Source organism: Akebia trifoliata, chromosome 7, assembly GCF_017979445.1.
Source record: "Akebia trifoliata isolate Shusen 1 chromosome 7, ASM1797944v1, whole genome shotgun sequence".
NCBI classification, from domain to species: domain Eukaryota; kingdom Viridiplantae; phylum Streptophyta; class Magnoliopsida; order Ranunculales; family Lardizabalaceae; genus Akebia; species Akebia trifoliata.
The window spans coordinates 11,600,726-11,744,904 of record NC_141381.1 but is presented as its reverse complement, the minus strand read 5'-3'; the positions used below and the strand labels follow the sequence as shown (position 1 = coordinate 11,744,904).

Here is a 144,179-nt window from a genome sequence, read left to right as displayed (position 1 = left end):
TGTTAGCAACAACATAACACAAACGGTATTTTTTTTTAATTCAAAGAATAAGAAATAGAATTTTAGGAGCAGTGAGAAAACCATTTTTATTTTCTTTATTTGATACCACTCCTTACGCATACACAGATTGAGAAAGGAAAAAAAAAATACTAATTGAACAACACTAAAATATTTTTTTATGCTTCATTTTTTTTAAATGCATCCCACAGTTCCTTATCTCAATCACCATCACTCCATCCTCAATTCATATGTCAATATGAATATTTCATTATTTAGGGTCACCAAAAAATGACCCTCAATTGGATTAAAGAAAATAAAAATATAATATCCAAAATCCAAATAAATGATCCACAATCAAGCCATAAAAAAAACAAATAAAACAAATAAAATAGATCAAACTAAATTAAAAAAAGAAAAATAGTTCATCTTGGCAATACTCCCATACTTGGGATTTTTCAAGTCTGATCCTCAATAATCCTCAATGGAGTCGCCACTAAAAGCGCCATCGATCCACGGGGTGCGCGGATCCGCTTTTGATTTTTGAGGTTTGGGAGTCACCACCTAGTTATTACGGTCTAGGAACCGAACATTGACTCAAAACAAATAAAAATAACTAATCTATTCAAAAAATACTGAGTCCGGGGATCATTTTACGGGGTTGGAAGGTGTTAGGCACCAACCCCGCCCGGCAAACGTCGGTCTCTATTAATTCCCAAATAAAAATATATTTCTAAAAAGACCTAAATAATAAAAAATAAAATAAAAATATTTACCTTTACAAACGCAATGATTTTGATTCCCTCAGATCTAGTAGAGAGATCCCTTGATTGTAATTAATTTCTTTGTTTTCGTCACTGGATCTGCTTCTGATCTTCTAAGTTGAAGTATCTTCTTCTTAGATCTGTGAGTTTTCTAATTGATTTTTTTTTATAAATTTTTGGATATTTTAGAAGGGTTTCTAGGTGTTTTTTGAGCAAGAGTTAGGGTATGGATGATAAGTAAGGAGTTAGGACTTCAAAATTAGGGTTTGTGAGAGGCTAGAAAAGTTTTTTGACCTACTTTTCTTAAGGTTTATTCTTTTATACGAAAATAGGTTGTAGAGACCCTTATTTACAGATTTTTTTAGGTACTTTTTAGATAAAGTTAGTATTTAATTAAAATTATTTTAAATAGAGTTAGTGTTTAATTAGAATTACATTAAATAGTTTTATAGTTTAATTAGAATTATATTAGATAGTTTTAGAGTTTGATTCGAATTCTATTAGATAGTTTTAGAATTTAATTAGAATTCTATTAGAGTTAGGGTTTGACTTTAGTCTTATTAGATTGACTTGATTTTAGAATTTTGACTTAAGTCTTATTAGATTTACTTGATTTTAGGGTTTTGACTTAAGTCTCACTTAATTGACTTTAATTTTAATTAGGATTTCACTTTACATTAATTAATATTTAAATTATTAATTTCAGAATTTTTAATTATTAAAATTGTAATTATCGTTTTACCCTCGAAGAGGACTTTTTGCATTTTAAGTCGTTTTTCAATGTTCCATGATGTTTTGGAATCGATATTTCGTAAGGAATTCAATGGAAATATTGGTTTGTGTTATTCATGAAATTTTTTGTGCGAAATGGTTGTGAACTTTGTGAGGGGCATTTTCATAATTTTGTCAAATTTTGTGAAAATTGACAAAATGATTTATTTGGTTTCGATTTGTTATTTTTCGTGTTTGAAAGGGTTTTCCTAAGCGTAATGTAGGCTCAAGGGATGTTTTGAGGTTAGGGGTATTTTGATAATTTGGTTATATTTTAGTGATTTTTATCGTAAAGCTTATTTTTGTCTACAAGATGATGATTTCTATGTTTTTTGGGTTATATTTTCCTAGCGTAGTGTGGTTTCTATAGTTTTGTTAGAACATATTTGATAACTAAATAAAGTATTGGAATAATCATTCATCATTAAGAACTGTTGCAATCAGGTTAATGAGTTGATAAATCAGGCGAATGCAAAAATAAGATGTCTATAGGGCATTTTCGTAATTTTGTCGAATTTGGTGAAAATTGGTGAAATAGTTTATTTAATGCCATTTTGTTGTTTTATATATTGAAATGGGTTGTTCTAAGCGTAAGGGGATTCTAAAGATATTTTGATGTTAAGGGTATTTTGGTAATTTAGTCATTTTTTAGTGATTTTTTTATCGTAAAGTTTCTTTTTATCTATAAGATGATGATTTCTATGTTTTTGGGGTTATATTTTTCTAACTTAACGTGATTTCTACAGTTTTGTTAGTTTGAGATACCTCATCCAAATTTCTGAAACATATCTAATAACAAAATAGAGCATTGGAATAATCATCCATCATTGGGAATTGTCGCGATCGGGTTAACAAATTGATTAATCAGGCAAGTGCAAAAATTGGGTGTCTACACATAGCCACATAGATTAGGTACCATTTGGCATGGAAAATGACCCTTCTCTTCCCTTTATAGTTTATGCCAATTCCCCATTTGGGAATTAATTGATTTTTAGTGCACGATTTGGTAAATTTGCCTAATAAAAAAGTATGAGAGGTTTCAACTTGTTAGAGTCAGTTAGATCATTCAAGTAAAAGCAAAATTGGTGGATGATGATCAAATCTAGAAAACTGGATCTTAAAACTAAAAGGAAAACTAAGAAACCAAGAAAAGCACTAAAATAATGTAAAGTTTTAGGATGATTTAGACACACCCCTCCATGTTTTGATGAATATTTGAGATACCCTATGTTTTCAATCTAATGACAAGCCTCTTGATCTTGGTCTTCTCTATAGACTAATGTAAAATGACTTAAACATTGTCGTCTTCAACCTCAATCCAAAATCTCTTGATTTTTCTCCCAAAAATTCACGTATATTCAAGGTCTTCGGTGTCTATGAAGATTTAATTTTAATATATTTATCCTCTCGTACTCAATCCATCATTTCCAACATAGCCTTAAATTTTTGTGGACAATTCTTGATTTTTTAGCCAAAATCCCCTGGTCTTCTACTTTCCCAAAAGTCTATCGCATTCTTAAGATTTGTATGATGAAGCAGGTAAACTTTTAAAGCTAGAGACGAGGGTAAAATATTTTACCCAATTAGTTGAAGATAAATGGTTTTGGGAAGAACGTAAAATCATATTTTTTTTTCCCCTTCATACAAGAGCATTTTAGGCCATTTTTATTAGTCAATCAGAAAAGACCGAGGTCAAGGGGTTCTTGTCATCAGCTTGAAAACAGAAGGGGTATCTCAAATATTCCACGAAATATTTCTATATATGTCCCGAATTTTTATCTAGCGGGCATGTGAAGTAACCTTAGAAGACATACTAAAGCCATTCCTTTCTTCATTTTGGCTTTTCTTAGCTACCAAGGTTAGAACCCCTCTCCCTATATAATCTTGGTGCAGAACATCCTTCTTTTATACTTTTGATTTTGACGAGAGAAAGAATCATGCCGATCTTTTACTCATCTGATTCAGACGAACGGCCAAGGTCTCAAATAAAACCCTTTGCTCTTCAACGACCTCTACATGAGGTTCTTGGGGGAGGAAAAGGTAATTTATTCTGACTTTCTTACATGGATAGATTAACCATTCAGACCTACTACCTACTATATATATATATATAGCCTGACTAGTGTTTGCTCATTCTAATGATTTGGATCAGTTTTTTTTTTTTTTTTTTTTAATTGGACCAAACCGAACGTCCCATTCAGTCATTTTTATTTTTATATGAAAGTAAATTAAGGTGATTTAAGGAAAAATGATATATGTTTTTATTTTTTAAATAAATATAAATTATGTCAAAGTAGGGTCCAATTCCAATTTGATAAACTTTGGTTCAATCATCGGTTCAGTTTTTTAAAAAATTGGTTTGTATGAGCTTCTTTTATTATTATTTGTGGGTATTTTATTACTAATTAAAGTAGCCTTTCGTGCGCTTCTAAGGGCCAGTAGTAAATTATAATTTGGTGTGAGTTGTTGGCTTCTGGTTCCTATACAGAACATGAACCAAAGTTGTCCCAAACCAACTTATGGTTTCTAGTTTCTGTTGGCACCCACGAAGGAAAATAAGTCTTTTTTTTTTTTTTTTTTATGAAAACATCCTCATTAATTGTGCTTAACGACTAATACACCCTTATGGTGCTTCTTGGGTTTTAAATTAATGATTAAATTATAAATAAATAATACGAACTCTTCCGAGTACTAATCACAGTCCCGATTCCTATAGAAGTGATTCCATACGGTAACTTCTATTGAAAGCAAACTTGCATTAAATAAAACAAAAATAAAGAATAAAAAAAAAAAAAAAGTCATGTTTTATACGATGCCAAAAATCAATGGATTCACCATGATTTCAACACAATTGGGTATTTTTTGAAAAAAATAAACCATTGTAGTCAACTTGATCTAGATAAGTCCAGGTTCTTAGTGCAACTCTAATGAAATGAAATTGTTTTTCAGTTGCAGAAGTGTTGTTATGGAAGAACAAAAGCATATCAGCTGCGATTTTGGCTGGAGCTACATTGATATGGTTTCTTTTCGAGGTTATCGAATACCATTTTCTCACACTTCTATGTCACGTCGCTATCACATCCATGCTGGTCGTCTACATTTGGTCACATGGTGCTCGAATGGGAGTATTTGGGTAATGTTTCTAATCAACGGGCTAATATATTCTCTTGAAAAAAACTCTACTTTGTAAGGAAATAAAAAAAAAAACTTTAATTTAGAGAACTTTGATTGGATACCACAGCGATGTACATCACAAAATTTAGAGAACTTTGAATTTTTTCTTAAAAAAGATGCTTTCTTTTTACAATTGGATTGATTTGATTTGAAATTTTAGAGTCCAGTGGCATCCATTTTAAGTATTTATCATTCCAAAATATAAAATTCAACTATTTTTTTCTAAATCTGATCTAGGCCATGAAATCTACAGGTCTGTGCTGAAAATGATCTCAACCGTGACAGTACAAAATCCAATAATTGAAATTTATCTTTGAGATAAGTATCAATGGGATATATAAAATGGGGATGCCCATAAATCCCAAGCATTGGATTTGTATGTGTTCACAATCATCACTCGAACCCAACCAATCATGATTTTAAAGCTTACATGAGCTATAGATGGCTTGTTTACAAGTGATCGATCACCGCATTCTGTCTGAATTTCTGAATGCTGAACTTCTTAAAAACTCAACCAAATTGAATGAGGTGATGCTAATGGTAGCAATAAAGTATAGATTTTATATCCCTCATTTAGAAGAACAATATTTGAAGGAGGAGATCTTGTAATTCTAATTTCTTTTACCATCAATTTGTATCTGATTGTACAGTGATGAAAACTTCATTCTTTATAGTTGTTAATGCTTTGGTTGTGAATATGAGTAAGTTTTAACTGATTCGATCTTAGTTGCATTCATTATATGATATTGTCTTCAGGAATCATCCCTCTAAATTCAAATTATCGGAAGACCTATTTATGGACGCTGCTTTAGCCTTTCACAAGAAATTTCAACAATTCTTTCCCATTATTTATGGCATCGCAATCGGGGAAGACTTAACACTCTTCATTTTGGTAAATGAATTCTACTTTCTCTTTCATTTTACTCTAATTGCACTCATAAGTTCAATAACATATATAATTATTTAAAGTTCCATACCATTACGTAATGTTTCAGTCAAGACATTCTGATTGTGATTTAGATCAAAATATAGAATATTTTTTTGCGTTGGAAAGTTTCAAATCTCTCGATTCAGACAAGCTCAATTTCCTCATGACCAAGAAATTACCTTGAGGCCTGATTTTAACCTTGATAACATTTTTACTTATATATATTTATATTTTTTTTTTCAGATAATCGTCTTCCTGTGGATATTATCGGTAATCGGAACCTATTTCAGCTTTCTAAATCTTCTCTATCTCGGTATAATCTCATCTCATTGGCTTCTTCCCATACTCTTCCTTTTAAGTTATAATGCCTGCTGTTGTAGATATATTGATTCTAGTTGATGATTGATTTATACCCGCTTTTGGTATGATGCATGTTAATAAGGACAATTTAATTACTACAGGAGTTAGTTTTTTTCACAGTTTTCAAAAATTAAAGCGAGGAAAAATTTACTATTTCGTAAGAATAATTTTTTTTACAGCTAATTACCCAAACGGAGCACGAACGTTGGAAATTAAATGAATAGTTAGCCGGAATCGGAATTTTATCACATTCAGCTCATGAAATGGTAATTTACCCTATTTTAAAACAAAAAGACTGTAATAGTAAATTCACTACAAAAGTTTTTAAATAGACCGATCAATTGATTTGGGTACGAAATATTTCAAAATCGCCTCACATTACATGATTGGACAAAAAGTTCTTCCCGTTTCCATTTTTCCACTTTGTTTTTTAATCATAACTTGTGAATCACTCTTACCTCGTCCAAGGATGTAAGCACTTCTGAACTATGTAAAAGTTGCTATTTTTGTGTGATTTTATGTTTTATCGCCTTCATGGTTTTATCCTAGGATAGGATAGATTGATTTTGTTGTTTAATGTGTCCCCATGAAGGTTTTCTCTGCGTGCACACTCTTCCAGCTTTGTATCAACGGTATGAGGATCAGGTGGATAATGTGGCTACCATTGCGAATCGAGATCTAAAGAAATTTTATAGGAAATTTGATTCAAAGGTTCTAAACAAAATTCCAAGAGGACCAGTGAAGGATAAGAAGTATAAATGAATTAGGAGATGCAATTTGTTAGTTCATCTATATGGATGATTGGATCACTCTCGTTATTCTTTCATTCATAATTCAATTTAGAAAAAAAAATGGATAAGAAAAGAAAAAGAGATTTATAATTTTCATGTAAAGATTGATATCATAATAAACACATCTTCAATCATGTAAACATGGTGGAAAAGAATTATTGCAGCTTTAATTTGTTTAAGAGCATGAGCGAACAGCTGAGATGGGTAAAGATATTCGCTAAGGGATTCCTCATGGAAATTGATGATCCCTAGGAAACTGCAAGACTGATGAATATGGAACCTATATTCCTTGGTGATTTGTCATTGTATAGTACTCCACAATGTAGAAAAGCCTCATGATGTTCTCTGTGGTACATTTGTTTCAAATAAATTATTTTTTAGTTGTATTCATCTATTTCTTTCTTGTGAAGTTATTCTCAAAAATGGTTCGTTATTCTCTAGTTGTAAGAGATGGTTTATTAATAATCAAGAACACTTGAGTCTGTTCTTTACAGAAGTCAGCTCCAGCTCTAGAATTTGACTTCTAAAAGTAGCAAAAAACTCAAAACCTGAAAAGTCACATCCAACAAAGCTTGTTCATTATAGAGCACATAAGTCAGAAATTGATGTTCATTTGATAGTTTTTTATTACTGAATTTTGGTAAAATGACCAAAATACCCTTAATATTGGTAATGCACTTAGAATGCATAAAAATGAGTAGAATACCTTAATAAATATAAAATTATACTAAATATATTTATAAATATAATAAATTTATATTAAAAAATTATAAAAATAATTATTTTCAATTTAAATAAAGTTATAAATTTTATAATTCTATCGAAATTTCGACAGCATCTCTTCTTAAAAATGAACATATGATAAAGAAAATACCTGCATAATACACAATGCAACATCCACATAAAGATGAAGGGTGTTTTGATAATAAAATAGTGATGATGAATTACTTTTGATCTTGATAGTAAAAATGAAAGGTATTTTAGTAATTTCATTTTATTTTTTAAGGATAAGTTTGATTAGAAATTTGATTAAAGATGAAGGGTATTTTGATAATTTCCTTTTATTTTTACGGTTAAGTTTAATTAAAAATTTGATTAAAGATGGAAGGTATTTGATAATTCTCTTTTATTTTTAAGGTTAAGTTTGGTTGGAAATTTGATTAAAGATGAAAGATATTTTGGTAATTCCTTTTTATTTTTTAAGGTTAAGTTAGTTGAAAATTTGATTAAAAATAAATGGTATTTTGATCAAAATGAAGGGTATTTTGGATGATGAAGTATTTTGGTAAAGATGAAGGGTATTTTGATAATTCCTTTTTGTTTTTTAAGGTTAAGTTTGGTTGAAAATTTAATTAAAGATGAAGGGTACTTTGATAATTGGTAAAGATGAAGGGTATTTTGATAATTCTCTTTTATTTTTTAAGGTTAAGTTTTGTTGAAAATTTGATTAAAGATGAGGGGTATTTTGATAATTCTCTTTTGTTTTTAAAGATTAAGTTTGGTTGAAATTTTGATTAAAGATTAAGGGTATTTTGGAAGATGAAGGATATTTTAGTTATTTTATTTTATTTTTTAAGGTTAAGTTTGGTTGGAAAATTGATTAAAGATAAAGGATATTTTGGTAACTACATTTGAACCGTTTTACGTTTTTGGCTTCCCACAAAAGTCATTTAAAGAAATCTCTCTTGGGCAACTTATTTTCGGAGTTACTTTTGGGCTTCAATTGAAATTCGCAAGAGCTAAGAAAGTCTAAACGAACATCATTTATCTGACTTTTTTGGCTCAAAAACAAAAAAAACTGGCTCCTAAAGCTCAAAAGAACAAGACCTTGGATACTTATACATATATTTCTTAAACATTTAATTATAATTCTAAAATAGCATAGAACAAATATAAAGTTAAGATTATAATTGTGTGGTTAAAAACTAGTACATGACACGTGGCGTAAATAAGGCGAATACTGGTTACATGAAAGATTAACTGGGTATCTCGAGGCATTGATTGGTATATTTTGAATTAGATTTTATTTGTAATTTTATCTAGAAATAGAAATCTCCTAATTGACTAGGAAATATATATTTCTAGATAAGAATAGATTTAGTAGAGAATCATGAATGGCTTGTCTTTCCTTTTTTAGGGTTTAGTTTTTATAGCTATATAAAGAAAGCTTCTAGGTAAAAAGCGGAAGAGGAAAAAAGTAGAGGAGGCTAGGTTTTGTAGATCTTGTAATGGTTTCTAAAATAGTGGATTGGGTCTTCGGAGTTCGGGGTCGTAGTCCGATTTTGGGACAAACACCATAAACAATTCTTTTGTTTTATCTTTTCTCTTTTTTTATATTATTTTCTGTATGATTTTTTATCATTCGTGTGCATTAAGAACACTAAAAATTGATTGTTAGAAGTTAGTCCTGAAAAATCAACAGCATCTAATATTTTACCTATATTAATTTGTGTCGTGAGTGAGAAATGATCAGAGAACCGTATTTAACGATCATGATGTTAACTAAGAATTGGGAACTATCCCCAAGATCAACCCATCACAAGTTTTGGGTTTTCGATTGACTTTATTGGAATGTGAATCATTAATTATTGATCAAATTTTGTGATTGGAAGAGGAAGATCAGCAAATTATATCAATGAATCAAGATCTCACATTCGAATCAATCAAGAAGAATCCAAAATTTCAATGAGGTAATCTTCACATTGGACGTGGAGACGTCAATCTTCTAGAACCCAGTAGATACTTTAACACATGAAAGTAAAAATAAGGTAAATTACTTTTATGTGGGGTCGGCAACCGAGGCGCTTTTTCGTATTAACAGTGACGACAATAGAAGGGGTCAAACAAATACAGTATATTTCTAACCTTCAGGTAAGGGTAATGATACTAGCAAAGCTATTCTAATATGATTATGTGAAAGCTACGACAATTAGAAAGGTATTTAAGTAAAATTCCAACGCAACTAAGGGCATGATATTTCCAAGGCTTTCTTTTTTTATATACCAAGTTTTGGTAACGTAACTAAGTTCATGTACAGTAACTTACTACTAATATATCTATTAGCCATGATATTGCCATGGATTAAGGTTTATGCACCCCAACCACCAAACCAGCAATCTGCTTCAAATTTATTGAAGGCATTAAAATTGCCAATCCACAATAAACACTACAAGAAATTTGATATTTAGTTGCAATATTTTTTGTAACTAAATATTTAAAAATGGCCACTATGCGGTCAGAATTCGATAAACGGCTCTAATGAACTCTTTCGTACCGATCCGAAGTCGTTCCAAGCACCTCCCTTCTTGTGGCGGCATGGTACCTGCCAAAGTCACTTCGACGCTCAAGTTAAAAACATAGAGGAATAGTCTATAAGATAACTGGCTAGACTCTGATCTCTGCCCCTGCAAAAGATCCCTTTCAATAGTGCTTACTGTGTTACCTAACAAGGATTTTTTGGATTGATCGTACTGTGTTGCAGTGATCTCCTCCGAGATCTCTGGGATTGACGTGTGCATATTAGGCTTACAATTATTCTATGATCAATCCTGCCCTACTTGGCTGACTTGGTGTCACTTAGTGTTGTGTTGTCATTCTTGCCAAGCTAGGAAGGTCTCTACTCTGACCTGTCCTGCTTGAAGAGCAATGCCCGTATACTGATCTACGCTTGGTAACCCTTAACAGGCTTGGACACATGTACGGCCTATATTAATGGGCAATTATTTATCTCTATAAATACCCCCTCTCGAGGAGGCATAGAGTCTCTCCACCTCCTCAAGACATGTTTTTGTTATTTTATTGGTTGCTTCGATTCTCATAATTGCGTCTGCGATTTTCGATTCGACGCATTCAATGCAATGTCGCTTCAAATCTCTTTTGACAGCTAAGATGGATCACTCTTACTCTATGTCTGTTCTCGTGTCCCACTATCTTCTGTACTACCCCCACTTTATGATGCTTAAACTGGACTCAAGTTGTCCTCTCAATCGTACATGTTCTTATTCCTATGCTTATAAATAGGGAACTTTGTGTTTGTTTCTTTTCTAACTATGCTAAAACTCTGTCTCTTGTCTCTTTTTCTTCCACAAAAAACCTCTATCTCTTTCTCTCTACTTTGCTGCTACGGTTATCTCTATCAAACTGAGGTAATCTTAGTTCCTTGCCTTCTCATTTTTTTGCATATTTACTTTCTCAATGGTTACTACATTCCAACTTCGGCGGAGTCTCTATATTCCCGCTTCTGTGCATATTCAAGTCAGTGAAGACTCCGACGCCCCTAGCAAATGCTGCCAGGGAGAATTCTTGATCTATGCTGGCAAAATTAAGGCTGGCCTCAATTTCCCTTTCTCTCTCTCTTTCTTAAAGAGGTATTGAGAAAATTAAACCAAGCCTCAAGCCAAATGTCTGGAAACTTCTACCGTCTGGTAGAAGTTGTGGAGAAGATGGGTATATCCCCTAACAACTTCTTCTCCAGTTACAATCTGAAGGCCATTCTCCAACGCCCGGGATACTAGCCTTCCTCCACGAGTGCAGCAGTGGCACTAGTTCCTTCTCTCCCCAGCTCTGATAAGAGGTGGCATAGAGACCCTTTCTTCATCTCTAGGGACTAGGAGTTTGCCCCTAGTGCTTCTCATAAGGGATTCAGGGTCCCTAAGATTTTTCAGGGTAATACTAACTTGAAATTGTTGGCTGTGTCTCGCTATTTTACTATGCTTACAGTTTGTTCTATTTTTTACAGTTACCTCATTCTTTTCACAAATTCTTCTACCTTTGTTGTTACAGATGCTAGGAAAGAACAACGTAAAGTATCTAAAGATTGGAGGCTCATGGCAGTGGACCTCCAAACCAAGGCTGCAAAAGGGGTGGTGGTAGAAGACCTCCTTACTGACATGCCACGGCCACCTGCACGATGAGCTTCCTATGGTCAGGCTGAGTAGACCATGGGGGATCTTGATCCATTTCTCCTTGTCATTGTTCCCCTTCGACTTCCTCCACAATGAGAGGAATTATATAATCTGGCTTCCTTTTCCTAGGACGGGAAGGGTCTAAAATGTTTGATCTATTCTACTTTTCACCCTCCCTCTTCTGAGATTTTGCCAAGGTCTTCTGACATTATGAACATCAACCTCTCAAAATTTATGCTCTCATGTTCCCCTGCCATCAAGGCTGCTCCTCCTATTGTCCCAACCAAAAGGCAAAAGAAAAATAGGAGTCAGACTTCTCGAAGCTCCTCTCTTTCTAGAGAGGTTGGTCAACTGGCTGCAATGCCAAGGGAACTGGCTATTCCTACTTCTACCTTTACCTCTATTCCTGCTACGATTACTACCGATGCTACTACTGTGGCCGTTGTTGTTTCTACCAAGCTTCCCGAGGAGATTTAGACTGAAGTAGGGGTAGAATTTTGCCAGCAATAGGGAGAGCAGCCCTACACCTAACCTACAGTCGTGGAAAAGGCACTGGCTGGTCAATAAAAGTTTGAGGAGTTCTACTCTTTCAGAGGATTCTAGGTCCTAGAATTGGCAAGACTCCTCTAGAAACAACTGCTCATGTCTGGATGGGTCACGGGGCCTTCCACTAAGATGGGAACAAGAGTAACGTCTTTTTGTCCCCCTGCAACATTTACAATAAGAGCTACGGGGTAAAGGATCATGTTGCCTCTACTACTCTACTCTCCCAATCTATTTCTCCTAAGGACTGGGATGTTGTTGACCGGGATAATGTTGACCTGGACTTTGGTCGATTTTCCCATGGCTTTCATTAGGTAATTATTCACCCTTCCTGTCATGTTATCTATTCTGTTTGTTCTCCTTACTCGAATGCTCTTTCTCTACCCTACAGGCTTATGTCTACGGAACTCTAGCCTTCCTAAAATGGCATGAGGCTGAAAACCAGGCGGCTGCCCTAGCCAGGGAGCATGAAGAGAAAATAACTACGCTCTAAGCTAAGCTGGCCTCTTCTAGCCAATTTTCCTTAGAGAGTAAATAGGATAGCTAATCTGACCTAGTTCTCCAAGGCAAACCTAGCCTTGGAGGCCTCCAATAAAAAGTTGACAGATTTCCAGGGTATTCTGCAACTGGAGCTGACCAGCTACAAAGAGAAAGTACAAAAGAAAGATGTAGAGCTAGTGGAGCTCTGAAAAAAAGTACAGCAACAAGAGCTTGAACTTGGTTCTCTGAGAGTAGATGTTGAGTGTACTAGTGCAGCTCAAGCTAAAGAAGATGAAGCTGAGACTAGGAAACTGTTGGGGAAAATGTAGGCCCAATACTTTCAACTGGCAGAGGAGGCTTCTACTAAGTCCTACCACGAAAATTTTAAAGCTGCTCAGCTTTAGTATGAGGAGGAGGATGAAGAGGACATGGATGATATTCATTTGGTTTCTCCTATCAGAAACTTAACTTGGACTGGACGCCTTGGGAGTATCCCTCATTTTCAACTGGATGAAGGGGGAACCCTATTACTATCATGTAGTGAGTCCCTAATGAGCTCATGGAAATTGGTGTTACCTTAGAATTGAATACTGCCCAGGTAACAGATTCTTCGGCCCAGACCAGCACTCTACCCCCTGTTCTAGCTTCCGACCTGTCGTCTAGGATGAAGCGGCTAACCCTCCGAGTTCTACTACTGGGGCTGATCCTCCTCCTTTCGCTTCTGAAGCTAACCTTTCTATCTCTGCTACTCAGACTTCATCTTCTGTCAGCTAGCCTACTACTCTTGAATGAAGATCTACTCTTTGCTTTTGTTACTATTTTTGTACCATCCCAACTTTGGGATCTTTCACTTGTATTTTCCCTATGCTATAAATGAGAGAAAAAAATTTGAGAAAACAATTTTGTTTGCGCAAATCTGTTGTTCCCCCTGCAATAGTTTTACTTTCTTCTTCTGTTGCTCATACTACGTACATAAACTGCTAGTATGTTTTCTAGCTTAGCATAAATTATACCTTGGTCAAATAACTTAAGTCATTTGCTCACCCATTTCTAATGTAAATCTTATTGCATGTTTGTATCTGCACAATCTATCACCAGACTTTTTCATGTCTGATTCTGCTCATAATAACTGCCTCAGTTAAATTATTGCGCTGCTCGTAGCCCTACTGCTCTACTTACACTACTTTGTTTTGGCTACTTATGCACATTATACTCTACTTACTATACTATTATTCTGCTTAAACGACTTATTGCACTGCTACTCTGCTTACTACACTTTCCCCCCAAATTGCACCTTAAGTAAATTTTACTTAGGTGGAACCTTTTGACAAAATGACTGTAATGAACTTAGAAAACGGTTCTTTGAGTTACTATCCTTGAAGAAGGCTCTAACTCCACTATAACTTTCGACTTTTCCAATCAGCTAAATTTACTGCTCTTAAACTCATGACAGAGTAGGTTCTTAGCTAACTTCTTATTCGGCTATTTCAATCAGCTAAAATTAGTGCTCTTGAAATTATGATTGAATAAGACCGCGACCAGCTTCTTACCCTGCAATGAAGGTAGGGAAGACCCACGTAGGTTTGGATCCAGGAGGGATCCACATTAGTATTTTTGTTACTTGTATTAGAGTTGGGCCCTGACCATCTTCTTACCTTGCCAATTAAGGCAGAGAAACCCACGTAGGCCCGGATCCCTACTGGATCCAATTAAATTCTCTCATAATTCATGACAAAGTAGAACCCTGACTAACTTCTTACTCTACCTATAAAGGTAAAGAAGACCCACGTAAATCCGGATCCAAGCAGGACACACATTAGAGCTAATTCCTACATATAAGTTAGTAACAACTATAAGGAAACAGATTTACTGATAATACCTCTTTAAGTTACATACATTCCATGGTCTTGGTAATTCTTGATCGGACATCGCTACCAAGTAATAAGCTCCCTTCTGGCCTACCGTTGCTACTTTATAGGGACCTTCCCAGTTAGCACCCAACTTACCACTATTCTACTCTTCTATATTTTGAAATACTCTTCGCAGCACTAAGTCTTCTTCACTGAACTGCCTATGACGAACCTTCTTGTTGAAGTAACTTTGTAGCTTCTTGTGGTAACGTTCTAGTCTAATTAGTGTTACATCTTGTTTTTCCTCCAACAGATCTAGTTCTACAACTATTTGTTGGTTATTCTAGTCAGTCTACACTATTCTGATCCTTACTGTAGGGAAACAATTTTTCGTAAGGATCACTGCTTCCATACCATAAGCCATCGCAAATGGCAACACCCATGTGGAAGTTCTAGCAGTTGTCCAGTAGGCCCACAAGACTTCATGCAAGATTACTGTCCATCTGCCCTTCGTTTCCCCCAACCTCTTCTTTAAAGTGTCTATCAATACTTTAATAGTAGCATCGGCCTACCTGTTGCCCCGTGGATACTGCGGCGTGGAAAATAACTACGTTATTCCATGCTTGCTGCAAAAAATTTTAATTTGTTCTCTTGCAAACTGCCTTCCGTTGTCGAAAACTATGATGTGCGGTAGACCAAATCTGTAAATAATGTTTTTCCACAGGAATTTCTAGACTTCTTGCTGATGTATTCTAGTTAGGGGGAGTGTTTTTGCCCACTTGGTGAAATAATCTGTGGCTACTAGTAAAAAGGTAAAATTACCTGGTGTCCTAGGTAGCGGGCCTACCAAATCGATCCCCCATTGTGCAAATGGCCACAGACTAACAAGAGAATTGAGCTAAACTACTGGCTACCAAATTTTTTTTGTGTGTCTCTAGCAACTGTCGCAGTGCTTAACATGCAATGTCGTATCCTTCTGCAAATAAGGCCAAAAATACCCTTAAGACAATACTTTATGGGCCAAATATCGTGTCTTTGAATGGTTTTCACAATCCCATTCATGGATCTTACTCAATACCTTTTTTTCCTCTTCTGGAGCTAGGCAACGCAGAAGTGGCCCTCCAACAAACTTCTTGTACAAAACCCCATCTAAGATAATGTACCTCTCTGCCTTATTCTTAAATTGTCTAGCCCCTTTGGGATTGCTGGCCAGCTCTCCTTGTTGCAGGAAGGCTAGGATTGGCCTTATGACTGCTATCACACTGACCAACTCTGGTTCGTCTATCACGAGATGTTCCTGGTAGCCCAACAGTAATTCTATCTTGTCTTACCCAGCTAGCATCGAGGCAATGTAGGCTAGATCAATTGCATGCTTGTTGTCTGTTCGAGGTATTTGCTCTACTTTGATCTCTCCTGCTTGAATAATAGTAGACCTGATTTCCTTCAAGTAAAGCTACATCTTGGGATCTCGTGCCTTGAATGTTCTACTGACGTAATTAATGACTAACCGCGAGTCACTATAGATTGTTGCCTTCGTTAACCCCAGCCCTACTAAAAATTGAGGCCGAGTAGCATCGCTTCATATTTTGCTTCATTATTCGACGCTCTAAATCCCAGCTTAATTATTATCTATATCTTGGACCCTTTTAGAGTTATTAACACCACTCCAATTCTTGGCCCTTCGAAATTTGACAATCTATCCACATAGACTTTCTGTCTCGGGCTACTGTGTAATTCTTGCTAATTGTCCACATGCTCCAACTCATCTACTAGTAAATTCATTTTTTCTTCCACTAGGAAGTCAGTTACTACTTGGCCTTTCAATGAGACTCTAGGCTTGTATTCGAGCGCAAACTATGCTAGCTGCATAGCCCACTTCACCATTCTACCCGACCCTCATGTCTTCCCTAATACAGACTTTAGGGGAAATTCTATAATGACCTGCACTCGATGCACTTGGAAGTACGACCTTAAGCATAGCGCAGTATAGACTAGGGCTAACCCCACTTTCTCGAGCCCTGAGTAACATGTTTCTGCATCAGTAAAGGTATTGCTCAGGAAATAAATAGGCTGCTTTACTGCTACTCCAGTCCTGACCAAGACTGAGCTGAGTACATGTTCTGAAATGACTAAGTACAATCCTAACTCCTCTCCTACTTCTGGCTTGAAAAGTATAGGTGGTCTACCAAGGTATTTCTTCAATTATGAGAATTGCTCACACTCTTCTATCCACTTAAACTTGGAATTTTTACGCAGTAGCTGATACAAGGGTCTGCACTTATCAGAAGACTTGGAGATGAAACGATTTAGGGTAGCTACTCTTCCTACTAGCTTCTAGATTTGTTTATGGGTTCTCAGGGAGGGCATTTCTAATAATGTTTTTATTTAGTCTAGTTTAGCTTTTATCCCTCTCTTAGTGACCAGGTAGCCTAAGAACTTCTCCGAAGTCAATGCGAAAGTGCACTTCTCCAGGTTAAGCTTCATCCCCACTTTTCTTACGCGAGAAAATACGTCTTCTAGATAAGCCACGTGATCTTCTTTTCTTTTGCTCTTTACCAATAAATCATCTATATACACTTCTGCTATTCTGCCTAATAGGTCCCTGGAAAGCTTTGTTACTAGCCTCTAATAAGTAGCCTCCGCATTCTTTAATCTGAAAAGCATAACTCTATAGCAATAGAGTCCATGTTCGGTGATGAAGGATGTCTTTTTTTGATCTGTCGGGTTAAGTTGTATCTACTTGTAAGTAGAATAGCCATCCATAAAGGATAACCTCTCATGGCCTAAAGTCACATCCACTAGCTAATGTATCCTTGGCATAGGAAAATTATCCTTAGGGCATGCCTTATTCAGGTTCATGAAGTCTATGCAAATTTTAACATTTTCATTTTTCTTAGGCACTACCACAATGTTTGTTACCCAGTCAAGAAATTACACTTCCCTAATGAATCCAGCCTTAATTAGCATGCTTACCTCTTCGTTCATCGCTTCTTTGAATCATGGTGCTAGCCTCCTTGATTTCTAATTGACCAGTTTAAAGGTTGACTCAACATTTAAGTGGTGACAGATCACCTTTAGACTGATTCCTGGCATCTTTTCTATGGACCAGGCAAAGACGACTCGATTTCTCCTCAAGCAATCAATCAATTTTTTCAATTCATCTAATGCCAGCTCTGATCCCACTTTGATCTGCCTATTTTCTCCCACATCTACCATCTAGATGCCTTCTAGGCATGGGGGTTCACCAAGCTTGTCCCCCCCCATTGTAATTGCTATTGTTGGACAAGGTACACTCTTGGACTACCACTTGATCGCCTCGCATATCCCACATCCCTTGTGGCATTGGGAATTATAAGACCTGATAGCACATAGAAAGAACTGCACTCATCTTGTGCGTCCACCATCTTCCCAAAATGGCATTGTATGGTAAACTCGCCTCAACCACTATAAACTTAGTCATCAAGGTTATCAGCCTTGCCTATACAGGCAATATATCTTCCCCCAGGGCAAATTGGTCCTCCCATCAAACCCAATTAATGGTACACTTACAGGAGTGAGCACGTTCCTGCTGAGGCCCATCTTTAGAAAGGTTAAAGCGTACAAAATGTCAACAAAGTTGTCGATATTGATCAGCACCCTCAGGAGAGTAAAGGTGCCTACCCACAAAGTTACCACAAGTACGTCATAATGGGGTCTCACTACCCCCTCCAAATCCTTCTCCGTGAACACCACAATCTGTTCACCATAAAGCTTTGTCTACTCTATGGGTTTACTGTTTGTTGTATAGACATGAGTTACATGCTCTACCTGCATCTTTTAATTATTTCATCAGTCCTACTCTTCTACTTTTTTGTCTGAGGACAACATGTATTACCGCTGCCCTCCCATCCTGCCCTTTAGTAGCTTGATGATCAAGCTTGTGGTTCCCGTCCCGAGGTGGATCCTCTCTCTACTTCCTAGGAAAAACTCTCAACCTGCCCTACTCTGCCAACTGTTACAAGAATCTTCTCAAGGCTTGACATATATTAATGATGTACGCCTGCACATTGTGATACTCACAATACCTCTTATCTCGATTTGATCTCGAGGAAGGGGCAATGGCCACTCAAAATAAGATTCATTTGTAATGCATAGCAAAATCTCATTAGGAGGCATAGAAAAATACGTCCCTCCTGTTCTCTACTCTCCATCTTACTCAAGTGGCATTTTCCTACTCTAGTATTGTGGTTGGTGCTACTTACTAGGCTTCTTCACATTATGTATCACCTTGATCTTTCTAGAGAAATTCTAGGGATCGTCCTCCAAGTAAATGTATTTCTTACTATCTCGAACAATTCGCTTAGTGTTTTTTATCTCTTTTTCACGTTCTTTCATTGTAACTTTCTAAGGACATCGCCTCTTCCTTGAATCACCTTGTAAACTTTCTAAGGCTCTCCCCAGACTGCATCCTTATGTTAAACAGTGCATTGATATCTCTATCATTTTTTTATTGCCAATGTAACGGGTTACAAAGATTGTGCAAAACTCTTCAAAAGAAGTTATGGACCCACATGACAACTTGTGGACCCACGTTAGCATGTTCCCCTGCAAACTCAAAGGGAACAATCTGCATATCAGCCCTTCCTTCTCTTCCCACAACATAAACATTTGTTGGAAATGGAATAAATGCTCCATCGGGTCCTTTATTCTCAAGTAAGGAGTAAAACGTGGTAACATGAACTTCTTCGGGATTTCCTCCTCCAGGATTTCTACCGTAAAGGAAAACTTCTAAATCCTTTTTACAGCTTCCACTGCTGTTGTGCCTAAATCAACATTCTTCATTATCTTTTTCTTTTTTTTTATCATCTCTCTGACTTCTTCTCTAGTCAAGCCTATTACAGGCTCAGTTCGAGTGATTGTAGTAGCAATCTCCGTCTCACATTCTCCCATAAGGGTCGACAATGGTGTTCTTCCTTCCTTGCTCATCACACAGTCATTCTCACCAGAGGACTGAGGATCCCTTGGTGGGATATCTTGTCTCGCTAGCTGCTACTTATTGAGATGCTAACTCAAGTTACGATTTTGCTCAACCAAGTCGACCATCTTCTTCTGCATTTCCTCATGTTGCTTCCTCATGGCATTTAGCATCATCATGAATTGGACATCTGTAGTTGGTGCCACTGGTGGGGGTACATTGACTTTGTTAGTTCTTGTAGATCTCACCATTGTTTCAACTGAAATCAATTTATTATTGGTGATTCCATATACAATACTAGTTCTGTGCGATCAGAAACCGATCAACAGTTTTGATGGACTTTGTCACATTCATCCAAATTCGTTCCGAGCATCCCTCTTCACGGCGGTGTGGTACTTGCCAAAGTCACTCCAACGCTCAAGTTAAAAAAGCAGCGGAATGATGAGATGATCGTTGTTCTTCTTACCGGAGTTAATAATAATCTTACTTTTACCATACTTGTGGGGCAAGTAGGGGATCGAACCCAAGAGAAAGGAGGAATAGAGCTAAGCTAAGAAGATAAAATCTAAATTAACTAAAAGGAATTAAAACTATTTTTCTTTGTATTTTTAAACTTATAAGAAGATGTAAAATTGCTAGAAAATAAACTAAAGTAAATGAAATTAAAAGCAAGTAAACTTATGAATTAAAACACCATTGGAGGTGGATCTACCTCAAACATGTTAATGAGCAATTCCTAGTCTCTAGCATTTTTATAACTCAATCATAAGGACTTGGTGTTAGCTCCTTAGATCAGAAAATTTTACAAATAAAATGAACTAAGGGAACAAAAACAAAGTAGAATTCTTTGAAAATTTCTTACTACAAATTATCTAATTTAAGCATACTTTATCTTGATCTAATCTAAGCATAAAGTATCTATATTAAGAATAAAAGGTGCAAGAAACTTAAAGAGAATTCATAAGCATTTTAAATAAAAGAAAGGCATAAAATTAGAAATAACACAAGAACTTGCTCTAGGCTTTTCTACTCTCCAATGGAGGGGAACTTAGCCTAATGTCATTGCAAGAGAGGGAAGATAAGAGATGAAAGAACTTTTCTTCATTTCATGGAGAAAATTATAACTTCTTCTTCTTCTACTTCTTACAAGACTATTTAACCAAAAGAAAATAACTAGAAAATAAAAATACAAAAAATAAGAGAATAGGCTAAGAGCCTTAGATTAAAGGAGTCTTGGATAAGAGAACCAAGATGGGACCCTTTCTCTAGAAATGAAGGCTTTATTTATAGAGAAAATGTGTATAGAAGAATCTAAAAGTAGCCTCTACTTTTTTTTGCACAAAAAGACAAAAGAGGAGAATATGAGTTAAGGATTAAGGCATTCCAAAGGATTATGGCATTCCAAAGTGAGCCCAAATGCTTTTATCTTGAGATTTTGATTCCAATTTGTTGATTTTCTGCACAAGAAACACACGTAATTAGATTTATCTAGTAAATGAATTTATTTATATATAATTAAGCCTAATTAACATGCAACGTGGTGATTTGAGGCTTATCTTGATTATTATCTTAATATAGATAAATAGGTACAAAAGTCAAGATAAATATCCGAAAAATATGTGCATAATTGAGTGTTTGGAAACACTCATCACACCCCCAAACTTACCTTTTTCTAGTCCCTAGAAAATAAAACTGCCACTTTCGCAGGCACCTCGGCTGCATTTAGCTAATGCAGCAAGCCCTTAAACCTCTAGGTTACCCCTAGTGGACGAGTTTGACTTGTGAGGGTTTGAAGAAAATATACCCACAAAATTTGAAAATAACTTTGAAGTAAAAATAGTCAAAATCAAAACTTATATTGAAAAGCACAAGTCTTTTTTTTTTGTCAATTAATTGGAAGTACTGCTTGGTATAGAGTCCCAACCCTTATTTCTCTATGACAAAACTTAGACTTAAATTGACATTTGAGCGATAGTGATTCTAACTCAGAAATTTAAAAGATTCGATTTCCTCAAATGAGTTTCAACCTTCTAACTACTCAAGAATAGCTGGAGCAACTTAGGGTTTAATTCTAAACTTAGCATCCTGTCTGGGTAGTGAGAAGTGTGGATATTCACTTTAATACCTCTAAGGGACTTTATCTGTGATATTCCAGTATACTCACATTTTTATACTTGATGGCTTTCACCCTACTAAAACTTTACATAAACTTTTAGATCTTTGATTTTTTTTTTGAAAGGTCTTTTTTTTCTATTACTTCTTCATTATTTTTCCAAGAAAAGTAGGCAGTCCTGTTCAAGGTACCCAGTCTAATTCAATGGTTGTTGTACAAGGTGTATACAACCCAGTTTTGTTTTTCTTCTAATCAGCCAACCAATTGAACAAGGAAGTCAAAGTTTATCAAACCTCGTTTTTCCTTAAACTCTAGATAGAAAGAAGGTAATAAGCTCATTTAATACAATCTAGACTCTTGGTAACTTTATTAGAAGTGACTATAAACCAAAAGATAACTTTGCTGTAATTTTTGCCTAAAAGAAACACAAATGGGGACTCCAGATCATAGCTTCCAATGAAAGACTGATTAAATATTTTTAACTAAGTACTTAAAGATACAAGCTAAGATTTTGAGTAAAATACAACAAAGTCGTCAACTAAATATTTTTCAAAATTTTTATTTTTATTTTTTTTATTTTTTATTATTTTTTTTTTTTTAAAGAAGAAAATAATAAGTGGAGATCCGACCCATACACCCCCAAACTTAAACATTATATTGTCTTCAATATTTCAACATATACATGCAAAAGTAAAATTGAAATTGACAAAATGAAATGAAGTAGGTTAGATAGCTGATGAGACTATCGTTGTTCTTCTCACCGGAGTTAATAATAATATTAGTTTTACCTTACTTGTGGGGCAAGTAGGGGATCGAACCCAAGAGAAAGGAGGAATAGAGCTAAGCTAAGAAGATAAAATTCAAATTAACTAAAAGGAATTAAAACTATTTTTCTTTGTATTTTTGAACTTATAAGAAGATGTAAAATTGCTAGAAAATAAACTAAAGTAAATGAAATTAAAAGCAAGTAAACTTATGAATTAAAACACCATTGGAGGTGGATCTACCTAAAACATGTTAATAGGCAATTTCTAGTCTCTAGCTTTTTTATAACTCAATCATAAGGGCTTGGTGTTAGCTCCTTAGATCAGAAAGTTTTGCAATTAAAATGAAATAAAGGAACAAAAATAAAGTAGAATTTCTTGAGAACTTCTTACTACAAATTATCTAATTTAAGCATACTTTATCTTGATCTAATCTAAGCATAAAGTATCTATATTAAGAATAAAATGTGCAAGAAACTTAAAGAGAATTCATAAGCATTTTAAATAAAAGAAAGGCATAAAATTAGAAATAACACAAGAACTTGCTCTAGGCTTTTCCACTCTCCAATGGAGGGGAACTTAGCCTAATGTCATTGCAAGAGAGGGAAGACAAGAGATGAAAGAACTTTTCTTCATTTCATAGAGAAAATTATAACTTCTTCTTCTTCTACTTCTTACAAGACTAGTTAACCAAAAGAAAATAACTAGAAAATGAAAATACAAAAAATAAGAGAATAGGCAAAGAGCCTTAGATTAAAGGAGTCTTGGATAAGAGAACCAAGATGGGACCCTTTCTCTAGAAATGAAGGCTCTATTTATAGAGAAAAATGTGTGTAGAAGAGTCTAAAAGTAGCCTCCACTTTTCTTTGCACAAAAAGACAAAAGAGGAGAATATGAGTTAAGGATTAGGGCATTCCAAAGTGGGCCCAAATGCTTTTGCCTTGAGATTTTGATTCTAAATTGTTGATTTTCTGCACAAGAAACACACGTAATTAGATTTATCTAGTAAATGAATTTATTTATATATAATTAAGCCTAATTAACATGCAACGTGGTGATTTGAGGCTTATCATGATTATTATCTTAATATAGAGAAATAGGTACAAAAATCAAGATAAATATCCAGAAAATGTGCGTATAATTGAGTGTTTGGAGACACTCATCAATAGCACCTGAGACAGACCCTATAGTCCTGTTGATATTTAACACAATGTCCCTTGAAGTGCATGGATTGTCTCCTAGAAGCGCTAAGTTTTTACGTCTTTAGCTAGACGAAAACAGAGTTAATTTTGATAGACGGGATCATCGAGAAAAAGAACTTCCTCCTGCGGAACATACTCGAGAAATGATTTGAGACGTTGGCTATTCACTTTGAAAGTGGATCCGTCCTTAGGATTAAGGACTTCAACAACACCATGGGGGTAAACTGTTTGGATAATATATGGGCCAGTCCATCGAGACTTAAGTTTTTCTGAAAAAAGGTGGAGTCTATTATCATACAACAAAATTTTTTGATTAGGAATGAAATTCCTCCTAAGAATGTGCCTATCGTGAAAGAATTTGATACGCTCTTTGTACCTTTTGGTACAATCATACGAGTCATTTCTAATCTCTTCTAACTCGTCTAGTTGTAACTTTCGTTTTTCACCAGCTTTATCAAAATCAAAGTTGAGGCATTTGATCGCCCAATATGCACGATGTTCTAGTTCTACAGGGAGATGGCAGGCCTTGCCAAAAACTAACCGGTAGGGAGACATCCCTATGGGTGTCTTGAATGCAGTCCTATAGGTCCAGAGTGAATCACTCAATCTCAAAGACCAATCTTTCCTTTAAGGATTGACTGTTTTTTCTAAGATAGTCTTTATTTCCCTGTTAGAAATCTCCACTTGTCCACTTATTTGTGGGTGGTAAGGTGTGGCAACCTTATGCGTTATGAGGTATTTCTTCATCAACGCAGCAAAGATCTTGTTGTAAAAATGTGAGCCACCATCACTTATGATAGCTCGCGAAGTACCAAATCTTGAAAAAATCGTCTCCTTGATGAATTTTATCACAACCTTGTGATTGTTAGTTCTACATGCCACAGCTTCGACCCATTTTGACACATAGTCAACGGTAACTAAGATGTATTGGTAACCCTAGGAGATAGGAAAGGATCCCATGAAGTCTATACCCCACACGTCAAAAATTTCGATAATCAATATAGGATTTTGAGACATTTCATTTCTCTTAGAGATTTTTCCTAATCTTTGACATCTATCACAAGATTTGCTAAACTCGTGGGTATCACGAAAAATACTAGGCCAAAAAAAATCGTATTATAGGATTTTTATTGCGGTCTTCTTACCACTGAAGTGCCCTCCGCAGGCATGATTATGGCAAAACTCTAGGATACTGACTTGTTCACAGGTTGGAATACAACGTCTAATGATTTGATCAGGACAATACTTAAATAAGTATGGCTCATCCCAGAAATACCATTTTATTTTTGACAGAAAACGGAGTTTCTCTTGACTAGTCATTTCGACTGGGAATTGACCTGTAACTAGGTAGTTGACAATGTCCGCATACCATGGAGCATTAGCTTGAGAGATTTGCATAAGTTGCTCATCAGGAAAGGATTCAGAGATGGGTAAGGATTCCTCAGATGGCTTGTTAACTATCCTAGACAAGTGATCAACTACGACATTTTCTGCCCTTTATTTGTCTCGGATCTCGAGATCAAACTCTTGTAGAAGTAGAATCCAACGGATTAACCTTGCTTTAGTATCTTTCTTTGATAAAAGGTACTTTAATGTTGCGTGGTCTGTGTAGATCACGACTTTAGATCCTATGGGGTAGGGGCGGAATTTTTCAATGGCATAAACCACTGCTAGCATTTCCTTCTCTGTTGTAGAGTAATTAAGCTGAGCATCGTTTAGGGTTTTACTAGCATATTAGATAACATGAGGTTGCTTTTCAATTCGCTGACCCAAAATAGTACCTATTGCATAATCTGAAGCGTCGCACATAACTTCGAATGGAATGCTCCAGTTTGGAGGTTAAATAATGGGTACCGAGGTTAACTTAGACTTGAGCTTGTTGAACACAAAGAGACATGACTCTGAAAAGTCGAAAGGAATATCCTTTCCCAATAGCTCACATAAAGGTTTCGAGATTTTCTCAAAATCTTTAATGAATCTACGATAGAAACCTGCATGGCCTAAGAATGACCTAATTTCTTTGACCGTCTTAGAAGGTGGTAATTTTTCAATTAGACCTACCTTAGCCTTATCTACCTCAATCCCCTTAGAAGAAAGAATGTGTCCTAACACAATCCCCGATGTTACCATGAAATGGCATTTTTTCCAATTGAGGACTAGATTGACATCTTTGCAACGTACAAGGACCAAAGTCAAGTGATGAAGACATTCCACAAAACTTGATCCAAAAATTGAAAAATCATCTATGAATACTTCGAGATATTTTTCTAGCATGTCAGAAAATATACTCATCATGCACCGTTGAAAAGTAGCGGGTGCATTGCATAATCCAAAAGGCATGCGACGATACACGAAAGTTCTGAAAGGACAGGTGAAAGTTGTTTTCTCTTGATCGATTGGAGCAACGGGTATTTGATTGTACCCGGAATAACCATCTAAGAAGTAATAATAAGAATGTCCTGCCAGACGCTCTAATATTTGATCAATGAAAGGTAAGGGGAAATGATCCTTAGGAGTCATCGAGTTGAGTTTCCTATAGTCAATACACATTCTCCATCCATTTTGGACTCGAGTGGGGATTAATTCATTGTCTTGGTTCACTACCATAGTGATACCAGACTTCTTAGGAACTACTTGTATAGGACTCACCCAACGACTGTTAGAGATAGGATAGATAATACCCGCATCTAGTAATTTCATCACTTCCATCCGAACTACGTCCTTCATGATAGGATTTAGCCGTCTCTGAGGTTCTAAAGAAGGCTTAGCGAAATCCTCTAAACGAATATGGTGCATTACCACAGATGGACTAATTCCCTTGATATCAGCTATGCTCCAACCAATAGCTTCTTGATGTTCTTTTAATACTCCTAACAACTTTCCCTCTTGAACTTCATTAAGGTGAGAGGAAATAATCACGGGCAAGGTTTGATTCTTACCAAGAAATGCATATCTCAAGGTCTCTAGAAGCGACTTGAGTTCTAATTCTGGAGGATCGATATAAGAAGGAACAAGATTGGATGTGCACACAGGAAGACTTTCAGTTTTTGCGTGCCACCGCACAGAATCTAAGAGTGGAATAGATTCAAGCAAAGCATTGACTTCGCTTATAGACTTTTCGACGTCCAAGTCAAGGTCAAAGTGAGTCAAACATTTTGTTAGGGGATCAGAGTACCCTAATTCTTGATACGTTTGATTGACTAGCGTATCTATCACGTTCACTTCCTCCATACCATCATCTACATCAATTCCTTAGAAATTATGGAAGACGTTCAGTTTCACTTTCATATCCCCAAATGCTAAAGTCATAATTATGTTTCTACAACGAATGACTACGTCAGACGTGGCTAAGAATGGACGTCCTAAGATGATAGGAATATGACTGTTCGAATTGATGACTGGCTCCGTGTCTAAGACAACAAAGTCAACAGGAAAATAGAAATCTTTGACTTTAACTATCACGTCTTCAACTATACCTTTTGGAATTTTTATGGACCTATCGACTAGACTCAACGTGATATCGGTGGGTTTCAAAACCTCCAAACCTAATTGTTTATCAATCGAATATGGTAAAAGGTTCACACTAGCTCCTAAGTCTAAGAGACATTTTTCGACCACTTGATTTCCAATATGAATGGAAATTGTCGGACATCCAGGATCCTTAAATTTTGGTGCAATTGTTTGTTGGATGAGCGACGAATCTTGGGCTGCCATGATAGCTTCCCGAGAAAATGGTGTTTTCCTTTTAGCTGTGGTCAAATCCTTTAAGAATTTCGCATAAGAAGGTATCTGCTTAATGGCATCTAGGAATGGGATATTGATATGCACATTTTGGAAGACTTCTAAGACACCCTCAAATTGCTTACTTTTTTTAGAATCTCTAAGGCGATAGGAAAATTGAGCTTTTGGAATTGGCAAAATGATAGGAGGATTTTCTAAATCTTTCTCTTTCTCTATTGGAGACTCTATGACTTCTTTTTGAACTTTGTCCTTCTCTAGGACTTTTTCTCCCATGTCAAAAGATTGGACCTTGTTGTCCACTTTTTTTCCCGAACGCAAGGTGTGGATAGCCTGGACTGAGTCTTGTGGAGCTCCAGAATGGCTTCCTACTTCGTATTGACCTTTCGATCTGTTTGGAATCAAAGGTTGACCTCTAGGGTTAGGGATAGTCTGACTAGGAAATTGACCTTTCTATCTCTCACTCAAGGAAAGAGCTAACTGCCCCAACTGAACTTCCATCTTAACTATGGATTGCGCAGTGACCTGGTTAATCTGAGTTTGATTTTGATGGGTTTGTTGTTGAGTTTGGATGAACTGTTATTGCTGTCTCATCAACTCGGCAATCATAGATTCTAAGGACGATTGTTGTTGGGCAGAGTGCTTGTAATTGGTCATGGGATCTGGTATGATGGCTCTGCAATCTGTAGATTATTGGGGTTGATAAGGGACTTGAGGAACAATAGCTTGGTTTGTAGAATAACCAAATTGCCTAGAAAAACTCCTATTGTAACCTGACGGACCATTAGATTGAAGGTTCGTTCTGTCTGTATGAGAAATTAGGATGGAACCTATTATCTGAGTAAAAGAGTTTGGAGTTGGCTTCCTAAAAGCACTATACCCATTAATCGCATTTGCTTGTTCAGCTTTGATTTGAGGCAAGTTGGGACAACACTCGACCAAATGGTTGTTGCCGTCGCATATTATGTACAAAGAACTCGGTTCGACAGTTACTTGTGAAATTGCATAAGGGTCTAGGTGAGGTTTGGATGCTGAGATGGTAAAGCTATCTAACTTCTTCGTGAGATTATTCATCCCACTCACTAGACTAGACATAACATTTTTGAGATCAGGATTTGCCTTCATCTCATACATGCCTGTCTTTCTAATCGGATCATCTCTATAAAATTCTTCTTGGTTAGTACTCCAATTTTGAGCACTCTCGACTAACTCGACGAGGAAATCGTACGCTTGATTGGGAGTCTGGTTCATGAACTGACCCTTATGCATTGACTCGACTAAGGTACGTTGATTCATTGTTAATCCTCTATAAAAACTTTGCATCAACTGTGCTTTGTCAATGCCATGGTGTGGGCACTTGACCAATTAATCATTGAATCTTTTCCAAGTTTGGGAAAATTCATCATCAGGACGAGCTCTAAAATTTCTAATAGAATCCTCCATTTTCTCAGTTTTGGTCACGGGATAGAATTTGGCCATAAATTTCTTGGATAGAACATCCCAGGTAGATATGGAATTGGGTGTTAGGGAGTTCAACCACGCAGCTACGTGATTTTCCAAGGATAACGGGAACAGAATAAGCTTGATACTCTCCTCATCTAGATTCTGATTTCTAAAAGTTTGACATATAGTCAAGAATCAATTAAGATGGGTGTAAGGTTGTTCACGCTCTAAACCGTGGAACTTAGGGAGCATATTAATGGTGACAGCCCTAATTTCAAACTAAGGTGCATTGTTCAATGGTAAAACAATGCATGTCGGAGGAGATGCGAAAGCTGGAACGAAGAGCTCATTGAGAGTTCGCTCTCAATCACCCATCATAACTACTAATGGTGTTGATGAGTATTTCCAAACACTCAATTATACACACATTTTTCGGATATTTATCTTGATTTTGTACCTATTTATCCATATTAAGATAATAATCATGATAAGCCTCAAATCACCACGTTGCATGTTAATTAGGCTTAATTATATATAAATAAATTCATTTACTAGATAAATCTAATTACGTGTGTTTCTTGTGCAGAAAATCAACAAATTGGAATTAAAATCTCAAGACAAAAGCATTTGGGCCCACTTTGAAATGTCCTAATCCTTTGGAATGCCCTAATCCTTAACTCATATTCTCCTCTTTTATCTTTTTGTGCAAAGAAAAGTGGAGGCTACTTTTAGACTCTTCTACACACATTTTCTCTATAAATAGAGCCTTCATTTCTAGAGAAAGGGTCCCTTCTTGGTTCTCTTATCCAAGACTCCTTTAATCTAAGGCTCTTTGCCTATTCTCTTATTTTTTGTATTTTCATTTTCTAGTTGTTTTCTTTTGGTTAACTAGTCTTGTAAGAAGTAGAAGAAGAAGAAGTTATAATTTTCTCCATGAAATGAAGAAAAGTTCTTTCATCTCTTGTCTTCCCTCTCTTGCAATGACATTAGGCTAAGTTCCCCTCCATTGGAGAGTGAAAAAGCCTAGAGCAAGTTCTTGTGTTATTTCTAATTTTATGCCTTTCTTTTATTTAAAATGCTTATGAATTCTCTTTAAGTTTCTTGCACATTTTATTCTTAATATAGATACTTTATGCTTAGATTAGATCAAGATAAAGTATGCTTAAATTAGATAATTTGTAGTAAGAAGTTTTCAAAGAATTCTACTTTGTTTTTGTTCTCTTATTTCATTTTATTTGCAAAACTTTCCGATCTAAGGAGCTAACACCAAGTCCTTATGATTGAGTTATAAAAAGGCTAGAGATTAGGAATTGCTCATTAACATGTTTTAGGTAGATCCACCTCTAATGGTGTTTTAATTCATAAGTTTACTTGCTTTTAATTTCATTTACTTTAGTTTATTTTCTAGTAATTTTACATCTTCTTATAAGTTTAAAAATACAAAGAAAAACAGTTTTAATTCCTTTTAGTTAATTTGGATTTTATCTTCTTAGCTTAGCTCTATTCCTCCTTTCTCTTGGGTTTGATCCCCTACTTGCCCCACAAGTAAGGTAAAAGTAAGATTATTATTAACTCCGGTGAGAAGAATAACGATAGTCTCATCAGGTGTCTTGCGTATTCTACTGATGGTACGTTCGATCTCAGGATCAAATGGTTCTAACACGTTATTTTGTGAACGTTTACCAAGCATGCAAATCACACAGTCGATCAAACAATCACAAAAAGAAAAGACTGGACCTAGATAGGTTGCCTAAAGCTAGACAGCTCCTAACTGGGTAGAAATAGCGCAACTAGCCTTCCAACTCGGTTCTATGAAGTCAAGTTTGAATCATTCGGATCTCCAGATCGGAGGAGGCGCACAATGCATAAGCAAGGGCACTCTTAAATACCTCCTTTCTTAAATAGACTGAGTCTATCCCCTCAAAGGGCAAGATCTTACTAAATAGAAAAATGACCAAGAAACGCAATTGGCACAACTTGAAGCAGAATTTCTCCTACTGAGCTCGTGGGCCCTATAGTCAAGTCTAATTGATTTTAATTAATTTGATTGGATGACTAGTGAGTTGATTATCCTAATTAGAGCAAGGAATTGGTAATGACTTCCAATCCTTATCTTATCATGCTATCCTTAGGAGAGGAGTGCTCTTTACTACTTAATTAACTATTCTAAGTGTGTGCAAATTGAAAAAATAACATACAAAGGCAATGAGTAACCCACTAGCAAAGAAAGGCGTGGGTGTTTCGAGATTACTTCCCGTGCTAGACGGGGTGAAGACAGTTTGAGTCGACTTAGGCCACCAACTCCAATTTTGGTGTGCGAACCTAAGGAGCTGTGACGGTGTTGTCCACCCGTCGTCCTTCCTTAGTCTATTACAATCCAAGCCTTCTTGGATAATTAAAAAAAATTATAAAGAATCTTATACAAGTGTTTCTAAAACAGAAAAATAAACCTAACTAAAGATTCAAGGAAATTAAAATAAAAGAAGAAAAAAAATGTTCACCTACAAGAAGCAAAACAGAAATGTTAGCAGAAATGATAGTAAACGGACTCAAAAATAGAATCTGACTTACCACAATCTTGCTGACTTTGTCACATTTTATAGAAAATTTTGTTCTACCCCAAATCGATATATTATAATAGATAATCAGAGATCGGAGCAGAAAGTTAAAGTTAGTTTAAGTTCTGCTGTCAAGGGTGAAAAAATAAACGGGAATGACTTTTTTTTTTCAGTGTTTTTTTTCTTCTTTCTTCTCTCTTAAAACCTCAAGAACACTTGAACTAATAGAAAGAAACCAAAAGAAAAGAAAAATAAAATAAAATAAAATAAAAAAAAATAAAAATGAAAGAAATTAATTTTAAATCAAAACTTACCACTAAGATAACTGGCTAAACTTTAATCTCTTCCCCTCCAAAAGATCCCTTTCAATAATGCTTACTGTGTTATTTATAATGCCTCATCAAGAATCAGGTTTTCCCACTTTTCAGGCAGCAATCCAGGGATCTCTACTGACTCTACGAAGTTGTTTACCTAACAAGGATCTTTTGGATTGATCATACCGTGCTATAGTGATCTCCTCCGAGATCTCTGAGATTGACGTGCACATATCAAGCTTACAATTATTTTATGATCCTATCTTGCTTGGCTGACCTAGTTTCACTTGGTACCACTTAACCGAGTTGGACACGTGTACGACCTAGATTAATGCATAATTATTTCCCTCTACAGCCACTAAAAATTTTAGTGACAATATTTGTGATTTTCTGATAATAAAACACTATAATTCACATTATTCTTTGAAAGCAAAGTACATGAATAAATAACTAGGAAGAAATCAATCACTTTCAAAAAAATAGGGACAAAAATAGAAACTATTTAAAAATAAGGAAACAATGGGAATTAGTAAAGTATTACCTATATCCCTTTATTCTATGAAACAAATAAACTAATTCTTAGCAACTAATCCCTTGAAAATAGATTACAAATCACATATTTTCACACTCATCCTCAAGCTAGGTTGTAGATATTGAGCAATCCTAGCTTGAAATTAAGATTCTCGAAGGTCTTCCTAGGCACAGCCTTAGTTAGAATGTCTGCAACCTGTTGACCCATTAGGACGTACAGAAGCAATATCACATTTAATTATACCTTCTCCTTGGTGAAGTATTTGTCAATCTCCACGTGTTTTGTCCTATCATGATGCACTGGATTCTTTGCTATGCTGATAGCAGATTGATTATCGCAGAACATTTTCATAGGTTCCATGACTTGAATTCTTAGCTCACAAAGTACCTTTTCAACCACATTCCCTCACAAATGTCGTGTGCAAGGTCTCTAAACTCTACTTCTGCGCTGCTTTGAGATACCATTGATTGCTTCTTACTTTTTCATGTAACCAAATTTCCCCAGACATAAGTGCAATAACCTGGGGTTGATTGTTTGCCAGTTACAGATCCAGCCCAATTTGAATAAGTGAAGATCTCGACTTCTTTACTTGTTGTCTTTTTTAAGAACAATCCTTGATCCGATGTCCTCTTCAAGTATCTCAAAATCCTGTAAATAGCCTCTATGTGTTCTTCCATTAGGTTGTTCATGAGTTGACTTATCACACTTACAACAAAGTTGATATCAAGTCTGGTATGAAAAAGATAAATGAGTTTTCCAACCAGTCTTTGATATTTCCCTTTGTCAACTGGTGCACTATCCTCTTTAGCTCCTAGTTTCAAGTTGGAGTCCACAGGAGTGTCAAATGGTTTACATCCAAGCATTCATGTTTCCTTCAAGAGGTCTAATACATACTTTCGCTGAGAAACTGAAATACCTTTTTTGATCGTGCTACTTCCATGCCAAAAAAATACTTAAGGTTGCCCAAGTCTTTTATCTTAAATTCCTTAGCCAAGAAACTTTTGAGATTTAGTATCTCTTCATCATGATCTCCCATTAGAATGATATCATCAACATACACAATGAGTATTGCCTTTTTCTGAGGATGGGTGTTTGATAAACATAGTATGGTCTGATTGGCACTGATCATACCCCACCTTCTTGACAGCTTTACTGAACCTTTCAAACCAAGTTCTTAGTGATTTCTTAAGCCCCTACAAAGACGTCTTGAGTTTGCAAACCTTGTTGATGGTGGCTAGTATATCGATTCTATGAGATATTTCTATGTAAACTTCTTCTTCCAAATTCCGCTGATTAGAGACCAGTATAGGTTAGAAGCAAGTGAGAGCAATACTCAAACTTTATTGAGTTTGTCCCCTGGGGCAAAGGTCTCTTGATAAACAATCTCATACGATTGAGTGAACCCCTTAGCTACTAGTCATGCTTTAAATTTGTTGACACTGCCTTCTGCATTATGTTTGACTATGAAGATCCACTTGCAACCGACAGGATGTTTCCCTGATGGCAACTCAGATATCACCCAAGTACCATTCTTCTCAAGTGCATGGATTTTTTCCCAAATCGCTGACTTCCACTCTAGTACACTAAGAGCTTCATGTATTGACCTTGAGACATGTATCTTGTCAAGATTACTAACAAATGCACAGTGACTAATTGACAATCCTCCATATGAGACAATATTGTAAATAGGATGATCAATACAAGACTTTATACCTTTTCTCAAAGCAATGGGTCTATTATCAATAGAAGAATTACTAGGACCAAAATCGGGACTAGTGTTACTTGGTGAATTTTGAGATTCCATATTCGGATTGGATTTATGACTTTGATGAGATGGTTGCAGTTATTTTCCTTTTTGAGTTTTGTTTCTCCTAGAATGGACATGTAACTCACTAGTTGCAGTAGGTTGTGTGTGTAGAACTGGTTGAGATGACTCTAATTGAGATGGATTGGATGACTCTGTCGGATTTGAATTAGGAACACCAAATGAATCAAATGTCCCATTGATATTCTTAAGTAAAGTTCTCCCCCTGAATATCAAGATTGTAGTAGGGTTGTTGCTCGAAGAAGGTGACATCCATGGAGTTGTAAAACCTTTATGTGATCGGGGAGTAGCATTTATACCATTTTCTATTTGAGGAGTATCCGACAAATATGCATTTGAGTGCCTTTGGATCAAGTTTACTCTGATATTTGGCATGTATATGTACAAACACAGAACAACCAAAAATTGTCATGGGAAGCGTTGGCAGAATATGAGTGTTGGCAAATGAGTGAAAGAGAACTTGACAAGGTGTTTGGAAATTCAAAACTCGAGAAGGCATCCTATTTATTAGATAAGCAGCTGTCAAAATTGCTTCTCCCCAGAAAAATTAAGGAACATGTGTGGTAAACATAAGAGACCGAACAACTTCTAGAAGATGTATATTCTTTCTTTCAGCAATCCTATTTTGTTGGGGTGTATCAATTCATGAACTCTGATGAATGATACCTGACTCTCAAGGATGGTCTCAAAGTATTCTTTTGTATTGTTGGTTTTCAACACTTGTATTTTTGTTTGGAATTGTGTTTGAATCATGGTATTGAATTTTCTGAAAATTTGGCCAACTTCTAATTTTTATTTCATAAGAACAAGCCATATGAAGTGTGATCATCTACAAAAGAAACTACCACCTAAAGTCAATGACATTCTTAATTCTAGATGGCCCCCACACATCATTGTGGATAATTAAAAAGGGATACGATGCCTTATATGGTTGGATATAATAAGAATTACGAACATGCTTTGAGAATTGACACACTTCACAATGAAAAACTTTCGGATTTTTATTTTTGAACAAGGATGGAAACAATTTTTGAAGGTACAAAAAATTAGGATGACCTAAACGATAGTGCCATAACATGATTGCACTATCCTTATTTGAATTTTCAAGTGAAACAAGATTTTTATTAGATAAACTACTTGATCCAACACATAATACATTATGAGTTTGTCTTCTAGGGAAAACATCAACTTTGAGAAGATAAAGTCCTGAGTACACCTTAGCATTGCCAATTTTCATCCCTAAATCCAAATCCTATAATTCAAACAAATCTAAAACAAATTTAGCAACACAGTTATGTTCTTGAAAAAGTTTGCTAATAGACAAGAGATTACAATCCAAACTTGGAACATAAAGTATTGAGTTTAGAGTTAGGTCCTTTGAAATAATGATAGAGCCTGTTCCAGTCACTTTAAAGAGGGACCCGTCTGCAATTTTCACTGTAATATTTTCTCGATATGAATTGTAATTGTAGAATAGTGTGACATCTCTTGTGATATGATTGGATGCTCCTGAGTCTCCGATCCATGGATCAAATTTCTCTAAATTTACAATGAATGCACCCAAGTAAATCAATTTGTGTGCTAGTGATCATGTTCCGATGGTGCTCTGGGTAGTATTCTATTATGAAAACATCCTAGGCAAGGTTTCAAGTTGTTCCTAGTTAAATAGACTGGATTCACTGGGTCCAGGTTCTTCATCAACAAAGGCATGATTTCCTCGACTTTCTTTGTAAAGGGCACGTCTCGAGGGCTTCCAATCTGCAAGTTTGCTGTTGATTTTCCAACAATTCTCTCGGGTATGACCTAGTTTTTGGCAGTGATCACACCACAGTCTCCTCTTCATAGCACTATTGTTGTTGTTGTTGTTGTGTTGAACTCCTCAAGCAGCTACGGTAGAATTTTCTGTAACAGAAATGGTAAGAGACTCACCTAACATAACTTTCTTCCTACTTTCTTCTCGGCACACCTCAGAAAACACAGCTCAAATACCTGGTAAAGGCTTCATTCCCAGTATTCAACCTCACACATCATCTATACTTTTGTTAAATCCCATCAAGAATTTAAAAATTCTTTTCTTTTTGATAATCTCTCTTAATTTCTTTGTATCATCTGGACAGACCCATTAGTGTTCTTCAAACACATCCAGTTGTTGCCAATAACGAGTGAGTGTGTTGTAGAATTGAGTGATAGATTGTTCTCCCTGCCATAGGTCATCAAGAGTGCTTTCAATTTCAAAATTCTCTTAAGTATTTTCTTTGCTTGAGTAAAATTCCTTCACTTCCCACATTTCATAGGCTGTGTTGTAGAGTAAAAATTCTCACCAATCTTATTCCTCATGGAATTCATCAACCACGACATTACCATGTTGCTTTTAGCCTTCCAGTTCTTGAATTTCGAATCTTCAACCTTCAGAGGAATGATTTCACGATAAAGATACTCATCATTTCTTCCACAGATGTACATCATAACTGACTATGACCATTGGAGATAATTGTTCCCATTCAATTTATGTCCTGTAGTGGGAAGAGGAATGTCTTATGTCCCCACATGATTGCTAGTGATGAGAACTTCATAGGAAAACGAGGATTGTTTCTCTGTGGCCATGTTGTATTTGGTCATTTCTCTCTCTCTCTCTCTCTCTCTCTCTCTCTCTCTCTCTCTCTCTCTGTCTCTCTCTTTTACAGTTCAGAAGAGGCTCTGATACCATGTGATTTTCTAAGAATAAAACTCTGTAATTCTCATTATTCTTTGACAACAAAGTACATGAATAAATAACTAGGAAGAAATCAATTACTTCCTAAAAAATAGGGACAAAAATAGAAATTAGCTAAAAATAAAAAAAACAATGGGAATCAATAAAGTATTACTTTTATCCCTTTATTTTAGGAAACAAATAAACTAATTCTTACCAACTAATCCCTAGAAAATAGATTACAAATCACAGATTTCCACAATATTTTTATTACAGCTATGTCGCAATTATAAGTGTTGTAGCTAAATGTTTTAGTTGCAACTTTTCGAAAATGTCACTAAAGATTATACTTTTAGCTACGACAAATAAATCATCACTAAAAGTATAATATTTAGGCATAAAAACTATTACGACTAATTTAAAAATTTACTGTCATTAATATATTTTGTTGTCACTAAAACTTATCACATTAGTCGATAAAAATAAATTTTTAGTGACAACTTTCTATCATTACTAAAAGTGGAGAGTTGGCTATAAACATAAATCATCACTATAGGTGCTAGATTTAATAATAATTTATTTTCTATAATTAAATGTGAACTGTTAACCATAATCTATTCGTAAGCATATCAATAAGTTGTTATGAAGAGGATACAAAGACTCTCTGAAGAGCACCAGATCAAACTTTTTCCTGAGAAAGTGAAAATCAACCTTTATATGCTTGGTTCTTTCATAAAGAACTAAGTCAAAAGCAAACTTCATGTCGCAAAACAAATTTGAATAACCAAAGACTGGAAAACCTAGCTTCATCAACGAGGATCTAAGTCAAATAAGCTCACAAGTACCAAGGGTCATAGCACGATACTCAGCTTCAACAGAGGAACGAGAAACTACTCAAATTCTTACTTTTCCATGAGATCAACTTACGACCCTAAAAAATATAGAAGCTAGAGGTAGATCTTTTATTTGTAAGAAAATCAGCATAATTAGCATCAATGAAGTAGGACAAATGTGATTAAGCAGACGAAGAGTAAAAAAGCCCAAAACCAAGACGAGACTTCAAATATCGAAAAAAAAAATGATAAACAGCATCAAAATGAGATATGTGCAAGGCATGCATAAACTAACTGACTAGATTAACTGCAAAGGTCAAATCTGGTCTCGTGTAGTCAAAGAAATAAGGCGACCTTCGAGTCTTTGATAAGAAGAAGGATCAAATGATAAATCACTAACTTTGGCATGGATATGATGATTATGATGCATAACATATGAGGTAGGACGACAACCAAGATGCCAGTGTCTTGAAGAAAATCCAATGTGTATTTTCACTAAGACAATGAAATACCACGGCGAGAGTAAACCATTTTTATCCCTAAAAAGTACATGAGGAGACCCAAGTCTTTAACTTCAAAAATGACCCAATAATAACTTAACTCTATCAATCCATTGTGCATCATCTTCTATCAATATAATATCATCCACATAAACCAAAAAAATGGTACAATGGTCATCCACTTTTTGACAAACAAAGAAAGTATGATCTGAGTGGCATCTAAAAAACTCTATAGATAAAATGACCTCAGAAAAATGTTGAAACTAGGTTCACAAAAATTAATTCAGACCATACAAAGATTTGAGCAGACAACATACTTTCCTACAATACTTCTCTTGAAGATAAAACCCAAGAAGAGGCTCCATATAAATAATCTCAGTCAGATCACCATTTAGAAAAATATTTTTCACATTAAGTTGGTGAAGAGGTCAGGAATGACAAACAACTATAGAAATAAAGAGGCGGACAGTAGAAAGTTTAGCTATTAGGGTAAATGTAGTACCAAAATCCTTGTCTAAAGTCTGTGTAAATCCCTTAGCAACTAAACAAGTCTTGTATCAATCAACAGTGCCATCCACAAGATACTTGATAGTGAAAACTCATTTACAACCAGTAGTCCGTTCTCCTAATATAAGGGAAACAAGTTCTCAGGTGTGATTCTTCTACAAAGCATCAATCTTAGTAGTCATGGCTCCAGTTTACTTAGGATCTCGTAAAATCTTTGATACAGACCGAGAAATTTGAATAGAATCAATGGCAGCAAGGTAAGCTTGATAAGAATGAGAAATTCCTTGTTAGAAAATAAATTTGATAGGATAATCAGTAACACACCCCCACTTACCTTTGTGGAGGGTAATAAGCAAGTAAGAGCCAAAAATAAAAGGAACGGGAGTAATAATAGAAAAGGGGATACTAGAATCTAAGGTGAAAGTTGGAAAGGTTGGATAGGGACGACGAGAGTAAACCTTAAGAAGCAACAACGATGAAGATGTATCCTGCATAAGAAAATATCCTTGTAAGAAAGACGAAGGTATATCCTGTAAGGGAAAAAAGACATGCAAAAGAGATGAAAATAGAGAGAAAAATAGAGAAGGCAACACTATAGGAGATGAATCCTCTAAAGAAGGTGTAGCACAAAAATAGGAAATATTTTCAAAAAAAATAACATCCAAAGAGTGAATTACACAATGAAAAAGGAGGTCATAACAGCGATACCCCTTTGACATAGACGAATAACCCAAGAAGACACAATGAATGACTTTGTTATCAAATTTTGTGCGATGTGATCTCTTGTCCTAAACGAAATAAATGCATCTAAAGACTTTAGGTGTAATAGGAAAAAAGAGTGCTATCAGGTTGAAGAATATGAATAGGCACCTGCCCCCCTAAGGTGAACGTGATTAAAGAAAAAAAATAAGAGTAAAAATTGTCATATTTCAATATAACTTAGGAACATACATCCCTCAAAGAAGACAACAGACAATATTTATAAGATGACAATACTAGTATTCCGCCACCCTGTTCTATTCGGAAGCGTAAGGACAAGTCAATCGATGAAGTATACCATGCTAATGAAAATGGGATTGAATCCCATCAAAAATATATTCCCCTCCGTTATTGGGCCGAAAAGATTTAACAGTAGTGTTATATTGGGTCTGAATCATTTTGAGAAAATTAACAAAAGTAGGGAGTACTAGAATTGAGAAAGTTTTAAAAAGGGTTGTGGACAAGTTTGGGGTGAAATCGAAGAAGAAAATAAGATATTGTTACGCTTAGTCGACCTAATAATGTTCAATCAACCTAGTTCGGTCAAACCATCCATCATCTTTCTAGTTCGGTCTACCCAAGAAAAGTTTGATCATCTGACCTATCGCCCCAACAACTCTCGGGTTTAGTCACCCGACCTACCTTGGTCGACCGACCATATGTTGAAATGCCCAGTTCAGCTTCCTTTCAACATAATTTTTTCCCACCATCATGTGCACTTTTCAACACATTATTTAAGTAAATGTCATATTTAATTTTAATTTTTCATTTAATCTAAGTTCTTTAATGGAATTAAGAGATTACCTCTCATGTGGAAGCAATGGAAATGGTTTAAAAATCCAAATCTCTACTTGTCAAAATCTAATCTTCTATTCCAAGAACAAAATGTAATTTACAACATTTTTATTAGATTTTCAAATCCCATTATCTTTTACATTATTTTGAAAGGGAAATCATCAAAAAAAAAAAACCTAATAAAAAAAAATATTTCGCAAAAAAGTAATAAATTTTTAAAAATTACCGAAACGAACTTAAATCGACCCTTTAAAGGTTGATTTTTTTTAATTAAAAAATTATAAATTTTGACCATTAAAAGACCGAATTTTTTTTTATTATAAAATTGAAATTTTTGATCATTTAAGGGTAGAAATTTTTTATATATATAAAAAAAAGAAGTCAACAATTGCAGCCGCTACTTTTTTTTTACTTTTATTTTTTTCTAGCAGGTTTAGGAATTGTTTTTGACTGTTCCTAATTCTCCAGAATATTTTTATTTTAACGTTTGCAAAATAATTTTTTATTAGATTTTTTAATAATTTTTCCTTTATTTAACCACGCGTTTGACCCCACATGTAAACGATAAAATGACGAGATAAAATTTACATTTCGACCGTTGATCTCAACTACAAAACAGGGAATGATTCTCAATAAATATGGATCGCTAGATTAGATTATGTGATCGAATTTTGACCATGCAAACGTCGATGATCGAGTGTTTGCATAATCAAAATTTGGCCATGCAATCTAATCCAACAGTCCATCTTTATTGAGACTCATTCCCTATTTTGTAATCGAGATCAACGGTTGAAATGTAAATTTTATCCCACCATTTTTGTTGTCTACATGTGGGGTCAAACGCATGGTTAAACAAAGAAGAAATTATTACAAAAATATAATAAAAAAATATTTTGCAAAAATTAAAATAAAAATATTTTGGAGCATTAGGAACAATCAAAAAATGTTCCTAAACGTGCCAGAAAAAAATAAAAATAAAAAAAAATATGGCCCTTAAAGGACCAATTTCAGATCCTTTCGATAATTTCTAAAAAGTTGTTACTTTTTAACGAAATATTTTTTTATTAAGTTTTTTTTTTTAATTTCCTCTATTTTTTATTAAGCTATAAAAATTGCAGTATGTCAGTACATTTATTTAAGGCTTTCATTTCTAAAAATCTATTTTTACGTTTAGAAAACTTTGAAAATTCTCTTTTTCCAATACTTAGCCAAATTTTCATAACTTTTTACAATTTTAACTATTTATGATTTTATCCTGTTTTTCAAGTCTTTTCTACTCAACTAAAACTATAATATGGAATTGGTTGATGCCTTAGAATCATAAATACTTTCTAGAAAATATATACTTTGATAAATACATAGAAAGATAGAGATTTTATTGATGGATTGATTGATGGATAGAGAGAACTTATGTTCACGACTGATTGATAGAACAGTGCCTCCATACTTATGCAGTGGCTATGCCACACGATGCATGAAAGATAGATGGATGGATGGATATGTCATGTTCTCACGACCATATGAGATATGATTGATGGATTGATTGATTGACAGATGGATATCGTTGAAGGGCACTACTAAATTTTTTTTTTTTTTTCGATATAAAGAAATTACATATATGTATATATAAAAACAAAACTATTTTTGTTTACTTAAAATGGGTCATAGAAAATTTAGAAAGAGTAACGCGTTGTTATATTTTTAAAAATGGTGGGTCAATCTAGGATAATACTTGATGTTCTATTCTTTTGGATAGTATGAGATACCTTAGAGAGTAATATAACTCGTGAGATCTGACAATTTCTCATCTTCTTTTTTATGGTACATTTGTGTGTAAAAACAGTTTTTGTATAGTATAGAGATAGTCTAAGGTTTACATGTATTGCCTCTTGATAGGCTTAGACGTGAGGAGTTTTTCTTGGACTAATTAGTGATCACTAAGAGTCTGTTGTCGTCAAATAGTCGACATTATCGTTAGTTGAACTCTGTATTGAATTCTTGATCAATTGTCAATCTGAGCTGGATAAATGGTCACCCAAACGTGGTATGCTAGATCTACCACAAAATCATATAAGAATGATGGGATTCCACATCGGAGGTTAAGTATTAAAATATCGATTTGTTATAGCCGAAGCGGTTATATCGACATATTCCTCAACACTCTTATCGATTATATCGTCGTGTATGTATTACTTATCTCTTTATTGTATGTCGATGGACAATAATTTTACTTTGAAAGTATGATGAAATGATTACTTTGTTAAATGATTTTAATCGATAGACTGTTACTTATTAAATTTATTTTATATTTTTTTTATTTCAATTAGTCTTTATTCAATTGTTAGATTATATCACAATCTGCATGATTTAAACTTTAGAATGATTATACGTGGCATGTTATATCTAGTGTTAGAGTGGTAGATTTCCTACTGGGTAACTCCCCTTTCTCACCCTACCATTCATCTTTCAGATTTTATAGTTGTCAATGAGATATTTATTGAAGATGAGATTTATGAGGAAGCACCTGGGGTTGAGTATGTAAATGAGTAGCCACCTCCATCAGTTTTAGTGGTCTTACAATCTTAGTAGTCGTTTATTTTATATTTCAAATTAAAATTCTTATGTTAAGGCATTGTGTGTCAATTTATATTCAATACCTTTGTTTAATTATATCTTGTTTCAGTCAGTATGATTCTGATTTTGAGACTTAAGGATTTTGAATCATAAGTTGATTGTTATTAACTTCCACACTCTGTTAACCTTTGATATTATTTATATTTTTTCGCTGCTTTATAATTATTTATCACAATCTATTTTTCTTATTATTATATGTTATAATAGGATGGGATGGTTAAGCATTCCTTGAGATTTAACATAAGAATCCTTGGGATCGTATTAGTTTTTCGGGCATGACAACATATTTTTTAGCAAGTTGGTATTCTAATTTAAAGTGACAATCTCGCTAATAAATTACCAACGATCTCACCTTAAAATAAAATAAATAAATTAATTAAAGGATATTTGTCTTTAAATTTATTAGCGAGATCATCATTTTTTATCATCAAGTTCATCACTCTTTTTATTAGCAAGATCATCACTTTAAATTAGAATACCCACCAGTAACTAGTTTGAAAATATATTTTGTGAATTAAAATGCATAATGCATCAAATACGGAATTTTTGCAAAAGTTGCACTCGGTTTGAGAAAAATCACTTTTTAATTTTATTATTGGGTTGTGATACATAAAAGTTGGGGTGCCAATAGCAGTCCTGTTTCTCATCATATAATATAATAGTATAAACCATAAAGATTTTTAAAAAGTTGTCATTGACGAAGCGCCACCCGTTTACTTAACTCACTGTGCGATTTACTCAAGTTTCTCCTCCACATCTGACAAAAATACTCTTACAAGAGGCCGAAAAAATCAAAAAACAAGTACGGCGACACTTCCAACTTCCAATGACAACCACTCTCTCTGTTTTATCTTCTTCCCAAGATGATTTTTCTTGAACCTAACGCATTGAAACACAACGTAAGAATCTGCACTCTCAAGAACCACCAACAATTCTCAGGTAAGCTTTTCTCCACACTTTATTCTAATCCTATAAACACACATTAATACTCTCTCTCACACACACACACACAAAACACACACTAGATTTTGATTTATTCTTTACCTGTTTATCTTGAAAGAAAAGAAAATTTGTAGCTTTTTGTTGGTAAAATAAATTTGAATAAAAATAAAAATAAAAACATATTTCTTCCTTTAAAATGTAAAAGAAAACTGAACTTAGTTGCTCTTGTTTTATTAAGAAACAGGCCTGTAATGGACAGAACTAAGTCCAACCACCGAAACCAAATCGGGTCTGTTAAAGAAGCTGTTAACCTGTTTGGAGAACGAATTACTGAAGGAAAAACAGATCTAAGGAAAACCCAGACGGCATTTTCGGAAGTACGAATCCAAGAATTTGAAATTCCCTTTTATTTTGATTTTTAATAGATATATTTGTATTTTTCTTTAAATTTGTTTTATTTATTAAGTTAATAATTCTTGTGAATTTATTTCATTGAAGAAGCCGCCTTCGAGAGCAAGAGAACTCCATCTTGCGAAAAGAGATCTTGGTCGATTCAATGAAAGCAAATTAATTGCCGAAAATGCGAAAGCCCAAGCAGAATCGGAACTCGATTATGCAAGAAAGACTGTTAAGGATCTCAGTCTTCGAATCGAGGAATCCAAATCACAAAAGGGGAAGCTTGGGACATTGAAGAATTCAGAAAGACAAGAAGATGAGGAGAGTTACCAATATGTCCAAGTGTTAAGGGAGTTAGAACTTGTGAAACAGGAATTGAGTAAGCTTAAGCTCGACATGGCTTATGTCTTAGAAACGAAAACCCGTGCGGATAAGGAAACTGAAGCTTCGACTTCGAGAATTAGGTCTTATTCCAATTCGGTCGAATCACTAAGGAGAGAGATCGAGGAGGTTGATGAAGAACAAGTTCTTGTCGAGTTGGCTAGGATCGAAGCAGTTAGAGAATTCGGATCAATCAAAGCTCAGAAAGAAGCCGAAGTCACTCAATTCTCATCCATAATGGAGAAAACTCAAAAGAGAATCAAGGATGTTATTCGACAGATTGACCGCTCAAAGGAGATCGAAACAAAATTGGCCATCACCTCCTCTGATGTTCAAGTGTTACAGAATGAATTGAAGCTAGTTAAAGCAATGGAGAAAAGTTCAGAGATGAATGAAACTTCGGGGGAATCAGGGACTTTATCATTGCTAAAATCGGCAAGAGAAGAACTTGAAGAAGCGAAGAAGGAATTAAAGAGTATAAGAGAAGAAGGATTTCAATTCATGGCCTCGATGGATATTATAAGAGATGAACTCAAACATGTTTCCGAAGAAACATCTCGTTTAAACAAGTTAGAAGAGAAAGAAGACTTAGATGTTCAAAATCTCAATTCCAAGCTTCTTAAAGCCAAGTCGAAGTTGGAAGCTGTAACCTCGGCCGAAGAAAAAGCTAAAGCAATTGTATCGAATCTATCGACCACTCTTGAACAGTTAAAAACCGAAGCGGAGACAGCGAAGAAAGAGAGGGAATTAATAATTGAGGAAGCAATTAGTATAAGAGAAGAAACTCAGAAAACCGAAGATGAGATTGAGATAGCCGAGGAGAAATTACGAGATGCAATGCAAGAGCTTGAAGTAATTAAAGCCTCAGAAATAATAGCTCTTGAAAACTTGAAGACTCTTACTAAGAAAACAATGAAGTCTAGAGCTTCAGCATCTCAGCATAATTCCTTTATAACTATAACGAATTTCGAGTACATGTACTTGAGTGGGCGTGCGGAAGGAGTCGAAGAAATTGCAGATATGAAGGTCGCTGCTGCCCAAGCATGGATTGAAGCACTAAAGGCTAGTGAGAAGGAGATATTAATGAAGACTGAATTAGCCCATAGAGAGACAAGAGAGCGAAAAGTGGTGGAAGAGAAGCAATTGCCAGCAAAAGTGGCAGTTGAGGGTGAAGTACGAAAGTTAAGACAACATACTGAAGGTTCGAATTTGCAAATTGATGTGGGATTGGCCGAAAAATCCATTAAAGATAATGGAAACTCTACACCAATGAGAAGGGGAAAGCCAAGGAGGCCTAGCTCACCAGGAGCTCGGTATGTGGCTCGCTCAGGTTCAATCTCTCTTAAGAAAAAGACCAAGGCAATGCCTAATTTAGCCAAGTTCTTTAACAATAAAAGAATTGAAAAGGATTTGTAAGATGTATGAGAATCGTTTTGTTTTTGTTCTTGGGGAGTTTATGTGTGTCATTCCACAAGTTGTATTTAAGAGAAATATTGAGTCTGTTAATCATCTCTTTCTCCTGTTCAATAACTTATAGCATCTGTTGTTTGTTCTTCTCTCAAGCTTTTGTAGTTTTGACTCTGCCCCAATTCTGTTGTTGATGTTCCTTATGGTGTAAGTGTAATTTCTGTTGGAAATATGTAAGTTCGTATATTTCTTGGGTGAATATATTAAACACCATTTTTTTTTCCTCTAGTTGCAATGTTTTCTTTTCTTTTGTTTCTCTTAGTAATTTGTTTTAGTCCCACGTTGAAAAGGAAGAGTTGGGAACCAACTTATAGATTGAAGTTGTTACTAGTAACCATAAAAGTGTATTCACACGCAGATAGGACCCATGGGAAAAACCCAAAAGGTTTCTCATGGAATTTGAATCCAAGCTCCGAAAATCATTATCTTGTGGATCATAACACATGAAAATCAAGACAACCCCCTAAACTCTCCAATCTCGATATGGGAATCCAAAAAAATCTCCCAAAACAAGAGACGACATCTATGGGAGAAGAACAAATCATGTTGACTCATACTTATCTCCAACCCTAATGTCCATCCTGATGGAAAACAAACACCATATCCTGAAAATAAACCAGTGAAAGATCATGAACACAGTTCACCAGAAAGACGTCATCCAAATATCTGGTATATTCAAATCACTAACATTAGAAACGTATTGAAATCATTGTTGACAGTGAGGTTCCGTTTATCATGATACAAATCCAATATCTTGATTCAGAAAGAATAGTAATTGAAAAGGGGCCTTCTAATAACATGTTGGAAAAAATTCTACAGAAACAGGAAAGGAAATCTATAAATAATGGATCATTTAAGACAAAAATATACAATTCTAAATTCTAATTCTAACTTGTAATCTCCTTACTAAAAATATAATTGACTTTATCATCGGAGAATTTTCAAGTACGCCCTCTATTGAAAGTAGTAGATCTCATTTTGTATGAGCATAGAGCTCTATGCTAAGACCAGAGTTAACTCAAATTTGGAGGAATAATGCAGGTAAATATCAAATTCTGAGAATTCAATGTCCATTTCAAGAAGTCTTGGAGATGAAGAATGAAAATAAAGAGGAAGATCTTTAAAAGGCAAAATGAACTGAGAATGGTTGTATCTTGTAGAGGAAGAGATGAATGACATGATCCTTCAAAAGTACGACTCTGAATTTGATTCGAGGAAGGCGGTGGCTTAACAAACAAACTCGAGTTAAGAATTAGGAGAAAAAAAATGCAGAGGAAACAAGGGAAGATGGAAGGACAGGGACTGCTCAAAGCGAAAGGCCAAGTAGTAAGAGTATGGCGATGGCGATGGTAATGGCGATGGCGATGGTAATTAGCAAGCATATACATCATCAAGCCTTGTCATCATCCTTGCTGAGTCAAGTGTACTATCTCGTACACTATCTGACAAAATTTTCGAACATTTGACCCCAGAGCTTGGTCAGGAGTAAGTACTACTAAGAAACATCCCTTAAAAAATGTACTGATATCCAAGACTTATCAGAGTTGAAAACCCTCCGGAATCTTGTGTTTTGATCAGTAAACATCTTCTCTGTGAAAATCGGTGGTTGGAAGTTCAGAGGTCAAGGAAAGAAAAGAGGTCCATATAACCCTTTTTTTTTTTTTAAGGGAATTTGAACCCTTAAAATCACTTCAGATAGGCTTTAGCAATTGTAGAGAATGGCATGAGAATGAAAAGTAGAAGTGCTTCATTATCTTGACTTGATAGAGGCATTGCAACATTTTTTAGGGTGAAACATTATCAACGTTTGGTGGTCATCTTTCGTTGTGATCATGCCTTGAGAGAGAGATGGGATGTGATCTTGCCACGAGAGGATAACTGGAAGATGTTAGTGTACACGCAAATATCTCAAAGGTATTCTAAAATAGTCATGCTGGAGTGACCTCAAGCCGGAACCTCATATCGCACTTTTTGACATGAAAGAGGATAGGAACCATAGATACTTTTTCACTCGTATCTCGGTGAAAAACATCTATGGTTCCCATACATTTTCATGTCAAGATGTGCTATATCAGGTTCCAGACGGAGGTCACTTCAGCATTATTCATTTTAAAAAGTTTTCTCATAATAACAAGTATCATGGAAGATTCAATTTAGAATAGTAAGAATTCTATCCTAAAAGAGAATTTACTAGAACAAAGGCATAATTCAACTAAAATAGTAAGAGACCTAAAATATAATAAAAAATTTATTCCGTAAGACTCGAAAAAAAAAAAACTTTGTAAATGAATGGTAAATTTTTTGCATTCAATTCATTGAATATCGATTAAAGAAAAATTGTTAGATTGCTTCTGACTACCTCTTTATCATGGAGTTCGAGACATACCCATGACATTGATCCCTAGGGGTATGAATTTCCCAAAATATCCCTGCACTTTGTAATCCTATTAAATTTTCATTTTGCAATAAACCTTAATGGACATTCAAATTGATTTGGATAAATGTTCACTTTATTTTCCACAAAAAACCAGAAATATAAATACAACACTGGCATACATACATTCAAAAGCTACACTTTGGGAGCTTTTCTTTTGTGCATAGAATAAAAGGAAAGAATTTGTCAAATTATCATTTCACATCGTGGCAACTGAGGAACTCAACTATACAAGGATAGACTTGATCAACCGCCTGCATAAGAAAAAAAATATCAAAAACCATGAAAAAAAATTCAAAGAATTTTTTTCTGTAATAGTGTGTACTATTTTGTTGTGGTTAAGCTCTTAACCGTCAAAGAAAAAAAAACCAGGGCAAAAAAAGAAGACAACTTGTATTGCCATACCAAATTTTTTACAACACTAACAATTTTTTTTTTGATAACCAAGAAATTTTATTGAAAAGAGGACAAAGGAGTCCTCAAAGAAAGAAATAACCACCAAAGGCCAAAGGGAAACAAAACAGAAAGAAAAACAAACAAAGGAAACACCCAAGGGAGCACTCAACCTCTCCACACTAAGTTCCACCTAAACAAGAAATCTTCAAACAAGAGATCATGGCCAAGAGAGAAGGAATAAGGAGTGATGACAAGAAAAAAAAAAGTTGGTCCCCATCCCATCACACCCATTTAATTCTATGATTGGTGTTATCATAAAAGAAAGTTGTTGCAATATAAGCTCTCTAAAAAAATGAGTAACAACATACCAAACGTCCTCCCACCAAATCATAGTGAGCATAATGCGGACCACCTGGTTCTCCAAAGACTTTATAAGTAACAAAATGCTCAGGAATGATCTTGACTGTTTCTGCTCCATTCACACCATTACAGTTTTTTAAAATAAAAAAATAAAAAAAAAGGCACAAAATGAGATAGAAAATTTTGAATGATTAAGAGAGATTCTATTGACACACCAACTTTTGCTAACGCCACCCCAATTCATAAGTTAATCATCAAAGAATAGCACACATCTTGGGAAGGTGTTAGCAAAAGTTGGTGTGGCAGTAGTTCTCATGATTAATTCCTGCTCTATTTAGAAATATCAACTTTCTCCAAATATATAACCTACCATATACAGCTTCAGGTGGGCATATCAAATCCTGGTCTCCAGCAAGCGCTAGCACAGGGATGTTGCTTTTGTAGAGATGATCCTTGTAAAAGAAAGTACCACTCCTGTCTCGTAATCCACCTTCTCGGAAAGATGTTGTTAGCTGCAAGAGAAGCTTAGCTGGTATTGTACCTATAAATTTCACGAAACCAGCATTAATAAGTAAACTAGTTACCAAATGAAGGGCAGGCAAGATGAAAGGTGATCTTAAACTCCTAAAGAAAAAATTAACTTGTGTAGAAGAGAGATTAATGAAGATTTTGCTTCGAAAACACAGATGGTCCACGATTTAAGTTGGGGGGAGGGAAATTTTAATTCACTATTTTGTTAGCCTCTTTAGTAGGGTTCCTGACATAGCGGAAGTGTGTGAATCAATACATTTGAAAGAAATTGAGAGTTTGTGTTCAATGGAACACACAATCAGTAGTGAATCAATAGATTCAATTGATAAACAAGCAACAACTTGAAGAAAATAAAACAAGAACTAGAAATTAAGTCTCTAAAAGATAATTGAATTGATATGTTTTTAATTGATTGAATTTCATTTTTTAAGTATATAAATAACTTTATCATAACAACTTAGAAACCTTCTAAAATAATAAAAAGTAACTTTCTAATCTATCTATACTGTAACACTAACCTTCTAATCCTTTCAGAACTCAATTTGGACACCTAAAAGCCCTTCTAATTATAGGCTATAAAGAATAAAAACGAATTTAGAAAGAAATAGAAATCTAAAAACAAATTAGAGACTAAACAAATTAGAAATTAAACAAAATAAAAAACTTCTTATAGTTGAAATAGAAACTAACCAAACAACTTCTAAATAATATAAAACTGGACTAAACTAAAGACATGTAACTAAAATCAAAATTAGGTTGAGTATAATCCAACCTGGTCAACTCAAACCAATTTGGTAAATCTGACAAATTAGAGACTAAACAAATTAGAAACTAGACAAAATAGGAACTTCCTAAAGTTGAAATAGAAACCAACCAAACAACTTCTAAATAACTTAAAACTGTACTAAACAAAAGACATGTGACTAAAATCAAAATTGGGTTGCGTATGGACCCAACCTGGTCAACCCGAATCAGACTGGTCAATTTGAGTTGACTCAATCAACTCATCTAGATTTGGATACGTTGATTTGGCCATGAAATTTCTCCTCTTTGCCCTCTTTATGATCCATTTTCTCTAGAAAATCAAAAGCAATGGTTTCTACATCCAACCTCCTTTCTTTGAGAAAACTCATCCCTGAGTTTGGTGTAGGAGAAGAAAATTTATCTTCTGGAAAGTAAGAATAGATGTCCTTTACGTTGAATGTCAGAAAGATTTGCATATCATCAGGCAAATCCACCACATATTATTGTCTATCTTCTTCAAGATACGAAGGGATCCAATTTTCTTTAAGGTCTTGTTGTAAGTTTCAACAGATAAACGATCTTTACTAAGATAAACCATGGTCAATTCTCCTTCTTCATAACTCTTGAATATTCTATGTTTATCAACATCGGCTTTGTACTTTCATTAGAAGCTTCAAGATTCTTCTTCACTTGTTTGTGGAGCTAGTGAAGGTTCTCAATCATGTCATTGACTTCCACGTTGGAGTTGGGGAGAGAAGGAAGTTGCATTAAGTCCAAAGTATGATTAGACACTTTAGAATAGACTATCTAGAATGGTGTGTAACCCGCAGAGCGATTGGGGACTAACTTATAAGTGAATTCAGCCTGTGCAAGTGCCAAGTCACATTACCTCGAATTGTCACAGGAAAGGCACCGAATCAAGTTGCCAAGAGTATGGTCCACAAATTATGTTTGTTCGTCCGTTTGAGGATGTGTTGTGCTTGAAAACTTAAGTTCAATTCTCAGTCTAGTTCATAAAGTCTTCCAAAACCCACTTTAAAACTTAAGAGTCACGATCCGAAATGATAGTCTTGGGGATGCCATGTAGACATACAACAAAAAAAGAAGAGGTTGGCTATATTCACTGCATCATGAGTCTTGTAGCAAGGGATAAAGTGTGTCTTTTTAGAAAAGTGACCGACCACAACGAAGCTTGAATCATTGCCTCACTGCGTTCTAGGTAATCCAAGTACAAAATCCATGGAGAAATCTTCCCAAGGGCCATTAGAGACCGGTAAAGACGTGTACAAACTAGCGTTTTGTACTTGTCCTTTCCATTTTTGCCATACGAAGCAACGATGGACAAAATTTTCAACATCTTTTTTGAGACTTCCAAAAGTATTGTCCTTCGACAAGTGCAATGGTCGTCTTGTCCAAAGTGTCTCGAGAGACCTCTACGTAATTCTTTGATGAGATGCTCACGAATGGAACCATTGGGAGTGCACAATGTAATGTTTAAAAAAAAAAAAATTGTTGACCAAGTCAACTAAAGTTGACTCAAGTCAAGTCAATTATTGTTGACTAGTCAAACAACTTTGACTAAGTCAAATTGACTAAGATATTTTTAAGAAATTCTAAAAGAATTAGAATTTTTGTAATATCTAGATTTTTTTTTTTGAAAATATCAAATAAAGATATTAGCTGATTTTTTAGTTTGTTGTTTCATTTTTACACAGAAAGAAGAGAAAAGTAAGAAGAAAGAAAGAAGAGAAAGAAAAGAAGGAAGAGAAAGAAAAGAAGGAAAGGAAAAGAGAGAGAAATAAAGAAAAAGGTAGGCCCTTGCAACTATTTATAATAGTTTTAGTAAAAATATATATATATAATGCTGATTTTATAGTTGTAAAAAAAATTGGATTTGTTTTGTTTTTTTTTTAAATAATTTTGATTTAGAAATTTTAAAGTTAAAATTGTTTTGTAAATTTTTAACATCATGCATATTATTTATACATATTTATATTAGTGTTTTTATGATTTTAAAGCATGCTAGCATTTGGTATTTTGTTTAAAAGGAATTCTTTCATGTTTGTAATTGATTTATACATGTTTTATACGTAAATATACATGCTAAAAACAAAATACAGCAACTATGTAAGTTGCTGTTTTTTTTTGTATTAAATTGACAATATGTATGCTAGATAGGATATTAAAAAAAAAATGGTTGTCTTATACATACGTTATACGTGTTTTATACGTACGTTATACGTATTTATACGCGTTAAATATAAAAACAGCAACTATGAAAGTTGCTGTTTTTATATAATATTTTACTATATATACTTTAAATGAATGCTCAAAATATTGGTTACTTTATACGTATTTTATAAGTACTTTATACGTATTTTGTACTTGTCAAAAAGAAAATACAGCAACTATATAAGTTGCTGTTTTTACATACAATACATATATTTTGTTCACATTTTTATAAACACACATGATTTTTTTTATAAGTAAACTGGTGGACAGTTTACTTTAATCATTTTAGTGATGGATTTCCAAGAAATGTTTCTAATTAAAAAGTTGGGTAGAAAAGTAATTTATTAAAATAAATATGAGAATGAGTTCTCAATTGATTGTTGTGTTTTAAAATACCCAGTTAGTGAGATGCTTCGGCGTATGTCGTATAAGACACGAAAATGAGAGAATAGATGAAGTGATGCTTCAGTCATAGACTGTGTAAGACACGAATGAGTGAAATGCTTCGACTAAGGGTCGTGTAAGACACGAAAAAAAGAAAAAAAAAAAAGAGATGAGACAGTATATTTAAGAGTGGACTGGGTATTTAAAACACGTGTATGTTTTACTTTTATTACGTTTTGAAAAGAAAATAAATACTTATACGTAGTATTTTAGTGATTTATTAAAGAGATTGTGAAAACCTATAAAGAATAACATGTGGTGACATTTCCGGAATAATGTGTTATTCTAGGATAACAGTTGCGTTGTTTGAGTTCTTATGTATTATGGGATGCATAAGAACACAACATCACAACAAGAATCCGGGAGTTTCTTTTCTATCTTTAATAAAGAACAAAATGTAGATAGTTGTATGATTGATAGAGAATATCGAGGATCACATGCACGCCAGATTGGCATAGATGAAGATGGCTAGTTAATGATCATTAATAGTCTAGAGTAGTCAAGAAAGAATGACCTACTTGATTTGGCCCGTTTCTTAAGGCCTTGGTCAACGGCCAACCTGAGCCGGAAAACAGTTACCCAAATTATGGCAGAGGCTGGCCATAGAATCAGGAACTAACGGTGAGGTTCCACACTAGTGAAGTATTGGAATAATCGTATTTTGACTGAGATGTTCACATCAGTCGTGACCCTCAACTCTCTATTATAGTACTCTATTATTTGATGTTATGTTATGAACAATTGTTTTCTTCAGATTTTTAAGTGTTTTAATTTCCTACTAAGTTTTATGACATCGGTGTTCAATTATTTTTAATTGTGTTGAATATCAAATATGCATGATTTATGAATTCTTAGAATGTTTAAACTGCATATAGGATGCTGTTATTTAGAATTGTAAGATTCCCCTATTGGGTAACTCCCCTGTTACTCACCCCTACGACATCACAAATTTCAGGCGCACCTGGTTTAGGTGATCCTTCCGAGGAGGCTCAGTGCCAGGGCCTTATAGATGATCAGTCCAAGCTTCCAGGAGTGGAGCATGGGTATTACTAGTAATAAGTCTTAAACTAGAGTTAGGTTTAAGTCTTTAGCTATCGTTTTTTTGTTATGTAATTATGAACACCATAGTATGACATTACTGTTTTATGTATATATGTCAAATGTTTCTTATGTTTGAGGATACGTGTCTGTTCTGTTGAGCAATGATCAGGTATGACATATAGTTATATTATTTGTCATTTAAGTTTATGTATTGATTATCATGACATGGGTTTTATATCATGCCTCGAAATTCAACTTGGGAATCATGGGGATTCGGGTTGTGTTTCTGGGGCGTGACACACAATCTCGTGCCCTTGAAGAGAAAGCCATCTTGATTGAGAAAATCAGAGATACCTTGTTGTCCCGAAGTGTACTTTTCCAACATAACATGGAATTATGGATCATCAATATAGAGTTCTTTGAGAAAGTCGAAGCCTATCTCATTGCTCCTTATGGTAATGAGCAAAGAATCTCTAGTTTGTGAGACATGAAAAGGGCGGGCTAGGACTTAGTACATCAGCAACTTTATTGTTGAGGCCAGATCTGTGATGAATGGTGAAGTTGAGCTCCTGAAGCAAGGTGATCCATGAAGAATGCATGCAGCTGGCCGGACTTTGATTTTAGATGAATTTCAAGGATTGGTGGTCCGAATGGACACAAAATCATTTTAGATCAAGTAATGCCTCCACTTTCTAAGAGCACAAACAACAACATAGAATTCGAGTTCATACATACTACACTTTTGCCTTGCCTCCGTTAACTTCTCACTAAGGAATTCAATAGGTTTCCATCTTGGGATAAAACAGCTCCTACTCCATGTATGGAAGCCTTGCAATGGACTTCAAATAGCTTGTCAAAGCAAGTGTCAAAATAGGGTAGGAAGTAAGTTTAGCCCTAAGGGATGAAAACTAGCTTCGACGTCATTAGTCTAAGTAAATTTTCTATCCTTCCATGTGTCGGTTAAAGGGGCTACGATGGAGCTAAAGTCCTTGATGAAATGCTTATAGAAGGATGCTAACTCATGAAAACTTCAAGCTTCGGAGGTTGATTTTGAAGTAGGCCACGTGTATGCCCTTTTTGGAGACTATGCAACCCAAGAAAAGTACCGAAGACATGAAAAAGTGGCACTTCTTCAAGTTGATGTAAAGAGAGTTAGCTATGAGAGCCTAAAAATAATTCGTAGATGCATATGGTGCTCCGAATCAGATTTGAAGTAGTTAAAGAAATCATCAAAATAGACCACAACGAACTTACCAATAATGGGCTATATCACTTAGTTCATGAGGCACATTTGATAAACCAAACGTCATAACTAGCCATTCGTACAAGTCATCCTTGGTTTTGAAAATCATTTTTCATTGATCTCTGGGTCGGATTCGTATTTGATGGTAGCTACTTTTCAAGTCGATTTTGGAGAAGATGGTTGAGCCTGCTAGCATATCGAATACGTCATCAAGTCTTAGAATCAGAAAACGATACCTTATAGTAATTTGTTCACTGCACAACTATCAATACACATTCTCCATGTACCATCCTTCTTAGATACTAACAAAGCTACAGCCGTACATGGACTTTGGCTTAATGGAATGAGACCCTTGGAAAGTAAGTCTTCAACTTGTTCCTTCAATATGTCATGATTTTTTGGACTCATCCTATAATGGGGTAGATTTGGGGGACTTGTACCGAGCACCAATGAATTTGTAGATGAGGCGTTGTATATTCCTCATAAGAGGCAATGAATTTGGCAAGTTCGAAGGAAGAACACAAGAAAATTCCTTAAGGAAGAGTTACACTTGATGAGGAACTTGAATAAGTGGGTCTCGGTTGGAAGGCTGTACTACTACCGCGAACATTTGCCTTACTTCCTTTAAGTCCTCATTGATATTAGTAGAGATAAAGCATATTCTCATCTCTTGACTAGTTGGGCAGCATTAGGCTTGGCATAGTAAAGGTGTAGAATCATTTTGACTCCCTTATGCATAAAAGAATAGGTGTTGGCTTTACCCCGGTAAGTGACAATATTATCATGAAGCCAAAGCCTTCCTAAGAGGATGTGACATGCTTTCATTGGGACGATATCACAAATAATCTCAATTGCTTCATGCTAAAAGAAAGGAAGCATTAGCTAGCCATACTCTTCTTGCATTCCTCATCCACCCAACCTAAAGAATAAGATCTAGGGTATTGCGTAGTAGGTAGCTTGAATGCATTAACCATATGGCTTGAAATTATATTTTCCAAACTTCCATTATCTATAATCAATTGGCACAACTTGCCTTGCACCTGGCATGTAGTCCGGAGAAGACTATGTCAAGTTGGAGGATCACCATGTTGTATCGATAATAAGTTGTGAATAATAGAACTTACATGTTCACCTTTTTCCTCCTCACAAGCCTCAAAGATGTTTGCCTAGTCATTATCAACATAGGGGTCACCTTTCCCATCTTCGTAATCAACCTCGACTACTAATGCTTGCTTATTTTGGCACACTTCGAAGCTATGGTCCATTTTCTCGCCCTTAAAACACTTAGTTTGCTTTGGGTGTGGATAGGGATTAGGTTTGTGGGGGTGTTGCAATTGGAGTAGGGGGTATTGGAGTTACGTGGCTGAAATGGTTGGAAGGTGGAAGCAGAGCTTGAGAGGTAAAAGCATGGTGGTTATTGGCATAAGAGGGCTGGTTGCGGGATGGATAAGGTTGATTAGATGGAGGGGTAGTTTGTGGATAGTGACTAGTGAGACCTCCAATTGTTGGTATAAGAAGTGCGAGAATCAAATAAAAGATTCCACCCTTAGAGCATTGTTTATTGTTGCATGCAGACTTATGTATTGGTGCATGATCAATTTCTCTTGAATTATTCTATTCAATCCATTTATGAAACGCCCAATAGCTTGGTTTTCATTCTCTTGAAGTTCATCCCTTGAAAGAAGTCATCAACATAGTCTTGTACGCTTTGGGACCCTTGCCTATAATATTGTAAGCTAATGAATAAGGTTTGGATGTAATCCAGTAGTAAGTACCTTTGTTTAAGCAATTACTTCATGCCTAACCATGAATGCACTTGCCTAAAGCCTTGACGTAGTCGATCCCGTCGGAGATGGTCCCACTAAGATGAGATTGTTCCAGTTAACTTAAAAGCCACAAGTTTGATCTTCTTATCCTCTGAAATTTTCATGTAATCAAAGAACCTTTCAACATTATAGATCCAATCAAGAAAATCTTCAATGTGCATGGGCCCATTGAAAGTAGGAATATCTACCTTAAGCTAATATTCAAAAGACTGCTCTTGTTGCCCATTGTTGTGATGATGTGGGGTGGATTATGCATTAATATGTGGTCACCCTCCTCAAAATCATGGAAAGGCTGATTTGTGAGTGGGGGATAATGGCCTTATCTTACATTGCGTTCACGATATAAGGTTGGGCGAGTATGGGGAGGGTTAGGGGAAAATCTATCATGGTCAAGATAGTGATGCTCAATGGGAAGAGGGGTAGTATAAAGATCTAATTCATCTATGTAATCCACATATGGGGCTGTTATGGTCTTTGAAGGGTAGTTGTTTGGTGGGTTGTGAAGGGTATTTGGAGGGTTAGGATTATGAGAAACATGTTGGGGTTGATATGTGGTCGTTCGAGGATGAGGGATTTGATTTTAAAGGTATAGGAGTGGTGTGGTATGGCTAGAAGGTTGAGGGAGGATGGAATGAGGTGTGGGGAATGGTATGGTTTGGGTAAAACCAAAATTCTAGGCAAGGTTCTAGTTTTTAACGAATTTGGCCTTTTTAGAAGAGTTTATAGGGGTTGAATTATGAAGAAAATTGAAGGAAGGATGGTGGGAATCCTTCGGGCCTTCATCTCCAAGGGTTTTCTTACCTTTCTCCTTCTCAATGGTGTAGAGAACCATGCCTAGAACACGGACTCCAACATAGCCATAATTTTGTTTATGATTCTTTCTTCAAACTTCTCGAATTGAACTTCCAATTCAGTTTTACTATTGAATTCTCCGTCACTACCCATGAAGGTGGATCATAGCAAAAGTTCTAATACCACTTGACGTAGCGGAAGTGTGCGAATCAATAGATTCGAAACAAATTGAGAGTTTGTGTTCAATGGAACACACAAAATCAGTTTTGAATCAATACAATCAATTGATAAACAAGCAATAGCTTGAAGCAAGAACTAGAAATTAAGTCTCTAAAAGAGAATAAAATTGCAAAAGAGAATTGAATTAATATGTTTTAAATGATTGAATTTCGTTTTTGAAGCTACTTTTATATATATATATATATATTATATATATATATATTATATATAGGGTCAGGTTCAAGGGCCATGTGAGAAAACATGTAAGAAAACTTTCGTTTTTCAAAATAAGGGTTAGAGGTTTTGGATTGAGCTGATTTTTTGCAAGGATGGTCACTATGATGAGAAGATCATCCTCACAAAAAATCAGCTCAATCAGAAACCTCTAAATCCATCAAAAGTGATTTACAAATTAGTGATAAAAATTGAAAAAAAATCGACGGTCCACATTCTAAATCACTTTTAATGGGGTTAGAAGTTTCAGATTGGCTGATTTTTTTTTTGGATGATCTTCCCATCATAGAAATCATCCTCACAAAAAATCAGCTCAATCTAAAATTTCTAACCCATATTTTAAAATTTTATTTACCGCCGAAAGTTTTCTTACATGTTTTCTCACATGGCCCTTGAACCTGACCCATATATATATATATATATATATATATATATAACTTCATCATAACAATTTAGAAACCTTCTCAAATACTAAAAAGTAACTTTTTAATCTATTATAATATAATATTATTTTATAAGTATTATAATATAATATAGGGAGAATGACTTTGAAGGACTCTTTACTGAGAATATATACCAAGTAGTCCCCTAGTAAAGAATATAAACCATTTAAGTCCTACTTAATAAAATATTAGTATAGTAAGGATATTTTGAAGATTTTGTTAAGAAAAATACCTGAAATACCCTTTTAACAACTTTACAAAGTGTTTGATCTAAAAATAAATGGAGTCAAATAAAAAACTTGACCATTTCATTTAGTTATTAATATTTATGTGAAAACTAAAAAATAAATATTTTATTTATTAAAAACTAAATTCAATATAATTTTATTTGGCTCATTTGTCGACTTGCTAATTTTTGAGTTGAATCAATTTGATGAACATTCAAGTGGAGTTTTAAAATTATGTTGTAATTATTTATATATTTTAATAAATCTAATATACATAGACCAAATCAATTTGATGATGATCATACTCATCTCCATCATCATCATCATTGATGTAGTCATCATCATCTATGTAATTTAAAGATTACTAGTTTTGGTAAGAAAAATAAGTTTTTTTTTAATTGATATATAAGAGATGACCATAGTTGAGGGCATGTCATTTACTATAAAACATAGGAATAGCTCAAATATTCTCAAATAAACATGTTTATTTAAACTTCAAAAATCATTAAAGGGGTAATTATGGTATTTTTGCTTCAAAAATCCTTTTTAGACTAATATTTGATAAATTGGGTACTAAAGAGTCGATATTTTTTTAGAAAGGATTTTTTGGTACATATTTTCAAAAAACAGGTCTTTGTTGTCATTGTCCCTGTAATATAATACCAACCTTCTAATCCTATTAAAACTCAATTTAGACACCTAAAAGCACTTCTAATTATAGTCTAAAAAATAAAAACGAATTTAGAAAAGACATAGAAACCTAAAAACAAATTAGAAACTAGACAAAATAGAAACTTCCTAAAATTGAAAGAGAAACTAAACAAACAACTTTTAAATAACTTAAAACTGAACTAAACTAAAGACATGTGACTCAAATCAAAATTGGATCGAGTATAGGCTCAACCTGGCCAACCCGAACGAGGCTGGTCAAACTGAGTTGACTCGTTAAAATTGAGTCAACTCAGCCAAATTCTGATAAGTTGATTGGCCATGAAAATTCTCTTCACTTTGCCCTTTTTATGATCCATTGTCTCTAGAAAATCAAGTTCCATGATTGGAATATTAGAGAACCCCATAATTGTTTTTAGTTTGTCACTATATATTTGTACTCTTCCCTTTTGCAATCAATGAATCTTTCTTTTAGTTTTCTGTTTTCTAATCATCAATCAGCCATAACCAAACCACTTTTTGCCGCACATTGGGTTATTGTTTTGGTTGAATGTGCACAACATATCCCTAATTACAATGGTAAAAAATCATTGGTAAAAAAATCATATAGTTGCGTCATCCAGCATCATTGGTAAAAAAATCATTTTCCCAAGGGTTGGGTTGCAGAATATTTTCCTCCCTAAATGGAAAATGATTTTCCAATAAAAATGCAAAATCCTACATCAGCAAATCAGGGGTGGAGAAACTAAGTGGAAAAATTGTGGGAGCAATAGCAGCGGCCGCTGTTATCTGTCGCAATAGTTCATAAATCCTCAATAGACTGAAATTCTTGTGGGGGCCATTGCCCCCACTGTAAATCCTCCCCTGCAACTAATCACATTTTCTCAGGAACATGTTTTTTGTTGATTTTCCCATGCAAGATTACTGACCTCCATATCCTCATTTTCTATGACAAGTTTTTGAAAAAAAAAAAAAAAAGCTTCAAAATTTCTCAATGCTATCCAAATTCCAAACTACAAGCATGAACAGAAAACTCAGGACCTAGATGTTTCATCTTGAAGTCTTGCTTCTACATACAATTAAAGTGGAATCTACAATCAGAGTTTTAAAAGCCCAAAAACGCATACATGGCACAAAAGCCCATCAATAAAATAATTATAAAGTCAAATATGTAAGGGGTTTTTATAGGGAAAATGCCAAAAACACAAAATAAATAAATAAATACTCTCTTTTCTTCGGTTGATAGGCCTCTTAGTCTGATATGAAGATAATTTTTCTATTTCATATTCACAAACATTACTTTCGTGTTTTTATCCAATGGGCCGTGCTAAACGGACTCAAAAAAAAAAGACCCACAAATACACTCAACTGACATGGATTGTGGAATGTGCATAGACCCATGGATTTTTTTCCTTGAGATGCACAAGGAAAAAAAATATATGGTTCTATGCACATTCCACATCAGTTGAGTGTATTTGAGTGTCTTTTTTTTAGTTACACTAGGAAAAAATATAAGGTTCTGTGCACATTCCACATCAATTGAATGCCTTTTTTAGTCAGTTTAGTATTATTCTTATCTAATTATAGTAATTTCTTGATTAGATTGACTATGATAGAAATATGATTTCAATACATCAATTCATGCCCTTTTCTTCTATTCATTTTCTTGGGCGCCTTGATATTTTCTTACCCACTTTCCCTACTGTTTGGATGGTAACATGTTTGACTCGTGATTTGAGGCAGGGTGACTTGACCAAGTTTCTGAGTCAATCATCAAATAGAAAAAGATCGAGTTAGGTGTGCTCAAACTACAATAGACTCAAATCAACCCGGTCGAATTGCAAGACAAACTTAACAAGTTTTGAAACCATGACTCAAATCAAATTATGCAGGCAGACCAGCTAAAAGTCCATGCTTACACGTACAGGCATATCTATATTAGCATGATAAGAAATCTATCATCATCCACAAAGCCCCACGCTGTCCCAAAAATTTGCAGCTAAGCCAAGAAATTCATACAAGTCAAAAACAAAATTCTAAGCAATCCATGTAGGTATTATGATTTTCCAAAATAAAACTAAAAACTTATACAAGGTTTCAAAAACCAAGAAATTGAAGAGTTGAGGCACTACTATGAAGGATTTTGACCCTGTACAATTACATTAATTGTATGAACTATATCTCAAAAAATCATTACTGAAGGAAAACATTGATATGAAAAGGATAAAAAGAGAAGCCAAGAAAACTTAAAAATATAAAATTGACACCTTTTGCCAATAAGTTTTGCTATTCTCACTGGCAGGCTGGCATTTCAATGCATGTGTGTAGTGTGAACGTATACAGAATATTAAGTCCTATTTATTTTTTCAACAATTCATTTATTAATATAGAAGTATAGAGTTGCAATCCAGAACAGTGTCCCACTACTAAAAGTAAATATGGTGTCTACATGGCACATGTTTGTTTGGAAACAACACCATTGAGCTGCATGCCATACAGAAAAACGGCTTAGTTAGAAGCCCAATGTGTCTTAAAACTCCTACCAAAACACACCACATAGACACCATTCCTATGCTATAGGAACAGGACACTATTCTGGATCCTAACTCAAAAGTTTATGGATGTGCCAGCTTGTCAGTGCTGCACGGTTTCGTGAGATTGCCTTGTCCAACTTTCATGGGCATCAACAAAAGATCCTCAGCAATTTTAGAAAGATTCATATTATGTATCTATATATGTGCATGTGTGTTCAACTACATATAGTAGTCCAGGATCCTAAATCAGTCGAAATACTGCTGTTAGATATGCTCTATAAATGCATGTATCTTTTAGTGTCTCCTAGTCCATCCAGATGCAAAGTAGGGCTTAAAATGGGTTGGAAGCCGGATCTGAGTATATCGATATCCATATCCGAATCTGACTTGGATCTTACTAGTCAAAACCACATCCGAACCATTTTTCTTTTACTAAATCCAGATCCGGATCTGACCTAACCGAATTACTTGATTCAGGTCAGATAATTTCAGACTGTTCAACTTTTTTGCTATGTTTCTTATCTAATTGCTATACTATTCTATTTACTATTATAATTCTTTTATTTCACAAGAATTCAAGTTATATTTAAGTAGTAGAAAAAAAATATTCTGAAAAACATAAAAATATATTTTCAACGCAATATATCATTTGGATCAAGACAGATATAGGGATGATCCGTATCTGACCCAGATCCAACTTGGATCAAGGGATATCAACCCATATTTTTTCGGGTCTACTAAAAGGGTTCAAACCCGCTAAATTCAGATTCAGATCACTTGGATTTTGGATAAAATCCAACCCATTTATGCCCTAAGCAAAGTAAACACCTTACTATGAGAAATTGGAAAACAACATATGATCCAAAGTCATTAGGTCAAGAAGTCAATCAATACTTACAAAAATTGTTCAAAACAAGTTTTTCGAGCAATTCAGGATGCATCATGTCCTCAGCTGAAATTTGACTATTAAGCCAAGCCAAAGCATAAGGAGGACGAGAGGTAAGAGGATAAGCAGCTGACAGTAATGCCCCTAACGGAACAACAGGAACATTAAGAGCCTGAGCTGGATCTGCCTGCGTGATATGGTGAACTGGAGTTTAAAATTTAAACAAAATGTTACTCTACTTAAAATTAACAAAATTGTGGACTGAGGCAACAAAAGCTGGCATGAGTAGTTCCACTTACAAGTGGCAATAGCAGTTTAAGTGAAGATCGTGAAGATGAGTAATCAAGAGATGATGCCAAAGTAACAATGGCTGCCAATCCAGAATTTCTTCCTTCAAAACCTTCCAAAATGAAATACATTAGAACATAAGACAAAGAAAATGTAAATGAAACCGAAATAACATATCAAATTATCTATTGTAAAATTATTCTCAAAGTAACATGAGAAACGGATAAAACCCACACAAAAAAAAAGCTGGCCATTGCATTTATACACAAGCATGGGCGAGACAAGTAGGGCTTGAAACAGGTCAGGTTCAAGTCGAATATGAGAATTTCCAGATCCATATCCAATTTTTTTTATCCGGACCCGACCCGACTGGATTACTTGATTTGGGCCGGATAATTTCGAACCGATCAACTTTTTTTTTTTTTGCTATATTTCTTTTATAATTGCTATACTATTCTGTTTTACCATTATAATTCTTTTATTTTATAAGAATTCATGTTATATTAAAGTAGTAAGAAAAAGATATCTTGAAAAGTATAAAAATATAATTTTCAAAGCAATAGATCATTCAGATCTAGGCGTATACAGGGATGGATCTATATCCAACCCGGATCTGAGTCGGGTCAAGGGACATCAACCCATTTTTTATTCGAATATACTCCAAGGAACCAAACCCACTAAATTTGGATCAGATCACCCGAATTTCGGATAAAATCTGACCCATTTTATGCCCTAGAGAAAAAATAAAGGACTTTCCCAACAATCAGCCTAGTGCTTCTAGTATTCCAAGTTGAATGTTACAATGTGCTTCTATAAATATACAATTTAACATCAAAATCAAAACAGCATTTTGAGCAAGAGATCATTATCTAGCTTGCTGACTCACTTAGTAAGAACTTCCCCTTGGACTTAAGATGAAGATGACGATGATGACAAATTCAAGACTCCTAAACAACACATTCTTGGTGCAAGATTAGAAGCATAATGAATTGCTTGGTGAACTGTTCGAGCAAGATATGGATGTTTTGGAATGACTCACTTTTGGTGTAGGTAGCTTTTTTATCAGACCAGATGAGAAATCAATTATCTTTATCTATGTAGAAGATCATATTAGGGTTTAGAGAAGAAGAAAAGAAGGGAGAAAGTGGGAGGAGTCGAACTTGACTCTCTCACTATGACCCGAGGTATATATAAAACTAAAAAACAAATGAAATTAAAAAGATGCCTTTATGGCACATATAAAATACTGATATATCTAACACTCCCCCTCAAGCTAGAGAATATACATATAATCCCAGCTTGTTACATTGAAAAGTAACCCTATCACTTCCCAACAATTTAGTAACCAGATCAACAAGTTGATCTTCGGATTTGGCATACGTTGTGGCAATTTCACCACTCATTTGCTTCTGACAAACAAAATGACAGTCCACCTTGATATGCTTCATCCGCTTGTGAAACACCAGATTGGAAGCTATATGCATGGTTGTCTAGTTATCACATAAGACTCATAAGTGTTTCTAGTGAAATCAATTTCCTGGAAAAAAATGTCTCAACCAAATAAGTTCGAAAGAAGTATGAGACATAGCTCTATATTCAACTTTTGCACTTGAACTGGCCACAATTGTTTGCTTCTTGCTTTCCATGATACAAGATTACCTCTTATGAAGGTACAATAACTAGTGGTAGACCTCCTGTCTGAGGGAGAATCAGCCCAATCTACATTTGTATATCCCTCAATCCAAGTATAACCATTAGGCTTGTACAACAACTCACATCCTAGAGATCCCTTCAGGTACCTCATAATACGTTGAATAGCTACCTAGTGTGGCATCCTAGGTGCTTCCATAAACTAACTCACAATGGTAAGAACTTGTGAGATGTCTAATCTTGTGAAGGTGACGTAATTCAACTTCTAACTAATTTACTGTATCAGCTAGGATCATCAAACATATCTCAATGTTCAGTTGTAAGTTTCAACTTCTGATCGATGGGGGTACTCACTGATTTGGACCCAAGTAACCCTGTCTCTTCTAAAGAATCTAGCACACACTTCCTCTGAGAGAGACTAATACCACAACTTGAACGACTCACCTCAATACCAAGGAAAAGGAAATACCTCAATTTTTCCAATTCCTTGGTATGAAATTGTTGTTGAAGATAAAACTTCAACATATGTATCCCATCAGCATCACTACCAGTCAATACAATGTCATCAACATAAGCTACCAGCAACACATACCCCTTTTTAGTTTTCTGATGGAAAACTAAATGATTTGTCAAACACCACATCATCTCAAATGCAAGAACCGTATCATTGAACTTATCAAACCATGCCCATGGAGATTACTTCAAACCATAGATTGCTTTCCGAAGCTTACACACTTTCCCAATCTCCCCCAAAGCAACGAACCCCAATGCTTGTTCCGCATATACTTCCTCATGTAAATCACCATGTAGGAAGGCATTTTTAATATCTAACTAATACAAGGGCCAATCAAACATAACAACTAATGCAATCAACACCCGAAATGAAGTAATTGTCACAACTAGAAATAAAGTATCAGCATACTCAACTCCATAAGTCTATGTGTATCCCTTAGCAACTAACCGAACTTTCAATCTATCAACGGTACCATCAAGATGAAATTTAATAACGTAGACGCACCTACAACCAACAACATGCTTTCCAGGAAGAAGAGAAATCAGAGACCAAGTATCATTATGATGTAGAGCATCTATCCCATCAACCATAGCTATCCTCTAGATGGGATAAGGCATCTTGTAGATTCTTAGGAATAGAAACAAAAGAGACAGTGGAAATAAAAGAAAACATTAAAAAAGGCAACGAAATATAAAAAAAAACAAAATTAAAGATAAGATGTCTAGTAACACAAGAATGAGTACCTTTGTGAATAACGATGGACAATTCACTAAAAGATGAAGGAATATCTTTTGCCTCTACAGAAGGAGATATCGGTACAGGAGGTGGATGGATCTTCAGACAACAAAAAAGTTAGGGTTAGCAGTGCAATAGTGATCCTCCCAGTGGTCCTCCTATGATAAACTCGAAGCTGTAAAGCAAGGCTGGGTTTAGAAATAGGAATAGGTAAAAGAACACTCCCAAATGTAGTATCAATAGATGACCTAGTAGAGAAGTATGGTGTAGACTCAGAAAATATAACATTAGCACAGACAAAGTGTTTGAGTAATGCGGGACTAAAACACCGATAACCCTTTTGGGTAAGAGAGAACCCAAGAAACACACATTTCAAACTCTTGGGATCTAATTTGTCACGAACCAAAACCCAAGTGATGAACAAAACAGACACTCAATAACACAAAGAAGATGAAAAATAGGACGATTAGGAAATAAGATTTGATGTGGAGAACTACCATCAAGAACAACAATAGGCATACGGTTGATGACATGACAAGCAGTAAACACAGCCTCACTCCAATCATATTTAGGAACCTTCATCTGAAACATTAAGGCACAAGCAACCTCAAGAAGAGGCGATTTTTACGTTTAAGTACCCCATTTTGTTGAGGGGTATGAACACAAGATGATTGATGGATGATTCCGTGAGACTACAAATAAATAGTATAATGACCAAAAAAATTATGTAACATTATCAAAACATAAAATGCATAAAGAAATACCAAATTCAATTCGATTTTCCATATGAAACTGCTAAAATATAGTAAACAACTCAGAACAATCTTTCATTAAAAATAACTAAGTCATCCTTGAATAGTCATCCACAAAATAACAAATATTTAATACCTAAACAATTAGTAGTGGTGGAAGGACCCATACATCAAAATGTACCAAACGAAAAGAACTGGACTCACATCAAGTGCAAAAGACATTCGATGCTGTTTGCTAAACTGACACGCTTCACAATTAAGTGTGAAGACTTTATTTAAAGTAAAAAACTTGACTCCGTAAAACATGATGAGAAGGATAACAAGTCGACAATGCCACTAAAAGATGCTAGAGATGAATGAAGAGCTGTTGGGACTAGAGTATTGTCGAGAAGATACAAACCATCTACTTCACGCCTACCACCAATCATCTTCTTCATCTTAAGATCCTAAAACACAGTGAAAAGGGAAAAATGTCGTTGAACAATCCAATTTATTTGTAAGTTGACCCACAGAAAGAAAACTAAATGGAAATTTAAGAACATAAAATATTGAGGACAAAGGAAGACTAGAAATGGATTGTGAAGTTCCTAACTCAACAACTTTATCAGCTAATTTAACGTTTTGACAAGAAGATGGAGAATTAGATGATAGCAGGTGAGAATTACTTATCATATAATCTAATGCACCAGAATCAATGATCCAGTGGCTCATAATAAACAAGTGGATACCGTACTTGTCTGGGCTAAAATAACATTAGTTGAAAAGTTGGAAACTAGTTTGTCATACTCCTTTTGAAAAGGATAATGGATTCCTTCTCTATACTTTGGTCTAATGAAATAGTAAATTGAACAACATCATGAACTAAAGATAATGAGGCCTGAGGGATAATTGGTCTAACATGAAGATCCCAACAAAAGTCAATAGTGTGCCCATCCTTACCACAATGGGTACACTTTTAAGTTTCAAAACCATCACGGTCTCCCCCTGAATCTCTACTACCACTTCTACCTCCACGACCACCACCATGTCCCCTACGACTACCTTTGTGACCACGACCACCACGATCTCGAATAGTAGCTAAAGTAGAGCGATCACTCATAGATTGGCTAGCTCTGTCTGGTAGTGTTACCCTCTTTAGCCTGGAGAAAACATCTATCAAGAAAGGAAGATCAGGACTTCCTAAAATCTGAGACTTGACTGCATCATACTCTGATCAGAGGGATGAAAGAAGAAGAATAACATTCATAACCTCTATTTGCTTCTGCATTTGAAGGATATCACTACAAATGGATTGATATTGATTCAGCGCTTCACGCATACACATCAATGAAGTGAAGGTCTAATCTAGAGTTTTATCATCATGTTGTAAAAAGAAATCCTAAGGAGTGATCTCATAAATTCGGGTTATATCCATGTTATCAAATAGCAGATGTGACCAGCATATGGGGTTGCATATTGCACAAAATATTTTTTATGTCAAAAAAACATATAAAAACAGTAAAAAATAAGAAAAAAGGGGGAAAATGTTTAAAAAACCAGAAAAATATAAGAAAATAAAAACAAACCTATAACAATATATTTGGATTTTGGATAGCACTCATTTTTCTAATTGAATAAAATGGATTACATTTAGTCATTTAGTAACAAAAATAAAAGAACACAAGAAGCTAAATAGTCAATAATATATAAATTATTCATGATACGAAGGTGGCCTACTTTAATTATCAAGTTCTAGTTCTAGTTCTAGTTCTAGATAATTAATGTGGATTCTGCTTTAATAGTTTAATCATTGGATATTATGATCTTATGTTAGAATGCATAAAATCAATATTTTGAAAAAATAAAGTAAAAATAAGATTTAAAGAGAATATATGCGAGTAAAAGAATAAAAGAAACAGCTTACAATAATGCATGAATAGGGAGTGGAAATAAGGTAATTGTTGGAGAAGATAGATTAAAAAAAACTTGAATTACATGCTCCAATAGTCAAATCATTGCCCATTGAGTAACATGTCATCGCATATTACATTATCCGATTGCATATGCCATTGCATACTTTTGTAACTCATAGAAAATAGCATATGCGATCGCATTTGACAACACTGGGCAATATAAATGGACCCCGAATACATATGCCTCACTCATTCCCAAATCTCCTTCGCAATATCCAAAAACATAAAGCTAGCATTAATCTGCGGCTCCATACTGTTCCACAACCAAGTAACAATTTGAGCACCTTATTGTTCCCAAACCTCAATGGCTTTTTCATCAAGAGAATCGAACTTCTTTGGGGGTTTTTCTCTAGGTAAAGGTTTAGTAGATAGGAAGGTGTTGGGTTCGACTTGGACCCATAGCTCAGTTGGTTTGACACATTGTAAAGCAACTTTGAGGTCATGGGTTCCAGTCCAACGTACCCATAAAAAAAAGTGAGAAATTGGGTTCAAGGGGGGTTTGAACCTAGGACGTGGGAACAACACAGTACATACATCTTACCAATTTAGCTAAGTAGGCACTTCAATTACAATGGATTTGGTTAGAAAACTATAATCCAAAGCAAACCTAGTTATTGAATTTCAAAATTAAATCTTTCCCAATGAATACTAGACTTGGGGTTTGCGAGACCCAATTATTTATCTCAAAAGTTGCGACTGATGGGAAAGGTGGAATCAATCCCTTTATCGCATAGCCCAGGGTTCCAGTCAATTCAAGCAGGATGCACCTCAATGTGGGAATGCTCCACACCTAGGATGCTCTTGCATCAGTCCCAAACTCAACACCTCATGCTCTGATATCATTTGACGTAAAAAGACTAAACCATTTATCCAAAAAGCCACGACTGATGGAAAAGGTTGAATCAATCTTTTTATCCCAGAGCCAGGGTTCTAGTCAATCGAGGTGGGACCCACCTTAGTGCGGGGATGCTCCACATATAGGATGCTCTTGTATCATTGGGTAAGAGCTTCCCAAACTCTGAAACTATCGTAAAAAATATAGATGTTGCACATTGACGCTTTATGGAATTTAGGATCCATCACAACATTATACAATTATTTGTCTCCATTTGTCAACCTCAATAGATACAAGAAAAGGCTTACAGTATTTCCACTAAGATATCCTATTTTAATTCAATCCTTTTATCCCATAGCCCAAGGTTCCAGCACTAGAGGCAGGACCCACCCAGCTTAGTGTGGAGATGCTCCACACCTAGGATGTTTTTGCATCACTAGGTAAGAGAATCCCAAACTCTTGAACAATCTCGTAAAAAATGTATGTGTTGCAAATTGATGCTCTATGGAATTTAGGATCCATCCCAACATATTACAATTATTTGTCTCCCATTTGTCAACCTCAATAGATCCAAGAAGAGGATTTGGGTATTTTAACTAAGATATCACATCTTCAATCGACCTCAATGTATAACTTGACCACTCGAGACCAAGCAAATAAAGTATCACCATTAAACTTAAAGTTGGTGATAGAATCAGAAAGAGAAGACGGGATAAGGCTCTTGGATTCTGTAGATTAAAAACAAGGGCTAGAGATAGGTAAAAAGGATTTGGGTAAAAAAAATTCCAAAAAATGATAACCCAAAACCTAAAATTCTCCACAAAGCTCCAAAACAAAAGTAATTGGACCTACTAAAGATCAGCAACAAGTTTGATTAGGTACAAATCAAACAAAATAGATTCGTAAAATAGAATCTACTCAAATATTGAGTTTTAATTTTAAATCTTGTTTTTTTTAACAAATATTAGTAATAATAAAAGAAAATCAGAGTGAAAGCAATTAATTGTAAGATGAAAACTAAGTACACAAAAGGTGAAAAATCGGAGGACAAACAAAAAACACATTAAAAGAATGTATATGAGAAAGGGTAGCATCTTACCATATCGTGACAGCATCGCGTATAGCAAGATCCCTCCCATGGAATGACCAATTGCTAGCAATTTACCATCCTTTGGGTTGCATTGATCCCTTATGTATTTCATCTACATTAATCAACAATGGAGATTGTTATCTACATTTCTAGAGGGATAGTCAGTCATGTAAGCATATACTATATAGATAATGAAATATATAACATAGAAACTTTCACAGCCAAACAGGGGTGAATTTACAGGGGGGACAATGGGGACACCTGATCCCACAAGAACTTTTAAAACTTATAAGAGTTGCATGCTATTGCAGAGGAAAACAAAATCTGCTGCTAATTTTTGGGATAAGGTTTGATGATGATGATGAAGTTTTCACATCTTCCAAAGAAATTTTGTCATTCCCACTTCATCCCAAAACACTACATGGCAAAAACAATGTTGAAGAAGTTTTAAAAAAAAAAAACTTATCTAGAAATATCAATTTCCATATGCAAGTTCTGGTAAAACAAAAAAGTTCTAACCAATAAGTCAAATCAAGAAAGAATCGATTTTTGAAATAAGCTAATCATATTTATAGCACTCTAACATGAAGAAATGTCACCTCACCGCAGCAGGAATATCTTCCTCCAGATAGTTATCAAAGTCCCAATCATACTTGACAATCAGGTCAAGCTGTTTCTGAAAATTATCTATCGTTGTAGAAAAACGCTCTTGCAAATCAAAAAGCTGTGGCGAAACAGATCTTTGACCTTCCTCAATAGTATTAACAAGCCTTTGACTCAAATCCCTGATTTGGGTAGCAATAGCAGAATTTTGCCTTGCTTCTAACAAACTTGAAAGTTTTCCCCTGATCTCATTAAAACGTTCAGATAGTTGAACATCTTCTAATAGTTTCGATATTTGATCAAATAACTTAGCAGACATGACCCTTAATTGACCTTCATTAAGAAAGCCCGAGAGTCTTTCTGACAAACGCATTAAAGTTTCTGTCAACTCTGTCACCAACTGTGAGTCATCCCACACTGTCCCCACCTCCCTCCTGATATCTTTGATAATGGAGGTCTCGGCCTCAGCTACAGAACTGGGTTTAACAGTCAACTGTGCTTCTGCGGAGAGAATTCCATTAAGGGAATCCTTATCAACAGATTCTAGAAACTCAGATTTAATGCCATTATTCATAGGTTGCTCGATTGTGTTGGCAACCGCTCCCTCTCCCTGTGTACTCAACCCAGCACCTCGAACTTCAAGAATCCATGTATCAAATCCTTGGCTGGACATATGACGTGCAAATGAAGACTGCAAACAAATTAACATGCGATAGTAACCAGATGAAGAAGGGTTTTGAAAAGAAAAAAAAAAAAAAAAGTTAAGATTAAGGATAACAAGTTAAATGCATTACAATGACTCAGTCCATTAATCTTTTCTAATGCCTATGTCGATTTGAACTCGCATTTCAAAGTTGAGAATTTTAATTAGAAACATACACAACAAAAAGCCACACAAAAAAAACAAAAAACAAAATTCTAGAGGTTATGAAACCAACCAAGGAAAATATTTTAGTTGGATAAATGATCCTCAATAAAACTTAATGCTGCTACAAATCAATTTTAGATAAAAGCTTTGAGAGACCACCAGAGGATTTTATTTTCTCAGGACCCACTGGTAAATTATTTAACCAACTATTAATTGAATTAAATTCATGTCAATGAAATAAGATATAATACTTGCACTTGTGGCAAGATCAAGATACCAAGAATACACCAAGCAAAACTTCAAATGTGAAGGACAAACGTACAAAGCATCATACAATGTTATCAATAGCATATGTGGTGATAGGGGATTAGCATATGTTGTGCATATATGCATACACATAGCACCTATATTTCTTTTGCTTTCTTCATAAATAAAAACTATTAAGGAATAAAAAAAAAACTTGTGAAATTGATATCTACAAGTTTTGATGTACAAATCAGACGAACTCAGATTCAAGAACTTTTCCGGAAGAAAAAAGGGGGGCCAACTCTTGCTTAATTTCTTTGAAAAGTAATCTTAAAACTACTGTCTTGAATGTGTATGCTTCAGTTGCACCAATATTAATTTACATAGTCCTAAGGTTAATTAAGAAATTTCATTTCTTCAAATTTTCGATTGAATGAGAGATACCAATACTTATGCATTACTCGTAGGGACTATTGTATTGAAGTTTTTGCATTTTAATTATATATGCATGAATAAAATTTGTGATTATTTTACATACTACAATACGACGATTTGATTTTGAAAAATATGATTACAACCATCTATCAAAGAAGTTCAACTTTCATGGATGCTAAGAAGAGAGCACGGTATTGTGATCTGGTCATCCACTTCTTAAGAGGTTTTGTCTACTTGGACTATCACTCCTACTAGACAATTGTAGTTTCCAAGGGAGTCTTACCCTCTTCCACATAATCATCAGCAAGCACACTATATTAGAAGTGCCTCAATCCATGGGAGAAGATTTGATTTCGAATCTTTTGGGTTTTGGACTAGCCACCTAATTCTAGGTCTAGGAATCAAAATTTACTTTGAATATGATTCGGATCAGTCTACAAAAAGATCATAGGTGTTATGTAGAGTGTTCTCCCTTCTCTACTCCTTTCATAATATATTAATAAAGGTGAAAGGACAATAATGCCCTTATATTTCATATAATAAATAAATAGACTCTAACACTCCCCCTCAAGCTGGAGAATAAACATCAAATAATTCCAGCTTGGAACAAATAAAATTAACACAAGTATGACTAAAAGCTTTAGCGAACACATCTGCCAACTGGTATTCTAACTTCACACATTTATCTCTCACAAAATGGCAATTTGTTTCTATATGCTTCGTCCTCTCATGAGACATAGGACTAGAAGCAATATGAACTGTAGACTAATTGTCACAATAAAGTTTAATTGGAAGATTCACATTGAAACCCAACACACAAAGGAACTGCCTCAACCACAACAATTCACATTTTATCAAAGCCATTACTCTACATCCAGCTTCTACACTAGACCTTGCCACTACATTTTGTTTCTTGCTCTTCCAAGAAACAAGATAACCCCCAAGAAACATACTTTAACTAGAAGTTGACCTTCTATCAGATGGTGAGCCTGCCCAATCACCATTAGGTGCATCCATAAATTGACTAATCACACTGACTGCAAATGATATATCTGTACGAGTGATAATTAAATAGTTCAACTTACCCCACCAACCTCCTATATCTTCCTAGATCATCAAACAATTCTCTTTGGTCTACTAGAAGTTTTGTATTAGGATCCATGGGAATATCAATTGGTTTTGAACCCAACATACTAGTCTCTTTAAGCAAATACAAAACATATTTGTGCTGAAAAACACTAATACCACTGCTTTATCTAACCACCTCAATGCCTAGGAAATATCAAAGTTTTCCTAGATCTTTAGTGTGAAATTGTTATTGAAAAAACTTCTTGAACACGGCAATACCATAAGGATCACTACATGTTACAATAATATCATCAACATAGACAGCTAGAATAATAATTCCTCCAATGGAGGTTCAAACAAAGACTGAATGATCCAAGTGACATTGTTTCAGTCCAAAAGATTTCACAACATCGCTGAACCTCCCAAACCATGCCCTAGGAGACTGTTTCAATCCATAAATTGCTTTCTACAATTTACACACCTTACCGAATGACTCTCCCTAAGCAACAAACCTAGGTGGTTGCTCCATATAAACTTCTTCTTGTAATAGACCATGTAAGAAAGCATTTTTCACATCTAACTGAGACAATAGCCATTGAAAGTGAGCTGTTATAGCAATAATAACACGAACAGATGTAATCTTTGCAACAGGGGAGAAGGTTTTAGAATAATCCATGCATACGTTTGTGAATATCCTTAGGCAACAAGACAGGCTTCAATCTTTCAATGGATTCATCTGGCAAATACTTGACTACATACACCCAACGACAACCAAGTGAACATTTTCCCAAAGGAAGATAAACTAATTCCCATGTACCATTAGTGTGAACAGCATCCATTTCTGCTAGCATAGCTTGTTTCCAACCAAAATGAGTAAGAGACTCCTGAACATTGTTAGTAATAGGCATGGAAGACAAAGACAAAGCAAAGGTATGAAAAACAGGAAAAAAGACGATGAACAGATACAAAACTAGAAATAGGATGTTTGGTGCAAGTTCGAGTACCTTTCCTTTGGGTAATAGGAAGATTTAGGGATGAAGCATTTGGATCCACAGAAGGCACAAACGATGGAGGAGGCTCTGATTCTAGGTATTTTGAGTATTTAACGTTGATTGCATCTTCCTACAAATATATGTTTTGAGCTTTGGCACCACAGGAACTTGATCAATACCAACTAGGATTGGAATAGTTGAAAGAATATCATCTAACCTTGCCTCTGAAGAAACACTCTTGAAGTAAGGCACTATTTTAAAAATTGTGACGTCCGCACTAACAAAGTTCTTATTAGAAATAGGATCAAGTTGAATTGAGAGGATTTTAAATTGATGATTAATTAATTAGCATTAATTAGACTTTAAAAAGATTACATAGTCTAGTAAGTGAAAAAGACTAAAAATGACAAAAAGACTAAAACACCTACTAAAAACATAATTATTCAACACTCCCTCTCAAGCTGGTGCGTGGATATCAACAACGCCCAACTTAAACAAGACACCTTCAAAAGCGATTTTGCTAACACCTTTAGTAAGAATATCAACAAGTTGTTGAGGTGTAGGAACCTAAGGAGTACCAATCTGCCTAGAAACAATTTTTTCTTTTATGAAATGTCGACTAACTTCGATATGTTTCGTTCTGTCATGCTGAACCGGATTTGCTACTATGTTAATAGTTGATTTATTATCACAATATAGTGAAAACGGGACTGTCACGAGAAGACACAAATCAGTTAGTAAGGTCTTGAGCCACAACAACTCACACACTCCAATTACCATATCTCTGTATTCTGACTCAGAACTAGACCAAGAAATCACATCCTACTTCTTACTGCGCCAAATTACCAATTTGCCACCAACTTTAATATAGTACCCAGAAGTGGACCGTCTATCAGTCATTGAACCAGTATAATCTGCATCTGTTCATACTTCAACGCGAAGACGACAATTATTACTGAACAAAATACCTCGACCAAGACATCCCTTAAAGATATCTAAAAATACGATAGACAACAGTAAGATGAGATGTTCGAGGCAAGTGCATAAACTGACTTACAACACTAACAGCATAGGCAATGTCGAGGCATGTCATAGACTAGTAGATCAATTATCCCATAAGATGCTAATACTGGCCAATATTCTGACAAACACTCACCCTTAATATCAGTCAACCTGTGATTCTGCTAAATAAAAGTATTAGCGAGACGAGAATCAAGATGATCAGAGTCACTGAGTAAATCAAGGACATATTTACACAGAGATAAATATACTAGAATGGGACCGCGCAACCTCAATACCTAAAAAATAACGAAAATGCCCAAGACCCTTAATCTCAAATTGACGTCCTAAGTAAGATTTTACCTCGGTAATGCCAACACTATCATCTCCAGTAAAAACAATATCATCCACATAAACAATCAGAGCGACAGTTTTGCCTGAGGAGTAACGCAAGAAAGGGTGTGATCAGCAAAACTCTTATGGAAACCAAATTGATGCATTGCCCTAGTAAAGTATTTAGACCATACGCGAAGAGACTACTTCAGTCCATAGAGAGAATGATGAGTGTTTCCAAACACTCAATTATACACATATTTTTCGGATATTTATCTTGATTTTTGTACCTATTTATCCATATTAAGATAATAATCATGATAAGCCTCAAATCACCACGTTGCATGTTAATTAGGCTTAATTATATATAAATAAATTCATTTACTAGATAAATCTAATTACGTGTGTTTCTTGTGCAGAAAATCAACAAATTGGAATCAAAATCTCAAGACAAAAGTATTTGGGCCCACTTTGGAATGCCCTAATCCTTTGGAATGCCCTAATCCTTAACTCATATTCTCCTCTTTTGTCTTTTTGTGCAAAGAAAAGTGGAGGCTACTTTTAGACTCTTCTACACACATTTTCTCTATAAATAGAGCCTTCATTTCTAGAGAAAGGGTCCCAACTTGGTTCTCTTATCCAAGACTCCTTTAATCTAAGGCTCTTAGCCTATTCTCTTATTTTTTATATTTTCATTTTCTAGTTATTTTCTTTTGGTTAAATAGTCTTGTAAGAAGTAGAAGAAGAAGAAGTTGTAATTTTCTCCATGAAATGAAGAAAAGGTCTTTCATCTCTTATCTTCCCTCTCTTGCAATAACATTAGGCTAAGTTCCCCTCCATTGGAGAGTGGAAAAGCCTATAGCAAGTTCTTGTGTTATTTCTAATTTTATGTCTTTCTTTTATTTAAAATGCATATGAATTCTCTTTAAGTTTCTTGCACCTTTTATTCTTAATATAGATACTTTATGCTTAGATTAGATCAAGATAAAGTATGCTTAAATTAGATAATTGGTAGTAAGAAGTTTTCAAAGAATTCTACTTTGTTTTTGTTCTCTTATTTCATTTTATTTGCAAAACTTTCCGATCTAAGGAGCTAACACCAAGTCCTTATGATTGAGTTATAAAAAGGCTAAAGACTAGGAATTGCTCATTAACATGTTTTATGTAGATCCACCTCCAATGGTGTTTTAATTCATAAGTTTACTTACTTTTAATTTCATTTACTTTAGTTTATTTTCTAGCAATTTTACATCTTCTTATAAGTTCAAAAATACAAAGAAAAACAGTTTTAATTCATTTTAGTTAATTTGGATTTTATCTTCTTAACTTAGCTCTATTCCTCCTTTCTCTTGGGTTCGATCCCCTACTTGCCCCACAAGTAAGGTAAAAGTAAGATTATTATTAACTCCGGTGAGAAGAACAACGATAGTCTCATCAGATAACAACGAAGACGACAGACATATGCAGAAAAAGCAGATGTGAGAAAACCAGGAGGTTGGACCATATAAACTTCTTAAAGATCACAATTGAGAAATGCATTCTTGACATCTAATTGAAAGAGAAGCCACCCTCTGATAGCGGCAACAGAAAAGAAAACTCGAATGGCAGTCATTTTGGCAACCGAAGCAAATGTCTCTAGGTCTAAGCATAACCTTTTGCCATTAGAAGTGCCTTATAACAAGTAATAGAACCATCAGGATTATACTTAAGGGTGAAAATCCAGCGACATCCTACAACCTTCCTTCCATATGGAAGAGAAACAAGTTTCCAAGTCTGAGTCTTTTCAAGTTGTTCACCACTCAGGATGAGTAATAGAATCTGCAACAATATTAAGAAGAAAAACAACGAAAATAGAAGCAAAAAAACTCTGATAAGAGGGTGAAAGGGCAGAATCAAGTATATAATTAGAAATAGGATAAATACAAGAATGCTTACCCTTGCTAGTGGCAATAGGACGATCGTCACAAGGGACAGAAGGAGGCGAAGTTGGAAGCGAGGAAACGAGCTGGTCTGGCATAGGAGTGATAGTAGTATTGCGTGGCTGCCGAGAAAAAACCTGCATTGGAGAAGGTAACAAACTGACAAGGGATGGAGAAGGAGGTACAAACATGGGAAGAGGAAATAACAAGGGGGAGGGATCATCATCAAGGGAATCTAGGAGAAACCACTCAAAATAAATACTAACGGACCCATTGCAGTATGGAGTATGCTTAAAAAAACATCCCAAGAAATGAAACGCCTTCGAGAAGGAAGATAGTAACAACAGTATCTATTGAATAATTTTATTTTATTAAAATTTGTCTTTTGTCCTTTTTTGTCTTTTCCATTTATTAGTCTTTGTAATTTCACTTTAAAGCCTAATTAGGGTTAATGAAAGAATTAAACTTTTTCTCTCTATCGTTTTTTCACTTGGTATCAGAGCTAGGCTCCATCATCCCCTCCCTTCTCCCATCCTTTCCTCCTTGCTACAATCTCATAGTCCTCTTCCTTCTTAAACCTATCAGCAACAGTAGGTGAATGTCTGGTGGGCTACAGCAAAAGCTATTGGTTGGTTATTGGGCTGTGGCAACAGAAAATGCTGTTTAGGAGGCTGTAGCAACAACAGTACTATTTTTTTTCTGGCTGCCAGGCAACAGCAGGTGCTGTTTAGGAGGCTGTAGCAACAATAATGCTATTTATTTCTGGCTACCAAGCAACAGCAGGTGCTGTTTAGGAGGCTATAGCAACAACAATTGCTATTTTTTCTGGCTGTCAGTCCATTGTTAGAAGGGCACAACAACAGCAAGTTGCTGTTTGGGAAGTTCTGGGGAACGTGACAGCCACTGGACCCCTGGTTGAGGCCTACGACAACGGCAGAACCACTCCTTGGTGTCCCACTATTGGTTTGATGGCTGTTCGGGTCACCTACAACAATATTTAATCATCTTCCACGCCTCTTACGATCGTGTATTGCCACCTTTAGGGTGCTACAATCAGTTTCTTTTTTAACTCACTTCAAACCAAAGCACATCTACTCTTTGATGGCCTCCGAGGCGTCTTCTTCCTCAATCACTGGTAATAGTAATGGCTCAGGTGGTCTTCCCTCTAATTCGACCGACTTTCCAGGCATTTAAATTACCACAGTAAAATTAGATGGTCCCAATTATCTTCTTTGGGCAAGATCGGTTGAAATACTCATTGGTGGAAAAGGAAAAATCGATTACCTCACAGGGATGGACAAACAACCTGCATGACCGACCCTAATTATTCCAACTAGTTTGCTAATGATTCTATGGTCCGTTCTTGGTTAGTTACATCTATGCAACCACATATTGCAACAGGTCTTATGTTCTCCACAACAGCAAAACAAATATGGGATTCTGCTAAGAGCATCTACTCGCAACGTCAAAACAATGTCCGCATTTTTAACTTGGAGCGTGAAATTTCCCGCCTCTCTCAAAGTGACTCTTCAGTCACTACATACATATCACAACTTCGTGCTCGATGGGAAGAGTTGACTTTCTATTCCTCGTCCTATGCGTGAAAGGACCCTTCTGATGAGGGATTATATGCGTCGATTCTGGATAAGAATCGAGACTTTCAATTTCTAGCCGATCTCCGGGATGAGTTTGAGTATGCGAGAGTTCACTTATTGGGTATGGATCCGTTTCCGTCCTTACAGACTGCGTATTCTTATGTATTGGCTGATGAGAGTCGTAACACAACTGCCCTACCTCATTCTTCAAGAGACCACTCCGCCATGCTTGCTCGCCTACCTTCTCCACAGCCTCCCAGTGTGTCTCTGCCTACACGTCAACGACACAAGTGTGATCATAGTGGAAAGTTGGGTCACGTAAAAGCCCGTTGTTATGCGCTTCATGGGCGTCCTAATCAGAAACGTCAACAGTCTCAACGCTCTTTAGCTCATGTAGTCTCTCAGCCGGCTACTGATCTAGCACTTCCTTCAGTTACTACCTCCTCTTCGGATTCGGTATCTCTATCTCAAGCCGAGCTTGACAAGTTCAGGAAATTCTTCAATCAAATGGAGGCTTCATCTCAGCCAATCTCTATTTTCGCTCACTTAGGTACATTTACATCTGCACACAGTGTTTCCACCATTTCCTCACCAGGGATTATTGATTCTGGTGCCTCAGATAATATGACCAGTACGTCCTCCTATTCCAAACCTATAGCGTTTGTTTTGGTCATCGCAAGGTTCGCCTTGCTGATGGTTCTTTGTCCTCTATAGCTGGTCAAGGTCAATTTTTTGTTAGACCTTCTTTATCCTTAACTAATACACTGCATGTTCCTCAACTTACTACTAATTTCATATCTATTAGTAGCATTACCAAAAATTTGAATTGCAGTATAATTTTTTATCCCTCTCATTATGTCTTTCAAGATCTGGGGTCGAAGAAGACAATTGGCATTAGACGTGAAGTGAATGGCTTGTATATCTTGGATGCACCCGGTTCACCTAGCACTCATTCTGTTTTTCAACTTAGTAGTATTAGTAATAGTCAGTCTAATAAGGCTCTTGTAATGCGTTGGCACTTACGCTTAGGTCATATTTCTTTTGGATATTTGAAACACATGTTTCCCGATTTATTTCATAATAACAATTTACTTGATTTTTCATGTGAAACTTGTCAATTACCTAAACATGTGCGTTCTCATTATCCTATTAGTATGAATACTACTGCACCTGCTATGTTTGACCTAATTCACTCTGATGTGTGGGGTCCTTCCCCCATTACGTCCATTATAGGTTTTTGTTATTTTGTCTTGTTTATCGATGACCACAGTCGCATTACTTGGGTCTATCTTATGAAATACAAGAGTGAAGTTTATGAGATCTTCAAGCAATTTCTTCCTATGGTTCATACCCAGTTTGGTCATACCGTTAAGACATTCCGTTCTGAGCATGCTACTAAGTACACTTATAGTGAGGTTTTAAAACTTTGTTTAGATTCTGGCATTGAGCACCAAATGTCCAATGTTAAGACTTCTCAACAAAATTGTCGATCCAAAAGGAAAAATCGTCATATTCTGGAGTTAGCTCACGCCCTCTCTATTGGCATGAACGTGTCACAATCCTATTAGGCCGATGCAGTTCTTACTGCTATTTATATTATTAATCGGACTCCCTCTCGGGTTCTTAAGTTTGCCACGCCCTTTTCTAAGCTCCATCCGGATTGCCCTTTATTTCCAATTCCTCCACGTGTGTTTGGGTGCGTCTGCTTTGTTCAAATTCTTGACCAAACTCGTACTAAACTTGACCCAAAAATCGTTAAATGTATTTTTTTTTTGTTATTCTTCTACCCAGAAAGGATACCACTGTTATCATCCTCCTTCTCGAAGGCATTTCATCTCTCTGGATATTTCCTTCTTTGAGCATATCTCATACTACAATGGGTCAATTGATATTCAGTCCGAGTGGTTTCCTCTACATTCCCCTAATAATGATCTCTCTCCCTTATTATTTCCTATTCTCATGCCTGTTCCTCCTTCTTCACCCCCTGTCAGCTCGTCACCTCTGTCTTTGCAGGTTTACTTTCGGCAACCACGCAATACGACCATCACTTCTATGCCAGACCAACGCGCTTCCTCGCCTCCAACTCCGCCTCCTACTGTTCCTTGTGATGATCGTCCTATTGCCACTCGCAAGGGTAAGCGCACTTGTACTTATCCTATTTCTAATTACATATCTGATTCTACTCTCTCACCCTCCTATCGGAGCTTTCTTGCTTCTGTTTCCACTGTTTCTCCTCCTAATACTGTTACAGATGCTATTACCCATCCTGAGTGGCGAGCTGCTATGATTGATGAGTTGACTGCTCTTGAAAAGACTCAGACTTGGGAACTTGTTCATCTTCCGCCTGGGAGGAAGGCTGTGGGATGTCACTGGGTTTTCACCCTTAAGTATAATCCTGATGGTTCTATTGCTCGTTATAAGGCCCGTCTAATGGCAAAGGGCTATGCTTAGACTTATGGGATTGATTATCAGGAGACATTTGCTCCAGTTGCCAAGATGACCACCATTCGAGTTCTTTTTTCTATTGCCGCAATCAAAGGGTGGCCTCTCTTTCAGTTAGATGTCAAGAATGCATTTCTCAATGGTGATCTTCAAGAAGAAGTCTATATGGTCCAACCTCCTGGTTTTCTCACACCTGTTTCTCCTACACATGTCTATCGTCTTCGTCGCTCTTTCTATGGATTGAAGCAGTCTCCTCGCGCATAGTCTGAGCGCTTTACGAGGGCAATGCATCAGTTTGGTTTCCATCAGAGTTCTGCTGATCATACTCTTTTCTTGCGACACTCTAAGGGCAAAACTGTCGCTCTAATTGTTTATGTGGATGATATTGTCCTTACTGGAAATGATAGTGCTGGCATTACCGCGGTCAAATCCTACTTAGGACGTCAGTTTGAGATTAAGGACCTTGGCCATCTTCGCTATTTTTTGGGTATTGAGGTTGCACGGTCCAACTCTGGTATATTTATCTCTCAACGTAAATTTGTCCTTGATTTACTCAGTGACTCTGATCAACTTGGTTCTCGTCCCGTTAATACTCCTATCGAGCAGAATCACAGGTTGACTGATTCTTAGGGGGAGTGTTTGTCAGATATTGGCCAATATCAACATTTTGTGGGAAAATTGATCTACTTGTCTATGACTCGCCCCAACATTACCTATGTTGTTAGTGTCATAAGTCAGTTTATGCACTCCCCTCGAACATCTCATCTTAATGTTGTCTATCGCATCCTTAAATATCTTAAGGGATGTCCTGGTCGAGGTATTTTGTTTAGTAATCATGGTCATTTTCGCATTGAAGCGTGAACAGATGCCGATTATACTGGGTCAGTGACTGATAGACGATCTACTTCGGGGTACTGTACTAAAGTTGGTGGTAACTTGGTAATTTGGCGTAGTAAAAAGCATGATGTGATTTCTCGATCAGTGCTAAGTCAGAGTACAGAGCTATGGCACTTGGAGTGTGTGAGTTGTTGTGGCTCAAGACCTTATTAACTGAATTGTGTCTTCCCATAACAGCACCTTTTTCACTATATTGTGATAATAAATCAGCCATTAACATAGCAACAAATCCAGTTCAGCATGACAGAACGAAGCATATCGAAGTTGATCGACATTTCATTAGAGAGAAGATTATTTCTGGGCAAATTTGTACTCCGTTTGTTCCGACATCTCAACAACTCGCCGATATTCTTACTAAAAGTGTTAGTAAAACCACCTTTGAAGGTGTCTTGTCCAAGTTGGGCGTTGTTGATATCCATGCACCAACTTGAGGGGGAATGTTGAATAATTCTATTTTATTAGAATTTTAGTCTTTTGTCCTTTTTTGTCTTTTCCATTTATTAGTCTTTGTAATTTCACTTTAAAGCCTAATTAGGATTAATGAAAAAATTAAACTTTTTCTCTCCATCGTTTTTTCACTGTATCCTTTCTGGGTAGAGATATAACCCAAAAAGATACATTTTACAGCCTTAAGGTCAAATTTAGTATGAGTTTGGTCAAGAATTTGAATAAAGTAAACGCACCCAAATACATGCGAAGGAAGTGGAAATAAGGAATGATCCGGATAGAACTGAAAGAGAGGCGTAACAAACTAAAAAACTCGGAAAGAGTCCGATTAATAAGGTAAATAACAGTAAGAACTGTATCGGCCCAATAGGATTGCGACACGTTCATGCCAACAGAGAGGGCACGGGCTAACTCCAAAATATGGTGATTTTTCCGTTCTAATCGATCATTCTGTTGAGGGGTCTTAACATTCAAACTCTAAACAAATTTTTAATACCTCACTATAGGTGTACTCAGTACCATGATCAGAGCGGAAAGTCTTGACGGTACAAACAAACTGGGTATGAACCATAATAAGAAATTGCTTGAAGATCCCATATACTTCACTCTTATGTTTCATAAGATAGACCCAAATGGTACGACTAGCCATCAATGAATAAGACAAAATAATGAAAACCAAGAATGAATCTGACAGGGGAAGAACCCTACACATCAGAGTAAATTAGGTCAAATATAGCAAATGCAGTAGTATTCATATTAATAAGGTAAGGAGAACGCATATGTTTAGCTAATTGACAAGTTTTATAAGAAAAATCAAACAAATTGTAATTATTAAATAAATCAGGAAACATGTGTTTCAAATATTCAAAGGAAATATGGCGTAAGCGTAAGTGCCAACGCATTACAAGTGCCTTATTAGACTAACTACTACTACTAAGCTGAGAAGCAGAATGGGTGCTAGGTGAAACAGGTATGTCCAAGAGAAACAAAACAGTCACTTCACATCTACTGCCAATCGTCTTCTTCGACCCCAGATGCAAAAAGATACAATAAAAGGGATAAAAAAAATTACACTGCAATTCAAATTTATGGTAATGCTACTAATAGATGGAAGGTTAGTAGTAAGTTGAGGAATATGAAGTGTATTAGTTAAGGATAAAGGTGTAATAGGAAAATGACCTTGACCAGCTATAGAAGACAAAAAACCATCAAGCAGGCGAACCTTGTGATGACCAGAATAATACTTGATTTTGAACAGGGAAAACATACCAGTCATATTATCTAAGGCACCAGAATCAATGATCCACAGTAAGAAAGTAGTGAAAACACTGTGTGCAAATGCAAAAGTACCTGAGTGAGCGAAAATAGAGATCGGCTGAACTGAAGTCTCCATCTGATTGAAGAATTTCCTGAACTTGTCAAGCTCAGCGTAGGATAGAGATACCAAATTCGATGAGGTAATAGCTGAAGGAGGTGCTGGATCAGTAATCGGCTAAGAGACTACATCAGCTAAAGATTGTTGAGACTGTTTACGTTGCTGATTAGGACGACCATGAAGCGCATAACAATAAGCTTTCACGTGACCCAACTTTCCACAATGATCACACTTATGTTGTTGATGGGTAGGCAGAGACCAACTCGGAAGCTGTGGAGAAGGTAAGCAAGCAAGCATAGCGCAGTGGTCTCTTGAAAAATGAGGTAAGATAGCTGTGCGACAAATCTCATCAGCCAAGAGATAAGAATATGCAATCTATAGGGACAAAAAAGGATCCATACCCAATAAATGAATTCTCGCATACTCGAACTCATCTCGGAGACCAGCTAGAAACTAAAAAACTAGATTCTTATCCAAAATTAACACATATAATGCCTCATCAAGAGAGTCATTCCAAGCATAGGACAAAGAATAGAAAGTCAACTCTTCCCACCGAACACGTAGCTGTGATATATAGGTAATGACTAAGGAGTCACCTTGCGAAAGGCAGGAAATCTCACGCTCTAAGTTAAAGATCTAGTCGTTGTTTTGACGTTGCGAGTAAATACTCTTTGTAGAATCCCATATCTGTTTTGCTGTTGAGAAGAATATAAAACTAGCCGCTATGTGTGGTTGCATAGATGTAACCAACCAAGAATAGACCACAGAATTATTAGCAAACCAGTGGGAGTAAAAAGTGTCATTTTGTGCAGGTTGTTTGTCTGTCCTTGTGAGGTAACCCATCTTTCCTTTTCCACCAATGAACATTTTAACCAATCGGGCCCTAAGAAAATAATTAGGACCATCTAATTTCACAATGGTAATTTGAATGCCTAGAAAGTCAATTGAATGAGAATGAAAACCATTTGATCCATTACTATTACCGTTGATCAAGGAAGAGGATGTATCGAAGGCCATCAAAGAGTCGTGTTTTTGTTTGAAGAGAGTTCAAATAAAACGAGGGGACGGCTCTCAAAGAGAAACTGATCGCAGCACCCTAAAGGTGACAATGCACGATCGTAAGAAGCGTGAAAGGTGATCAAACACAGTTGTGGATGACCCGAGTAGTCATTAGCTCAATCGTAAGGCACCAAAAAGCAACACTGCAATGAGAACAGCCCCAAACAGCACCCTACTATGATCGCAAGCCTCTGTAGATGTTCAAAAAAGTTATCACCCTCAAATAACAAAACTATTATGATCGCAGGCTTCAAAACAGCAACCTACTGTATCGCGAACCTCTGTGGAGATCAAAAACACGTGTCGCCTACTTCAAAACAACAACCTGTTGTGTCGTAAGCCTCTGTGGAGGTCAAACAATGAGACGTTTGCCTCAATTCTCAGCAAACAGGTGTCGTCTAACCCTGTTCTGTCCAAAAAACTTGTCGCAAGGCTCTGCTTCTATTGCTACGACTCTTAATAGGGGGTTGCGACACTCCACGATGGCCAAATAGGTTTCACCTGACCTATTCTAACTAAAAAACAATACTCTATTGTTGCTACAATCTTCAACAAGCAATTGCGACAGTGCATGCCTCTGTTGGTTATCAAACAACAGCCCTACTATTGTTGCAACCTCACCATACAGCAACTCTATTATTGCCTACAGCCCTTCACAAAGGTCTGAAGAAAAAAGAACCTTATCACATGGTGCGATTAAGGAGTAGGAAGAACCCATGTAGGGGTGAGATGGTAATCGAGCGCGAGAGGTGTAGTGGAAGTAGTTTTAATGGAGACGAGGATTGACGGAAGTTGTCACAGAGAGGAGGACAATAGAGGCTCTGATACCAAGTTGAATTAAGAAGATTTTAAATTGATTATTAATTAATTAGCCTTAATTAGGCTTTAAAGAAATTACATAATATAATAAGTGGAAAAGACTAAAAAGGACAAATACTAAAATACCTAATAAAACATAATTATTCAACAGATCATAATATTGATAACCTTTTTGAGTCCAAAAGTAGCCCAAAAAGATGCACTTGATAGCACATGAATCCAGTTTATCAAAGCCAAGTTGCAATCATTGAACAAAACACACAACCAAAAGTACGTGGAGGCAAGGTAAACAATGAAGAATCTGGAAAAAGAATAGAATGAGGAGAACGACCATCAAGAACTAACATAGGCATTCTATAAATAAGATGACAAGCAGTAAGAACAACATCACTCCAATATGGTTTAGGAACATTCATCTAAAATAAAAGAGAATGAGCAACTTCCAATAAATGGCGATTTTTTCTTTCAGCAACCCCATTCTGTTGAGGGGTATATTAACAAAATGTCTGATGAATAATTCCTTGAAATGCACAATAAGTGGATAATAACTCCTTATCATATTATTTAGAATTATCAGAACAAAATATTTTCAGAGATACACTAAATTAATTTCTAATCTTAGCATAAAATAAATGAAATATGGAAAACAATTCAAAAAGATTCTTCATTAAATAGAGCCATGTCATTCTTGAAAAATCATCTACAAAGATAACAAAATAACAAAAACCCACTCTGGAGGTAACTCTAATAGGACCCAGACATCAAAATGTACTAAATTAAAAGGACTAGACACACGAGGAATTATTCTAGATAGATAAGAGACATGGTGATGTTTACTTAACTCACAATATAAACTAGAAACATGACTCAAATTGGGAGCCATCTTTTTCAAAGATCACAGAGAAGGGTGACCAAGCGTGTAGTGCCACTGATGTAGTGTAAGAGATGATTGAAGAGCAATTGAACCTCCAGCACCATCTAGATAATAGAGACCACAAGATTCATGCCCCCCACCAATCGTCTTCTTCATCTTTAGATCCTGAAAAATCAGGAAAAGGGATAAAATGTAACTAAGCAAGTAAGGGCTTTAGTTAACTTACTCACAGACATCAAACTAAAAGGAAATTTAAGGACATACAAAACGGAAGACAACAATAAAGAAAGACTAGGAAGTAATAGATCAAACACTTCAGAAGAAGTGTCATCAGCAAGGGTAACAAACTGGGCAAATGAAGAACACTTAAAGGACGAAAACATACCCAAGGAACCTGTCATATGATATGAAGCACCACAATCAATGATCCAAGAAGAAGAAACAAATAATCTGATAGGCCACACATGCTTTACCAAAGTGCGCTAGAGTAGTAGTGTTGGAGGAGGATGCAACAGAGGTATGCGGCTGAACCAATTTAGCATATTCTTCACAGGAAATAGTTACTATCTCAGATATAGGACTTGGTGCAATTGGCTGAGATTGAGTAGTATTAGTGGGAATTTCTTCATAAGATGCCTGGTTAGCCCAAGTTGTGGGCTTACCATGTCAATCCCAAATCAACTATGTGACCATCCAAACCACAATTAGTACACTTAGGTGGTCCCTCGCATCCACGACCATGACCCCCCTTGAATCACACCCTCCATGTCCACTACCACATCATAAACCTCCAGCAACAACTAAAGCTGATTGATTTGTGTTCGAAGATACAACATTACTACAATCACTTATTGCAACCCCTATAACCTAGCAAACACTTTAGTTATGGATGGAATCTCTTGACTTCTTAAAATCTGAGATTTCATAGGTTTAAATTTTGGTTTAAGTCCAGAAAGAAAGTGAGCAACATCAAGATCTTTTCTTTGTCTGTGTTATATCTCTAAATCAATAGGGAGAGACCGATAAACATTGAGTCATTCCAAACATTTTTTAGGGTTGAAAAATAATCAGTTAGACTCTTATCACCTTGCAGCAAAGTAAAATACTCCTATACTAACTGATAATCCGTGAAATATTATTCTCTCCAAAATACATCTTGGATGCTTGAGTCCAAATCTCCATAACCAAGCCATAATTTGAGCATTCTCCAAAACCCATTCTGAATACTTATGAGAGTCAGGTTTAAACCGATCATCCTTCAAATACTTCAATTTCCCTTTGGCAGTGAGGAAAACTTCAACTGATTTAGAACAAGGAATATAATTATTACCATTCAACTTGATAGATGTCATCTAAACACTAGAGAAATCAGATGGTATCATCACATTAGACTTATTCTTTATGCTTCACACACCAACAGATTAATATTCCAGATTTGAGAAAACACAAACTCAAGCACACCCCACATTCATCAAATAGCATATGCGCAACTTACACATTCACAAATAAACCTGAAACCATCATTGAAGACCACAAATAACTCCCACGATCACAAAATAGCACAAGATTTCATTCCATAATAAGCCGAGCAGCAAAAACTTCTCAATATCAGTCCGAACTACACAAAACAGAGCCTACAACCCTTGACACTTGCTGAGACAGTCATCATTCACGCCAAATAGGATAATGAGATTAGGGGTATGGCACCCCTTTGAACCAAACCCTAAGGTTGAAACCCTTATCTAGGGTGTTCAGTCTCTTTTAGAATACCAAAATGAAGAAAAGAAACAATAGAGAGAAGAAGATAGTGGAGAAGAGGAAGAAATTGAAGAAAAATCCAAGATCAATAGACCTACGATACCATGTTATGTAGAGAAAAGAAGAAGACAGATTGGGAGAGAAAAAGAGAGTCTAGAAATCGAACTATTCATGTTCTCCCTTCTCTACTCCTTTAATAATATATTAATAAAGATGAAAGGACAATAATGCCCTTATACATCACATAATAAATAAATAGAATCTAACAATAGGTAAGGAGTTAGGTTACGGATCTCAGAAGGTGTTAGGCACTAAATCCACCCAAAAAAAAAAAAAATTGGACTCTACTACAATCCATTGACTATCTTAAAGGTCAACCCAAATAAACTAGAGTCAATATGCTATCCTAAGGGTGAAGGGGACTTCTCATCATCATTATTTTAAGCGGAGTTGAATGAATCAAAGACTAATGCACATAAATCAGTTTTACACACAACCAAAATAATCTTCACATTGTGCCAATAATGATGTCGAGTCAACTCATCGTCTAACCACGAAACCCGATTTCTTGAAGGTATAGGACCGCCGAGCCTAACCCTATAATTACCCGCTTTGAAAATCTAATTACACACAACCATTAGATCGTCAAGTTATCTATATAAGAAAAAAATGGGGATTTTCCATCGTAGACGTGGACCATTGAGTCTAAATGTGAAGATTTAAATTTTGAAAACTTCAAAGGGGATCAAGGAATCCAAAAAAAATAAAAAAAAATGGAGTTCTTCCCATCCTTAAAAGCTAGAGTTAACTTTATATTAATGAAAAAGAGAAAAGTTGTGAATACCTACAAAGAAAAGCCTAGAGTTAACTTCAAAAAAAGAAAAGTTACATGTTCTATAAAAGAGAAAAGTTTTACTTGCATACTATTTTAGTAATTTATTAAAGTGATTATGAATGCCTACAAAGAATAATTTGTGTCACTTCTATAGCGACACGTTATTCTAGGATAACAATTGTGATGTTTGATTTCTTATGCAACATGGGATGTATAGGAATGCAACATCACTAGGAATCTAGGAAATGTCTTTCAATCTATAATAGAGAACAAGATTTAAAGATAACTTTATAACTGATAGAATTCACTGAAGAACTCATGCACGCTAAATTAGCATAGATGAAGATGACTAGTCAATGATTATTAATAGTATATAGTAGTCAGGAAAGAATGACCAACTTAGTTGACCCATTTATCAAAGTCTTAGTCAATAGCTAACCTGAACCAAGAAATTAGTCACTCAAATACGGCAAAAGTTGGTCATAAAATCAAGAACTAACAATGGGGTTCCATACCAGTGAAGTACCAAATCAATCGTATCTTGACTAAGATGTTCACATCAGTCTTGACCATCAACTATCTGTTATCGTACTCTATTATTGTATATTATATTATGGGTGGGTTGATGATGCAAGTCTAGTATTTCAAGCCTACATCAGTATTTTATTTTGTTTTATTTCATAGTTACTTGAAATCGTTTAAAATTATATATTATTTTAATAAATCTACATTATATTTATAAATGAATTTGTATGATTACTCTTCATATTAGGACTATGATTTAGAAATGTGTGTTTCCTGCTGGGTAACTCCATTGTAACTCACCCTACCAATCATCTTAGTTTCAGAAAGTTCCAATGATCGATGATCGGTTCTAAGATGTTGCAATTTCGGGATCAATAGGTTTATGTGTTGTGAGCGTTAGTAGATGGAGGTAGATTGGTGTATGTTGATAGAGTAGGCTAGTATATTTTTGGTACTGCATGCTAATATTTCTTTCGTTATATATAAATAAGGGGAGTTGTGAGTTATAACTGTTGCTTTTGTTTGTTTGTCATAATTAGTTATACTTGAACTGCAGTACATGGTACCAATATTAGAAAACTGTGGTATTATATGTGTTTAGCATTGTATGAGAAATATCTCACACCTCGAAATTCTAAGACTTAATCCTGGGGATGTAAGGATTTTGGTGCTTGACACATGCAGTCGATGAAATTGCATGTTGCATTGAATTGATCATTCAAGCTTGAAAGATTATGGTTGTCACATACTAAATTCAGCAAGAAACAACATGATAGCCAATTCAAGCTGAGCTGTTTGAATGGCAAGCAATCATGCAAGTATCATTTCCTTTTCCGATGCAAAAGTCTTAATTAATCCTTGGAAAATGTAAATATGTTAAACAAGAAGAAAATATGCACAATTTAATTTATAGATATATTATAAGAAAACAATATAAATTTCACCCCAGGAGAGAGATCAAAACCGATCGCATTCGTCCCGACTCCAGATAAAAGCAAGAGAGGGTGATTCCTCGGAGGTGCCTACATAATATTCACAAAACAGAACAAATAATTAACAAAAAATTAAATAAGGGTCTGCATTATTGTACTGAAAAAGTGGCAGGACAATGGTTTTCATAGGAAAATGTAATTTGCAGGTTTATGATTGTGCATTTCGTAGAAAAAACGTTTCCAACAAAGGTTATATTTTTGCCTTTCATCCTCAAGATTTTATGTTCTTCAGCCCTCAGATATCGAGAACATGATGGGGTTTCAGGGGAGCTTGAAGATGATGGGTTTTGATAAAATACTCAAAATATATATATCATTTTGATATTCGACAAAAATTTCCTGACTCTGTTACAAAACTTTCTTGAATTTATCCGAATTGAACCCCACCGAATAATTAGAATTACCCAATCCGAACCTAAGAATTAAAATAATAAATAAAAAAGTGAGATAAAGTAGATGACCTTGGGAGAAGGAGTGTAGCGCCAAAGAGCGAGTCTCCAATCTGTGTTTGGAACAGAGACATAATGAAGCTCGTCAGCCGTACAGATCAAAGGTTTGCTCGTCTTTCTCTGGTTCGCCTCCTCTTCACTCGCAATGGATGACGAAGAAGAAGAGAGTGCCCTAAGTCTCAACAACCTGGGCGTGGGTCTATACGACGAGGCGATGCGAGACTCTCTGGGGTTGAGATAACATAAGGTCGCTGTTGCTGCAATCTGCAGAGCAGATCGGAAGTCCGATTGAAGGATTTGCATTTCCCTGTCTTTCTTTTTTTTCTTTTTTCTTCTGTTGTTTTGTTCTGTTTTGTTTTTTTTTTACCCTCGGGCGATGTTGTTGTTTTCGTACGGAAAGAGGCCTTGATGGTTGATACGTGGTTTGGTAAAAGAGTAATACTGGCGTGACAAAAGCATTCTACCGTGATTCTCACAATTCTACGTGGCTTAGTATCCACGTCACTCATTTAATGAATCATCAGGCACGTCCTTTTTTATTAAAAAATAAAAATTTGAGTTAAAAGTTAAAAGAACTCTTCTCCTCTTCTCTTTTATCTCTTTTTCTTTTATAGAAACTCAAGATAAATAGCTTGGACGAAATCATCTCCTATCTTCTCCCATTTCTTAGATTGAAGTTTAATCGATCCAAGTGAGTCCGAATCCATCTTCTTCAAGAATGTTAACTGAACCCTAAAGAAAACAAGAAGGATTCATTCTTCTTTTTCATCAAGGTACGACTCTATTGGATTGAACGAACCCTAGAGAAAACAAAAGGGATTCATTCATTCATCTTCAAAATCACTCGATTTCATCTCCATCAATGGCGTTTCTGCTAAATTGTACCATAGATCATCATCACCTCTCTTCTTCTTCTTCTTCAAAATCACTTTATCTCATCTCCATCAATAGAGTCTCTCCCCTAGATCATCACCACCTCTGTTTTCTTCTTCAAGACACAATAAGGTGAGCTTGATTTAGTTTGGATTTTTTATGAGCTCTAAAATATGATGTATCTTGCATTATAAGAGTTATGGTTCTAAGTCCTGAAATGGGTTATATTTGTTTGTTGAGATAATTATGTTGGCATTAAAAAAAAATATGGTAGAATAAGACCCATAATCCTAGTTTTTTTAATGATTATGATTGAGAGACTAGATAGCTCAATTCCTTGGATTCATTTATTTCTTTATTTGGAGAGATATTGAGTGAAAACAGAGTTCAAAAATCCATATGTAATGGTAGTTAGGATTGTTAAATTAATTGATCTAAGAAATGAGTTATATTTAGTTGTTGAGATAATTAATTTTTTTTATAAAAATTTTTTTTGTAAAATAGGGTCCATAGTTGTAATTGCTTGAATAATTATTATAGTGAGATTAGATTGTTCAATATCTTGGATTCATTTGTTTCTCTATTTGGAGATGTTTTGAGTGAAAACAGAGTTCAACAAAACATTTTGTAATGGTAGTTGTGGCACCCCGCCAAACGCTAACACAAAGTCTCATATCAAATCTCGAGGCACTAAGTGGCGCCTCAAAATTTCGGTATGGTTTCATCTGTTTATGTTAGCATTCCAAGGCGGTCAACCTGCACCTGATAAACGACATACAATCATATATATATATATACATATAAAATAGAATACTAGCGAAAGCCTATATACATCTAATAACGTACGAAATATCAGAGTGTGGAAAAATAACCAGAATACAGGATTTTAAAATTTTCCTCACTCTAACAAAAATCCTAACGCTCAGAACAAAATCTATAATACTTTTGGACAAATCGACACTACTAGGGGCTATAACCCCAATACTCACCAAGTGACGAATTCTGACTGTCTGTTTGACCCACCAGATGATTCTTACTGATTTTCTACACCTGCCTCGCCAAGCTTCGGATTTAAAATTAAAAAAAATGGAGAAGGAAAAGGTAAGTAACAATGGTTACCTAGTAAGAAAGCTAACAATTTCTACTAATAACCTCTCCTAACATGAACGAATAAATATACTGAATCATTTAAAAATATGAAAAGTTTTACAAAAGAAACAATGATTAACTTGTACATATAACTAGGGATGAGTAACTAAATATTTTAAAACTCATTACATTGATCAACGGTACCCACTATAGTATTTTCTTTTTATACAAAATTAATTAACCAAATGGAAACATTAAACATGCTTTTCATTTTATATATCAAAATAAGACAATAGATACATATTACATAATGGTGGAGTAGTGAAATTAGAGAGTTAGGATTTATGACTAGATCGCTCGCAGTTGGGATATGATGTTTCATAATAAAGTAGTACTTCCTGATTTTGTGGCTGGTCACAGTTTACCACACTTGTGAGACCATTTATCCGGCTCAGGCTAGTCGTTTGAAGTGACCGTAAGCAATGAGTCTATTTTCGATGTGTCAGAACGTTCAACTACTATAGATTGTTAGTGATCACTGACTAATCATCCTCGTCTATGCCTATCAAGTGTGCATCTGATTCCTAAATATACAAACCATTCGTATTTACCTTTACATTACAAATTCACTAGTAAAGATAGAGAGGAATAAACCCGGATTCCAGTTGTGACTTCACTCTCATACGCGTTCCATACCATGTATGAGCTTGGTGGTTCCTACAGTACATCCCAAGATAGTACACCACTCCGGATGATATGACGTACTATTCCTTCAGGCATTCACAGACTCTTTAACAGCTCACAAAATAGCTATATGAATATATTATTTTCATTTGAAAACAAAAGAGAAATTAATAATGCAAGGTTGAGAATGGATATCCAGTTTCCTATCATGTAATTGTGGTCAGCCGGCTTAAAATAAATAACGGAACGGAAACGTAAACAGCACCTCGCACTAACAAAAAGTAAATAAGCATGCAATCAATAATATTATCCCTGGATATTCGTTCACTAACCTACACACAACATAACAATGTAAAATGCAGACATCACCCCTCGGGTGTGATTCTGACATTTTACTGTTTCATACCCTTTTTTCATTTTTTCAATTTGTACAGTTTTCAATCGCTCAAACAAAATATCCACTTTCTAATATTCATCAACTCAATATGAGTTCATTGAATATTAAATCATGTTTTCAACTATGAAATTTATTTTTCATCAATAACATCATAAAATTTCAAAACTTAGATCAAAATGGGGTTCGAGCATTGCACAAGACCCAATTGACGAAAATAACCCAGTAAGATATCCTACCCACATATATTTTGTTATAAAATACAGTTAAACATATCAAACATGCAAGTTCTGGCGTAAATTTAAAATAACAAATTGAATTCTATATTTTTGGAAACTCACCACAAATTTTTAATAAAATCCTAAATGAAATTTTCACAATTTACGATTACTAATAGAAATTAAAAGTTCCTTATTATCTCTTTGCGAAAGGATCGAAGTACGTGCACAGAAATCGAGATAGGTCAAATTTTGAGGCAGTTGATTTTTGAGCTTGATCTGGTGATTTCGAAGATCTTGATGCCGTCGTCTTTTCTCCCTTCTGCGGCAGAAGACGATTTGATCTCGAAACGGATGAAATCCGAGGTCAAAGTTTCGAAACCCTCGTATATAAATACGACTGATTTTTGACGATACGGGGTGAAAAAGAAAGTGAAACGAAAAAAGGTTGGGTAGGTTTTATAGAGAACGAGGCTGCGGACGTTTCTCCCTTCTACATCGGTCGTCGACGACGAGCGGTTCATGACGAATCTGAAATTGAAAATCAAAGAAAAAATAAATTTAAAAAAAAAGGTCGGCTGGTTTTGATTCATTTAAAATGATGAATAGTGAAAAAAATGAAAATTTTTTATTTATATAAATCTTGGGACGAAATCGATATTTTGCCTATTGTTCCGTTCGACAACAACTTGACTGTCCGGACTTCAAAAATGACGAATCAATATTTTATTTGGTATAATATTTCGTTCTGGATCTAATGGTGTGGTAAATTTCTACAAATTTTGTCTCTAACAAAAATTTACATTTTTTGCCTGAGGTGACCCCTAAAATTGACATCATTTTCGTTTTTGACGATAATTCAACTTTCTGTGCTTCAAAAATGATAAATAAATAATCCATATTTAATAATTTTTCATTACGAACCAAATGGTATAATCAAATCTTAATAATTCTTGTTCTAACAAAAAGTTACTATTTTAGCCTGGTCCGACTCGGTAATCGAGGATTTGCAATGTTTGTGTTTGGACTTGCATTTAAGCGTGCTTACAGGTTAAAGTATGTTTTTCGATCATTTTGAATCTAATGGTGAGGTCAGATTCTACTAAAAATGATCAGAACCATCCTAAAGTTTTACCCCTAAGTCCCACTTTCAGGATTTTCTCAAAATTCTATTATTTATTTTTCTCAGATACTGTAGACACCTCATTTTTGCATCCGCCTGATTAATCAACTCGTCAACCCGGTCGCAAGGATTCCCAATGATGGATGTGTATTCCATTGCTTTACTTTGTTACCAGATTTGTTTCAGAAATCCAGATGAGGTATCTCGAATTGACAAAACCTTAGAAACCACGCTACGCTAGGAAAGTACGACCCCAGAAACATAGAAATCATCATCTTGCAGATAAAAAAGAAGCTTCACGATAAAAATCACTAAAAATTACCAAATTACCAAAATACCCCTAACCTCAAAACAACCCTGGAGCCTACGTTACGCTTAGGAAAACTCATTCGAACACATAAAATGAACAAATCGAACCAAAAAATCATTTCACCAATTTTAACAGAATTTGACAAAATTACGAAAATGCCCCTCATAAAGTTCACAACCATTTCACACAAAAAATTTCATAAATAACAAAAACTAATATTTCCATTGAATTCCTTACGAAAAACGATTCTAAAACATTCTAGAACATTAAAAACCGACTTAAAACGTGAAAAGTCCTCTCCGGGGGCAAAACGGTAATTTCACAATTTTCATGATAAAAAATTTCGAAATTAATAAATAAAATATTAAATAATTAAATTTAAACATTAATGAAATTAATTAAAAGTTGAACCTAAAAAATCGATTAATCGGACTCTCAGGCAAAATTGTTGAGGGTTCGTGGATATTTCTTTAAGGACCCCTCCATTTGGGGGTCCAAAGAATAAAGAAAGAATAGAGGGGGGTTCTCCAAAAATTAAAAGTAAATCAAGCAAGACTGAAGTCAAGGTATTAAAGTCAATCAAGTGAGACTGAAGTCAAAATTAAAGTCAATTAAGCAAGACTGAAGTCAAAATATTAAAAGTCAATCAATTAAGACTAAAGTCAAAACATTAAAAGTCAATCAAATAAGACCAAAAGTCATAATAGAATTATAATTGATTAATAACTCTATCTAATAGAGTTCTAACTTAAAAACAATTCTACCTAAAACAATTCTAATTAAAACGTAATTCTACCTAAAACAAGTCAAACTAAAACACAACTCTAATTAAAAGATCTCTAATTAAACACTAACTCTATCCAAATCAACCCCTAAAAACATCTATAAATAGAGGTGCTCACACCCTATTTTCGTATCAAATCATAAACCTTAAGAGAAGTAGGTCTAGAAGCTCCCCTAGCCCCCCATAAACCCTAGTTTTGGAGTCCCAACTCCTTAGCTAACATCCATCCTTCAATTTTAGTCTAGAAAACACCCAAAGGCCTTCTAAAACACCCCCAAATCCGCAACGAACTTGAAGAGTTCAGATTCAAAAACAAGGAGATACCTTGCCTCGGAGATCCAAAGTCAAATCCGGAAACAGAACGAAGCAAGGGAGCACGGTACAGGAGCTCTTTTTGTCAGATCTGAGGGAACCAAGTCCTTGCCATCGGAAAGGTAAATTTTTATTTTTATTTTATTTTTTTATCTAGGTTTTAGCAATGTAATTTACTTGGGACTTTAGTAGAGACCGGCTTTGGCCGGGCGGGGTTGGTGCCTAACACCTTCCAACCCCGTAACTTGATCCCTGAATTCAGATTTTTTATTTTAGATTAGTTCTTTTTATCCATTTAGAGTCAGTATGGTTCCTAGACTACAATAACTAGGTGGCGACTCCCAAACCTCAAGGGTCAAAAGCGGATCCGCGCACCCGCGGATCGAGGGCGCTTTCAGTGGCGACTCCACTGGGGACATTGAGGATCAAACTTGAAAAACCCCAAGTATGGGAGCATTGTTAAGAGAGACCTAGAATGTTTTTAGTTTGGGTAGTTTTTTTTATTTCATTTTTTTTTTATTTCATTTTTTTTATTATTTCGTTCAATTTTATTTTATTTTTTGATTATTGAGTATGTATTTGGGCTTTGATATCTTGACATAGTATTTGGTATGGTTCGATCAAGCATTATTTATTATTTATATGTCCAATTGAGGGTCATATTAGGGTGATCCTAGATAATGCAAAATTCTGAAAAGTTATTAATGAATTAATGGTTATTGGAGCAGAGAGATTGCTGATTTTTTTTTTGGATTAGGCATACTTCGATCTATCCTCGGACGTTTATCTTGAAAGGGAGATACGCTTTTAATTTGTTTTTATTTGTGGGGGTGTGGTCGATCCTTTGGTTGATAAAATTTTTATTTTTCTTTTTATTTTTATTTTTTTTGTTGATTGGTTTGTTAGTTTGTGTTAATAAGATAATGGTGCTGTCTCTTGACAGCAACCAAAAAACATTAAAAAAAAAAAAAAAAAAAATTCTGCCGGCAGAAGCTTTTGGTGGTGTGTGCGTAGTGAATCAACTAATGATTTCAACGGGGTGCTGTTAGTAGAAAGGCCTTTTTACTTATTTCTTTTTCACCCTTTTTAAAATAGTTTTTATTTAAAAGAATCCATCTTCTTCTCCGCACTAAAAAACCAGCAAGAAAGAGAGACGTCCCTCTCTCTCTCTCTCTCAATTCTCTCTTTCACTCTCTACTATCAGCATCGTAGAAGAAACTCTCTCGTCATCATCAACTTCTTCTTCAATTGTGTTTTAAGAGTGTTCCCCGAAGACGTTCAGCTTTGTATCCTCTCTTTCTTGACACCAACCGAAATCACTTTCTTTTTCTGCACTTCGAAACGTTTCGGATCTCTCTGTCGAACTAACAACAAGCTTTAGTCTTTCATGTGCAACAAGAGATTTAGATCCGAAACCCAAATCAGAAAATGGGAAATGGTCAGATACAATTCAGACTCCTCTCTAATCTCCAGACATACCAAATAGAGAGAGAGAGAGATGACCAGATTGAAGAAGAATAGACGGGCAACGCAACTGCTATGATAGATCTTCATCTATCTTCTTCGTCTCCGCACTCAGCATAAGAGATGGCTTTAGCAACGAAACCCATCGCGAGTTCGGTCCTATTTCTTGGTTTCCATCTCTAGTTATTCTTATGCTTGTAATCAGTCTTGTCGTCTCCTCTTCATTCTTCATCTATGAAGCTACGTTGTCCAGACAAAGCTGCAACATAGCCAAGAAGCTTACTGAGCAATGGCATTTTTTTTTTTTTTCTGAGTTTTCAATATTTATTCTTGCTACTTGCCACTAGTGTTTATACTTGATTTTGGTGGAGTCTAGAGGGAGGGAGATTTTGAAGAACAAGAATCAAAGCGTCGGTTTAAAGTGATTCTATTTTTAACCTTTTTAATCAAAACTGGTTCATGGTTAATGAATGTGACGTGTTCAAAATCTATTCTTAGTTTCAGCTGAGAGTGCACCACCCCCACGCACTTTGATGACTAGCAGCCATTGAATGTCTTGAGGTATTTAATTTGGTAATTCTTAAAAGGATTTGAAAAAAAAACAAATTTTGTGAGTGCTGTGTTGTGCTGGCAGAAGTAAAACACAAGAATGCATTGTTTTGCGAGGTGCTGGCAGCAACATAAAATTAAAAAAAAAATTTGTTTTATATAAAAAAAAGGGGGAAAAAGGGATGTGTGAGTTGAGGTGCTGGCAGCAACATATAAATGAAATTTTTTTTAAAAAAATTGAGTTGTTGGTGTTGGTAGCATGTTGTGGCAGCAACATAATAATGAAAAAAAATGAGTTAGCTTTTTGTGTACGTGTTACAAGTTGCATAAAAAAAAAACTGATTGTCTTTGGGGTGGCAGCAACATGAAATATTAAAAAAAAAAAATGGGTTAGTTTTACTAACTTAGTAAGATTTCTTTCTTACTAAGAGTCATTGATTTCACCACGTGGCACTCCGAAAAGATGATCTAACGCCGTGTGCTTGTGGCGGATGAAATTATGAAAAACTTTAAAGGAAAATTAAAAAAAAAAAATTTCTTTGAACTTTAATTTTAAATTTGAAATTTCAATGTCACCCATTTTCAAAACCTTGGATTTAAAAAATAAAGTGAATTTTATTTTCGGATCCAAATTTTTTCTAATCAAAATGTAAAAGCCATGGAATTAGATTATCAATGAGGGAACCACGTGGCCTAATGAACCTTAGCAATTTTGAAATCTTAATGTGTTAGTCGAGATAACCCAAGTTCTCATTGAGAAATTTGTTGAGTCCTAAGTTCAAAAATGCAAAAAAAAAAAAAATCCAAGGAAAAAAAATAAAAAAAAGAGAATTTTTGTGTGCATGTTTCAATATTGGATCTGATCGATTATTCTGTGTTATGTTCATTGATTGATTATCTGAAATACCATGATCTTAATGGATATATACATGCTTTGATTTCAAATTGGATATTTGGATATTTCTGTATTTTTTATCAATATTTATTCGATATCCATATGTTGATGGTTTGATTGATTTGATTTGGCCCATGGGCCCACTTGTTTGGAAAAGGCCCCGGGCACACCCCACCTTGTTTTGCACACACCACATGCACGTTTACCGCTTTACTCACTTACACGTCCCATTTAGCCAACGTGGCACTAGTGCGTGGCCCGGTCTCTTCGGAGATGCGACGTCATTCATGAAACCCACAACTCCAGTCACGTACCTTAGGGTATATCGAACTGGGGCATCAATACCGTCTGATCAGGTGATTCTGAGAGACATATTGATGCACCCAGGCTGGGGCGACCTGAGCCTTTGTCCTATTGTGAGCCACACAGTCACATGTCCTGATTGCCAACGTAGTACTAGTACGTGGTCGGTCCCCTCGTGGGATGCCAAACCATTTATGAAAGCTACAACTCTTGACTCGTACCCGTAGGTATAAAAGGTAATCTAAGTATATCAATTGCACTTCTTAGTCAAAACCGGTGCCTAAGCAAGATCTTGCCCCGCTGTACCCTACTGTAAGGGGGATAGACTACGTCTATTCTAGACGAGAGGTATTTAAGTGGGCCCTTGCTCAGCATTGTGCGCCACCTCTCAACTGGAGATCAAACTGGCTGTTTTTGGCTTCAGAGAAGTGAATTGAGGTTTTAGATTATCACCTACACGGTATATCAAACCAGTCACCACGTATCGAAAGGTATATAGGTGTGCTTGGGCAAGGGTGGCTAGATAAAATGCATTGCACGTAGTAAGCTTAGAGTCCTAAAACCTTCCCAGTAGGTCACGACTCGAACTTATCGTGGGTGTTCCCGGGTTGTTTATTGATTGGAACCTGTTGATTGATGAATGTATGTGAGTGATGTGAATGATGAGTTCCGAGTGCATATTGATCTCAAGGATAAAAAATTATTTTTAAAAATCAAAATGGGTGCACCGACCCAATAAAAAATCTATTCTTTTATAATAATGACCCAGTCCATCCCGATCCAATAATCCGGATGGACCAGGCCATTTAAATCAAAATGGAAATCGAATTTTCAAAGAAGAAAAAGAAATTATTTTCTAAGAAAAAAATGTTTTCCAAAAGAAGTGTTTGTTCAGAAAAAGTGTTATTCTCTAGAAAAAATGTTTTCTAAGAAAAAAATGTTTTCTAGAAAATGTTTTCCATAAGAACAAGATTTTCCAGAGAAAATGTTTTCCAAATAAAAACTATTTTTCAAAGAAAAAATATTTTCCAGAAGAAAATATTTTCCAAAAGAAAAGAAAATGAAGGAAAAATGATATACAAAAGATATATATTTGCATGAAAAATTATTGAAATATGTTTGAAGTTGTTATTCAATGAAAACATTATTTGTCAATATTTTTTAAGAATTATTTTTCTTCTGAATAATCATTAAATGGATGAACTTTTTAATGGATTGGTGCACAAAATCAATAAAATCTCAAGGTTCATTTAAAATGTTATCAAGGGGGTGACACTGAAATTGTTAAATTCACCTTCAAAGAGGTTAAGGATTATCATTGTGTCTAAGCTCAATCATCTATCGTCTAACTAGGGTTGTAAATCCGGTTAGTTAGAGTAAACGTCCATATCAAATCAACAGTCAGAAATGACCTCAAAATTTCTCAACATCGTCTAGTTGTTCTTTGAAAATCAAAGTGCTTCAATCCTACAGGTAAATTGCAGTCCTCAGTCCTAATCAAACTCATGTGGGTACTGCTTTGAGTTTTCATGAGTTATTTGGGTTAACTCGAGTCCTTTTTTTCAGCAAGGTCATGTCTTCCTTAGATTGAGTCTACTCTTTCCTATTAAGTCAAGTTAGTTCGTCGAGTTTATAGAGGTGTCTGTCGCCCCTTCTGAATTGATCGTACAAAAGAAATTTTTGAATATCTCGAGCGCATTAACGAATTAACTAATAATCTAGTTTCAAAGACAAGAAGATAAGAGTCGGGCTCAAGAAAGCAAAGGTCATTGACCTCGGAACGGAAAAAATTCCTAAAGAGATTCAAATAGAAACCATCTTATCTCTAGAGGAACACAAGGGGATAATGAATTTTTTCAGAAATTTCAAAAGACTTGTTCGTGTGATCATATGAGGGTATGTTAGGTACAAGCTTGAGTGTTGTTCAACATGGACTAGATACTCGTCTATATCAATGGAATCAAAGAAATGTTATAAAATGTACCAGTGCTATCCTCACTACATCTTGAGTTGCAAATCACATATTATCAATCGATATGGGGATACCTTTTGAATTGATTTCTGATAATGGGTCGTACTTCAAAGCATAAATCATTACTCTGTGATCAAAGTTGAAGATCCGCATCACACATTATCTCTCTACCGTCCTCAGATTAATGAAAAGGTTGAAGCAGCTAGTAAAAAATCTCAAAACAATCATCAAGACAATGCGTCAATCACACCAGGATTAGTTAGAGAAGTTACCATTCACACTAGAGGCACATCATACTTCAATACAGTCTTCCACTGGAGCTATTCCCTACTTTCTAGTGTATGATATGGAAACAATCTTACCAGTTGAAATGTGAATTCCGTCTCTCAAGGTCTTGTTGGAAAATCATTTGTTAGAAACAGATTGGGTTCGTCAGCAGTATGAAGAATTAAATTTGATCGAAGAAAACGAGTTAAAGCCCTGTACCACGTGCAAGCTTATCTAAGAAGAGTCACCCGTGCATTTGACAAAAAGTTCAAAGCTCATCATTTACAAGTCAAAGATTTAACTATCAGACTTCAAAGAAAATTGAACACTCCTCCTCGATTATAGGAGAAAGTCTAATTGGAAAAATTTATTCATTAAGGAAATACTGTCTGGAAAAGTCGTCAGACTTCAAGAGGTGAACTACCAGAACCAACAAACATTGACCAAATCAAACGGTACTACATTTAAGGAGGCCATCTTTGACCGAATCAATTCTCCTGTTACCCAGTTCAATATATCCTTTCTCAACCCCTTTGCAACCTTTTCAAAAAGAAAAATTATGCCTTTTTCTTTCTTAACCCGATCACCTAACCTAGGGGAGGGAAGATTCGAACTACGTTTGGTCTGATCCCAAAATTCTGAGGTACGTAGGCAACCTGAGAAGTTACTTCAGGCCCGACCACATCAAAATAAAAAAAAAAATCTATTTCCCCACACAAAAAATCAAAAAAATCAAAAAAAAATTTCAAAAGAGAAAGAAATATCATCCAAAATGAGGAAGAAAGTTCAAGAAAAAAGTTTAAATGAAATGCCACACAAGGGGCATTTGGGTTTTTGAGCCTCAAAATCCTTTTCTTTTTATACCCAGTCCCAAGCCTACCTATAAAAGTCCTCCTAAGTACCGTGCGAAAAGTTAAGGAAGGTAGCAAAAGCATGATCAGACAGCAACTCCAGAAGTTCAGAAAAGAAAAAGAAGATAAAAAAATGATGAAGCCTGCTAAGTTGAAAACCCGAAAAGGGCGACTTAGGCAAAAATTAAGAGAAGCTCGCTAGATCGAAAACCTGAAAAGGCGATCTAGGCAAAAGTTAGAGCAAGCTCGCTAGATTGAAAACCTGAAAAGGCAATCTAGGCAAAAGTTAGAAAAAAAATATAAAAAACAGAAGAAAATCCCAAGCTGAGAGCAGTCCAAGCTGAAACATTAGAAGTCCGAATAATCAAGTTCAATACTTAGCTTAAACCCGGCATAGACTCAGAAGCTACAAGTATCTTGTCTACGATCGATCTGAAAATGTTTACTCCCCCAAGTGAACCAAGGGAGATAAGGGTGAATTCTATTATGAGTCTCGAAAGGAAATAATTTTGTACTCTTGAGCCTGACTCAAAACCTTTAATAAAATTAATCAAAATTAAAAGTTGAGTCTTTATTGCGCTTGTGGTAATCAATTATTTCAAACCTTCATACAAAGGGCATTTTCTTTCTTTTTTAATGTAACTTTTCCCCCTTATACTAGGGGCATTTTTTTTATGATGTGTTCAATTATTTTCAAGGCCATGGTCATTGTCAAACTAGGGGCATTTTGTCTTCGAGCAATGTTAATCCTAAAAAAATAATAGGAACCCCAAAGTAAGGTTACCCTCTTGATAACAGTTCTTTCGAAAAACTTTTGAGGTTCAAAAGAAATAAAAACTCAGGTTTTAAATTCATAAAACTTTTTGATAATCCTTGAGGTTCAAACAAAAGCATATTGGATCTCACATAGGAGATATAACATTCTTTCTTCGTCGTCTCCAGATTCTTTTCCAGATTCAATCATTCTTGGAATCAATCATTTCTCTTCCAGATTCATTATCTTCTAGATTTATTCGTTCTCCGATTCGTTCTAATCAGTTTTCTCCAAAATTCATTCATTCCTTTGCCAGTTTTGCTCAGTCTCCGCCAAGGGTTATCTTGGATTTTGCTCAGTTGCCGCCGAGGGTTTTCTCGGAATTATGCTCAGATACCGCCGAGGGTTTTCTCGGAATTATGCTCAGATACCGCCGAGGGTTTTCTCGGAACTATGCTCAGATGCCGCCGAGGGTTTTCTCGGAACTATGCTCAGATACCGCCGAGGGTTTTCTCGGAACTATGCTCAGATACCGCCGAGGGTTTTCTCGGAACTATGCTCAGTTACCGCCGAGGGTTTTCTCGGAACTATGCTCAGATACCGCCGAGGGTTTTCTCGGAACTATGCTCAGATGCCGCCGAGGGTTTTCTCGGAACTATGCTCAGATGCCGCCGAGGGTTTTCTCGGAACTATGCTCAGAGGCCACCCAGGGTTTTCTCGGAACTATGCTCAGTTACCGCCGAGGGTTTTCTCGGAACTATGCTCAGATACCGCCGAGGGTTTTCTCGGAACTATGCTCAGATGCCGCCGAGGGTTTTCTCGGAACTATGCTCAGATACCGCCGAGGGTTTTCTCGGAATTATGCTCAGATACCGCCGAGGGTTTTCTCGGAACTATGCTCAGGAACTATGTCCAGATTATATTCAAATTATGCTCAGTTTATATTCAAATTATGCTCAGTTTATACTCAGATTATGCTAAATTTATGCTCAGGTTTTACTCAGTTTCACACAGTGCACACACTTGCACATTTGCAATTTTTAGTCAGGGAGAATTCTCTAAAATTCAAGGATCTGACACCGTCAGTGAGAGTTTGCGCTCAAGGACCTGACAACCTTTTAATTCGGGGAGAGCTTTACCCTCAAGGATCCGAACACCTTGACGAATTGCTAAATCAGGCTGCAAAATGAACCGTCACTAGCTTTGGCTTTCAGATATCGCACTATCTACCAAAATAGATTTGCTATCTAGTTTGCTTCAACCCTCTGCCAAAGAGGGGCATCTGTAGACACCCCATTTTTGCATCCGCCTGATTAATCAACTCGTCAACCCGATCGCAAGGATTCCCAATGATGGATGTGTATTCCATTGCTTTACTTTGTTACCAGATTTGTTTCAGAAATCCAGATGAGGTATCTCGAATTGACAAAACCTTAGAAACCACGCTACGCTAGGAAAGTACGACCCCAGAAACATAGAAATCATCATCTTGGAGATAAAAAAGAAGCTTCACGATAAAAATCACTAAAAATTACCAAATTACCGAAATACCCCTAACCTCAAAACAACCCTGGAGCCTACGTTACGCTTAGGAAAACCCATTCGAACACATAAAATGACAAATCGAAACCAAATAAATCATTTCACCAATTTTAACAGAATTTGACAAAATTACGAAAATGCCCCTCATAAAGTTCACAACCATTTCACACAAAAAATTTCATAAATAACAAAAACTAATATTTCCATTGAATTCCTTACGAAAAACCGATTCTAAAACATCCTAGAACATTAAAAACCGACTTAAAACGTGAAAAGTCCTCTCCGGGGGCAAAACGGTAATTTCACAATTTTCATGATAAAAAATTTCGAAATTAATAAATAAAATATTAAATAATTAAATTTAAACATTAATGAAATTAATTTAAAAAGTTGAACCTAAAAAATCGATTAATCGGACTCTCAGGCAAAATTGTTGAGGGTTCGTGGGATATTTCTTTAAGGACCCCTCCATTTGGGGGTCCAAAGAATTAAAGAAAGAATAGAGGGGGGTTCTCCAAAAATTAAAAGTAAATCAAGCAAGACTGAAGTCAAGGTATTAAAGTCAATCAAGTGAGACTGAAGTCAAAATTAAAGTCAATTAAGCAAGACTGAAGTCAAAATATTAAAAGTCAATCAATTAAGACTAAAGTCAAAACATTAAAAGTCAATCAAATAAGACCAAAAGTCATAATAGAATTATAATTGATTAATAACTCTATCTAATAGAGTTCTAACTTAAAAACAATTCTACCTAAAATAATTCTAATTAAAACGTAATTCTACCTAAAACAAGTCAAACTAAAACACAACTCTAATTAAAAGATCTCTAATTAAACACTAACTCTATCCAAATCAACCCCTAAAAACATCTATAAATAGAGGTGCTCACACCCTATTTTCGTATCAAATCATAAACCTTAAGAGAAGTAGGTCTAGAAGTTCCCCTAGCTCCCCATAAACCCTAGTTTTGGAGCCCCAACTCCTTAGCTAACATCCCTCCTTCAATTTTAGTCTAGAAAACACCCAAAGGCCTTCTAAAACACCCCCAAATCCGCAACGAACTTGAAGAGTTCAGATTCAAAAACAAGGAGATACCTTGCCTCGGAGATCCAAAGTCAAATCCGGAAACAGAACGAAGCAAGGGAGCACGGTACAAGGAGCTCTTTTTGTCAGATCTGAGGGAACCAAGTCCTTGCCATCGGAAAGGTAAATTTTTATTTTTATTTATTTTTTTATCTAGGTTTTAGAAATGTAATTTACTTGGGACTTTAGTAGAGACCGGCTTTGGCCGGGCGGGGTTGGTGCCTAACACCTTCCAACCCCGTAACTTGATCCCCGAATTCAGATTTTTTATAGTAGATTAGTTCTTTTTATCCATGTTAGAGTCAGTATGGTTCCTAGACCACAATAACTAGGTGGCGACTCCCAAACCTCAAGGGTCAAAAGCGGATCCGCGCACCCCGCGGATCGAGGGCGCTTTCAGATACGAATCGAAAACTTGGGGTTTTACAGTAGTTAAGGATTGTTGAATGAGAATGTAATAATTAATTTAAAAAATGGGTGATATTTACTTATTGAGATAATTATGTTAGTGTTTTAAAAAAAAATTATTTGTAGAAGAAGATCCATAGTTCTAATTTTTTTTATTAGATTGCTCAATTCCTTTTTTTTTTCTCTATTTGGGTAATTTTGCCTTATTTATATTGTTGTTGTTTGTAAAGGCCATGAATTATCCTATTTTGATCAAAAGAGGTTTCAAAACTGATGAATTTGTTAATTAATTAATGCAGGTGCGAAATCCGTCTCGACTCGTTTTCCATTAAATAATGAATAGAGATCCAATTGGTAAATTGAGAATTTTTAGGGAATAGGGAGTCGCCACCTAGTTTAGATATAAGAACCATAGATAACTCTAAAATGGATCGGGTTGGTCTACAAATAAGATAAATAGATAAATGATCAGATTATGAGTTTCGAAAGGGGTTAGGCACCGAACCAAATCGATTAAGATGATCGATCTCTACTATGATCTAAAATTATCCTATGGTCAACGAACATAGACTAAAGTCAAGCTAGGGTCCTATCATCATCAATTTATATTGAATATGTTAAATAAATCTTATGGCAAATATTCTCTCAAGTATTACATGATTTCTCTAATTCCGTACAAAAATGAAAATATTTGAAAAAGCCTTAATTTTAGCTCATGCTCCAAAGTTCATGTGGCAATATTTTTCATCACAAATCCATATACGTAAATACTTTCCTAATTAATTAAAATAAGAATTTATGAAGATTTCTAAGTTAGAAAATTGTGAATATGAAATTTCTAATTTGGTAATTTATGGAGTTTTTAATTAGAAAATTTGAAATCTTCTAAATTAGAAGTTTATGTATACGTGATGAGCGCTCAAGTTGGAAACTTCAAAAACTAAACTTCGTAAAATAAAAAATTTCAAATATAATGAGTCTACAATTAGAAATTTATAAAAATGATTTTTCAAAATAAAAAAATTATGATATTAAATTTTCCAAATTAACAATTTACAAATATTGATTTTTCATAATGAAAAATTATGATTTTAGAAAAGTCACAAAACTAATAAACAAATTGAATTTACACGAATCATCAAAATAAGCAAATTATGATTTTTTTCAAAACTTATTTTTATCACGTGATTTCTTCGAATTTCGCATAGTGGAGTCCCACGATTTATAATGCTTTTGAGGCACCAAAAATCAGGGAATTGATTCGATCACATTTTGAAAAAAATGAAATCAATCTTAATGCCACGTGCACACAAATCAGTGAGTCGACTCATTGATGACATTTTGATAAGTAAAAATAAATTTTCACCCCCTTATATTCACAAAATCAGTGAGTTAACTCACGTGTAAGTTTGATCGAAAAAATTCGATTTTGAACTTCTTAAGTACACACTAATCAGTGAGTCGACTCACATGCCCATTTTATTGAAAAATCTGACTTTAAACTTCCATTATACACAAAATCAGTGAGTTTACTCACGTGCCCATTTTATTGAAAAAATTCGACTTTAAACTTTTAATGTACACAAAAATTAGTGATGATCTAAAAAAAATATTTTGTACGTCGCTACGTGTATGCATAAAAGACTACAAGGTGACACATTATTAACGATCAAATCGATCCCCAACCTATTAATGAATTAACGACTTAAGTGAAGAAAATGTTATTCATAATATATGTGGCACCCCACCAAACACTAACACAAAATCTCATGTCAAATCTCGAGGCACTAGGTGGTGCCTCGAAATTTCGGCATGGTCTCCTCTGTTTATTTTAGCATTTTAAGACGTGCAACCTATACCTGATAAACGACACACATAATATCTTGTATATACATACAAAATATAATAACTAGCGGAAGCCTATATACATCTAATAATGTACGATAGATCAGAGTGTGGAAGAAGAAATTTATAGACACGATTATATAGAAATTCCTCACTCTAACAAAATTCCTAATGCTCAAAACCAAAATCTATATTACTACCTGAACAACCTGACTTCGCTAGGTATAGCCTAGTGATTATCATGAAAATGATTTTAATCGTCTATCTGACCTACCAGATGATCCTCACTTGTGCTCTATATCTGTCTCGTCAAGCTTTAAATTTGAAACTAAAAAAAAATGGAAAATGAAAAGGGTGAGTAACAATGGTTACCTAGTAGAAAAACAAACAATTTATGCCAATAATCTCTCCTAACATGAATGGATAAACATACTGAATCATTTTAAAATATGCAATAAGAAACTACGGTTAAATGAAACATATAACCAGGGATGAGTAATTAAATATTTTAAAACTCACATTACATCCATCAACAGCACCCACTATATCATTTTCTTTTTATACAAATCTAATTGACCAAATAGAAATATTAAACATGCATTTCATTTTATATATCAAAATAAGGCAACAGATACATAATACACAATGGTGGAGTAGTAGAATTAGGGAGTTGGGATTCACAACTAGATCGTTCCCAGTCTGGACATGATGTTTCATAATAAAGTATTAGTTCCTGATTTTGTAGCTGGTCGCTGTTTACCACACTTGCGGGATCATTTATCCGGCTTAGGCCGACTGTTTGACGTGACCGTAAGCAATGGGTTTATTTTCAATGTGTTAAAACGTTCGACTACTATAGATTGTTAGTGATCACTGACTAATCATCTTCGTCTATGCCTATCAGGTGTACATGTGATTCCCAAATATACAACCATTTGTATACGACCACCTTTACATTACAATTTCACTGGTAAAGATAGAGGTGAATAAACCCGAATACTAGTTGTGACTTTACTTTCATACGTCTCATACCACGTATGAGTTTCGTTGTCCCTACTATACATCCCAAGATAGTACACCACTTTGGATGATATGACACACTATCCCTTCAAGCATTCACAGACTTTTTAATATATATATTATTTCCATTTGAAAATAAATGAGAAATTAACAAAAATACTGAGAATAGATATCTAGTTTCCTACCATGCAACTGTGGCCACCCGACCTAAAATAAATAACGGAATAGAAAAATAAACAGTACCTCGCACTAACAAAAAGTAAATAAATATGCAACCAGTAACATTATCCTTAGATATCTGTTCACTAACCTACACACAACACAATAATATAAAATACAGACATCACCCCTCGAGTGTGACCGGCATTTTATCATTTCATACCATTTTTTCCTTTTTAAATTTTTATAATTTTTAATCTCTCAAATAAAATATCCACTTTCTGATATTTATCAACTCAATATAAATTCATTGAATATTAAATTATTTTTTCAACTATGAAATTTATTTTTATCAATAACATTAAAAAAATACACAACTTAGATCAAAACAGGGTCTGAACGGTGCACATGACTCAATTGACGAAAATAACCCAATGAAAAATCCTACCCACGTATAATTTGTTATAAAATACAATTAAACATATCAAATATGCAAGTTCTAGCGTGAATTTGAAATAACCAGTTGAATTATATATTTTTGGAAACACATCACAAATTTTTAATAAAATCCTAAATGCAATTTTCACAATCTATGATTATTAATAGAAATTGAGAGTTTCTTACTATCTCTGTACGAAAGGATTGAAGTGTGTACACGAAAATCGAGATGAACGATATGAAAATTAAGATGGATTGAATTTCGAAAAGGCTACTTTTTAAATCTGACTCAGTGGTTTCAAAGATCTCGATACCGTCGTCCTTTTTCCCTTCTACGGCGGAGAACGATTTAACCTCAAAATTGATGAAATCTGAAGTTGAAGTTTCGAAACCCCCGTATATATATACGACTAATTTTTTATCATACGAGGCGAAAGAGAAGATGAAACGAAGAGATATTGTGTGGGTTTTGTAGATGTCGAGGCTGCGGACGTTTTTTCTTTTTGATTCAGAAGTCGACGGCGAGCCGTTTGTAGTGAATCTGGAGTTGAAAATCGAAAAAAAAAATAAAAATCTCATTTAAATATCACAACTATTTTGGACGGGTTGGGGATGACGATGAATAAAAAAATTATTTTTATAAATTTTAGGATAAAATCGATATTTTACCTATTATTTCGTTCGACAATAACTTGACCGTCCGGACTCCAAAAGAAACGAATGAATACTCTATTTCGTCTAATTTTTTTTCTAAATCTAATGATGTGATCAATTTCTATAAATTTTATCTCTAACAAAAATTTACATTTTTGGTCCATGTAGCCCTAAAATTGATGTTATTTTCATTTTTGATGATAATTTGACTTTTTAATCTCCAAAAATGACAAGGAAATAACTCATTTTCTACAATTTTTTGTTATGAACCCAATGATATGATCAAATTTTAAAAAAATTTACTTTAGCAAAAAGTCATTATTTTAGTCTGGTTCGACTCTATAATCGATGATTTTAAAATTTTTCTATTCAGACTCGCATTTGAGCGTGCTTACAGGCTAAAGTATATTTTTTGATCATTTTAAATCCAATGGTGAGGTCAAATTCTATTAAAATAATAAGAAGCATCTTAAAGTTTTACCCTTAAGTCCCACTTTCAAGATTTTCTCAAAATTCAATTATTTATTTTTCCTCGACGTACGAATTAAAAAACTCGTGATTTTACAATATAATACGAGGTGAAATTGGTTATGTAAATAATTATATTACGTATCAAATTCGATCCATGTAATACCAAAAGTATACACCTATCAAGCGTCGAATTCATTATTTCAACTAAAATCATGAGAATAAGGCTCCAAGCAACCTACACATAAAATAAACTCATTAGAAATCATGATATAATTTTCACCTTAGGAAGAGTGTGGTTATTGTGGGTATTCCTTCACGTTTAGTCTGTTGAGAGCTTGTGAGAGCGAATGAGCTAGTAAGCTCGTGAATATAAAAAGGTGAGAAAGAGGGCTGCTAATAAATGAGGAAATAAGGGGTAAAATGGTGTTGTGATAAGAAGAGAAATAGATGATGATGGGGTTGTTGTAAGAAAGTGTTAATGGTGGTGTAAGAAAGAAAAAAAATGATAATAAAGAGGATGATAGGGGCTGCTATAAGTGAGTGTTAATGGTGGGGGTAAGAAGAGAAGAAGATGATAATGGAGAGGATGATGGGGTTGGTGTAAGAGAGTGTTAATTGTGTTGGTGATAAGAAGAGAAAAAGATGTTAATAGAGAGGATGATGGGGGCTGTTGTAAGAAAGTGTTAATGGTTGTGGTAAGAGGGAAATAAAATGATAATGGAGAGGATGATGGGGGCTGCTGTAAGAGAGTGTACTGGTGGTGGTAAAAAGAGAATAAGATGATAATGAAGAGGATGTGGGGGCTGTTGTAAGAGGTGTTAATGGTGTTGTTATAAGAAGAAAAGAAGATGATGATGGGGGATGCTGTAAGAAAATGTTAATGGTAATGGTAAGAAGGAAAGAAGATGCTAATGGAAAAGATAATGGGGGCAGCTCTAAGAGAATGTTAATGGTGGTGGTAAGAAGAAAAGAAGGTGATAATGAAGAGGATGATAAGGGCTATTGTAAGAGTGTTAATGGTGGTGGTAAGAAAAGAAAAGATGATAATAGAAAGGACAATGGGGGCTAGGATGCGAAGAAAAATAGAGAAAGAGGTGAGGTACGTTAATGGAGTAGGAAGGAGGTTAAGTAAAAAAGGGGGGCTACCATTTTTTTTTACTGCTCCTCTTTTGAAGTCTTTCTTCAATCAAACAAAAAAACTTCTCTCTAGTTGTTTTTTTTCTTTTTGTTTTTCCTTTTCTATCAAAAACCTTCTCCTCTTGGCTGTTCCAAAACGTGAGACTTCCCATCCTCTCTCAAGAGAGAGAAGCCTATCTTTTTATAACATGCTCTTTCTATATTATTTTTTATTCTTTCTCTTTCTTTCTTTTATTTGTTTCTTTTTTTGTTTTTCTGTTTGTTTCTTATTTGAGCAAACCAAAGAGAGACTATATTTCTCTTTACTTGAATTTTAATGGATGAAAATAAAATGGACCATAATCCCATGCTTTGCAATCCATGGCACGTTGGTGAATCACTGATGATTAATTTTTTATTTTTTATTTTGGTTTGATTAAGTTAAAATTTAATTTGATGGGCTAATTGGGTTTTACTCTTCGATCTTGATTAATTGATTAAATTCAAATTTCCATTTGATTGGTTGATTGAACTTTGATTTGAATTTGATTGGTTGATGGGATTTTAACTTTAATGTTAATGGGTTGATCAGATTTTAATTTCAATGTTACTCGATTAATTTAATTTTAATCTGAATATTGATTGGTCGATTTTATTTTTGGTTAGTTAATCGATTGGATTTTAATTATAATGTTAATTGATCAATTGGATTTTAATTTCAATGTTCATCGATTGATTAGATTTTCATTTAAATGTTGATGTGTTGATTAAATTTTTGATTGAATATTGATTTAAAGTTTTTAAATTGATAGTTTGAATTTTAATTTTCGTTTCGATTTAAAAATTTTCAAGTTAGCTGTTTTATTTCAGTTTTCCTAAAAGTTAAGGTCTCTATGTACAAGTTGGACATGAATGGGCGTTTTGGTCATTTTGTGATTTTTTCATAAATTTCTTTGTTTTTGTCGATTTGGGTCTTGTTAGACTCAAAATCATATTTTAAAGGTAGTGAATGTACTTTCAAGACTTTTCGAGGGTCCAAAATTTATGAGGGGTAGTTTTGTTATTTTATCAATTTTTGATAATTTTTGCGAATTTTGGCGTGAGGTTTCTTTTGGTTCCAACGTGATTATTTCTAAGTCTTGGGGTCATATTTTCCTAATGCAACAAGGTCTTTAAGTCATCCAAATGTGTAGCGAACCTAAGTGTACGTGCTTGCTAAGTTGGGTGAAAAGTGTAGTGATCATAAGCGTGCGTAATTCTATGTCACATAGCTAGGAGAAAGAAGTGAATAGAATTAGAAGACAGAGAAAATTGGAAGGAAGCTTCTCACAAGCTTTCGAGCTTTTTGCATTCATAATTAGGAATCCACAACAATCGAGTGACTGATCACCAAGTCAGCCGGATGCAAACAATGGGGTGTCTATAAGGTGATGATCCAAGAGATGTGAAGGCTCAGTTGCAGGTGTGGGCATACGCAATGGCTCTAGTATCTGCCTCTCATATTGTCAGCCAACCAATCTTCACAAGCAATGGTTTTATTTAATGTTAATTACCTTATCCTCCTTCGTAAATATATCACCAGCATTACCCTAGTTATTGATTCTCCAACTAGCCTAAATGGAGATAGATTACCCCCCATATTTTCACCTCATTTGTCTTCTTGTAGGTTTTGGTAGTTTCAAGTAGGTCGGTTCTATTCTTGTAAAAGAGGATTTGATTTTATTATATGCATATGAATTGGTCTTCAATTTATACTTGGAGAGTGTACTCATCTTTTTTTCAATTTCTTTGATTTCAAGTCCATTTTTTTGTTGCAGTTGTTGATTTTATAATTTGAGTATTTGAGACAAAAGTATATGAATTTAAAGTTTGAGTATTTGGTACAAAAGTCAATGTGTATCACCCACTACAATGTATCTATTCACATTTGTATATTCAAGCATCGTCTCATGCTTGACCAAAAAAATGCATGGATAAGAAGCAATAGATATTGTATCAAAAGATACAATTGAGAGGAAAGAAGCAGAATCCTAAGGAACATAAATTTCACATTGTAATGTCAATCTTCTATAGCAAAAATCATGTCTTAATCATAAAAGCTACATTTTAACTAGTTTAGAGAGAAATTACGATAACTTTTTAATTCAGTTTTCTCTAACACAAATGAAAAGTAATCATTTTTTTTGACATCAAAGCCATTACCTAATCATTCCAAAACATACAAAAAAATATATATATCTATTATATCAAACCCAATATCCACAAAGAACCCAAATTTGTATAATCGGATATTCTAATTGAAAGCACGTCCCTTTTCTCTAATCCTATAACACAATGCTCTTAAGGCTTTCAACAACCACGTGTCATTAGAAGCCTAAGGAATATATTCCCATCTTCGGCCTGTACTAAGACACTGTGCGGTACTCGCCTTGTACAAACATAAGCTATATAATTAATTCTCCATATAAAGCTAAAGCTTAAAAAAACATATCCAAGTGAACCAAATAATTAAAAATAGCACAAAATTTTTGGAACAAACGCCATATATTATCTACTTATGAGTGAGAGAATCACCTATAATACAAAAAATAGATCCAAACTTCAAAACAAATTGAGACTTGCTAACTAGAAGTCCCCAAAATTTTGTAAATTAGCAAAATGTGCAACTTCCCTGACAATTTGTTCGTTTCATGACTAGTAATTCCCTGAATTAAGATAAATTTGTTAGTCAAAAGATACTAACAGACTTCAACTAAATATTTGCTTAAAATACTTAACACTAATAGATATTGCCGAATCTTTGCAACAAATCTTGGAATATGAATTGGTGGCCCATTGGTACTGCACTTCGACCTGGCTACCAATCGACTCGAAGTGTTCCTACAAATTTTTAAACATTAACATAAATTAAACCCAATAATAAATATTCAATACATGTATATACTTACTATCATTTAACTTACTGTTGTATTTACGCTTTCTTGTGTTTCAGTGAATGGGTTAACTATATGCTCAATTCGGATGCTTGGTTGCATAAAAGATATAGAATGTTGGTTTATGTTATTCACTTCTTCCATGGGTAGCTATCTAAACAATATTTATAAAAAATGATTGTTAGTAAATAATTTATAGTAAAATAAAATTCACATTTAAGAAAGACAACAAATACTAACTTGTTGGTTGTTGTTAGTTTCATGGACAGAATTCAACGACATGTTCTTTGGATTGTTTCGTGTTTATTATAGAAATCATTAGTCACCCTGAAATCGCCTCAACCCTTTTTACTAAATAGTGGTAGGAGTCCGATTTGTAAATGGGGGATTTTTCAAAAATGAGAGTCGCTACCTAGTTTAGGTCTAGGAACAAAAAATAACTCCAAATGAATATGAATCGATCAATGGATCAGAGATATGGGTAAGGGGTCAGATTACAGGTTTCAGAAGGTGTTAGGCACCGAGCTCGCCCGATTAACATGATCAGTCTCTATTACGATCCAAAACTAACTTATGGTCAACAAGGAAGACTATGGTCCAATCATCATCATCAATTTATATCAAATTTGCTAAATGAATCCTATGGCTAAGATTTTTCCATTATTACATGATCCTTCATATTTCACAAAAAATAGAAGGATTTGAAAAAGCCCTAATTAGCTCCATGATCTAAAATCAATTAAGAAATTCCATATGAAAATAATTCCCAAACCATCCAAAATAGAAACTACTAACTTGGAACTCATGAAGTTTCCAAATTAGAATCTAAAGTTTCATAAATTAGAATTCGAAAAATGTATGTTGAACTCCCAAATTAGAAATTTAAAAAGTGACATTCTCCAAAATAGAAAGTTTCAAAAAATATAAATTTTTGAATTAGAAACTCCCAACTTTCCATGAATGTGAACCTTCTAAATATGAAAAAGAAAAATCTTCTAAATTGGAAAATTATCAAAACATGAAATTTCTAAATTAGAAATCTATGAACATATGTTCCCCCATAATAGAAAATTATGCAATCTCATATTAGAATGTTCTCAGATATGAATTTTCCAATGATTCATAAATAATTTCCTCAAAGAAGAATTATATGAAAATGAAGTCCCAAATTAGAGGATTATGAATTTGCCAAGAATCACCAAATTGAAAATTTATAAAGCAACAAAGAATCTAAGTTATCATATTTATCAAATTGAAGATTGACAAATATCATTGCATAAAATTTTCAAATTTGAAAGAAAAATTCACAAGAAAAATTACATATTCGTCGATTATTTAAACTAACCAAAGCATACATGATTCTCAACTTTTTAAAGAAAATTATCTTTCAATGACATGCATATTCAATGAGTTAAGGGGTGCATTAATCACATGGAACAATAATAAAATGACACAAAGAGCTTGAATATATCGTAAGTCATGTAAATCTAATTCGAGCCCAATGATTGCGACGTTTTAACAATAAAAACCTCCTAATACTATTAACATGCAAAAATAGAATAGCTAGAAAACCAATAGAAAAAAATAAAAATAAATAAAAGAGAGACATAAAAAATATTCCCCTAATCATATCGATATGCAAAAAGAATAAAATAGAAAAATAAAAAATATGTAAAACAAACATTCTCCTTGACCTATCGATTTAAAATATATAGAAAAACTACATGAACTAAAAGCATCTTTTAATCCTATCAATGAGCAAAAAAGGAAAAATAAAATAGGCATACAAAAATATTCTACCAATCTTATCAATGTACAAAAAAAGACAAAACCTTAAAACATAGATAAATAAATGAGAAAAACAAAAAAATATATACACGAAAGATTTTCCTAATCCTACTAATACAAAACAAAATTAAAAACTACATAAAATAAAATAAAAACATTATCCTAATCCTATCGATATAAAGGCATAAAAATATTTTAAAAAAAATACATTCTTTACCTTATTGATACACAAAATAAAAAAAAAAAGAGTTGCAGAAATATCGTTTCCCTAATCTTACCCATTTATAAGAAGTGAGCCATGAAAGATGAGAAGAAAGCAAGAACGAAAATAAGGACGGATCGAAAATACACTTACCTGTAGAAGAAGGCGTCGAGAGTTGATTCCTTCAGATATAACTGAAGACCTATGAGTCCTTGTTGCAACTGTTGGAATGGAGAAGGAGAATGAGGCGTGACAACAAGGTTGTGGCTGGGACGTTGTAGGTGTTCTAATGGACAAAAAAGAAGACGAAGCTGGAAGAGATGTTGCAAGTAGACAAAGGTGAATCTCAAATTCATTGGAGAAGAAATTGTGGGCTGTAAAGATGTTGTTGAAGGTGGTGAAGATAGAGAGAGGACTGGGGGGGTATTGCAGACGTGACAGAGAGGATTGGGAGATAAAGACGGGCTGGGAGTGAGAGAGGCGAATGAGGTGAGGGTTGCACGTTCTGCAATGGGGATGATGCAAGGGGGGACGTGGTAGAGAGATAGAGATGAAGGAGAGAGGAAGAAGAAGACATGAAGAGAGTCCAGCCAGCCAAAAGTCGAGAGAGAGAGCAGAGAGAAGGCGTTGGCTCACTCTATATAGAGACTTTGTTTCTATTTTTGGTCTTCTCTTTCTAATTCTTTTATTTTTCTTTCTTTTTAACACGTCCTTTTGGAAAAGGATGGTGGGAATCCTATGCTACTCGTACCGTTGGTTGTCCCTTGTTAGTGGGTTTGAATTTGATTTTGGATTGAGTTTGATTTTGGATTTTGATAGTTGTTGATTAGATTTAAATAAGATTTGAGTTTAATTTTAATGGTTCATTAATTAAAATTTTGATTGATCGATTTTAAAATTTTTGATTTTGGTTTATCAATTTTAAATTTTTTGATTAGATTTAATTTGTTGATTACGTTTTAATTTTAATTTAATCGGTTGATCAATGTTGGTCGATTTGATTTGATTTTGATTAGTTGAATGATCTTTAGTTTGTTTTTTATTAAGATTGATTGCTTGATTAAATTTTAATTGTTCGATTTTCATTTGAATTGTTTAGTTTTAATTGTTTGGATTTTTTAATTTGAATTGTTTAGCTTTAATTGTTTGGATTTTTTAATTTGAATTGTTTAATTTTTTTAATTTGAATTTTATTTTAGTTTAGATTGGATCTCTAACTGGATTTCGATTTTTATTACATTTTCCTAAGTATTGAAATCTCTAAGTTGAATTTGGATGTTGAGGGGCATTTCAGTCATTATAATGATTTTTTCTAAATTTCTCTGTTTTCATCGATTTAAGTCCCGTTACACTCGAAATCATGTTCTGAGTGGCACGACATGTTGCCTTTCGCACTTCACGCTTATCGAACCTTGTTCAAAACTTTGATTGGGGCAACTCCGTACTCACTAGTATATAGAATGGAAGTAGTATTGCTCGTCGAAATTGAGATCCCCTCCTTTCGAATCTTGAAAGAAGCAGAGTTGGACGAAGCTAAATGGGTTGAAGCTCGGTTTGACTAGTTGAATCTAATCGAGGAGAAGCGCCTTGCAGCTATTTGCCACGAACAAATCTTTCAGTGACGAATAGCTCATGCCTACAACAAAAAGGTCAAACCTAGAGATTTTTTGCTAGGAGACCTTATTTTAAAAAAGATTATGTCAATCCAAGAAGACGTTAGAGGAAAGTTTCGATCAAACTATGAGGGACCATTTATCGTGCAGAAGGAAATGACAGGAGGAGCTCTGATTCTTACAGAAATGAACAGACAAATCTTTCCTTAATCGATCAATGTTGACACTGTCAAGAAATACTATGCCTGAGATCTGACCCTGAGATGACGAAAGGCCATTTTGCGATCCTAAAATAACTGTCTAACCCTGGTTAACCCTTTTGAGCCATCACGTTCATTTCTTAACCTAGGACTGGGGCAAGTCAACAATTACAAAATGAAACAATGAAAAAATAATAATAAATAAAAAAAGAAAGCATCAACTTACTCTTAACCTGCATGAGGATAAATTGTGAACGACTAAAAATACAAAAAAATAAAAAAAGTCAAAAACTTGGATACTTAGTCTTGAGCTCGACCCAAATTTCCAACTTAAACAAGTTCGAGAGACGCTGGGAAGGGACATAGATCACATTTTCGAAACAAAAATAGACAAACCCCATGTCTAGTTTACTTCGAATAAACTAAGACCCTAACTTTAGTCTTTTTATATCCTTCCACTACCATTAGCATAAGCCAACGTTTCGTCCCACTAAAAGTCCTTGCTGATCTAGGAATGTTCTAGGGTAACACAGTGACAATGGCAACACCAATGATCTTACGACTTGATCTGGACCTCAAAATCTTATTAGTCATTGGAAGGCTCGAAAGGAGATTCGAGATCGAATATTTAAAAAAAAACATCTTGAAGCGTAGAATAACTGATCTAGCGGCTCAACTTGAGTTACCGAGTCACGAGAAGTCATCGAAAAACTCGAGAGGAGAATATAGATCAATCACTTAAGAAGAGCGCCACTACAAGAGTAGAGTCGCTAATCTCGCAGCTCAACTTGAGTTGCCAAGCCACAAAAGACCCAGAGACTCCAAGCCAGAATCGCAATGTAAAAAATCCAAAAAAAATATAAGCATACTTTGAAAGGGCATAGTGAAAACCTGAAAGAACGCTATGAGTAAAAGAATCAGATTGTGGCAAGATCAAAGCCACCGGCACGATGAATCAATGCGTAAAAATGTGAAAATCGGGTTTGGTGAAAATCGTAACGGGTGTTAGGGGCAAACAGAAAACAACAAAAAACTCTTGGCCCGCAAGAGTATAAACTTTGAATGACGAAATTTTTTCACAAATCTCGTGGCCCAAACAGATAGCAATCTTCCAGCACCATGGCATTAGGGATGACTCTAAAGCAGCCAAAAAAAGTGATTGACAACTGTATCCCTTGTAGTTGGCAAAAATACCAAGACTGTCACAACCAAAGATTTTACAAACTCTGAATTTATCGTATTCATGTGATAAAAACATTTCCTAAAATTTCAAAAGAAAAACTACTATTTTAGTCAATGACAACAAATCTAGGACTTATTCAACAAAATTTCACATTTTCAAGAACAATAAATATATACCTGAGGTCAAGTAAGTACAAAACATATTTTCTTTGCATTAAAGTCTTTCAGCATTTTTGCATACATTTAGATAATGCCAAGAAAATACAAAAAGAAAGCAAGGAATACAATACGCAACCATTAAAATGTCATGGTAAGAAATGAAAAATGAGTCAATGCGTTCCTTCAAAGCACGAATCCGGACAGCCTGACTAGTCATCACTCTTTCAGCATTCGAAGCGTCACAACCCACTAAATATGCTGCAAAATCATCAAAATGAGGATACTGGGCAAGTTTCTCCCTCAACTCAACAACTTTGGCTCGAAGCCTAGTTACTTCACTACTATCACTAGATCCTGATAGTGCAAGTTCGGATGTCAATCAAACAATCTCTTTCTACATCTTCTTCTCGGATTTGAGTAAAATAGCCTGAATTCGACAATGATCAGTTTGAGACTCCTCCACTCAATCTCGATAATCAAAGAAGGATGAGGCATCAAGACGTGCTCGAGGCATTATCGACACCAATGGCCTCCCTGATATAAGTTCTCGAATCCAATGCAAGTATGACGAGAACAGGTGTGCTGCAAAGACATGTCGACTCAAAATCTCAACTTGACTCCATTCTTTCACGAGTTGACTTAGAAGGGCGCTTGACAAAAGACCAACCAAGTTGCTGAAATTCTTGAGAATAAGCACACCTTGATCATAGTCAAATTGTCGAAAAACTCAAAGTGGTATATAGTGGGTTACCCCATGAAGACCAATCAAGACAAGGAATTGAGCCCCATCAAATGCAATCACGGGAGACCCCCGAGGTTGGAATGCAGCAATCCTTCTTACTTTCTCATCATTAAGGTTGCAAATGAATGCATATTATTCCTCTTTACCACTCGAGACCAAGGGAGCAACTCGTCTCTACATCATAAGCACGAGATCAACATTAACACAATATGAATGGTTAACTACTTCAGTTGAAGCCACGTGATCCATGAACCAAAGCTACATAAAGAGAAGCCTTCTAAACTCTTAAAAGCTAGTAAATATTAAATGGTGAATTTATGCTAAGTTTGGAATTTAATTGTAGGAGTAGAGCGCATCCTCGAAAAATTTGATCATGACCGGACGAACAAGCAGTGAGGGATTGGAACATCTCACTCTAAAGCATTGGTGCCAATCGACGTCCCTCCCAGACTTATTTTATCACATGAATAAGTGAGAGGTCCATGATATCTCTGTCACCCGGAAACAAGACTTGACTCACCACTATCAAAGTAAGAGCATTAAAATGAATCAATGGTCTCGAGGGATAAGATGCTCGATCAAGAAGGATTTGACATTGTCTTCAAAATCGACCCACCATCCGGAATCTTCAAAAACTTACGGCTTATCCCTAAGAAGTCAGAAGCTTTGCTTCGGTAACCATCACGCAAGGGTAGAACTACGACCGCACTCGACATCTCGAGGCCCAATAACACTTCAAACTCCTCAATGGTGGGAGTCATCTCATGCCTCCCAAATCGAAAAAGATTGAGTTCAGGGATCCAACACCCTAACATTGCCTCAATCAAATTCCATTGCAATAGGACCTTTAATAAGGAAAGAATGAACCCCAACTTATTCAAACACCATTGAGCCTTCTAATTACCATCCATACCCTCTATCCAACTACTCAAGAAAGGATCGACAATGCGATACCTTTGCAAGTTGGGAAGAGTGGGAAGCATCTCCATGAAGTTTGGGAAGAAGCCTTAAGGAAGGAGGATAGTAAAATCCACACAAGATGTGAAAGAGGGAAGTGAAAATCGTGAAAATGAGATGTTAGGGTAAAACCAGTGTGAAAACAGACTTAAAAATGAATGAATCGTATTGGTCCGTGATCCAAACATAGATAAAAGCAAAAGGTGATTTATTCGTACTTCAAGTACGGATAGAAAATGTAATGACTTATCTGTGCTTCAAACATGGATGAAAACCATTATAACTTATCCATACTTATAGTATTGATAAAAGCTTTGGAGAGTTATCCATGCTATAAGCATAGATAAGATACTAACAATGCTATCCGTGCTTAAAGCACGGACCGGAACATTTTTCAATCTTGGGGCCCTGAATTATTGGACTCCTTGAGGACCTAGGGCCATGTAACGATCATCTCATGCCTCGAAACCTCAAAATCACACACACACACACACACACACACATATATATATATATATATGGGTCGGGTTCCGTAGACACATTGTGACTCACATTGCGACACAGTGTTTTGTCTTATATGGGAAAAAATGTTTGGAATGGGCTGATTTTTTGTGAGGATGATCTCTATGGTGAGGAGATCATCCTTGCCAAAACTTAGCTCATTATCAAACTTCTAGCTCCATGTTTACAAGTTGAAAAATTTTAGACTGTCCAATTTTTGTAAATCAATTTTGATGGGGTTAGAAGTTTTGGAATAGGATGATTTTTTACAAGGATGATCCCCTCATCACAGAGATCATCCTCACAAAAAATCAGCCCATTCCAAACCTTTTTGCCCATATAAGACAAAAATGGTGTCGCAATGTGAGTTGTAATATGGGTCGTAGGAATATATATATATAATAGCCTGGGTTCTCTCACACTCGATAAACGCAAACAGCTAAGAGTCGTCGAAATGTGAAAATTATCTCAGGCAAGAGATATCCACATCTTTTGAAATCTATTTTGATTGAGGTTTTTCAATGCCCGTAAAGCTGTTGAGACCCACAATCACCTACCTACACGAGTCACTCACCATCGGGCCCACCAATGATTCATACCACATAAGAATACACTCGAAGGTCTTTTGGACCCTGATCGCACCCTTTGCCTACTCATAGGCTCACAAACACTTGACGGGACTACGAAGGCCTTGATAATCGATATCACTCCCTAGAGGCCTGTTGAGGCCCAAATCACTCACATACATGATCACATGAAACAATAAATGCTGAAAAATTGAAATTATGGGCTTTGACCGTGTCTAGTCCTAGAGGGGGGTGAATGGGACAATTTAAAATTTTAATGTAAACACTTAGATGATATTGGATTTCTTATGTGTTATTTCTAAGTGTCAATTCACCAATTCTCATTTTTAGTGTTACGTCCAATGTGCAAGATAGAGGATTATGCAAAGTCAGTTTAGAACATACACAACATGACATTCATAGAATAAGGGTTTCAGCATAAAAGACTTACTCATGGCATACATTCAGTTATACATAAATTTGTGGTATTTAAGTAAATGCACAAGACAAGCGATTTATAGTGTTCGGCCATTGTGCCTACGTCCACACTTAAAAAAATCAAATCGTTGGTTATTTGGTGTTCAATAAAACAGAAGTTTATGGTTCACCTTAAATCGTACATAGAATTTTCTCTAGGCTAATTCTACAACCTTAAGATCGAGTGAAACATATCTACTCGAAATATTTGAGTTTTATTGTAAAACTGAGTTTTCAATTCGTATCTCGAGGAAAATAAATAATGAAAATTTGAAAAAATCTTGAAAGTGGGACTTAGAGGTAAATCTTTAGGATGTTTCTGATCATTTTTAATGAAATTCGACCTTACCATTGGATTCAAAATGATTGAAAAACATAGTTTAGCCTGTAAGCACGCTCAAGTATGAGTCCGAATAGAAAAGTTGTAAAATCTTCGATTATTGAGTCGGACTAGGCAAAAATAGTGACTTTTTGATAGAGAAAGAATTATTAAGATTTGATCATACCATTAGGTTCGTAATAAAAAATTATTGAATATGGACTATTTATTTATCATTTTTGGAGAACAGAAAGTCGAATTATCGTAAAAAACGAAAATGATGTCAATTATAGGGGTCACCTCAGGCTAAAAATGTAAATTTTTGTTAAAGATATAATTTATAGAAGTTGACCACACCGTTAGATCTAGAATGAAAAATTAGGTAAAATAGAGTATTCATTCGTCATTTTTGGAGTCCGGACAGTCAAGTTATCATCGATCGAAATAATAGGCGAAATACCAATTTTGTCCCAAATTTTATATAAATAAAATTTTAATTTTTTTTATATACTTCGTCTTCTCCAACCCGTCCAACAGTCAATGCCATTTTTAAAAAAAATGGTTTTTTTTTTTTAACTTCAACCCCAGATCTACGACAAATGACTCACCGTCATCGACCGACGCTGAAGGGAGAAACGTCCGCAGCCTTATTCTCTACAAAACCCACCCAACTTTTTTTCGTTTCACTTTCTTTTTCACCCGGTATCGTAAAAAATCAGCCGTATTTATATAAGGGGATTTCAAAACTTTGACCTCGAATTTTATCGATTTCGGGGTCAAACCGTCCTCCATCGCAGAAGGGAGTAAAGGCGACGACATCAAGATCATCAAAACCACTGGGCCAGATTCAAAAATCCGCAGTCTCGAAGTTCAGTTTGTATCGATTTTCATACCATTTGTCTTGATTTTTGCGCACGTGCTTCAATCATCTCGCATAGAGATTGTAAGGAACTCTCAATTTCTATTAGTAATCGTAAATTGTGAAAATTGCATTTAGGATTTTATTAAAAATTTGTGGTGAGTTTTCAAAAATATAGAATTCTTTTTTTTATTTTAAAATTCACGTCAAAAATTGCATGTTTGATATGTTTAATTGTATTTTTAACAAATTATATGTGGGTAGGGTATTTTAATGGGTTATTTCCATCAGTTGGGTCTTGTGTACTGCTCGGATCCCGTTTTGATTTAAAATTTATATTTTTTCAATATTATTGATAAAAATAAATTCTATAGTTGGAAAATATAATTTAATATTCAATGAACTCGTATTGGGTTGATGAATATCAGAAAATTGATATTTTATTGAAGAGATTGTAAAAATTCGAAAAAGGAAAATAGGGTATGAAATAGTAAAATGTCATAATCATACCCGAGGGGTGATGTCTGCATTTTACATTGTTGTGTGGTGTAGGTTGAACGCCTTGGAATGCTAACATAAACAGAGGAGACCATGCCGAAATTTCGAGGTGCCACATAGTACCTCGAGATCTAACATGGGGATTTTTGTTAGCGTTTGGCGGGACGCCACATTTATGCTTCGGAAACTCAACAACCTTTTCCACTTGACTTGAGTCTACGACTCAGAAAAGTGTTTGATTTTTTAAGATAAAAATCAAGGAAACTATTATAGTGTTTTTGAACTTAAAACAAAACAAGAAAAACTCACAACTATTGATTTGGCTATCGGATATGCTGAGTTTGTCGGTCCTTAGATCTTCACTTCTTCCTTGCTTAGCTGGATATGCATGTAAGGTTGCAGGGAGATGAAGGTAGTGAAGCTTGATCTATTCGGATGAATCGACATGATGTACGTGATTTTAACTTCACCCGATGAGTCTCATTCCTTTATTAAACCTCTTGAAGTTTACTTATGAGCTTGAGCTTTGTTAAGGAGTTGTTGATCAAGAGTAATGAAGCCAAGTGCTTCTAATATATAGAATTTTTCATTTGCAACGGCTTTCTGTCAGTGGCACCCTAAAGCTATTGGTGGCACTGACCAAACTAAATGATAAAAAATATGACAGTTGAGCACTATCGTTGGAACCTTCAAATGTCATCGGTGGCATCGATGACCATTCTATGGGTGGAACTAATAGAAACATGTTTCTACTACCGACGTACTGAATTTCAGTCTGTGTTGTTGATGGCTGGCGGTGGAACCTCCACTCCTGCCGCCAGACCCAATTTCACTGGAAATTGGGCAATTTTGGGTTAAGCTTTGAACAACCAAGTAATGTGCCAATTTCGGCGTGTTCTACAGCTCCATGTGTATCTATCGATGGATTCGATGATGGTCCATGTCTTTGATTGGGTTTAACACACGAATAATTGCTCGTTAGTGTGCTTGCGTGACAATGTGTCTTGATGAGTGTCTCCAAACACTCAATTATACACAAAATTTTCAAATATTTATCTTGATTTTTGTACCTATTTTTTCATATTAAGGTAATAATCATGATAATCCTCAAAACACCATGTTGCATGTTATTAGGCTTAAATATATATAAATAAATTTATTTACTAAATAAATCTAATTACGTGTATTTTTTGTGCAGAAAATCAACAATTTGGAATCAAAATCTCCAGGAAAAAGTATTTTGGCCCACTTTGGAATGCCCTAATCCTTAACTCATATTCTCCTCTTTTGTCTTTTTGTGCAAAGAAAAGTGGAGACTACTTTTCGACTCTTCTACATACATTTTTCTCTATAAATAGAGCCTCAAACTCTAGAGAAAGGGTCCCATCTTGGTTTTCTTATCTAAGACTCCTTTAATCTAAGGCTTTTAACCTATTCTCTTATTTTTTGTATTTTCATTTTCTAGTTATTTTCTTTTGACTAAATAGTCTTGTAAGAAGTAGAAGAATAAGAAGTTGTAAGTTTCTCCATGAAATGAAGAAAAGTTATTTCATCTCTTATCTTTCCTTTCTTGCAATGACATTAGACTAAGTTCCCCTCCATTAGAGAGTGGAAAAGGCTAGATTAAGTTCTTGTGTTATTTCTAATTTCTTTCCTTTCTTTTATTTAAAGTGCTTATGAGTTCTCTTTAAGTTTCTTGCACATTTTATTCTTAATATAGATATTTTATGCTTAGATTAGATCAAGATAAAGTATGCTTAAACTAGATAATTGGTAGTAGGAAGTTTTCAAAGAATTATACTTTGTTTATGTTCCCTTATTTCATTTCATTTGCAAAACTTTCCGATCTAAGAAGCTAACACCAAGTCCTTAGGTAGAAACTATGAATTGCTCATCAACATGTTCTAGGTAGATCCACCTCCAATGGTGTTTTAATTTCATAAGTTTACTTACTTTTAATTTCATTTACTTTAGTTTATTTTCTAGCAATTTTACATTTTCTTATAAGTTCAAAAATATAAAGAAAAACAGTTTTAATTCCTTTTAGTTAATTTGAATTTTATCTTCTTAGCTTAACTCTATTCCTCCTTTCTCTTGGGTTCGATACCCTACTTGCCCCACAAGTAAGGTAAAAGTAACATTATTATTAACTCCGATGAGAAAAACAATGATAGTCTCATCATGTCTTCACATGCTTTAACAAGGTTTACTAATGGTTACAACTCGACAACATTTGACTAACTTGTGATTGAAAAAATAGGGTACTATATATATATATATATATACAAAATGTAAAAATGTTTACATAAACATGTCTAAAAACTAATACAAAATATCTACATCTTTGCAAGGTGCATTAAGGAAAAATCAAACAGGAGGGGGTCCAGCATCATCTCGGGCACTCTAAGTCTTCGGGATCGCTCAAGAAAAAGATCCAGCCACAACACTAGAACCCAACACCCTAGAAGAAGGTAAACTGTGCATCCGTAGTCATCCCTCAGAATCCGTGAAAAAGAGCTCTACGTCCAAGATTACATCTTACTTTGTAGTCCCTACGAGATCAGCACTCGGGACAGAGGGTCCAATGGAGGGGGAAGCCTAAAAAGAAAAATATAACAAATTAAAGATAGCCAGATATATATGTGATACATGGAAATAAACAACTAAAATGCAAATTCTTACCCGAGGAAGTGTTTGAGGGTGCGTAGAGGTGCTGGCTCCGTCTTGGCGTCGTTATAATCCTGAAAAGATCACGAAAGAACTAATCAAGATAGGAAATAAATATATTATAGTTTACACAAGAATGTAGAAAAAAAGACAAACCCACCATCTCAACCTGAAGAAGGGACTCCCGTAGGGCCATCTCCAACTCCAACTCCTGGATTCGGGCAACCTGCGCATCTATGCAAGCTTTCTATTCCTCAATCTAAGCCGCCTGCTCCTCCACCTCAGTCCTGGAGGCCTTCCACCTGTTCTCCTTCTCCACGACTCTTGTCGCTTGTGCCTCAATAACGTCATAGCCCTCTCGGAGGCGACGAAGATCATCGGCCTGGAACCATAAGAACAAAACCAATAAAAATAATAAAGACAAGAAATCCTAAAGAATAGATATAGGGATAAGTACATATTGTGACAACATGCTCCTGAAACAGGACCCCTCCAATCTCGATAATCTCGACCCAAGCAGTGACTATAGGCATAATGCATCCAATGGATGCCTTTAGGAACCAAGCCTGATAGTGTCCATCCCTCACTAATCCAGCAACATCTACATCCCTCGCTTGAGCAAGATACTCATCTACTGTCATAACCTCCGAGATAGGCTCGGGTGGAGCGACAGGGATAAGGAGACTCCCGTCGTGCTGGAATAACAGACGCTCCCCTAGATAAATTGTATACCTCTATTTTCCAATGAAATAGGGGTAGCGCTGTTGCTGAGTATTATGCCTATAAGTGTTACGCACCTCCTACCTCCCGTTAACAGTACGGGGAAGATCTCGAATAGTGACGGAGAAGATATGCAAATGAAAAAAAATCAGATAATAGGTACATATAACTCTACGTTTGAAAGTAGAGAGAAAGGGTTATACTACTCATGTCTTGGTGGGACTATCGTTGTTCTTCCCACTGGAGTGAATATTAATCTTAGTTTTACCTTACTTGTGGGACAAGTAGGGGATCGAACCCAAGATAAAGGGAGAGTAGAGTTAAGCTAAAAGGATAAAATTCAAATTAACCAAAAGGAATTAAAACTATTTTTCTTTGTATTTTTGAACTTATCAAGAAAATTTAAAGTTGGTAGAAAATTAACTAAAGTAAATGAAGTTTAAAGCAACTTATGAAATTAAAGCGCCATTGGAGATGGATCTACCTAGAACATATTGATGAGTAATTCCTAGTCTCTAGCCTTTTTATAACTCAATCGTAAGGACTTGGTGTTAACTCCTTAGATCGAAAAGTTTAGTAAATGAAATCAAATGAGGGAACATAAATAAAATATAATTCCTTGAACTTCCTACTACCAATTATCTAATTTAAGCATACTTTATCCTGATCTAATCTAAGTATAAAGTATCTATATTAAGAATAAAAGGCGTAAGGAATCTTAAAAAGAATTCATAAGCATTTTAGAAAAAAAAATGCATGAAACTAGAAACAACACAAGAACTTGCTATAAGCTTTTCCACTCTCCAATGGAGGGGAGTTTAGCCTAATGTCATTGCAAGAGAGTGAAAATAAGATATGAAATAACTTTACAAATTCTTCTTCTTTTACTTCTTACAAGACTATTTAGCCAAAAAGAAAATAACAAAAAGATAAAAATACAAAAATATAAGAGAAGAGGCTAAGAACCTTAGATTAAAGGAGTCTTGGATAAGAGAACCAAGAGAGAGGGTTTCTATAGAGATTGAAGCGCTATTTATAGAGAAAAATGTGTGTAGAACAGTAAAAAAGTAGCCTCTACTTTTCTTTACATAAAAAGACAAAAGGTGAAAACATGAGTTAAGGATTAGGGCATTCCAAAGTGGGCCCAAATGCTTTTACCTTGAGATTTTGATTTCAAAATGTTGATTTACTGCACAAGAAACACATGTAATTAGATTTATCTAGTAAATGAAATTATTTATGTATAATTAAGCCTAATTAACATGCAATATGATGTTTCGAGGCTTATCATGATTATTACCTTAATACAAAGAAATAATGACAAAAATCAAGATAAATGTCTGGGAAACGTGCATATAATTCAGTGTTTCGAGACACTCATCAGGTCTTGAAGGTGACATCTATCAATGTGGGCCCTGACGTTCCTAGGCTACTCTGGATAGCCCTAACATCTCTGGTAACCCAAAAAGCACCCAAAAGGTAACCCTCGTCAGGGTGGCGACGAGTGGGCAGATAGAAAAGAAAATATACATAGACAAAAATCTGAAGAAAATGATAAGGTATCAGACACGTGAATAAGAGACTGAGAGAAAAGCAGACAAAGAAACAAAACTGAGATCTATTTACCTCAATGAACTGCTAGAAGAAACTTGTAGAGATCCCAACTCAACGGGTGCAATAATCCCCTCTACCACTCGATCAACCCCGACAAGAATGGTCTAATAGACCAGACTCCCCCAATTAAAATCTCTGATATGGTCAATGTCGCGTATCATCGAGAAGAAAGTAGTAGAGACTAAAGAATCATCCTCCAAGAAGAAACAACTATCGATGAGAAGGAGGAAGCAAATGCGAAAATCTATATCAAAATCTTTATCTCCAAAATGGGCTGCTTTCTCTCGGTAGGTGTAGGGGGCCCCGACTTCCCCCTCGATCAACAACAATCCCATCAAGACTTCTGTGTTGATGTGCCCTATCTTCCCTACCATAGAAGCAGGGACCTTGGTGTAGACACCCCATTTTTGCACTCGCCTGATTAATCAACTTGCTAACCTGATCGTAACGGTTCCCAATGATGGATGTTTATTCCAATACTTTATTTTGTTACCAGATATGTTTCAGAAATCCGGATGAGATATCTCGAACTGACAAAATTTTAGAAATCATGCTACGTTAGGAAAATACGACCCCAGAAACATAGAAATCATTATCTTGCAAACAAAAAGAAGTTTCACGATAAAAATCACTAAAAATTGATCAAATTACCAAAATACCCTAACATCAAAACAATCCTAGAGCCTACGTTACGCTTAGGAAAACCCATTCAAACATATAAAACAATAAATTGAAACCAAATGAATCATTTCGCCAATTTTCACAAAATTTAACAAAATTACAAAAATGCCACTCATAAAGTTCACGATCATTTCACACAAAAAACTTTATAAATGACACAAACCAATATTTCCATTGGATTTCTTATGAAAAATTGATTCTAAAACATCCTGGAACATAAAAAATCGACTTAAAACTCAAAAAGTCCTCTCTGGGGGTAAAACGGTAATTTCACAATTTTCATAATTAAAATTTTCGAAATTAATAAGTAAAATATTAAATAATTAAAGTGAAACATTAATGAAATTAATTTAAAATTTTGAACCAAAGAAATCGATCAATCAGGCTCTCAGGCAAAATTGTTGAGGGTTCGCAAGATATTTCTTTAAGGACCCCTCCATTTGGGGGTCCAAAGAATTAAAGATATAATAGAAGGGATTCTCAAAAAAATCAAAGTCAATCAAGCAACACTAAAGTCAAGGTATTAAAGTCAATCAAGTAAGACTAAAGTCAAGATATTAAAGTCAATCAATTAAGACTAAAGTCAAAATCTTAAAGTCAATCAAATAAGACCAAAAGTCAAAACCCTAATAGAGTTCCAATTAAATAGTCACTCTATTTAATAGACTTCTAACTAAAATACAACTCTACCTAAAATAATTCTAACTAAAATACAACTCTAACTAAAAGAATTATAATCAAACACTAATTCTATCTAAATCAACCCTTAAAAAAATCTATAAATAGGGGTCTTCACACCCTATTTTCGTATCAAATCAAAAATCCTAATAGAAGTAGGTCAAAAAGTCCCCCTAGCCTCCCATAAACCCTAGTTTGGAGCCCCAACTCCTTACCTAACACCCATACCTCAATTTTAGCTCAAAAAACACCTAGAAGCCCTTCAAAAATATTCCCAAAATCCATAAATAAATCCGAAGAATCCAGATCTAAGGAAAAGATACCTCACCTCGGAGATCAGAAATCAGAAATCAGATCCGGAGACAGACTAAAGCAAGGAATACTGAACAAGGAGTTACTCTGTCAGATCTGAGGGAACGATAAAGTTGTCTTCGGAAAGGTATAATTTTTTAATGTTTTTATCTAGGTTTTTTTTAGCAATGTAATTTATTTGAGAAATTAGTAGAGACCGGCTTTGGCCGGGCGGGGTTGGTGCCTAACACTTTCCAACCCCGTAACGTGATCCCCGGACCCTTTTTTTCTTTCATAGATTAGTAATGTTTGCTTTTCTTAGAGTCAGTTTGATTCCTAGACCTTAATAACTAGGTGGCGACTACCAAACCTCAAGGGTCAAAAGCGGATCCGCGCACCCCACGGATCGAAGGCACTTTCAGTGACGACTCCACTGGGGACATTGAGGATCAAACTTGAAAAATCCCAAGTATGAAAATATTGCCAATGACCTAGTTGTTTTATTTTTATTTGATTCTATTTAATTTTTAGTTAATTTTTCTTTATTGTTTGTTTATCATTTTTTTAGTATATTGGCGGGTCCAATCATTAATGTCGGTTCAATTTTGGATACGTTAATCTGACATATTATTATTCTTGTATAGTTCAATCGAGATTCACTCAGGGTGACTTTAAGTAATAATACCCAAATTTTAACGGATAATTTTGTTGAGGGTGAAATAATGATCATTGATGATAGAATAATGAAACGAAAAGGATTTTTTTTATGTCGATTCATTTTTTATAACAAAAGATTTAAAAAAAAAAAAGAAACATGGTTGATATGTTGTTTGATAACATTTTTTTTAAGAAAAAAAAAGAATTTTTTTCTTTTTATTAGTTGTTTCTCGCTTATTACTTAGGTGTTCATCTTTTAGACATGCTGCCCATTGACAACATATAGAAAGCAGTAAAAAGAAAAAATTAAAAAAAAAAAAATTTTGACATTTTTTTAGATCTTGTGTATAGCAAAAGGTGCTGGAAAGTTGGTGTGCCATGAATAATATTTTTTTTCGATTTACACACCATCTTAACAACAAAAAGGCGCTGGTGGGTTTGGTGTGCTACCAATAAAATCATTATCTTTATTTTGACACATCATCTTCTTCAATGTGTTTATACCCAGTTCTCTAAATTGCTCAACAAAGACCGATTATGTCTTTTCACCCTCTCAATACGAAATCAGCCCAATCGGTTTAGAGCCATCAATCAAATCGATTTGTTTGTAAGAGAGAAACAATCGTTGCTATTTTATTTTTCAAATCTAATCCATTGTCCTCAACAGTAGAGATCGTTTCTGTCTCTTTGTTCTTTGTTCAAAACCAGTCCGATCGGTTTCGAACGATGGACAGATTCTCTGATCTCTTGGTGTAAAAATCAGAGATCGATGGTTGCTTTGAAATCGCTGTGATGTTGGGTATGTTTGTCGTTTTTTCTTGATGTCGTTCTGGTTGATGATGCGATATCAAGTTAAGGAAAAAGCAAAAAAGCAAGAGGTTTTTAAAGGTTAATTCATGCTATTTTTATGAGAATCCACCCTTAATTTGTCTCCAAAAACTCAAAAACTCGAATTTAATTCATCATTTGTTGGGAATAATTAACCGATCAGACTCAACAGTGTTGGGGCTGTTGTTGTGGTGTTTAATGTTGAAGTTAACAGGACTGTACAGAGGCTCATTCGATCGGATTTCGGACCTCACATTCATTGTAAAAACCGTGGATTGTTGTAAAGCCACAATCAGAAAAATTTTCGTTCTTTAGAATCCCATGTCTTCGATACCTTTTCCAGCCATATATTTTATAATAAAAAAAAAAAGTAAAAAAAAAACACAATTTTTTACCTTTGGGCTACATTCATCTAAGGTTGTTGGATGGAGTTAAATTGGGAAGTTTGAGAATGATAACCCAATTCATGAGTGTTGGATCGACGAGTTGGAATCATTAATCCATGGGTCAATATTTATCAGTATGTTTGTTGAAAACAAAGTTAGTATGATTTTTTTTTTCTTTCCTTAGTTTTTTTTTTTTTTTGTTGTAAAATGGGTTGTCTAAAAATAAATAGATAAATAAATTTCTTATCCCGTCGATCATTGTTCCATCCTCAATATCCCTTTGAAATTTCGGATTACTTCGGGTCATCAAAAGTGACTCCCGATTGGATTATTAATTTTTTTTGGAATATCTCAAAAGTTAAACTTGTGATTTATCATGTGATATTTGATTTTTTCTTGGTGCATTATTTTGTCGTGATACGTAGGTAATTGCGACTTGACTAAGCGATTAATTGATCTTGATGGGTATATACCTTGATTGTTATTGACTTTGGACCGGATTTTGATGCCAAGGATATATCCATCCTTCTTAAATACCCTGATCACATGCTATTGATTGATAATCAATTCATTAATTGATTTAATAGTAAATTTTGCCGTGATATCTCATATACATGCCATGATCCTAATTTTGGTGTACATACCCTGATTTTGATTCCGATGTTATGGTTTGTGTATTTTGGTATGTTAATAGTATGATCTGACCCATGAGTCCATTTATTTGAGAAAAGGCCCCGGGCACACCCCACCCTGTTTTGCACACACCACATGCACGTTTACTGTTTTGCACACTTGCACATCCCATATAGCTAACGTGGCACTAGTGCGTGGTCCGATCTCTTCGGAGATGTCACGTCATTCATGAAAACCACAACTCCAGTCATGTACCTTAGGGTATATCAAACTGGGGCATCAATACCGTCTGATCAGGTGATTCTGAGAAATATATTGATGCACCCAGGCTGGAGCGACCTGAGCCTTTGACCTATTGTAAGCTACACAGTCACGTGTCCCGATTGCCAAAGTAGTACTAGTATGTGGTCGGTCCCCTCGTGGGATGCCAAACCATTTACGAAAGTTACAACTCTTGACTCGTACCCATAGGTATGTAAAAGATAATCTAAGTATATCAATTGCATTTTTTGGTCAAAATCGATGCCTAAGTAAGATCTTGCCCCGATATACCCTACTGTACGAGGGGGATACACTATGTCTATTCTAGACGAGAGGTATTTAAGTGGGCCCTTGCTCAGCATTGTGCGCCACCTCTCAACTGGAGATCAAACTGGCTGTTTTTGGCTTCAGAGAAATGAATTGAGGTTTTAGATTATCACCTATACGGTATATCAAACCAAGTCACCACGTATCGAAAGGTATATAGGTATGCTTGGGCAAGGGTGGCCAGATAAAAATGCATTGCACGTAGTAAGCTTAGAGTCTAGATTCTTCCCTGTAAGTCACGACTCGAACTTATCGTGGGTGTTCCCGAATTGTTCATTGAATGCGACATTGTGAATGATGAATGTATGTGAATGATGAGATCAGAATGCATGTGAATGATGAGATGAATGTATATGAATGATGAGATTAGGAATGTGCGGGTTTGTCCTCAAGGACAAATTTTTTGTTGTTTAACGTGATTTGAAATTATAGTATCACTAGGTGCACCGACCCAATAAAAATCCATTTTAAACTTAGCAATGATTCATAATGACCCAGTCCATCTCGATCCAACGATCATTATGGGTTGATCCATTTGAATCAAAATGAAATTCAAAGTAAAATGTTTTCCAAAATAGAAATGCTTTCAAAAAGTTAAATATTTTCCAGAAGAATAAGATTTTTCAAAAGGAAATGCTTTAAAAAAAAAAATTTCTAAAAGAAAATGTTTTCCAAAAAAAAAAGAAATTGAAGAAAAATCTTTTTAAAAAAATGATTTACAAAAGATTTATTTTTGCATGAAAAATTATTGAAATATGTTTGTGAAAATTATTATTCAATAAAAACATTATTTTTCAATAATTTTTAAGAGTGCAATAAAATTATTTTCCTTCTGAATAATCATTGAATGGATGAATTGTTTAATGGATTGGTGCATAGAATTCAATAAAATCTCAGGATTCATTAAAATGTTATCAATGGGGTAACACTGAAACTGGTTAAATTCACCTTCAATGTGGTTTAAAGGTTATCATTGTACTTAAGCTCAATCGTCCATCGTCTAGTTAGGGTTGTAAGTCCGGTCAGTTAGAACAAACGTCAGTACCAAGTCAACAGTTAGAAATAACCTCAGAATTTCTCAATATCGCCCAGTTATTCCCTGAAGATCACCGTGCCTCAATCCTATTGGTTGTAAGCAATGTCTCAGTCCTCAATCCTAATCAAGCCCGTTGTGGGTAGTTGTATTGAGTTTTCATGAGTTACTTAAGTTAGCTCGAGTCCAATTTTTCAATGTCATATTTTCTTTAGATCGAGTCTACTTTTTTTTTACTAAGTCAAGTTAATTTGTCAAGTCTATAAAGGTGTCATTCGTCCCTTCTGAATTTGATTGGATAGAGAAAATTTTTGAATACCTCGAGCGCATTAACGAATTAACTAATAATCTAGCTTGAAGGATATATTTTTCTCCTGAACAAAAAAAAAGAGTTGGGCTCAAGAAAGCAAAGGTCATTGACCTCGGAATAGAAATAAATTCCTAAAGAGATTCAAATAGAAACCATCCTATCCTTAGAGGAACACAAGGGAATAATGAATTTTCTCAGAAATTTCAAAAGACTTGTTTGCGTGGGCCTATGAAGATATGTTAGGTGCAAGCTTGGGTGTTGTTTGACACGGATTAGATATTGAATTGATAAAATGAGATCAAAGAAGATCTTACAAAATGTATCAGTGCTAGACTTCTCAACATGGTAGAGCTCCCAGAATAGATTACCATTATCAGATTAATGAAACAGTTGAAGAGGTATTGATCTCTGATAATGGGTCGTACATCAAAGCTTAGGTTATCACTCTGTGTTCAAAGTTCGAGATTCGACATCACATTATCTCTGTACCGTCCTCAGATTAATGGAAAGGTTAAAGCAACTAATAAAATATCTCAAAATAATCATCAAGGAAATGTGTCAATCACACCAGGATTAGTTAGAGAAGTTACAATTCACACTAGGGGCACATCATTCCCTACTTTCTAGTGTATGATATGGAAGCAATCTTACCAGTTGAAATGTAAATCCTGTATCTCAAGGTCTTTAAGGAAAGTCAATTGTCAGAAGCAGATTGGGTTCGTCAACGATATGAAGAATTAAGTTTGATTGAAGAAAAATGACTAAGAGCTTTGTATCACATGCAAGCTTATCAAAGAAGAGTTGCCCGTGTGTTTGACAAAAAGATCAAGGCCCGTTACTTACAAGTCGGGGATTTAGTACTCAAAGAGAATCGAGCACCTATCTTTGAACCTAGAGGGAAGTTCAAACCAAATTGGGGGGGTCTGTTCATCGTCAGAGAAATATTACCCGAAAAAACTGTCAGACTTCAAGATAATGATGGAATTGATTTACCAGAACCAACCAACCTTGACCAGATCAAATGGTTTTATATTTAAGGATGCCATCTTTGACCGAATCAATTTTCCTGCTACCCAATTCAATATCTCCTTTCTTAGCCCTTTGCAGCCTTAAAAAAAATGATGTATTTTTCTTTCTCAGCCCGTTCACCTAACCTAGGGAAGGGAAAAATTTGAACTACGTTTTGGTCTGATCCCAAAAATCTGGGGTACGTAGGCAACCTGAGAAGTTACTTCAGGCCCGACCACATCAAAATAAAAAAATAGATTCCCCGACAATGAAAAAATCTATAAAAAAAAAAAAATTCGAAAGAAAAAGAAATCCAAAATGGGGAAGAAAATTTAAGGAAAAAGAAAACAATTTAAAAGGAAATGCCACACAAGGGGCATTTGGGTTTTTGAGCCTCAAAATTCCGTTCTTTTTATATCCAGTCCTAAGCTTACCTATAAAAGTCCTCCTGAGTACCGTATGAAAAGTCAAGGAAGATAGTAAAGCATGATTAGACAGTAACTCTAGAAGTTCAGAGGAGAAGAAAAAAGATAAAAAAAAATGATGAAGCCTGCTAAGTTGAAAACCTAAAAAGGGTGACTTAGGCAAAAATTAAGGCAAGTTCACAAGGTTGAAAATCCGAAATGACAACTTTGGCAACAATCAGAGCAAAAAAAAAGTTCACTAGATCGAAAACCTCAAAAGGCGATCTAGGCAAAAGCTAGAGCAAGCTCGATAGATTAAAAACCTAAAAAGGAGATCTAGGCAAAAGTTAGAGCAACAAAGAAAAATAGAAGAAAATCTCAAGCTGAGAGCGGTCCGAGTTGAAACATTAGAAGTCCGGATAATCAAGTTCAATACTTAGCTTAAACCAGGCATAGACTCAGAAAACAAGTATCTTGTCTACGATCGATCTGAAAATTCTTACTTTCCCAAGTGAACCAATGGAGATAAGGGTGAATTCTATAATGAGTCTCGAAAGGAAATAATTTTTTTCTCTTGAGCCTGACTCAAAACCTTTAATAAAATTAATCAAAATTAAAAGTTAAGTCTTTATTGCGCTTGTGGTAATCAAATATTTCAAACCTTCATACAAGGGGCATTTTCTTTCTTCTTTAATATAATTTTTCCCCCTTATACTAGGGGCATTTTTTTTTAATTTTTGCATGATGTGTTCAATTATCTTCAATGCCATGTTCATTGTCAAACTAGGGGCATTTTGTTTTTGAGCAATGTTAATCCTAAAAGATAATGAGAACCCTAAACTTAAGGTTACCCTCTTGATAATAGTTTTTCGAAAAACTTTTGAGGTTCAAAAGAAATAAAAACTCGGGTTTTAAATTCATAAAACTTTTGGATAGAACCTCGAGGTTCAAACAAAAGCATTTTGGATCTCACATAGGAGATAGGGCATTCATTCTGTCTCAGATCTATTCATTTCCAGATCCAATCCTTCTTTTCCAGATTCATTTTCAATCATTTTTTCCCAGATATATTCCTTTAGTCTCAGTTTTACTCAGCCAGATACTGCTGAGGGTTTTCTCGGAATTATGCTTAAATGCCGCTGAGGGTTTTCTCGGAATTATGCTCAGTTACCGCTGATGGTTTTCTCGGAATTATGCTTAGTTACCGTCGAGGGTTTTCTCGAAACTCTGCTCAGATGCCGTCGAGGGTTTTCTCAGAATTATGCTCAGATGCCACCAAGGGTTTTCTCGGAACTATGCTCAAATACCGCCGAGGGTTTTCTCGGAACTATGCTCAGTTACCGCTGAGGGTTTTCTCGGAATTATGCTTAGTTACTGCCGAGGGTTTTCTCGAAACTATGTTTAGATGCCGCCGAGGGTTTTCTCGGAATTATGCTCAGATGCCACCGAGGATTTTCTCAGAATTATGCTCAGATGCCACCGAGGGTTTTCTAGGAATTATGCTTAGTTACCGCCGAGGGTTTTCTCAGAATTATGCTCAGATGCCGCAGAGGGTTTTCTCAGAATTATGCTAAGATACCGCCGAGGATTTTCTCGGAACTATGTTCAGATACCACCGAGGATTTTCTCGAAACTATGCTCAGTTACTGTCGAGGGTTTTCTCGGAATTATGCTCAGTTACCGCCGAGGGTTTCCTCGGAACTATGCTCAGATGCTGTCGAGGATTTTCTCAGAACTATGCTCAGATGCCACCGAGGGTTTTCTCGGAACTATGCTTAGATGCCGCCGAGGGTTTTCTCGGAATTATGCTCAGATGTCGTCGATGGTTTTCTCGAAATTATGCTCAGATGCCGTTGAGGGTTTTCTCGGAACTATGCTCAGATGCCACCGAGGGTTTTCTCAAAATTATGTTTAGCTACCGCCGAGGGTTTTCTCGGAACTATGGTCAAATGCCGCCGAGGGTTTTCTCAGAATTATGCTCAGATGCCGTCGAGGGTTTTCTCAGAATTATGCTTAGTTTATATTCAAATTATGCTCAGTTTATGCTCAAATTATGCTCAAATTATGCTCAGATTTTACTCAGTTCCAATTTAAACTTTTAGATTTTAAATCACACACTTGCATAGTTGTTACATCAGTCAAGGAGAATTTTCTAAAATTCAAGGATCTGACACCGTCAGTGAGAGTTTGCGCTCAAGGACCTGACAATTTTTTAGTTCGGGGAGAGTTTTACCCTTAAGGATCCGAACACCTCGACGAATTGTTAAATCAGGCTGCAAAATGAACTGTCACTAGCTTTGGCATTCAGATATCGCACTATCTACCAAAATAGATTTGCTATCTAGTTTGCTTCAACCCTCTGCCAAAGAGGGGCATCTGTAGACACCCCATTTTTGCACTCGCCTGATTAATCAACTCGCTAACCCGATCGTAACGGTTCCCAATGATGGATGTTTATTCCAATGCTTTATTTTGTTACCAAATATGTTTCTGAAATCCGGATGAGGGATCTCGAACTGACAAAACTTTAGAAACCACGTTATGCCAGGAAAATACGACCCCAGAAACATAGAAATCATCATCTTGTAGACAAAAAGAAGTTTCACGATAAAAATCACTAAAAATTGACCAAATTACCAAAATACCCCTAACATCAAAACAATCCTAGAGCCTACGTTACGCTTAGGAAAACCCATTCAAACATATAAAACAACAAATCGAAACCAAATAAATTATTTCGCCAATTTTCACAAATTTTGATAAAATTACGAAAATGCCCCTCATAAAGTTCATGACCATTTCATACAAAAAACTTTATAAATGACACAAACCAATATTTCCATTGAATTCCTTACGAAAAATCGATTCTAAAATATCTTGGAATATAAAAAACCGACTTAAAATGCGAAAAGTCCTCTTTGGGGGTAAAACGATAATTTCACATTTTTCATAATTAAAAATTTTGAAATTAATAAATAAAATATTAAATAATTAAAGTGAAACATTAATGAAATTAATTTAAAATTTTGAACCAAGGAAATCGATCAATCAGGCTCTCAGGCAAAATTGTTGAGGGTTCACAAGATATTTCTTTAAGGACCCCTCCATTTGGGGGTTCAAAGAATTAAAGATATAATAGAGGGGGATTCTCCGAAAAATCAAAGTCAATCAAACATGACTAAAGTAAAGGTATTAAAGTCAATCAAGTAAGACTAAAGTCAAGATATTAAAGTCAATCAATTAAGACTAAAGTCAAAATGTTAAAGTCAATCAAATAAGACCAAAAGTCAAAACCCTAATAGAGTTCCAATTAAATAATAACTCTATTTAATAGAGTTCTAACTAAAATACAACTCTACCTAAAATAATTCTAACTAAAATACAACTCTACATAAAATAATTCTAATTAAAATACAACTCTAACTAAAAGAATTATAATCAAACACTAATTCTATCTAAATCAACCCTTAAAAAAATCTATAAATAGGGGTCTTCACACCCTATTTTTGTATCAAATAAAAAATCCTAAGAGAAATAGGTCAAAAAGTCCCCCTAGCCTTCCATAAACCCTAGTTTTGGAGTCCCAACTCCTTACTTAACACCCATACCTCAATTTTAGCTCAAAAAACACCTAGAAGCCCTTCAAAAACACCCCCAAAATCCATAAACAAATCCGAAGAATCCAGATCTAAGGAAGGGATACCTCATCTCGGAGATCAGAAATCAAATCCGGAGACAGACTGAAGTAAGGAATACTGAATAATGAGTTACCTTGTCAGATATGAGGGAACAATAAAGTTGTCTTTGGAAAGGTATAATTTCTTAATGTTTTTATCTAGGTTTTTTTAGCAATGTAATTTATTTGAGAAATTAGTAGAGATCGGCTTTGGCCGGGCGGGGTTGGTGCCTAACACCTTCCAACCCCGTAACGTGATCCCCGGACCCATTTTTTCTTTCATAGATTAGTAATGTTTGCCTTTCTTAGAGTCAGTTTGGTTCCTAGACCTTAATAACTAGGTGGTGAAAGTGCCCTCGATCCGCGGGGTGCGCGGATCCGCTTTTGACCCTTGAGGTTTGGGAGTCGCCACCTAGTTATTATGGTTTAGGAACCAAACTGACTCTAAAACGGATAATGAACTAATCTACTACAGAAAATCTGAATCCGAGGATCATGTTACGGGGTTGGAAGGTGTTAGGCACCAACCCCGCCCAGCCATTGCCGATCTCTACTTATCCCAAATAAATCTACATCGCTAATGACAAACCTAGATTAAAAAATAATGAAAAAAAACTTACCTTCGATCTGCAAAAGTGTTATTCCCTCAGATCTGGTGAAAACGGCTCCTTGTACCATATTCCTTACTTTGTTCAATCTCCGAATCTGATTTCTGATGTCCGAGGTAAGGTATCTCCTTCTTGGATCTGGGCGCTTCGAATTTGTTGTGGATTTTTGGGATGTTTTTGAGAGGTTTTTTGGTATTTTTTAAGCTAAAATCAAAGCTGGGGTGTTAGGTAAGGAGTTGAGGCTCCAAAATTTGGGTTTTGGAGGCTTCTTCACCTACTTTTCCTAAGGGTTTTTTCTTTGATACCAAAAT

General features: G+C 35.2%; 3 protein-coding genes across 7 annotated transcripts; 2 read left to right on the top strand and 1 right to left on the bottom strand.

Annotated features, from left to right (window-relative positions):
* Positions 1–3,425: 3,425 nt before the first annotated feature.
* Positions 3,426–7,175, top strand: LOC147398225 (Reticulon family protein). The gene is made up of 5 exons (XM_086447391.1): positions 3,426–3,572; positions 4,482–4,665; positions 5,463–5,598; positions 5,878–5,947; positions 6,587–7,175. Exons 1-5 carry the CDS (start codon positions 3,470–3,472, stop codon positions 6,754–6,756), a joined length of 663 nt encoding a protein of 220 aa, XP_086303517.1. The 5' UTR covers positions 3,426–3,469; the 3' UTR covers positions 6,757–7,175.
* A 36,328-nt stretch (positions 7,176–43,503) lies between these two features.
* On the top strand, positions 43,504–46,006 carry PMI2 (PLASTID MOVEMENT IMPAIRED protein (DUF827)). Of its 3 annotated transcripts, none has more exons than XM_086447387.1 (3): positions 43,504–43,664; positions 43,906–44,044; positions 44,169–46,006. In XM_086447387.1, the coding sequence occupies exons 2-3, from the start codon at positions 43,919–43,921 to the stop codon at positions 45,858–45,860; spliced, it is 1,818 nt and encodes a 605-aa protein (XP_086303513.1). In that variant the 5' UTR covers positions 43,504–43,664; positions 43,906–43,918; the 3' UTR covers positions 45,861–46,006. The 3 variants fall into 3 exon arrangements, with proteins under 3 accessions (XP_086303513.1, XP_086303511.1, XP_086303512.1); XM_086447385.1 differs by having other exon boundaries at positions 44,166–46,006; XM_086447386.1 differs by having other exon boundaries at positions 43,510–43,664; positions 43,912–44,044; positions 44,166–46,006.
* Positions 45,876–92,875, bottom strand: LOC147398223 (alpha/beta hydrolase family protein). 3 transcript variants are annotated; one of them, XM_086447390.1, is made up of 10 exons: positions 92,525–92,571; positions 92,016–92,093; positions 87,926–88,118; positions 71,587–72,276; positions 70,992–71,094; positions 63,466–63,566; positions 63,179–63,353; positions 49,472–49,642; positions 49,110–49,210; positions 45,876–48,599 (listed from the first exon to the last, which is right to left on the bottom strand). In XM_086447390.1, the coding sequence occupies exons 3-10, from the start codon at positions 87,941–87,943 to the stop codon at positions 48,540–48,542; spliced, it is 1,419 nt and encodes a 472-aa protein (XP_086303516.1). In that variant the 5' UTR covers positions 87,944–88,118; positions 92,016–92,093; positions 92,525–92,571; the 3' UTR covers positions 45,876–48,539. The 3 variants fall into 3 exon arrangements, with proteins under 3 accessions (XP_086303516.1, XP_086303515.1, XP_086303514.1); XM_086447389.1 differs by lacking the exon at positions 87,926–88,118 and having other exon boundaries at positions 63,466–63,557; positions 92,525–92,875; XM_086447388.1 differs by lacking the exon at positions 87,926–88,118 and having other exon boundaries at positions 92,525–92,874.
* Positions 92,876–144,179: the final 51,304 nt, after the last annotated feature.

Bases quoted from the DNA above. Each gene is read 5' to 3' on its own strand.
- PMI2 (XM_086447385.1), top strand. From the start codon at position 43,919: ATGGACAGAACTAAGTCCAACCACCGAAACCAAATCGGGTCTGTTAAA. The intron at 44,045-44,165 runs GTACGAATCCAA...ATTTCATTGAAG, and splicing joins CCCAGACGGCATTTTCGGAA to AAGCCGCCTTCGAGAGCAAG.
- LOC147398225 (XM_086447391.1), top strand. From the start codon at position 3,470: ATGCCGATCTTTTACTCATCTGATTCAGACGAACGGCCAAGGTCTCAA. The intron at 5,599-5,877 runs GTAAATGAATTC...TTTTTTTTTCAG, and splicing joins ACTTAACACTCTTCATTTTG to ATAATCGTCTTCCTGTGGAT. The intron at 5,948-6,586 runs GTATAATCTCAT...GTCCCCATGAAG, and splicing joins TCTAAATCTTCTCTATCTCG to GTTTTCTCTGCGTGCACACT.
- LOC147398223 (XM_086447388.1), bottom strand. From the start codon at position 92,815: ATGCAAATCCTTCAATCGGACTTCCGATCTGCTCTGCAGATTGCAGCA. The intron at 49,643-63,178 runs GTAAGTATTGAT...TGAAATTTATAG, and splicing joins ACTTGTTTTGAACAATTTTT to GTACAATACCAGCTAAGCTT. The intron at 48,600-49,109 runs GTATGTTGTTAC...TTTCTTATGCAG, and splicing joins ATTTGGTGGGAGGACGTTTG to GCGGTTGATCAAGTCTATCC.